At 43.8% G+C, this 130,234-nt stretch overlaps 3 protein-coding genes across 6 annotated transcripts; 2 read left to right on the forward strand and 1 right to left on the reverse strand.

Moving 5' to 3' along the window:
* The first annotated feature begins 18,987 nt into the window (after positions 1–18,987).
* On the forward strand, positions 18,988–79,759 carry EP300 (E1A binding protein p300). The gene is made up of 31 exons (XM_058022157.1): positions 18,988–20,450; positions 34,117–34,772; positions 43,446–43,622; positions 45,767–46,028; positions 46,790–46,903; positions 47,814–48,050; positions 50,463–50,556; positions 50,884–51,018; positions 51,420–51,537; positions 52,036–52,210; positions 52,608–52,685; positions 53,525–53,634; positions 54,159–54,314; positions 55,379–55,822; positions 56,314–56,502; positions 57,399–57,555; positions 58,097–58,215; positions 59,360–59,599; positions 60,141–60,229; positions 62,710–62,790; positions 64,886–64,942; positions 66,394–66,471; positions 67,464–67,531; positions 68,185–68,335; positions 68,901–69,047; positions 69,472–69,585; positions 71,194–71,359; positions 72,001–72,165; positions 74,145–74,306; positions 74,766–75,047; positions 76,365–79,759. The coding sequence occupies exons 1-31, from the start codon at positions 20,357–20,359 to the stop codon at positions 78,585–78,587; spliced, it is 7,338 nt and encodes a 2,445-aa protein (XP_057878140.1). The 5' UTR covers positions 18,988–20,356; the 3' UTR covers positions 78,588–79,759.
* A 7,110-nt stretch (positions 79,760–86,869) lies between these two features.
* On the forward strand, positions 86,870–108,415 carry L3MBTL2 (L3MBTL histone methyl-lysine binding protein 2). 4 transcript variants are annotated; one of them, XR_009114401.1, is made up of 18 exons: positions 86,870–86,934; positions 88,312–88,579; positions 88,792–88,925; positions 89,653–89,776; positions 90,708–90,787; positions 92,052–92,169; positions 92,499–92,633; positions 93,306–93,394; positions 94,931–95,162; positions 95,872–95,951; positions 96,528–96,632; positions 98,389–98,536; positions 99,360–99,442; positions 101,105–101,339; positions 102,033–102,098; positions 103,025–103,147; positions 103,963–104,797; positions 108,394–108,415. XR_009114401.1 is itself a non-coding variant. In XM_058023569.1 (17 exons), exons 1-17 carry the CDS (start codon positions 86,884–86,886, stop codon positions 104,070–104,072), a joined length of 2,181 nt encoding a protein of 726 aa, XP_057879552.1. In that variant the 5' UTR covers positions 86,870–86,883; the 3' UTR covers positions 104,073–104,833. The 4 variants fall into 4 exon arrangements, 3 of the variants coding, with proteins under 3 accessions (XP_057879552.1, XP_057879553.1, XP_057879555.1); XM_058023569.1 differs by lacking the exon at positions 108,394–108,415 and having other exon boundaries at positions 103,963–104,833; XM_058023570.1 differs by lacking the exon at positions 108,394–108,415 and having other exon boundaries at positions 89,653–89,767; positions 103,963–104,833.
* Positions 107,715–111,179, reverse strand: CHADL (chondroadherin like). Its single transcript, XM_058023568.1, has 4 exons — positions 110,883–111,179; positions 109,130–110,791; positions 108,278–108,444; positions 107,715–107,940 (listed from the first exon to the last, which is right to left on the reverse strand). Exons 1-4 carry the CDS (start codon positions 111,177–111,179, stop codon positions 107,715–107,717), a joined length of 2,352 nt encoding a protein of 783 aa, XP_057879551.1.
* Positions 111,180–130,234: the final 19,055 nt, after the last annotated feature.

The raw sequence follows: 130,234 nt of genomic DNA on the forward strand, positions 1-130,234 counted from the left end.
CCTGCTTCCCATACACTTGCAGGCACTGCTGGAGGAGACTGTGCCACCAGCTCTACTGAGCCAGGACGTGGCTATGGGAGGCAGCACCAAAGGTCTCCAACAGCTCATTCAGGAAAATGCCTTGGGGTGATAGGCTCTCTTACCCTCATTCCAAACTGCTGTAGTGACAGACATGGATACATGTGTTTCCCCCCATCTGTGTAGGTCCATGACAGCTTTAGGAGGAGACATAAAAGGTGTCAGAGCTGCTCTGGCTTCCTTCTTTCTTTGGATTTCCACCACTGTTTTTTCTCTTGCTCGTGCTTTGGGATCAGTGCAGTATAAACCATACAGGGGCTTGAAGAAGACAAGGTAACGTGTATCTCCTGGAAAGTATGAGCTTCAAGGTATTTAGTCCATGGGCACATTTGTGTGCAGAACGGTGTTCAGAAGGACAGCAGGAAGAGAAATACAGACGAGTCCCAGCTCTGCCTTTGTGGAAAGGCTCTGTGCAGCAAGAGGAGCTGAGAAGCTCTGCCACACCCCTGCTCACTCAGTCTGACTCTGCGGCTTTTCCAGGACATCAGGCTCATCCTCCACCTCAGCTTTCTTGCTGGCAGGCCCCGGAAAGCAACACAAACATCTGTAACACAGGTTTAGAAGTGATTACTCAGAGTCTGCAACACTTTGGATCAAAAAAGTGCAGGGCAAGCACTTTTATTTATTTAGGTGCTAGACATGTACAGTAATTACTCAGTGCTTGTGTGTTTGGGTGGCTTTCTAAGTTTGAAAAAAACCAGACTGCCACGAATCAGCCACCAGTAAAGATGTGTAAAGAAGAACGAGCTGAGGTAGGGAAGTTTCTGTAGTGAGTCATGGCAAGATCACAAGTAATTTGCCAGTGAGTTCTCATCCTCATCCTTGTCTGTCCAAGCCATTTCTGTTGGGTGGCCTCCAGGCAGTCGTGTGCTGCTGATGCCAGCATCCAACAACCCTGTGCATGGCCCCCATCCTCACCTGTCTTCTGTGAGCAGCAGTGCACAGGTCCTCCTGCACACCTCTGGGAGCATCTTTTTTCCTCCCCAAAATCTACTCTTTGGGAAATCTTTCAAGAATTATCCAGAATGTAACAGAGATATATGTTGGGGCTGAAATGTAAGCTCTTCCTTTAGCAAGCCACACTGTTTAGATACAAGGAAAACCAAAAATCAATTTGCTCCCCCTCCCTCTGCACACACATTGTTAGAAACGTAGACTAAATTAATTGCAGGAACATCATGCACCAGAGGGGTAGGGAAAAAAATTCAAAGCCTTGTAGTACAACTCTAACAGCATTTCATATTCTCTAGGGTTTTCACTTGCAGTGACTCTGAATCAAGGTTTCAGTCACACAGAATTTAATGCCAATTTTTATTCTGCTCATTCCATGCTGGGGACATGCACTTGACCTCTACAAAAATACACTTTAAGGCCTCAATGCATCAGTGCTTTTTGAGTCTTGGAAATTTTTGAGGCTTCTTGGGCCTCTGATCAAGCCCCCAAAATTATTTCTCTCTTTAGTCCTCTAACGACAAGCTTTTTCTTCCTTTCTTCTCTTGGGCCTGGATTAACAGATAGACACTATCCATCTGTGCCAAGGTCCCAGCTCCTGGGCGAGGTGATGAAATTGAAATTTCAGCTTCAGGAGCTGAGATTATTTCTTTTTATAAATTAAACTTTCAGTCTTTCATCATACTGAGAGGAAATTTGAAAACATCACCTACAAGATGTTGGCTGAAGTCTGGACTTGCTGGAGCTGTAGATCAAACAAGAGGTGCACTGCACCATGCATCTCAACCAGGACTTAATGAGAAGGGTTATTTCTACAAGGGCTTCTTCCTGGTTTATGGCTGGGGTGGCCTTTCACTGGCATATAAATCTGGCTGTTGAGGTAGAAGGTTTGGCAGAGGTCTCTCTTACTCCCAGAGGTGTGGGAATCTCACAGCCCAATGACATCATACCAAAGATAGGGGACATTTGACATCATATTGAGGATGGGAGACTCCCCACCACTGAAGTGCTAGCAGAGGCTATTTTGGATCACCTTTAGAGGTGATTTGAAGGTTAGAAGATGCAGAGTGCATCTGGCTGCTGGCATAGAGCAGTGAGCCCCACAAATGTGCCGTATTGTCTCTGGGGGCTCCTGCTGCAGCCTCTTTTGCAGGGCTGGTTAGAGGACAGGAGGACCTGACAATTTTGGAGAGCACCTGCCCCATGCTACCCATCAGGAGTGCTGTGATCACTGCAATCTCTACCTGTTTGTTTCTGGGGGTGAATTTTTCCAGTTCAGTGACTAAGGTGGAGGAGAAGGAAGTAAAATGCCCTGATAAAGCTCTCCAGGTGCTTGTGAGCAAAATGCCTGTCTTGGAAAATGAATCCACCAATATTTTATGCAACCAAACATCTTAAAACACATGATGATGAATGTTCTCAGTAGACCTTCTCTATAGGATTATCTTCTTCCCAGAGCATGTTGGAGCCTGGATGTGTTAGGCTCCTGGCCCATGGAGCTTTGCTGAGGGGACACTTATTTTCCCAGCTTTGAGTGAGAAGCTTTGTCAGATAAAACTGCAGCAAGCAGTTAGCAAAATTCTGATCGCTTGCTTCGCCATCAGTGTGTGCATCTTCTTGAACAGAAAGATTTTGCAGTCATCACTTGGACACTTTCAACCCCCACACCATGCCAGTAGATTGTTCTGCCTTTTCTGTAATAAAGGAGCTCACTTTGGTGTCGCCCTGGTTTTCTAGGATTTTCTAAGCCTTCTGATGTTGACATTCTTGTAGTGAACTTTCCCACACACTTTTTCTGTAAACAACTCATTGTTTTTCGTTCCTTTTGGAGGAGGAGAAATTTGATGGACTGTCGGTTTGGCCTGTGGCATTGCAGAAGTGTCACTGTCACCTTCCAATCCACTGTCACTCTTGTAAAACTATAAATAGTGGAGTCAGAGAATAAAACTTCCCTTTTTTCCTTTCACCTGAAAGCGGTGTGTGCCTGTGTCCTTTCGTGTCGGTCGGTGACACTTTGGATCCTAGTTATTTCAAGTATTCACTTCCTCTTACTCTCTTCTTTCTTTGTTTGTTTGGGGTTTTTCCCTTGAGAAAGCGAAAGTAATTTGTCTGTTCTTGCAAGATCTGATTTGCCTGCTCCCTTCCCCAGGACTGACACATGGCTGCTGGGACCACGAGGTGACTAAGGGCTTTGCTGCAGCTGAACACCGAGCAGAGAGCCCCTTGCAAAGTTGTGTGTTATGTAGCGGGATATGCTAAATATGATGAAACAGTTTCAGGGCTCAGCGTTTCAGCAGCCGATTACTCCCAGTCCAGGATGAATCACCCTGGAGCTGCTGCAACCTCAGGCAGGTGCCGCCTCCAGAGCCCTCCCACCACCTTCCCCACGGCCTTTCCCACCCCCTTGCAATGTTTTATCCAGCAGCCGCAGCAGCAGCAGCAGCCACACGGGCACTCTTCTCACTCAGCACTCTTCTCTCGCTTCAGTTCCAGCACGATGGCTGGAGCCTGTCTGGTGTGGTGGGACATTGCTATGGACTTACTAGATAGCACCAGCAAAACAGGAGAGGGGACCTCTTGCTGGGAAGGTTTTGGGTCTCTCAACCATCTCCAGGTTTCCCTGAGCCTGTGCAATTTCCTGAGAGCAGAATCTGCTGCTATTGGATATACCCCATTCTCTGGAGAGGCTGAGGGATTCAGCAACCCTAAAGCAATAAATCCAAGCTGAAGTAAAAGGGGCTGTAGGGTCAGCCTCACTCAGAGAAGCACAGAAACCACAATCACAGGGTAGGGGTGAGCTTGAGGGGGAGCTGATAACCCCAGTGAGCTCTGCAATCTGCTCATATGCTGCCCACATTGGTGGCTGCTGTCTGGTCCTGGGGTTTAACATGTCCATGGGGTGTTCCTGAGGAACTCAGAATCCCAGCTCATCCCTGCTTTGCCCTGATTGCATAAATGACCCCAAAACTACACACCTCTTGGGGTAGTTAGGGGTTGAACATGCTCATCATCAGGTCTCCCACTGGCAGTATTCTGAGGGCAACTTCCCATAGGTACTGCCAAACAGTGTGGTTGGGAGATGTGTCCTCCTCTTCTTTGCACAACACCTTCTGGGTCCCCAGAAGGGGACCTTCTCCTCCTTGTCCCACTGTGCCATGAAAACTGGGATTAGTATCAGCTGCAGAGCCTGTCCCACCCAGAGGCATCACCATCCACTTCTGGATATCCTGCTCACACCACTCTGAGACCTACTTGTAGCTCCAGAAAATAAACATTTGAGGGGCTGCTGCAGGGTAAATTTGTGACTCAGTCCAGTTAAATGGTGGTTTGTGATTGAGCTGGAAACTGTTTGAAACTGAGTCCATCAGGAAAGTTGGGTGATCAGAAGATGGTTGGTTTTATAGTTTGAGACAGGTTATTTAGAAAAAGAAATAAAAAGCCATCAATTATGTGATTTTTAATTGATTTGTCCTGAATTCAATGGCTGTTCTTTCAATTCCCTAAGACTAAAATAAAGTAAAATAGGGTTTTTCAGCCTCCTTTTCTTTATAGAAAAAGATAAGATACCAAGTCAAGGTACTGAGCTCTACCAAGAGATCCTGGCTGCAAACCTGGCCCTCCATTCCTTGCCTCTTCCCATTGCCACACCAAGGGCTAGATGAAAAAGAAAGGTTCTTTCCAAAGGGACTCAACCAAACAGGTTCACAATGTTGTGGTTCTGTACATAAAACTGAAAGGTTTATCAAAACCTGCTGTTGATATACCCTGTGCCATTTAAGCACATTTCTTTAGGAATGCTGCTGTTTTAGAACACCAAATCTAAGAGCATCCTGTCATGCTCTATAAGTAAAAACATTAGGATATCTAAAAAGAAAGTAGTTTATTTTGACTATCCAGAATGAACGAACACTAGCAACCAAACTATATGAAAACACAACTAAAACCATAGTCCTAATTTTCTGTATTTGAAAGCATTCAGTTTTTCTCCCCAGTAATCTCTTGGTTATTAGTAAATGGCAGCTCTTTATAAACTACATTTTGAAAAATAAGACTTCCTCATTGATAATCTCAAACCTTCAGAGCAAACCACGAGTTCTCAACCAAAGAGCTCCTCCTGTGTCAGCACAAGATGCAAAATTTTGAAGCACAACAAAAGTAAGGAGAGGTATTTAAATTCCTTTGAAGGAAAATAACTCCCTAAAATATTACTATCAAAAGCAGAAGTGCTAACATTTGTCAAAGCTGAACAGATCTTCACCTCCTCGGACTGCTGTGCCAGAGGGATCAGAGTAGATGGAAGAATATGCAGAAGGCAAGGAATAAAAACTCTCTCTGACAAACAGAGGCAGAAGTTCTGGAGAGGGAATGGGCCAAGAAGGATACAAATACAAGTTGTGATCCTTCATTAAAGTAATCATCAAATCAGAAGTGCTATGACCTGTAGGTAAAAGCTTTAGTTTATAGGCTGGGAGGAGTGACCATTAGGGCTTGAAATGTCCCTTGGTGATAAATAAGCAGTGAGCAAAGGTGGGTGCATTTACCATGTGCACACTCTGAGGCTTCTGCACCATCATGCTCCTCTGTTTCATTCATCCCCTGGTTGAGCTGGGAGCACCAAAGAGGAGATCTGCCGGGGCTATCCGCAGGTCTGCTCCAGGGCAAAACTGCCTTTAGGCCCTAAGTGTTCTGGTCCATACTGCCTGGCTCCCTGAGAATCGGGGCAGGGGAGCCTGTGGGCAGCTCTGCTGCTTCTCTCAGTGCCACAGCCACCCCAGCTGGATCATGGGGAGCAGTTTGGTGAGTTTTGCATCCAAAGCAGGGGGCAAAGTAAAAACATTTCTCTTTCTCTCTGATATTTTCAGAGCAGTATGACAATGACACAAAATTAATAAAAAGTATAGATTTCTGGAAGTTTTTCCTCACAGTGTATCATTTCTCTCTTGAATTCAAAACCATGCACTAGTGAATTTGAATGAAAATCACTGAAAATATAAAAACTCCAGAAGCATTTCTGATTGAGAGAGGTGGACAACAAACAGATCATAAAGCTGCACACAGTCGCCATAGCGATGGGGCCTCTGAAAGGACACAGGGGAGCCTCAGCCTTCAGGAGCATCACCAACCTCCACCACACCAGGAGAAGCAGGTGTGTCCCAAAAGCAAGGCTGGGAGTTGTCCTTCAAAGGGAGGATGTCCCTTCAGGGAGCCAGGTGAGAGATTGTGCAGAGAGAGTCCTTCCTGCTGGCCCCCTTGCTAAAAGAATCACTGAGCAGATGTGGAGAGTTTGGGATCTTGGGAAGAGACCTTCAGAAACATGGCCTTAGGACAGCGATTGAGTTGTCTGGGCTTACCTCAGGCAGTGGGGATGGGAGGTGATCTCAGTGTCTTCAGCAGCCCAAATTTCTATTTGAGACTGAGACCTGAAGAACTTAAAAAAACCAAATACATTAAAAACCAACAGAGGCCAGAAATCAACCAGCTTGGCTCCAAAAAAATCTTCTCTGTCATGCACTGATGAAAAAAAGAGCACTGAACACTTCTGACTCCAGCATGGGGCACTGTTCAAAGAAGACAATCTCATAGGGTAAAACCAAGATGAGCAAGGGAAAGGGTTGCTCTGTTGTGCAATAAATAGCAAAAGCTATTGATAATTATTTTCAATAAAGTCAAAGTCCTTAATACTTTTTAATATTATCAGCCTACAGTGAGTAAACTGCTGCTGAATAGGCAGCCAAGAAAGGGAATGAGATGCAGTCCTGAAAGAAAACAATGGTTAGGGAGCACAGAGCTGAGGTAAATGTTTTCAATTTCATTGTGCAGGAGCAATTTCACCCAGCACTAACTGACAGTAGTGGTTAATTTGGGGAGTTAGTGATGGATATGCCAGGACCCCCCAAGTTTGAAAAGGCCAAAGGAGTTCCTATGAAGAGAAAAGGGAAGACAAGAGAAACCAAGGGAATCATAGACCAGTCAGCCTAGCTATAACTCTTCAAAACAAATAATGAATTTATTTGTAAACATCCAGGAGATGACAAAGAGATGAGAAGCCAACTTGGATTTGTCAAGACCAAGCCATACCACACCAACCATCTTTCCTCTCAAAGCAGACTAACAGCAGAACCTCCAGAGGTGCAGCAGCTCAGCTCCAGACAGGCCGTGGCCCAGTCTTATGCAATGTCCTGCTAAAGCAGGCAGAAAAACACACTTGATAAAATTAGTGGAGGGCTAGTGGCAAAGCCCTGTGCTGATCTGGACTTTAGAGGTAATTTATTTTCCAAATAAAAGGGTGGACCAAGTGAGAGCGAGCCAGGATCTGTCCTGGTCACAGGCCTTTACATGGCTTTCATGTAAATTATTTGCCTGAAAAATCAGGTTGATTAAACCTGCAGATGACCCAAAGTTGTGTCATGCTGCAAATAACAAAGATAACTCTCCCTAAAAATAATATGAAAGAGGCTTTATAAAACAAAATAAGATATTCAAATTTCAGCTATGCTTACTAATAGCATCTTGGAAAGACTGAATATACATATAGATGAGATCAGTCAAAATCCTTAGCTACATATCACCCTAAATCAGGAAATTACTTTCTACCAGAGCACTGTGCAGAGCTCACCCCCTGATTTGTGCTGTCTCTGCAAAAGGAGAACCAGAGTATCTTTTATTTTGCATTTTAATTTTTTATTTTTAAGGCCCGCATATTGCCTCAGGCATGCTATAACTCACATTGGTGACAAAGAAATGTGAAAAGCCTTCCACTACATTACCAGCAAGCCTGGGGCCTCCATGAACTGGGAATTCAAATACATTTTGACCCTTGCTTGGACTGGACATTGTGGAATGAGAATATACCCAAAGCAGGGTCAATACTGAGAAAACTTTAATGGTCAAATAGTAATTAATGTAACAGTGTTTTGTAGGTTTAGATAGAAGCCATGACAGTAAGGGAAAAAATTTCCCCAAATTAGCTTCCCAAGTCTTTTCCATTAAGAAATTCACAATATTGAAACTGTAGGAAGAACTAGCACAAGGAAACTGTACTAAGGAGAAAGTGTGCTAAGCAGGACACCAGGCATTCTTCTGAAAGCTGGGATATTTCCATCGACAGCATGTGATACTCCCTTTACCTCTGCTCCAAGGCAAACTTCCACCTTATTGGCAAGGCTTCCTCCTACACATCTGCACTTTATATTACAGATATATGATCAAAACTGATCAGGCAAAATTAAAGATCACTTGCTGGTAGGACTTCCTGACACAGCTGATGAGGGACCTGGATGACAGATACCATCCAAAGCACCAGGGTTCACAACTGGCCTGACAGCTCTACTGTGTGAATCCAAGGCTGATTTAAGTACAAGTACAAATAATAATGATACGAGAAACATAATCCACTACCCAAAATAAAAACATGAACATGCTGCCTTGGTGTGGATAACACACACAGAGGAAGATGAGCTAGACTTGAGGGAAGGAAGGCTGTCATGGGGCTGGGCAGGCTGCAGCCTGCTCTGGGGCCACGTCAGACTCCAGGCTGTGTGCCCAGAGGAAGCCTTCAGTGCTGTGCTTGGTGTAATGAAGAAATATGGATGTGAATTAAACCCTCAAAGGAATGATGAAATTATACTGTTTGTTTTTACCTTTGTTTTAATTAATCAATTCCATCTCTCTTTGGTTTTCTCTTGGTATGAATGGGTGACCAGACGTGCTTGTGTGAAAAATACCCTTGGAGGAATACTAAAAACAAAGTAGTAAATTAGTTAAGATGGCAGGTTTTGGAGCTGAAAACAAGATTATTCAGAAGTAGCCAGGCTTACCTAACCACCCCTTCTACTTTGGCAGTGGAGAAAAACTGGGCCGCTTGTGAAACAGGGTATATATAGACAATAAATGTTAATACATTTTAAAGTAAAATTAAGGTTTAAGAAAGACATGTTAAAGGAAAGTTACCGTGGTGATGCCTGTCACATTATATCCCCAAACACAGTGAAAACAAGATTACCATATGAGCTGGGTCATACAGCTTTGCAAAAATTCCAGACTGGATATCCCCCTTCGAAGCACGACCGGTATCTCCTTCAATATCCTTATGTCTTTCAAAGGCCTATGTTCTTCACTGCTTGAAAGCTCACTGGGGTTTTAGCCTGAAAAGACTCTGCCTCCTCCTTGAAATGTTTCTAGACAAGATTAAAATCTAAGTAATTCCTTCAGTGGCAACCTCACAAGTCAGTTTGATAGATACACAACCTGTTGGTCAGCTATTTGAATCTACTGATTTATTGATTTGATCTTAATCGTGATCTCGGTGTGATCACTTAATTGATCTGCCTTAATACTTAATTAGCTTAGTAGAAATAATGAATTAATCTACTGATATCCTTGCTCAGGTGTTCCTTCATGTGATCATCCTTTTTAATCACCTCTGCAGGGAATATACAAGGTAGGTTTACACTATTAAATAGTCACTGAGGTCACAAACCTGAGGGCAGGAGTAAATTTGGGTAGGGCATATGCCAGCAGCTCAGCTCTGCATCTCTCCAGCCAGCACCTCATCCACCCTGTGAATAAACTCATCTCCAGGCACGTTTGGTCTCCCAAAGGTCTTGCTACACTGCTGAATGAAGGGCAAGGGGAGGGCTTTGTCTCGGGAGCAGTCAAACATTTCAAGGACGTCTTTCTCCATGTTTCACAACCCAAGAGGAGTGGATTGGGCATCCTGGGGCCCACAGTGGATGATTTATGCTCCCTCAGCCTTCACTCATGAGCACAGAAAGCTCTGACTCTCAAACTCTTTAGGGAAAAAGTTGTGACTGAATTAAACAGAAAGTAAGATTTTGAACTGTAAGATTTTGAACAATACAGAACTGGGGCGACAAGCATCCCATACTGTTCTTTATTTTTTGCATTGTCACAGTTCTTGGATACCAGGAGAGATCACACACTCCTGTGGGATAGGTGACACACAAAAACCAAGTCTCAATGGACTTTTATGGGAGGTGGATGGGTGGTGGAAGGAAATGAACAGCTGAAATCACAGAAAATCACTCAGTATTTCCACCTTGATGGTTAAAATTTTAGCAGAAGAGCTGAGACTTCATGCTTGTCACACAATGTGAGTGAACAGAGAAGGAACTGGGCTGGTGCCCATGGAGTAACCCACCATCATAGCATGAGTTCCCACTGCTCCCAGTGCCCAGGCAACTCTTTTCAGGATTGATGCTTTCAGATTCAGGTCCAATGCATAACCACAACAGAATGAGCAGAAAAAGAATAAAGAAAAAAAAAAAGAATGGAAAAAAAAAAAGCTTGAAAAGCTCATATTACCAACTCTGAGTGGGTAAGGGATCCAGCTTTCCTTACCTTTCCAGCTAATTTTGTTCTTTATGAATATTGCTGTTAGCTTTGTGAGAAAGTCAGGAGACAGCATCTGAACTGGCTTAGGAATTATAAACAAGCATTTTAATTTTTCTTTAAACTGGAGAAGCTGCTAGAGGCCTGTTTTGCAGCCAGTTTAAGCCCATGGAAGGATTTAATCGGGCTTTGTTTGCAGGCGTGGCGGCAGCCTCTTTTAAAGTCATTCCTCTGCTCAAATCAAGCCTTGCCCCCGTCAGATTTTAACCACTGCTGCCGAGGTTAGGCACGGGGATGGGCTGGGGACGTCCCTGGTCCCTGCTGCAGTCACATACCACTCGTTGGTGCTGGCGTTGGGAGCCAGGCTGCTTCACTGTTTCCACTGCCGACTGTTTGCAAACGCAGGAGAGGAGCTGGGAATGAACAGAGCAATGCAGAGTCGGGGAGGGAGGGGTTTGGTGGCTGGGCCGGAGTTAGTCACCGCAGACTTCCATTTCCAGATCGTGAGGAAGGACTCAAGCCATTTTAGGCATTTTCTTGGACTTCCTTCTCTGCTTTTAATTGCAATACCCAGGAGGGATGGAGGAATCCACAGGCCTATTTTGCACTGATGTGGGATCCTTCTGTGCAAGCACAGACGTGCTCCCCCTTCATATTGTAGAGTCAGACCACTGTTGTTAGTCCTTGGCTCAGTTCCTGTGCATGGCAACAGGGAATCTTCCACACATCTCACCTTCTGGAAGCTGATGCACTCCTCTGTGGAAGGTGCTCACCATGGTGAAAACAATTTTTTAAAGAATTTTCTTGCAGAAGCTAACTATGCTGGGATGGCTTGACTATTCAAAACAAAACACATTTAATTCTGATACCTCTGAGGTATATAAATATACATATACATTTATCCATATGTATCTGTAAGTGGCACAGATAGGAAGACATATGAACCAGCAAATTGCAAAATCACAAGAGGCTTTGAACACCCGTGTTCCTTTTCAGCAGGGCCTCAGATGCCTACATCCAGCAGAGTAAACAAGAAAAAACCCTGCATACTGCCAAGACAACTGACACATCCAGCTGCCAGACTTTTCACTATGCTTCTCACTCTGGTGCTGTAAGTTTTGCATCTCTCCTTGACCAGCAGCACTGTCCTTTTTGCCAGAGCAGCTGTTTGGGACATCACCCCCAGGATGTGCTGGGGGGGCAGGCAGCAGGCATGCCAGGAGCACATCCAGCATGGCCAGGCAAAGTCCCCTCTGTCCCAGGGGAAACAGGCAGCAGGCATGCTAGGAGCACATCCAGCATGGCCAGGCAAAGTCCCCTCTGTCCATTCCCAAACATGGGGCCCATGCTCACCGTGCAGGGCAGCAGCAGCAGCAGCAAAAATGGGAATTTTTTGTGTGGTTGATGTTACAAAGCTTTTTTTCTCCTGCTGAGACAAAAGAATTTTCTCTCTCCAGGGGAGCTCAGTGTCCTGGTCACCCAGAGAAGCTTCTCCTGGGCTTGGTGCTTGACTTAGCAGCACTGTGCAGAATGCCCATGGCCAAGCCTCTTCACAAAGGGACCAAACATCTGCACAAAATACTTATTCATCACATGGTGAAAGAATCAATATTTCTGGCCTTTTGTGATGCTGATTGTGCACCTCCAGCTTTGTGTTCTGCTTTCTTGAAGTTGATTCTTAATTAGCAACAAAATTGCAGTCACAGAAACACTGAGGACAAAGGAGTAACATCAACGCTGAACTTGTTACTTTTATGACCACTAGAAAAGCTCTCTACCTTCCCCTAAAAGCTACTTAAATGTTTCTGCACTTCTAAAGAATGATAAACAAGTCCTTGCTAACAGAGTATCGCGACAACCTCGACCTTCCTTTCCCATTGGGGCCCGTTGGCGTATGAAATGATGACCAGTCCAGCCATCTCAAAAGGTTTTAGTTTTACTCCCAGGTGGTTGCACCTTTATTGTGGTGCCTGTGCTGGACTGGGTGACTGGCCTTTCCCTGACACCCCACTGGTTTGGTTTGTGACCACCTCCACTGGATCTGGAGCATCCTGAATGCACTGAATCTGGAAGAGCATCCTGTGGCACACTTCTCCCATGTCTGTCCTGCAATCAGGAAGGCATCTGAGCTAGCAAAAGAGGTTGGAGTAAGTATCTCAAATCAGCCCATCAATCTCTGCCCTGCTAAAAAGATCTTTCCAGGGCTTGAGGCAAGGTAGGAGCACAAGGAGAAAAAGTGTGCTGCTGCTGGGGTGCTGCCACAGCTTCTGCACTCTGGCTCTCTCTTGGTGCCTTTTAACAGCAATGCACCATCAGGGGTGATGCTCCCTTCTCCAAGGCTTGCAGGCCTCACATGAGGGACAGGCAGGGAATGAGAAACTGAATGTCTGGTGCCGCCTGATGTCAGCATCCCTTGCTACAAGAGACCAAAAATTTAAAAAAAAAGGAAACAAACAAATAACTTGTAGGTGATTATATGTGAGGGTCCACAAGCACAAGGAAGCTTCTGGGAAGAGAAGTGATAAGTCTGTGTAAATTAGGAAGGTAGGGAACTGAGGATTAACCCTATTGTTTTACACACAGTGGTGGCATCAGAATCAATTGAATTCTGAAGTTTGTGGTTAATAATTTACTTCTGCATGAAGAAGGAAAGAATTCATGCCAAAAAGCCACGAAGGTACAAGATCTTTTTAGAGAAAAGCAGAAAAAAAAAAAAAAAAAAAAAAAAAAAGAAAAAAGAAACCAACCAGAACTATATCTCCTGTGGATTTTTTTTCTTCCATGGCAGCTGCAAAACCAGTTCATTTTGTGTTAAGTAAGTGTATTATCCTGTGAACAACGGGTCCCATTAGCTCTGTCAGAAGGCCAATACCCTCTATACTAAAACCCTCTTGATTCAGTACATTTCCCTGTCACAGAGTAAATTTCTGCTTGACCCCATTGAAGAAATTTCTTTAAATCTTGAAACATAAAAACTATTGCAGCAAGAAAAAAAGTTACCTTTTTCCTCTCGTTGCATTTTGATTGCAGACATCAAACACCAAATTGCAGTCCAGCATTTAGAGAATGTTGTAGCAAGTAAAAAAAATCAATTAAGAAATACTGAGGGGGAAAAAAAAACAAGAAAGGAAGGGATTGTATGGCAGTAATACATGTACTCTGTTCTTTATAAACATATGTGTGCTGTGGATTTGTGTCTGTGGGACAATTCAGGAAACAAATGAAAAGATAAGTTTTGGGTTGAAACTCAGCAGATTTCAAAGTGCATTGTTTATACCCTCTGCAGTGCAATAAAGCTTATCAAGAACTTTTCCATTGGATACAAGAGTCAAAAGAAATAAGAGGAATGTGAACAATATGCTTCCTTTGGGTTGCTACAATATCTGTAATTCTTTCAGCACAGATTTCCCATGTTAGCTTAAGCTCTCTCTCACAACGATCATTTTTAGCAGATAATCGTAAATACTTTGCTGAGCTGACTGAGTTGCTCAGAAATTTGCCATCATTTCACTCTCCACAAGCTCAAAGCATGTGGCAAGTTCAAGGGCCCTTAATTAAAAATATAATACTTTCATTCTAGAAACTCTTGCTTGCATCCTGGTAATACTCTGGGATAAATCAACTGCTGATGTAAATGCAATTAATTTCAGTGTAATTTCATTTAGAAGCAACAAGAGTACTACATTTTTATTTAATGATTTGAATGTGCTTTCTGTAAGGAGGAGTAGGATCACCTTCCCCTTACATAGGGGAGAGCTGTGCCTGGGAAGTGAGAGGCAGAGATTTGACCAGCCCTTAGTAAAAGCTGGGAGGGCATGCAAGCCTCTCACTCTGATCCACATTTGTGCTTTCAGCATGAACCAGGACATGGAAATGACACACAAAGCACCACACATTTCAAGCACGAGATTTGGCTCTAGATCACCAGACCTCAAAGCTGCAATATTTCCTAGGCAGAATGTACTTCTGCCCCTCTCTTAAATTGAAAGGTCAATTTTTGTCTTCTTTTCCTATTTTGCTCTTGTAAAGGAAGACAGCATGGCATGTTTGTTAGAACTATAATGTTGCATTTGCTAATTAAATAAAGTAGGGTTATTTGGGAGAACTTCTTTTAAGCAAAACCATGTGTTCCAGGGAGGAAACATTCTTCTGGTAAACAGCTGAGCCCTTAACATTTAGCAACATAACTCTGTGTTTGCAGCTATTGAAAACTGTGTGACCGAGGAAGCCTGTGTTTCTGAGACTGAGGACTGAAAGCATTTTGCTTGCTGTCAGAATGCCAGCCCTCTCTTTTATGTATACACCAAAAGCAAGCATGAACCAACTATTGGATGGTTGCTTCTTATGGTTTTAATAAAATTTGTCTCGTATCAAAACGCTGCTGGGTTTTAATGTTGACGCCGCGCTGAGCAATGTTCTCTGCTCTGGCACAGCTGGCTCTTGCTTTCCAGAAATATAGCTGCACCCTGGCATTACTTGCAAAAATTGCAGCCTTCAATCATTTCCTCATCCCTCTGGCCTGTGCCAGAAGGACCCTCCATGCATAGATCTCCTTGCTGGTACAAAGAAGGGGGTCATTCCTCCTCCCCCCACAGCTGCTGTGCGAGCAGGGCTGTGGTGACAGGAGGTAGCTAGGGAACAAAGTTACCTGCCAGACGTGAACAGCAGCCCTGGAAAGCTCAGGGAAAAGAGATAATAGAGCTGGAAACTGCGAGCAGAAACAGGACTGAGAGAATGGGAGTGCCCTGTACCTGGCTCTTGCTTTCCATTCCAAGAGTCCACATCTTTCAGAGACACTCGAAGGGCCACAGGGCTGTGGGTCAAATCCTGCTGAGGGGGAGCAGGGAAGTTTTATTTGGTATAAGGGATTTCCTGAGCAGCATTAGGAAGCGGGGGAGGCTGGCTGGGTGACTTTGAGATCTTACACTGCTTCTCCATCCAGCAGCTGGAAGGGGAAGGCCACAGTCCCAGCTCCCTCTGGGCCGAGGGAGATGATCATTGCTCATCTCACTGAAGCTGGGCTGCTGAGCTCTGGGCATCACATTGACCTTTGCAGTACAAAGGGATCTTATCTCGTTCTTTGTAGCCCTCAAAGCAGCTGGGCATGCTAACAAATTTCAGTAACTACCAGCTAAGGCCAAACAAGATCCCACGATAAAACTTCAAGGCTCTGCATTCCTCTCTTATTGCTTTCCTGAGCAGATTCTCATTTTAACTGGACTTATGGTCCTTTCATCCAGTTATCTTAAAGTACGTAACAACTACTGTAATTACTGACAATAATGAGCTAATCAATTCTTCTAGGTATTATTTTCAAGGGATAAATATTACTATCTTTGCTGTAAGAATGGGGAAACTGAAGCAAAGAGGACAAGTTTTTGGATGAATAGGTGTGTTTTACTTTTAGAATTATAATATCCTCCTGGTTTTATTTGGATAGGTTTATGTATTTGCTTCTTAGTATGCTTTATTGCTTTCCAGTAATGTTACCTGTCATGAGTTGTGTGCATGTACTAAGGTTCATTTAATAAAACTGTAGTGATTTCAGAAAACTTACAGATATTAAGAGTTATTAACAGATATTGAAGAGTTTTTTGTCATTGTTTATATATACATGTGTGATTTATCATAACCCTATTTTCCTGGCTTTTCCTTCTCTTCCTCCTTCTTTTATTTTTTATGCTATTTTTTTTTTTTTTTAGAAAAAGACTGCAAATAATGTTTTCCATTTATTTTCCATATATTTCAGCTTGCATTTAAATCTCTAATATGAAAAGCCAACTGAATATGACCTTCTAATGTCTAAAGAACTAAGATATTCTACTGGGTAGGAAGCTTGCAAGGAAGAACTATGGCTTTACTAAAGTATCAGTTAACCACTTATAATTAACATTCAGAAGATATATGTTGCTTTGGTAGGGTTTATCTAAGAGTTTAAATTTCCCACAGTTCAGGTAAGTATCCCTAAACCCTTTTCAAGGACAGATAGACAGGTAGCCAGACCAGAGGCTTAACCGCACCATTACCAAAAAAAAAAAAAAAAAAAAAAAAAAAAAAAACCACCAAAAAAGACTATTTTGTTGTCAGGTGAACTGAATGGTAGGATCTAGTTGTTTAGTAAGGGCCTGACTTCTAAAAGTATTTAGGTATTTATGTGCACGTTAGCATCTTTATAAAGCCAGCAAGTTAAAGTAAGTCTCAGCTGTGTTAAAAAATTGCTTCACTAACAAGGGAAACAACAATCTGAAAAAAAAAATTGAGGTTACATAAAACCTCTATAACTGGAATATTTTGTGAAATTTAGAAACAATAAAAGGCAAAAACCTGTGAGAACCACTAACATAGTTTCTAAGGTGTCACTGTTAAATTTTAGGCTGTTAGCCCTGACAACTTTAGTTCTGATACTTTCTGCTCTCTGTTTATTTTCCTGAGGCTTATTTGTCATTTGCAAGGCTCCCTCCACCTCTCTTAGGGTGTTGCCCATACCTTCCAGACTTTTCAGGAAGGCTAATCCAATCTTTGGGCATTTTTGGAGTGGTTTGTGTTTCCCTTTTTGTGCTGGGGGAGACAAGAACAATCTTGCTTAAAATAAAACCCAAACAAGGGAAGCTGAAGAGTGGGAGTATGTGAGGGAGCTGGTGGATATGTTACAGGGCTATGAGTCTCCTCCTGTCTGTAGGCTCCTTTTGTAGGCTGCAGTATGGATTCTGTGTTTAGTCTAGGCTCTTCCCAAATACCTGCTGCGGCTCTTACGTGGTTTGCAGAGAGCTCGGCCCTGAGGGTGAGCGGCAAGGGAAGTCCTCCTCGCAAATGTCCGGTTTTGGATCAACACCCCCTGATTCTCCATCAGAAACATGCACGTGCCTGCATTTCCCTTCCACTCCTATCTCGTCATGGTGTGTGGCCCGACGGAGTCCAAACGCACCGAAGGGAAATGCCGGGATGGGGCATTTCCTCACGGATGAGCCCTCAGAGATTTGAGGAAAACTCGTGGCGGGCCCGTAACCTCTGGGACGGCTCGGGGGCTGAGAGGGCTTGCGAAGGACCGCGCCAGTGTCACCTGCGCCTGCGACAGTCCCTCTGAGGGGCGGGAGCGCTGTCAGGACTCTGCGATTCCTCGCACCGTGCCCTGCGCCATCCCCGGCTCACGCGGGGCTCTGGCAGAGAGCGCGGGGCTTGTGGGCTTATTTACCCTTTGGCGTAAAATTGTGGTGTTTGGGGCTTTTTGTTTTGTAACGCCGACGGGAGCCTGAGGCAGCTCTGGGCACCCCCGGGATGGGCAGTAGAGAGCGCCCCCAGATGAGGAGGAATTTATTCACAGAAAGGGCAATTCGGCATTGGGAGCTGCCCGGGGAGATGGTGGAGTCTCCCTCCCTGAGGGTGTTTAACGAAAGACTGGACGTGGCACTCAGTGCCACGGGCTGGCTGCCATGGTGGCATTCGGTCACAGGTTGGACTCGATGATCTCAGAGGTCTTTTCTAATCTAATTTATTCTGCAATTGTGTGATTCTCACATCCACTCGCCCACCTTGGGGACCTCGGGATGCGGGCTCCGTTCCCCGGCCCCTTTGCTCGCTGGCCTGGGGCTGCCGGCCCGGGCTGCCATGTCTGTGGCGCAGCACGGCCCGGGACCGGCGGCAGGAGCGCCCCGCCCGCCGGCGCCGCGGGGAACCGGCCGGGAGCCGGCGCCGGGAGGGAAGGAAGGAGTGAGGGCGGCGGCGAGAGAATCGCGCTCTTCCCGCCAGCGCCTCAGCCCACCGGGCCGGGCAGCAAACACGGCGTAGTGCAGCAGACCGGGGCGGCCACAGGGTCTGACCAGGCTCCCCTGGGCCTACGCCGCGCACTTTTGGGCCGACAGATAAGGGTGTGTGGGGCGGGGCAGGAAGAAGGAGCCTTTTTTTTTTTTCTTTTTTTTTTAAGGGAAAACCCTTCGCCTTTAAGGGGCGGGGCCACTGGAGTTTGCGGAAGAGGCCGGAGAAATGCGAGCGTTGATTGGATAAGCGCGGTCTCGTGACGGCGACCGGGGCGGTGCCGCTTCCCCCACCCCGCCGGCGCCCCGCGTTCCATTGTGTGCGCTAGCGCCGCCGGGCCCCGCCCCGCCGTGTCCCCGCCCGCAGGAATGACCACGCCCCCGGCGGCGGCCCCGCCCCCCGTGTTCTCTTGGCTCATTTCCGGCCGCCGCCGCCACCGCCGCTTCCCTCCGAGGGCTCGGGAGAGCGAAGGAACAACAGCCGCCATTTTGTTTGTGTGTGAGCGACGGAGGGAGGAGAAGGGAGCGAGAGGCCGAGCCGGACGGGGCGAGCCAGGGGGAGGGCAGCGCACAGAGACCCAGGGGCTCGGACAGGAGACGGGGAGAGAAGCGAGGAACCCAGACGCCCCCCCCCCCCCCCAACCCCAGCCTGCCCGTCCCCTCGCTATTCCCTCTCTTTCTGTTTCCTTTTCTCTCTTCTCCTTTTCCCGGAATTCTCTGTCCCCGCGCTGTCCTCCGCCCCCGCTTTGCCCACTCCGCACACACGCCCCCGGAGCGCCAGGCAGGGGCAGTAGGGAGCCTGCGCTCGGCCCCCGCGCTGCCGCCGTCCCGCCCCGGCCCCCCCCCCGCGCCGGGCAGCGCCGGGGACCCCCTCCCCCGCCCGGCCATTCCGGGGCGAATCCCCCGGCCTTCCCCGCCGTGATTTTTCTCCTGTTTTACTATTTTAATTTTACCTCTCGATCCTCTTCTCGGAGGGGTCGCTGCGCGGCCTCCCCTCCCACCCCGACTTCCAACCTCTTCGCTCCCTTCCCCACCCTCGCAGAAGCGGAGGGGGAGTCCCCCGCGCCCGAACAGCGGCCGAGGGTCTCCTCCCTCGCTCATCGCGCCCCGCATCGCCCGTGGGTCCGGGGGAGCTAAGACAGGCAGCCCCCTCCCTGCCACCATCCTCGGCCGCCCGGGAAGGGGGAAGGTAGGCAGAGAGGGCGGGAGGGGCCGGCTTCTTCCTCCTCCTCCTCCTCCTCCTGCCGCTGCTGTGGGATCGGCCTCTCTGCCTGCGCCGAAAGGGGGGGGCAGCCTGCTACTGCGAACGAGAGAAAGAGGAAGGGGAAAGAAGAGAAAAAGGGGGGGCAGAAAGGGTGTTGAAACCCGCCCCCCACCTTCCCATCCCGCGATCGGTGCTGCCTCCATCAGGACAACAACCCCTCCTCCTTCCCTGCACAACAAGATGTGAAGCGGAGACTCCTGGGACTTATCCTCACCCTCCTCATCCTTACAGCTCCCCTTTCTGCAGCCATTAGCGACGGGCGAGGAAGAAGCGAGTGGAGCTGGGGACCCCGCGCACGCCGTGCCACTCCCCCCGCCGCCTCCCCCCCAGCCCTGTCGCTGGCGGTGGGTATTTTTTCGCAGGGTGGTGTTGGAGGGGGAAGGAGCCGCTGCTAGAGGACGGTGATCTTTTTTTCTTTTTTCCTCCTCCTCTCCCCTCCTTCGCCCGCCTCCTTGTGGCGATGAGGAGGAGGAGGACGGCGCCGAGGAGGAAGAGGCTGATGGCGGCGGTGAGGAGGCAGCAGGAGGAGGAGACCCCCCGAAGGATGAAGATGATTATGGTGGCGGCGGCAAGGAAGCACCAGCACAACAGCCGGGATTAATTTTACTAAAAAAAAAAATTTAAATATTCACCAGCCTCCATTTTTTTAAATTTTTTTTTTTTTTTTTGGCGGGGGCTTTACCTGCTCTTCCCATCTTCGTTCAGCCCTTTCGCCTGGGGGAAGAGGCCTCACCCCCGCCCGCCCCAGCTCCCACCTCTCCCAATTTCTCCGCTGCCGCCCTCCCAGAGCCCGAGGAGCAGAAAAAGGGGAACTTGGCCCCCCTTCTCCGCCAGATCTTCCTCCTCTCTCTCAGCCTTATTGTTGTTCTTCACCTGACTCGGGGCCCCAGAAGAACGTGAAGGTTTTGGGGTTCACCCCCCACCTTCTCTCTGCTCTGAGTGATTGTCTAAAAAATTAAAAATGGCCGAGAATGTGGTGGAGCCGGGCCCGCCTTCAGCCAAGCGGCCTAAACTCTCCTCACCGGCGCTCTCCGTGTCCGCCAGCGACGGCACAGGTCAGTCTCCGGGCCCCAGAGGCTCCCCGCTTCTCGGTGCCGCAATTACTGCCCTTTTCTCCCCTCTTCTACCTAAATCTCCTCCTCCCTTTTGCTGCTGTTAGCTCGAGCCTGCTCTTCTCCTTCCCGTCTGCTTCGCCTGCTCTCGCTCCGTTTGAAGCTATTTGCGTTAATGGCTCAGGGAGGGTGTTCTGATGGTTTTGCCCTTCTGGTTTTTTGGAAGTGATTGAAGGCGAAGCTGTTCAGTTTATTGTGCTTTTGATCAGCTGCAGATAGGACCTAACAGTTCGTCATTCTCGTGTCTTTCACAATAGTAGCGATTACGAGCTCCTCGCTAAGCATAATGCCAGTTGCAGAAATACGAAGTAGTGCTAAAGACGATGCTTTTGTACACTTTATTGTTAAATTACGTGTACAAGTTTCTTGATTTTGCATTTTATTTTGCATATACGGGGTTCTTTTGCAGCTTGTTTAGAAACGAGAGATTTATTTCTCTGCTATTTTTCTTTTTTCCTTCTTATGTGCAGTCTGCTTATATGATTTACTTCTTACAATCCTCCGTTCTCCTTCCTGCAGAAGTGTATCAAAATACTGCTTTTCTGATTCAAATAAACCATCGGCTTCAGGAAAAACAGCTAAAACCAAAATCCAGATGCCATGCTTGTGGCATAAGGTTTATTGAGACTCTTATATTCTTAGAGATGAAATTTTATTTCACTTTATTTGCATTAAGAATCAATATGGAGTGTAGTTAATCTTGCATCTCCTGTTTCTCTGCTGCAAGACCAAAATGTCTGAAATTCCCCTGTAGACTTAAGAGCTGTGATGAGAAAAGGGGCTTCTCTGCAGTCCTGCAAAGGTCTTTGGTGATGATGGGAAGGCAAGCTAGAGCACGGAAATTTTAGGTGTCCCAATCCATAGCAGATATGAACTGGTTGTACTGAGAGGGGGGAGGAAGTAACAAAGGACTGTTCAGCCTTTTAATGCTTCTTGCGAAGCAGGTGAGTATTTGGTGTCATTTTGCTGTGAGAATACTCTGTTACCTGTCCCACTGGAGTTTCTTTGAACTCACATTAGATCCCATTAATCTATGGGATATGGAGGAGGCCTCCTCCTGCCAGTCTGGTGAGTGGTGGCATTTCTGAAGGCACCAGTGCTCTTGTTCAATGCAGTTAACAACTGGCAAGAAAAGGGAAGAGTTGTTTTCTTGTTGTTGGTTTTTGGGCTCTTTGTTTTGGTTTGGTTTTCGTTTCTGAAAAGCTCTTTGACAATTAACACCAGGTTTTAATAACAGGTCTTTGAGCAGTGGATGTGATTCTGCTTGGGATCATCTCCAAAATTTTGATTTTGCGTTTTCTGTTCTCGGTGAATGATGTATTAGTTTTGAAAAGTTTGTGTGTGACTTTTAGTGCATATTAAATGCAGCCAATATTGTGTTGTTAGTGGAGGACATGACTCTTCCTAATATCAACAGGCCTCTAGTGAGAGAGTAGAAGAGGGTTGGAGAAGCTGCTCTTTGCCTAGAACTAGTTGTTGCCTGGTTTTGTGCTAGATTTGGAAAACAGTGGTCAATTCAATAGTAACCGTTTTAAATTTGCCTTGATAGTGGTTATTTTGCTCTGTTTAGAGAGGTGGAATGAGAATATTTTGTGGGAAAAGTTCTGATACTTTCATATTTTTAAAGTTAAAGGCACATTTTATTCAAATGAATGCACATCTAAGTTCAGGCATTTGTGATTAAATAAAGGTTGGATAATTTGTGAATGTATTTCAGTTTAACAGGTGCAGACTCTCACAGAATACTCTTAGTGTTTAGATGTTAACTTACTGGGCAGCTTTTTATAGTGAATAAATGAACATTTTACAGTTTTGGTGAAACACTGGGGACTGGACAGTTTCAGTACTTTTCAGTCAGTTTCAATATTTCCCAAAGTAATTGGGACTGTCATTACCTGATAGCTGTGCTGAAGTTTAGTGGTGCAAACACTTCATATGTGCTACATAAGACCTATTAAAGAGTTCTTAATCTTGTGACTTTTTTTTTAATTGCCAAGTAATGATGGGACAGTTTTACTTTCTGTGGTTTTTAACATGACATATAATATCTATTTCTGTGAGTAAAATCATTGGTTTTAATAACCCTCAAAATACATTCATTGGTTCATTTTTTCACAAAAAAATGAACCAATAAATGTATTTCGAGGGTTATATATTTTCATTTGCTGCTTGAGACTGCAGTTTTTGTCATACTTCTGTTGTGGGAAACTGCTTTGAAGTTTACAAATGTTTAACCTATCTGCTGGTTAAATTTGCTTTGAAATAGTGCAAGCAGCTGTCATGAAGTAAATTCCACTTATAGAATCTTGTATTGTCCCCACTCCTCGGTTAATTATAGGAAATAAGTAACATGGTACTTATGTACTTACTCAAGCACTCTTTTTTAAACTGTTAGATTCTCAGAACTATCAGAGAAGGAGAAAGGCAGGACGCTTGCACTGTTGATGAAACTTTCTGCAGCAGCTGTGCATAGTGCTGTTTTTGCTGTTAACTTTTTGGTTAGTGTTTTAATCTGAAACATTTTAGGTTGTTGGATATGTGAAAATGATGACTGACTCATGTTACATTATTCCCAAACTTTCAGATGTTAAATATATTTATACTGAAGACCAAGAGGAGTCTCTAACTCATGTTCTCACTGTAGATCTGGATGATACTCATAATCTGGGCTTGGAATGTACTAAACTCTAATGTTGGTGGCTTTCTTCTAAAAAGATTGTCCTAATATGCTTGATTTATTGACAGCAGCCAAATACAGCTGCATTTCCCACTTTTCTTGTGGTGTTGCATCTTCTTCTGTCTTAAAAGTTATAGATGGTTCATGTGTTCCCTGTTCAGAATTTGCTTTACCGTGGAACATACTGTGGTAGTGTGCTTTTAAATTGCTTTATTACTGCCAGTTCACCCTTAAGGATGCAAACTGAAATGTTTGTAGCACATCTTGTAATAGTCGTTTAGAAAGTCTTGGTGCTTTCAGCATCCTCTAATATATTAGAATTTTTGAACGGTCTCACTTTTTTTTTTTTAATGTTGTGTAGCTCTAGAATAATTTCAGAGACAGTGTGGGATTCCCTTGAACTACACAGGTTTTTCTACAAATTTTGTCCCCCTTTCTCTATTTAAGTGTTAAATTTGTTGCAAGAAGAATGATAATGATCTATGTATCTTGTCCGGGACTTCGGTTTTCTGAGGGGAGTGGGGTCCTCTTTTGGTGACAGCAGTGACTTTGTTACACTTCAGTACCAGCACGGCTACACTGGCAGAAGATGACGCTGACTACATTGCCAATGTAGCACCTTTGCTCATCTTTCTTAATGGTAGCAACATTTTTGATACGTTGCACCTACTCTAGCAAGACTTTCTTAAACATTACCTTAGCACACCGGTGCATATTAGTCCCCCTACTGTAACAGAATAACCAGAGTGAATCCTGAGGAATTCCCTCTTGGACTAAAATGAGTGAAAGTTGCTAATAAAAAAAGATTTTTAACTGGATGCTTTAAACCACTCGTTTGGTATTGGGGTGTGTGTGTGTGTTTGAGAGGTGTCCTTTTAATTGTGGATCCCTCAACTTTACCCGCAGCAATGCAGGTGTGCAGAAATTGAAATTGCTACGTACAGATTCCTATGTGGTATATTCAGGGCAGGAGAGTTTTATTGTATTTTACACCCCCCACATGCACTCCTCCTGCTGCTGAGAAAGAAGCTGTTTTCTGTGAACTGGGAAAGTGTTTTGGGCTCTGGGTTCAGAACAACCGTGTTTCTTCACAGAACAAAAATGGAGTACACCCCATGCTGCCGTGTGTTTGTATAGCATCATGTCTTTAGGCTGCTAGATCTGAAAATAAGAGTTGAAGTGCTTAGTGTTTCAGGCTTGCTGGGACACTGGAAGCCAGTTTTCTACAATTAGTTGGCATGTGTGTTATATCAACGAACAGAGAATGTATTTGGTGGTGTGTGCCTTAACATCCTTCAGTTTCCTATATCCAAAAGTCAAGTTTTTCTGTGCAGTAGCACATCTTCCATCTCCCTTGGAGTATCCATCTTTTGTAAAGTCTGGATGTTCCTTTTTGTCAGAAACTGTTTCTGACCTTTCAAATTTTGCTCTGCCTCGCATCAGAGGTCTAAGACCTGTAATGAAACTTCTCTTCTGGACTGCTGCAGTTCTGACTGATACTCATCTTTCATTCCTTCCGAATGGATCAGAATGTTTCTTTTCTCAAAATGAGTTGTATTACTCTTGCCCCACTACTCTTTTCAATTTTCTATTTTCCAAGAGCTGTGTGGTTTTTGCGCGCTTTTGTACATACTACATTTAAAAATAACAACTTTTCATCAGTCTGTTTTCTAGCTAACATTAAAGACCAAATGATTAGCTACATTTTAGCTTATAGCCATCAGTTAAACGTTTTCATCCCTTCTTGTTAAAAGCCATTTTTCTTGCTGGTTTTGCCTTAAAACGTCATTTGATGGATGGATTATACTGTAAGTCAAGTATTGCAGTGGTAGATGCTTGTCTGGCAAAAATGAATGTCTTTGCTGTGTTGCTAAACAGGCTCTCAAAGTAACTGTATTAGGAATAAATATAAATTAAGAAAATTTACATCTGTGAGACTTCTTTAAAAAGTCAACCAATCATTTGTATAGTGCTTAGTGATTTAAAAAAAAAACCCCATGTGTACTTTTGCACCTTGTAGGTTTCCAAACCACTGTATCTATTCTTTGTGTCTTTCACCACGTAGACTCTGTCTCTGAGATTCGGTAGCTTTCTAACACTGCTCTAACACAGAAAAAGTACCTAGTTTTTAAAAAATAAATGCTCACTCCAACACGAGGGCCATATGTACCACGGTGTAAAACTGAGTGTTGAGCACTTACAGGTAAAAAGCCTTTGAGACTGGAAAACCAGTTTACAATTGCAATTTAAAACTAGATTCACAAGTTTAATATTGCAGGGCAGAAACCTTTGTTTGGCAAAAGACTTACGAATTTAAATCCTATATTAAAAAAAAATACTAGTTTTTCCATCTTGTTCCTCACAGTCCTAGAGTAGGGTTTGCCTTGAGTTCAGATTATTGGTCACTTGTGCATTTGTAAAAAAAAACACATTTTATCTGAAAATGGTCTATCAGACTCTAGGTTTTAGTATGTTTTTGGGAGGAGTGAGTCTGATAAGATGCTAATGCTAAATGTTGAACTGTTGCTGTAGGAGTTCTGTTTTTTTTTTATTTTTATAACTTGGAGCAAACCACTTTAACTTTCAATTTTGAGTGATTTAGTGTATCTTTCCTGCATCTTCTCTGTAGGCTATTTGATCATCTCCAGTGTGTCACCTCACTGTCTTTTTAGGAGGAGCAGCCTTTCAGTGCTTGTTCCAACTGTGTGAAGATACTACTTCACCCTTTCTCATCACTTGATTTTGTGCTCCTTCTGAGAGGGTTTGCCCAAAAATCACTTTGATTTATTATTTGACAAATGGAGTCGTTTTGCTGTGTAGATTTCACTGACAACTAAACAATGCACACCTGTCTCCAAGGATTTTGTTTTTCTGTCTTTACTTAAACTGTAGCAGCAGGCTGAAGTAAAATACATCTGTCTCTGCATATGGTGGTGTGCCTGATAAAAAAACTTCTGTGGCTGCCTTCAATTTGTAGAACTTCAAGTAGAACTTCAACTAGGGCAGAGATCCTCCCCCTGAACAGTATCTGACTACCTATCATTTTCTTCCTGAATAGCAACAAGTTTTCTTTAAATGGACTAGCATTTAAATGTATTTAAAATTCTCTTAAAAACTTGATGTGCAATATTTTCCTTCAAGCACCTATTTCTTCCAAATATTTTTCAAGAAAATTAGCAGAAGGAATGTTGAATTCTGATGGACTCAAACACAGTAACTTGTTGCTCAATTGATGCTGTTCCTGTAAACACACCTGACATCAAGCATGTCAAATTGGAGACCAGTCTAAGATTTTTAATAAAAAGTGCAAGTTAGGTACAGAACCTTGAAAAACAGGTTATTTGCTATTAGTGGTCATTATGAGAGAGGGCAGATAAAGATTTAGCTGTTTCCCATTTGATGGTGTGAAGCACTTCAGTACTGCATCTTTTGCTGTATTCCCATAAGAGATCTAAGGATAGGAGTTTTGAACGGTCTCTGCTTGCAGAATCAGGATTTGCTATTTCCTTTTTTTTGTAGGACTTCCAAATACCACTGAATAGACAATTTCTCTTGTTTTAAGAGAGATTGTAACATACTCCTGCTGTTTTAATGGATAAAAAGACAGATTTTCAGGGTTTTTTTCCTTCTTGGAATCCTAATAAAAAGTAAAAGTCCAGCAAAATGCTGATATATGGCTTGCTCAGTACAAATTTTGCTGAAGCTAAACTGCCTTTTATATATTACTGGGTGTAATTCCAGGAAATCTAGGGTATTACTGGTTTAAGATAATGAAGTCTCATCTGCTGACTTATGTTATTTTGTTTAGTTATATTTTTTTTGGTACATAAATTCAGCATTGCTTTTTGCTTTTACTCTGGAGTAATGTTGAATGAATTCAGAAAAGTGACTTAACTTTTTGGTAATTGTATGTGCAGATTGCATAATTTCTAAGTTGTTGTTAACTTGACAATGAAATGAACTTTACTCTTTTCTTGAAACTGATTTGTAATTGCTTCTGACATGAATCAGTGTGTTCCACGCACGTAAGGGTGTTCCCATCCTATCTGCATGTACCCAGTTTTTGTCCACCAGCTTCTGTAACTTTCTAGACCTGTGTGCATACATAGGGAATAGTAATACTATTTTAGAGACTTTTGACTCAAGTTAAAGCTAGTCCAATGAAATTTATCAAATAGCAACATGTTCACAAGGAAATTATTAATGGCATGACTTCAGCATTTTGGTGTTAAAGTGTCAAAACTTCACCTTAGGTGGGTTATCAGTGATGGCAACACTAGTGCCTTTGTATAACAGCATGAGTAAACAGGTATATAAATAAAAATGTCTCTGAAATTCCTCCTTAAGTAATATTAAATCTTCAAAAGTAGCCTATTCCTGAATTTTGACCCCAGTCATTTCCATATGATTACACCACTTGTTTCCTTAGAACAGTTACAATTCTATATTCCAGACTCATAACCATTGCATTTTCACTATGGTTTTCTGTGGTTAACTCGTACTATCATCTGTATCTCTAAATACTGGGGTTTTTTTAAGAACTTTGAAAATGAAACTGAAAAGTTTGTTATAAATACAATTTTCTTGTGAAGCTGCAAAAGCCATGCATCCACCAGAGCTTAGTAAAATAGGCATTTCAGTTGATATTAGTTTGGGAAAAGTATGACTTAGACTTGTGGGTTATTGAGACTTCACAAAACTGAGACTATTTTCCTTAAGCAAAAGTTGATGTGTTTGATACCAGTGTTTGAATAGGGATTAGGATAACTTAAAAAATGAAGAGAGTGAGATCCTAATTTTCTGGACTTCAGCAGATGTTGAATGATATGCTCTTTCTGCTTTAGAATGATTTTTTTTGTTGTTGTTCACACTTGTAAAATACTTACACTTATGCCTGGTTGTTAAAACTAGTACTGGAATCATGTGCATTCTGCATGGTGAGTTGGACTTTATCAATAAATATTTAATTGTTTTAAAAAATATTTGTGCCAGAAATCGTGTGCTACCATAGTGTGCAAACGTGTTTTGAACCTTTGTGTTTGTTGTCTTCCAGTTGTTTTGAGTAAGGTTTTTTAATATGCTTTCTTAATTTTAAGAAATTCATTTCTTTTAAATGAAATTTTAAATTAATTTAGTAGATGAATTTAAATTAATTCTACATTTTAAGTTAGAACATTTTGGCAGAGCTTGTGTTACCATTGGGCAGTTGTGGCTTTGTAGAGTATCTACATGAAAAGTCCCCTCTTTTAATTGATTTAATGGTCTGATCTCCGAAATGTGGTGTAGCAAAGTTCCTACTAGGTTGGTGTGTGCCCTTTCCTTAGGCATGGGTGGGTTTTTGATTGTTTTTTTTTTGTTGGGTTTTTTTCTTCTTCCCTGGTAAAACTGCTTGGACTCATCTAGCTTAATTTTCTGTCATTGTAGTGGCCTTGGGAATTGATGACTTTATCAGCACTTTGTTTCAAGTCTGTGCTTCACCTTTGCTTCTGTGCTTCTGCATTTTCATGGATATTTGAGGATTATCCTATGAGATTGTCTCCTTTTCTTGTCCTGCCTTTTCCTGCCTTTTTTAGTTTTGAGTTCTGTTTGTTTTTGGTTTTTTTTTTTTTTTTTTTTTTTTTTTTTTTTTTTTTTTTTTTTTTTTTTTTTTTCTTTTTTGAGGGCATTTCAGAAAGTGTGTTTTAGGGCCTGTAATGCTGGTGTTTGGCTGCGAGCCTGAGCAGCTGATTTCTCTGGAATACTGGTGGGATCTTCTGGGCACTTTCTCTGTTTCATGTAGGCCCTGTTCAGTTATGGGTAGCTTTTGTATCCCCATGCAGGGAAGATACTGACCTCAGCACCTTACTGTTATTCTTTGTCTGAAAGCACGGCAAAGGTGTTGTGTTTTCCATGTGGTCCAGCATCATCTGTGGTTTCTGTCAACCCTGTCACATACATGCTTGGTATTCAGTGTCCTGTATTAAGCCTTGTCTGCTTGTTTTGTTCTGAACCCAATGACTGTGATATAAGTGGATCCACTAAGAGGTTGCTGGGCTTCAGAAACATTTGTGTGAAAAGGTGTGTGTTCAGCAGCTTTCAGAGTTGGTGTCTCTCTGTTTGGAATATGATATTGAGGAAACAGGGACAGTTTCCCTGTTGAGTTTCTTACCTCTTTGCTGGTCTGACCGAAGAGGTAGGCTCAGGAGTCAGTAGCTGGTTCTTGAGGCATTGCTGATCACACATGATGCTTTTCCTTCAGCTTGTACCAATTCTTCTCAAGACTGAATGCTCGAATGTCTTGAGTCTGAGGGTTCATTCCTGTGAGAATGAAGTGTTGCTATTTTGTAGCAGATGGAGGGATGTTCCTAGAAAACCAGTATGGTTCACTGCAGCCTATTTGCTAGGATCAGATAGTTTCCATATAGACAGTAATTCGTGTTTTATTCTGAAAGGTGAGTAAATGTCTGTTGTCTTAATCCAGAAATGAGAAAAGAATGGGATTTTGACTGTAGGCTAGAAAGTGTCTAAAGAAACTTGTGTGTCCCACCTGAACACGTGCTGATTTCCTTGCTAAGTAGTGAGTATTGATATATTTTCCCTGCTTTATAAACACTGTCATAAATTGCTGTTTTGCCTCCTTTGAGAGCTGTTGCATTGCTGGTGCTACCAGGTGCTCTTGCAGTAAAACTAACTTGAAATAAATACTTCGTAGCTAATTTGAAAATTGATCACTTGATAAGACATTGAAGTCTTATTGACTTAAGGATTTTGATTGCACACTCTGCATATGTATTAGTTTAAAGTCCATTTTGGTGCCAGGTGGCTTTTCAGCCCAGGCTGGCAGTTTCCTTGCATGTTGCAGATTAGACATTGTCAAAGGCAGACTTTTGGCAGTAGGACCCAAAATCAAGAGTTCAGTCCATAGTATGCAGTGCAGGTTAGTACACTAATTTTTGAAGTTGCCTTCTCACAGTTTAGGGCACAGTTCATACTACTTAATCCAGTCTAACTGAACTGCCACTGATAGACATGGACCTGTTCCTACTGTCTTTTTTCTACTGTCTTTTTTGGTTTTCTCACTACAGATCGAATGTAGCCAGGATAAGTTGCTGGGACGTTTTGTTTGTTTTGTTTTTGGTTGGTTTTGGTTTTTTGGTTTTTTTTTTGTTTTTTTTTTTTTTTTTTGAGGACTAAGTGTTCAGTAGTGGTACAGTTCCTAAAAGGAAATTATTATATGCCTTTGCATATTGAGATAAACACAGATTAAGACTTTCAGATCTACTACTTAGATGTTATTTTGATGTTTTCTTTTCTTTGCCTCTTGGGTGACAGCGGCAATCTATTCTATATGTTCTTGTTACCTGTAGAAAGAAATACACTAATAACACCATAAACAGCATAATGGGGAATCACTCTGTGCTGCTCTACTGAGATCAGGATTCAGGTCCTCCACTGCCACTTCTACCAGTGTATTACTGGATGGTTTTGGGCTGTAGGCCAGGTACTGTCAGTTCTGTTACATCCCAATTTTTCTGTGTTAGGATCTCTAGAGATGATGAATCAGGTGGACAAACCTTTGCAGGACTAATCTTCCTCCTCTGCCTTCCTAAAAACTTGATTTTGTTAGTGAGAAATCTTTGTGCGTATCCTTAATGAAACAGATTGCAAGAGTAGCAGTGAGCTCAGTGTACTGGAAAGTCAGTCAGCTCTCTGCATACTTCTCACCATTGTCTTAAGCTATGCCTTTGTCTCTTGTGTGAGTATGTATGATCTTGGTATCACATGATTTGTGAGCTGCCTGGCCCAGCCTTGACAGCTTTTGGCTTGGTCATAGGTAGAACTTTCTGCAGTGGCCTCTACGGCACCAGTCCTATGGAGAAGACTGAAATGGATTGCAACTGTTATATATCCACAAGGTCCTATTTGTCTTTATGGTCATTTGAAGTTTTGTTTCAGTCCAGTATCACAAAATTTCTGATACAGCAGTTGGCTAAAATGTAATTTTCATAGCTGACCAGACAATTGAAAGTTTTTTTTCCTATATTTACTGACTAAAGAAGACTTTGAAGGTTTATTTTTGGGAAAGACTTCTAAAAAGAGCAAACTCACACCAGAATACTGCATTCTTGGTAGCTACTACTTGCAATTCTTGTTGTCAGTATTCTTTTACAATGAATTGTCTCTATGATTAAAAATCCTAGCAAGTTTTATGTGAAAGTTTTACGTTGAATGTCTTAGATGTTTTGATGTAAAGAACTAATCCAGTTAGGATTAGTTCACAACCATTCAGGTTGGGGGTGGGTTTTGTTAATGTAGCTGGTGCTGTGTTGTGTTTTAAGGTATTAATAAAAAGAATTAATGCCACTTACAGTTTTTATGACATTTTTCTTCCTGTTCACTGATGTCTCAGAATGACCAGACAAAGGAGCTCAGATGGCTTGTACCTGGATGCTCCAGTTAGCAATGGGTAGTAAACTTTAAAACTGGAGTTGTCTCCTCATTTATGAGGAGGGGAAATTTAAGGAAGTGAGGTCTTCAGAGAAGCAGATTAGTATTTTCTTGTGAGTCAAGATGACCAAATCTTTGTCTCTCAAAACAAGAATTGCACTGCCCCTTTGTGGTGTTATGTCTGAAATAATCTATATGCATCTTCCTGAGAAAATACTGTGTGATAGTTTGAAAAACAAATAAGTTTTTCATATCCACTTTACAGCTGGCTTTTTGAAGGGCTTTATATGCAATGGTCTGAACTCAAGAAAGATGAAGCAAGGATTTTTCGTGTGGGACTTGCCCTGTACTGGGAGTAGTGTTTGTTCAAGAGCAGAAATTCCTTGCCCAGCTAGAAGCAGTCACAGACATGGTCTTTGGGCTGTGTGGCTGCTGGTGGGAGGTGTCTGGGCTGCCATGATGGTTTTGTTGTCGGTACAGCCTTTGTGCTGGGTCATGTTTTTTCCTGTCACTTAATTTTGTTTTCAGTTTTGTTTCCTCATCTTTGAGGACAGCAGACTAAGTTGTGAGTTCCTGATTGTATCTTTTACTCCTTCCTCACCCATGGGCTCTTTGTCAGGTTATTAGCATTCAGGATGCAATGTTTCAACAGTTGCCTGTTGTCCTAACAGGCTTCTTAAGGTGCCAATGGAAGCTGATTTAAGCTACCATCGATTTCTTTTATTGCCTTTTCCATTTCCTTGATCTCTAATTTTAGGGTCTCTTCCACTAACTCTTCCCATGTTCGTTGTAATGTAATTGTTAAGTTAAACACTGAGCATTGTAAGTTGGTTTTGGTTTCAGTTTTTGTTTCGGGTTTTTTTGTGGGGATAGGGGTGTGTGTGGTGTGTTTTTAGATGAATCTACTGACACACAACATTAAGTTCATAATTTTAGATGAAAGACAACTTGGACAAAGACTTATTCTTCTGATTGTTCCTTCACTTTTGAATCTTCAGAAATCCCAGTCATGCAAATGAATGATCAGTCCTTAGTGTGTCTTGCAAAGCATAAGTTCTAGCACAAGATATATGAAAATGAAGAATGTGCTACCTCATTGTAATAGTTTAGAAGTTCTTTAATGGAAATTTTCTCTCTGGTGGTTTGTAGTAATGTAGAGCATGTAAAAGGAGTGTTAAAATCCCTGTTGTGGTGTACCTGCATTCTTGCCAATCTCATACCATATTTTGAGAATCCTGAAGTCACAATCTTATCTGTGATAACACTTGTGAAGTTGTAGAAACTCTGTTAGTCCAGGTGCTTGGCAGTTTGGTTATAGTATCATGTGAAACATTTTAAACAGATCCATGATGCTGATTAACTTTGCTGACTTACATGCTGTTCAACTGTAGTCTTTTCCCACTAATATTTGGACTATTTGCATCTTGAGCTCCACCTTTTTTGGTCACTGCAGCCAAGGCTGCATTTGAGCTTTGCATTCCTCACCAGACACTCGGTTGGTGAGAACAGCACACCAGCTCCTCTCTCACTTGGAGAGGGAAGTTGCCATTAATGCATGTCAGAAACCATAAACTTCTCAGGTTATTTTTGGTTTAACTACCGTAGATTAAATAGACCAAGGTACATACATTGCTGCAGACGTAAGAACTTTTTCTCTTGAGCAAGTCAGTGTTGGGTACTATATAATATTCTTGTATCTATATATTCCAAGTAGCAATCTTTGGCCACTTAGTTACCTTGGGGATTGCTTTGCATGGGCTTTTGAGGTGGGAATCTGTTTTTTCATCCTGGTGTTCTTCACAGCTTTGTGGCAAGGACTCTCCAGGGTTACTTTGTTTTCTGACAGTATTTGTTGTGGGAAGGTACTGGCTGTCCAGTGGAGTTCAATGAAATTTGGCAATTCAGTGCTGGTAATGACTGCATATGGAAGAATAAAAAACCCAAAGAACTACCCAAAAAAGAAACCCAAACAACCAACCAAATGAATTGCCAGAAAACCTTACTCAACATAAAACCCTATAGCCAAATCTCTATTTATTATTTAATAAGTAGTAAACATTTTAAAAGTTATATTGTTGCATTAATTATTGCTATCCCAGAAGTGACAAGTTTAGAAAAAAATTTAAAGACATTGTTTTCCCAAGAATCTGTTACTTCTTTTTAGTAATTGCTCTTTAATTCCATTGGCTAACTCTGAGAGATTCCAGTATGTATTTTTCACTCCTCCCTTGTCAAAATTCTCAAGTTGAGCGATCATGGGCTGAGATATCCAGTGACCTTTCAACACAAATTGTAGGAAGCTGAAGTGGAGTGGTTTTCTCTAGTTTAGACCTTGTGAAGTTGAGAATCGCTGTTATCCTGATGCATTAAATAGCTTTCAGTAACAACTGATAAGGGAATTATGCTCAAATACAAAAAATCAAGTTTTGCTAGAAATTAAAAAGTAGAAATTTCAAGATGCTCTTAGTTGCTCTGACCTCATACACAATCTGTTTTGTTTTTCAGATTTTGGATCACTCTTTGATCTGGAACATGACTTGCCAGATGAACTGATCAGCTCCACAGAACTTGGACTCACCAATGGTGGTGACATTAACCAGCTGCAGACCAGCCTTGGCCTGGCACAAGATGCTGCCTCTAAACACAAGCAGCTGTCTGAACTTCTACGGGCTGGTAGCTCCCCAAATCTCAATATGGGGGTCGGTGGCCCTGGCCAAGGCATGGCCAGTCAAACCCAACAGAACAGTCCTGGAATGGGAATGTTGAATAGCATGGTGAAGAGCCCCATGGCACAGGCTGGGTTGACTTCTCCCAATATGGCGATGGGTGCAAGTGGGCCAAACCAGGGTCCTTCTGCTCAATCCACAGCAGCAATGATGCCAACAGTGAACAGCCCAGTTAACCAGCCTGGCATGGGAATGAACACAGGGATGAATGCTGGCATGAATCCTGGCATGTTGGCAGCAGGCAACGGACAGGGGATGATGCAGGGGCAAGTCATGAACGGTTCCATTGGAGCAGGCAGAGGAAGACCCAATATGCCCTACCCAAACCCAGGAATGGGCACTGGCAACTTGTTGGCTGAGACACTGCAGCAAGGCACTCCACAGATGGGAGGGCAGGCTGGACTGAGAGGGCCACAGCCTGGAGCCATGAACAAGGTAAGACAAGCTAAACTTCATTACTTTTCTTCATTGTTGACTTTGTTTTGGAGAATTAATCTTCCGCACTCTGGATTCTATAGGATTTTTACTTTAAGAATCCTGTATGATGGATTAAATAGTTTATATGCTGCTAAAGTGGAATTTGTGATGGTCATAGGAAGCAAAAATTGAATCTTGCACAATAAGCAAGACTATGACTAGATTAAAAAGCCTATTTTGGAAATCTTGTGACAGTACAGATTATCCATTACACTGAAAAGTAGCTTGATTGTATTTTATTCTGTTTTATGCTTTCTCTGCAACTGTATTTTTCCATCTAATGTGATGCTGGTATTGCAAGTGTGATGGGAATCCATCAGGACCTTTTAGGTGCTGTGGTGCTTTTTTCTGCATGTCAGTTAATGCAAATATTTGTTGTCTGAGATCAGCTGAGTGTTTGTGCTGTGGCAGATGCTGAGAGCTGCTCACAGGTTTGAGCTGACTGCTCTCTCACTGTGTGTGCTGGGTATTCGAGTTAATGGTAGAGAATGAGTGCTTGTGTAGATGTCTGAAGACAATGTTGGGTTATTCAGACTGTTAATCTGACTCAGTTCTAGTTTCAGAATTTGCAGTGGCTTTGTCTACTGGAGACTGAACCAGAAAGTTAAAAAAAATATATTTTTAATACTGAGTGGGAAATAAATGTGCTTTTGTAATCCAGGAGGCTGGAAGAAAGTTGTCGTAAGTCACCAAAAAGATGAGAGGAGGCCTACTGGTTTAAGTAAGGATAAAAGGATGTCTTTAATTTTTGTCATGCATAATTAGCCAGCTTAGAGTAGGAGCCACTTGAGTATTCGCCATTTTTTTAATGTTTTGATCATAAGCCTAGAAAATACTTTGGTATTTTAGTTCGCTTTAAGTGGGTATTTTGTGTTTCTTGACTACTGAGAGAAGAAGTTTTTTTAAGGTGCTTTGCAATACCTAAATCTACCTCTGAATGCCTAAAGTCAGTCCACTTGGAGGACTTGGAATGATAAGTAACAGTTGATTAATATATTTGAAACCTACATAAAAATTATGCTGTGTATTAGTGGTGTTGTCATGCTTTAATATATTAAGTGAAACTACTTTTATGTCTTGTGAACATTAATTATGAAATTATTTGGTCTTAGTTGCTTGCTTAAGCTCAGTGTGCTAACTTTTGAGGGGGGATGTGGGTGTATATATATGGCTTTTTTTAAAGTAATGAGTTGATTCTATGGTCGGGTCATTTCAGATATTTTTGCCTGATAGGAAAATTGATACAAAGCTTGATTACTACAGTAGACAATTTATATGCAGCTTACAGTGGTAAGAAATATATAGCTGCTTGAAGTATTCTTGCACTGGAATTATATAATACCTCATTCATTATTCCTTGGCTGTAAAAAAAATAAAAATAAATGATCTTCAGAAAACTGTCTTCAGAGGTCAAAAATTGATGTATTGAGTGTTTGGGCGGAATGCAACTTCATCCTTGCTTATCAGAGCTAAAGTGGAGTTATGCACTATAATAAACTCATTTATCTAAAAGTAAAGAAAGGACATAAAATGAAGCTTTTGAGTGATTTAGTCTAAAATTAAATTGTCTCCTTTCCTACTTAAATTCCAAAAGTTTACATTTAAATTAAGAACCCTTTATGCTTTTGAGAATATTCAAACACACAATGACTTCTGGGTTTTATTTCATAGTCCCAGACTCATTAAAAATACTTAGGGTTCTCTAATTGCTGATAAAACAATCTTGAGGCTTTTTGTGTTAAGTTTAGTGGGTGTAGTCCTCATAAAGGAGTTGAAGCTGTCGGATGAGAGAGAACAGTCTGAAATGGAGGCTGACATTCCGGAATGTCTTCAATTGGTTTGGTTGTTGGCAGGGAGCCTGTGTTTCACTTCATGCAGTAGGCTTAGCTGAGTCTGACAGCAGTAATGTCTGACCGTTTTATCTCCCCACCCATCTGCTTTTGGGTTTTCCCACCTACAAATCTTCAATAAGTAGATGAAAACAGAGGACCTTAAGCAGTTGTTTTTAAAAGCCAGTTCTTCTAATTGGTAAATTTAGTAGCATGTTGCTGTTAAAGTGGGAGTTGGTGTAATAACTTCCGTAGGTTTCCTTCATTGCTGCAAAAAATGCACATTATCCAGAAGCTTTCCTTCAGTAGGAAGAAAAAAAAATAAGAAAAGATGCTTTGGTTATGATTGTTCAACTTCATCATGTTAGCTTGCCAAAGGCAGCCCCTTTAGGTGATGGGAGGGTTGCTTCAGAGAGTTCTTCCTCAGTGAAATGGAAGTCTTTTGTGCAATGGTTTGTAGGGAATAACTTAGGGTTCCTGTGACGTTGAGTAATTGCGAGGGAGAATGTTATACTCTTCCAACAGCAAAGGTGAACTCCATGGGGCTAGTCAATTTGGAAAGTGAAATTGGTTATGTTTCTGCTTTGTTCTGTTAGCCTGTGGAGTTACCGAAGTTTTCTTCCTCTCTTCCCAAAACATTGACTAGCAATAGAGTGAGGCACTTGCTTTGCTCATTATCTATGTACTTCTGACCTTCTCTAGTCATGCCATGTTACTTTTAGGACTTGAAATCCCAAATGTCTCTGTAAATTATTTCTGTTCATAAACTTGTTCTGTCACAATCTGATGCTTCCATCCTGTAGTTTTCTGTCCTGATGGTAGCAGTCACCAACTTAAGAAGAAGCAGTTCTGCCTGGATGCTGTCTCTGTGCCAGTTACATGACAGGCTATGTGGGGAAACTAATCCTGACTGAAATTGAAACTCAGGTGGTCATTTAAAAAAGAATTAATTTGAATTGTTGTTCAGGTCCAGGTTATACTCATCGTTTGGAAAGTTAGTATCCCTATAATAGGGAGGGAATTTTTTTAAAGGAGTTGATCTTGCCTTTCAGAGGAGGGTGTGAATCCTACTTTGGTGACAGTACAGACGTAAAAATGCCTGTGGAACTCTGCCCTGAAAGGAAGTGTTAGAAGTTTGGAGGGAAAGGAATTGTAACAGGTTTTGTGTTCTTGAATAGTTTTTTGTTTTCTATGTCCTTGGTTTTGTGCAAGTTAAGAGGATAACAGACATGCCTTTTATTCTTGAAATAGTGTTTTGGAAATTGTTTGTAATGCTTGGGGTTCTGTCATGATTGAAGTGTTTTTCATGTGTTTTATTTCACTAGATAGTTTTACAGCTTTGATTTAAATGTAAACAGGTAACTTAGTGCAAAACTCGAATTGCCAAAAGCTGATTCATGTTTCTGGTTTTGAATTATTCTTCATTTGGAATTTTATCTAGTTGAAACCATTGTTTTGTTCTTCCATGGGGTTCTGTTGGGAGTGCCTAGTCAGGGTCTTACCTGTCCAGCCTCGTATGAAGGAAAGAGGTGTCCAGCCTTGTATGAGGGAAGGAGGGTATTTTGTGTGTAAGTTGCTCTATGCATTTCTGCCATAGCAGTGCTCTACCACAGAGTGAGAGACCTGACCTTCAGGTCACATATTTCCTGTCTGATTCAAGAAATGTTCACTTACTCCACTGATGCAGTGGATGTGTAGGCAGTTCAGATTAGTAAGGGCATTACTACTACCTCTGCTATGTGAGCATTTCACTTGAAACATTTAGTTCCAGTAGTAATTCTTTGTCACTTGGCTTACTCTTTCAGTAAGTGCAAAGCTCTCTGCTATTATTTGCTTTATCAGTTTAACTTCTGTGAAGAAGATTCAATGGCAATATTTTACAAAGACAAACATAATTTGTCAGAATCTCCTGAACTTCTTCTAAGTAGAACAATAAGAAGTTTCATAACAATAAATTTATGTTCAAAGTTGAAGAGATTGAAGATGTCGTTGTCAAATTGTGAAATTGGATTAAGAAAATAAAAGCATCATATATTTCTTAGTGCTAGCATATTCGGTCTCTAATTTTAGATAGGTGGTCAGTGTTCTTGGTTGCCTTTCTGGTTTTCAGTAGCTATGTGATTCACCAGGTAATTGTATCCATACTGTTCAGTCTGTGACTGAGCATACCATATGATCAAGTACATTAATCCATTCAAAGGGTAGTGTGAGTTCCAGTCCTTGCCTTTCTCTTCTTTGGTAAGCTAAGGTGGAAAAAAAAAGAATATTTGCTCTCTTTATACCAGAGTAAGAGAGGAATGTTTGTTTATGAGGGAAAAATGAAGCAGTGAGTCAGAGTGTCTAGAGTGACATTGGGAGTTTCTTGCAGAAATACAGCAACATAATGCTGGTGTCTTGAAATAGGCATCTGAAAATACTACTCAGTTAAGTGCAAAGAAAAATAATCAATAACAGTCCTTGGAAAGAATGCAGCAGACACCACTGGCAAAATGTAGTTTGGGTATGCTTGATTTCAGTAGTGCTCTACCAGTCAGTAGAATGGCACTAGGAAGTGTTGTACAGTAAATTCTTGTTTTTAAAGACCCAGCTGGAATTTACTTAAACTAAATCTCCTGTTTGGGGAAAGTTAATTAACTTTCACTTGTGAAGTTGTGGATATGGAAAGATACTAGATATCATCAGTGTAGCCTTAAACTAGACCATGCACTGCAGTTTCCCTGGTAGAGATATACATAGTTGATACGGTGAATTCTGGATTCTTTGAAAGAATGTTATTAAAACTTAGTTCTGTTTGTTTACTTCTCCATGCTTATAGTTATCTTTGCAAATCTAAAAGCTGGTCACAGTTCAATACTAATGCAGACATCTATCTGTCTTTCAAATATTAGAATGTTAATGATGCAGTTGTTCTTGCAGAGAAACAGTAGAATATTTGTGTCCAATGTCTGTGTCCATACTTATATAGCTACTTAGTTAGCAGGTATTCCTTTTCAATTTGTGTTCTGTGCTATTAACAGTAAAACTAGAAGCAGAGTTAGTCACTTGACCTTCTTCTGAGCTGAAGATGTGTGTTTCATGGCATTAGAATAAAACCTCGGGGAATTTCCTCTGCTTTTGTAGTTACTCCTCTTAGATGGGGGGAGTACCTGAACAGCCCTGTCTGATGCTACTCGTAAACTAGAATGTTTCCTGAACTCACGTCATCCATGGTGAGAAATACACACCTTTCACCATTCTGGTATTGACAGCCCCTGCTTCCCCTGGATGTGGAAAAGTCAAGTTGTTTTCTATTGTGGATGTAAAAGGTAGAATCATTTGAGATTACTTTTGCTTTCTATTGTCATCATTTTATGATCTTCCTTGTTTTCTTCTTCTTTACGGTGAATTGGAACTTCTGTCTGTTCTTCCTTGTGTGCAAGTTCTTGCATATGTGATGAAATTAAGTGGGAGCTGTGAGGTGAGGAGAGACAGAAAAATTTTGGATGAATATGAAGAGAAGTAGGAAAGGTGAAAGTAAGTGGTGGCCAGAAAGCATAAGTAGAGGTTGTACTTGCTGACTTGTAGCTATGACTAAGCCATGTATGTTTTTACATTGTATTGCAGATGAAGCCTTGTACTTCTATGCAGTGGTACTAACACCACCTTTCTTCCTTTCTTTGGCTGGTTCTTCTGCATTTGTTTATCTGTCCCCTCCCAAAGAACATTAATGTGCTGATGAACTGTGTGTCAGTCTTTCTGGTTGTTGGTTACTGATACAATTATAATTATACAGGATTTTGATCTTCGTTCTGTAGCTATGAGGCCATACATTTCTTTCTTTTACATGTTTTCTTTTATTCGTGTCAACGTGTCACAGCAAATAACATGAGCATGCTCCTTCTTCTTGTGCAGGATCACAAGGCCACCTTGTGCCAGGTGGAGAATCTCCCAAATGATGTTTCTCTTGACTCAGCCTAGGGTTTCATGCAGGTGGTTGGTGTCAGGTTAGTCTGTGGTGGCAGAATTGGGGGGCTTTGCTGTGAGGTTCACCTGAGGATCTGGCAGGTGTCAGTCTCATCTGGATCAAGTCATGGCTGCTGATTTGTGCAGGGAGACCTTGAGGAATTAGGTTTTTAGTATCTTAGGTGTCACTTGAGCGTCTGGCTTTGTGTGAGTTTGGTGTGCTTGCCAGTCAGCCTGGCCTGAGCTCCTCAGGTCTTTGCCTCTCCTGTAACCTGAAATGGGAAAGTATTACCCCTGTTAGGAGCAGCTAGGCTGAGCTGGGCATGTGGTGTTCTGCTGCCAGGTCCCTTGGCAGAGCAGGGTGGAGGGGAGCCCTGTGTTTCTGCCATGGAGAGAGCCTTGTTGGAGGGGGCTGGTCTTGCACCCCAAACAGTGCCAGTAGCTGATGCTTGAGAAAGCGTCAGAGATCCTTGTGCTGGGCCAGCTTGATGAGTAAATTGAAAAAGTCAGAAGCTTCACATAAAGTTTGTATTCAGCTTTGTTGCAAATATAAATGTTGATTGGCTTGGTGAAACCTCACCTGTGAGTTTCATTAGAAAGTTGTTTTGGGTGACATAGAAAAAGTGTTCTTTTTAGATCTAGGTTTGAGTTTCTTACCCTGTAGTCAGAACAGAGCTGGCTCACAAGGCCACAGTTATTCTGAACCCTTTGAAATTAGTGTGTGAAGTCTCCAATTGTCTGAGTTGGGTGTCTTGATTTCTGCCTGTGACACCAAGTTGTGAAAACATGCCTTCAGCCTTTAATTCTGAATGTTTGGTTTGTTTTTTAAGGCTGATAGCAGCGTAAGTTACAGAAGTCAAATGGAGCTGGTGGTAGTAATAGCCAGCTTGTCTGTGCTTTGGTGCATTCTCAGATGTCAGCTGACTTTGGGAGCTGTGATTGTTAATGAACTTGAAAGTTTTGCTCTGAAATTTATGGTTTTGGGGTTGTCCTTGCTTTCAAAACTCTCTCTGCAGTTCTGAGATTCCCTCAGAGGGATAAGGCTGTCTTACAGGCAAACATAGCTTGTTTTCTTAAGGGACTGATTCTCACTGTCAGGCCTTCTCTGAGCCTTGAAAACCCGCACATCAATTTGAGGCAGCAATGAGGGGGATATTCTGAAAGTGTGCTTGCTGACTCCTTATGCTTTTCTTCTCCCTGTGCCTTCAGCTTAACTTGCACATAAGATCCTGCTAGCCTGAAGGAGAGGAAGGAAGGCTTTGAGTCTTACCTGTCCTGGTTTTGGCAGCAGCTGATCTTTGGTCACCATAGGTGCATTCATTGTGGTCAAGACATGGCAGTGGGAAGGAAGGCTTTTAGTTCTGCTTGATCATTACGTAGTTTGTTTTTCTGCCATGTGTAGAGATTCTTTTCATTGCTCTCTAATGAATTACTGCTGTGTGATTATGGTTATTGCTTATGTGTGGAGGAGGAGGGCTGTCCTCAAGTGAATTCACTTGTGCATATCAGATGTCTGAAGTGGCAGGTTCTTTAGTGAATTTTGTATTCTTTTTCCTGTAGCTTGAGTTTGATCCTGCTTTATTTTGTAAATGCAAACTGATGGCTATTATATTGGATTGAAGGTTGTTACAGGCTGAAAAAGAGAAGTGTGGCTAAGTGCAGGTAGTCTCAGAGCATATTGGTTACTTCTGGTGCACGGTGAAGAAGCTTGGTGAGAGAAACAAGGTATTTCTGCTTGGGGAAGATGCTTTGAGAATAAATATAGAAGTGATTAGAAACAGGCCCACCATGGAGTTATGTTCTTCTTAGAATGCAGGAAAATGCTTTGAATCAATGAGCATTAAGGAGACTGGGTGTTGTCTAGTCAAATGTGAGTTGAAGCAACACAGCCCTCTAAAGTATTTTTGTGCCATTGTTTTTGAGTTATGGCTCCTTGAAGATCCTGCCTGAGTAATAGTGAGAACTTGGTAATCTTTAGAAAAATCTCCAGTTTTTCTGGTCCTCTGTGTCTAATTCTTTTGGTCCTAGAAGGCCAAATTTCACATGGTAAATAAATGGGAATGCAAGGAATGGAAAAAATATCAGAGGATAAAGAACTTTATTGGCAAGATTGCTTCTTGTTCTTTAGGTTTTGGGTGTTCCAAGACAACAAATTATATATTCTGGTGTGCTGGAACTGTTGAATATGCATATGGCTTGTATGAAACATGAATCTATTTCCCTTCTGGGTGAAGGGTTCAATAGATTTGTTTTGTTTTCAGAATTTCTACCTGTCCTCTCTTTTGACCTCTAGTACTGGAAATGAGTTGGTGTGACTGTGAGATGTTACCTATGACTGTGGTGTATTCTTAAATTGAAAATGTTTGTGTACTGATAATGCAGACGTGCACTGTTATGCCTGTCTGGAGATGAGCTGTGGGAGAGCTAGCAGTTGGATAGGATGTTTTGGGGATAAACTGTGCTGATAGGAATGAAGATGGTATCTGTCTCTAATTTGGAGTCTGCACAAGTGCAGGGAGAAGAACTCAAGTCTGGAAGAATTATGTAGTCCATGGTACAAATTTGCAGAATTTGTAGAATTCACAAAGGTGAAATGAGAAATCTGTTGAAAGTAATTTTGTAAAGAAATAATCAGGCCACTTCCATCCAGTCAGATCTCAAAGGTTGTGCAGTTGGCCTTGTTGTGTTTACAGGAACTGTCTAGTTGAGAAGGTGAGGTTGTGTGGTGGGTAAATCTGTGAACATGAAGGAGCAGTGTTGCATTGCAGCCAGCTCATGGCTGTGATTGCTCTTGCTTCTCTGAAGTATAAATTTGCCTTATACATTGAGAACTTAAACATCTTACCATTTTAATTTCTAGATGGGAATGATGAACAATCCCAGCCCTTATGGTCAGCCCTATAGTCAAAATACTGGGCAGCAAATTGGAGCCAGTGGACTTGGCCCTCAGATGCAGAATAAAGCTGGACTGCAGAATAGCTTACCACAGTTTCCAATGGACAAGAAACCAGTTCCTGGGGCAGGAATGCCTAACATGGTAAGTAGAATGAAAGGTATATCAGAAAAATGTTGTGGTTGAGAGGAGCAATATGCTCTGGTCTTGCCACATTGTAAGATTTTGCAGCTGTATTACCCAGGGTCGATATGTACTTGGAATCCACACAGAACACACTTGTTTCAACCCCTAGGACTGATATGAGGGAGAGGGCTGAGTTGTGCTTTCTATGTTAATAAACTCATCTCCACTTTTTTTGGTCTTCAAACTCTGTTAACAGGGAAAATTGAATGGAGCTCCTTAATTGAAATGAGCTTTGCAGCCTATTCGGACACCTCTGCTCTCCTGTCCCGTCCTTTCTTTGCTGTTGCTGCATTGGGCCCCTTCTCCTCAGAGTATCTCTGTCTGGAGAGCTGTTTTCCTGCTTGTGCTCATTGATGCTTTTGGTAAAGAGGGGTGTCCCTTTCTGAACAGGTGTTACCTGTGATAGGGCTGAGAAACCCCAGCTGTGAGTTCTTTCTTGTGAATTACAGGAACATGCACAACACCTGATGCTGGAGGTGTTTCCCTGGCAACTGTAGTAGCCTTGGTAGCTTTCCCTTTTGCCTCCACTCTTACTGCAGCAGGACTTAAGGAAAGGGGAAGTAAGAATGGTGGGAAAAGTGGATGACCCAAGCTTGTAAAGCCAGTGCCTCACCACGTTCCTTAACGTTAGATTCCCTGGCTTGAGTTTAAATCTGATGCCTCATTTTCAAAATGTAAATTGGTTAGGGGTATGACATGCAACATGTCTTACTGTTTTGGGTTTTTTCCTCTTTTTTTTTTTTAATTTAGTAAACAAATTCATTTTTCTGTACATAGCTTGTGTTTCTCCCTGCTTCAAGTTTCACTCCCACATGCCCCCTGGGAGGGTCCATCTATTGATCTTCCTAACTGTTGCTGAAAAGCCATTTCCAGTTAGCTTTAGTACCTTTAAATTAAGAAGAGCTCCATCCCATGAGTTTTATTTAATGGTTTTTTTAAGTTGAGCATGAAACATTGGAAGACAAGCAAACCATTTGGTTGTATGAATCAATAAAAAAGCAGCCAAAACTTGTTCAGAACCCCAGCTGTCAAGTTTGTATTCAGTGCAGAGCATAAAACTTCTGAAGCTGGTGCCCAGCTGAACGTAGGAACTTAAAGTTGTTGCTGTCTCAGCTGTTGTTCAGAATGCCAGGCTGCAAACAAGGGAGTTATGGTGATATTGGGACATGCACAGACCCTGGGAGCCTGACTAATTGGTGAAGTGACCTTGTCAAATGAAAGGTTAATGCTAGTAGTCAAAAGCTATAGGGGAACTGGGGTTTAGAAATACAGGTAGCTGGGGTCTGAAGATCTGGAGATCTCCACAAACATCCTGTAGTACCTGAAGAGTCAATTAGAAACTGAGGTCTATTAAACTGTAGTGATACAAGCAATATAGAGTACCTGAACCTCTCTTGTTTGAGTATTTCTCAAATGTCACCTGAAAGGAATACAAAGAGTTCTGAACAAATAAACAGAAGCAGAGAAGACAAACTAGATGTTGCCATACCTGACATTAGTTCTGTAGTGTTTATTATCCTGAAGCTGTGCTTCATCTCTAGCAGAGACTAGGAGATGCTTGTTTTGAATGCTTATGTGCAAATTTGCTGATGGAAAAAGGTTAAAAGCTTCCCAGAACTTGCCTTCCATTCTCCTTTTCCAGGAGCAGTCAACTTGAGATACCTTCTACTGTGAGGGAAAACCTTATTCATTCTAAAATGTGCTTTCTTCCATTAATGCAGGAGTTGTGGATGCAAGTTTTAGCATCCAAAATGAGATTTGAGATCTAAATGCTATTAATATTTTCTGGTTGGTCTAGCACTGCAAATTAACCTGTGAGCATGTGCAAAGGTCTGCTGGCTATTGATAAGGCAAGAGCTAGGTCTAATAGAGTGATATGAGGAGGAAATTGTGGCTGGCAAGAGAATTGCTAGGGCTGTTGCTAAGGGGCATTTTTAATGAGTCCTCCAGAACTACACATAAGTGGGCTGTTTCCTTAATCAGAGAATCTAGTAGTAGTTGTTCCTCTTATTGGACTTTCTCTTATATTGCTGTTTACTTACTAAATGAATTCTTTTCAAAAATAGATTTATTTCCAGGAATTTCTTTTTCACCTTCTCCAGGGCCAGCAGCAGGCTCCCCAGGTGCAGCAGGCTGGGATGGGGCCAGCAGCTTCTCAAGGAATGGGGTCTGGAGCACCGACAGCAGACCCAGAAAAGCGCAAACTCATCCAGCAGCAGCTGGTGCTCCTCTTGCACGCTCACAAGTGTCAGCGGCGAGAGCAGGCCAACGGCGAGGTGCGGCAGTGCAACCTCCCGCACTGCCGCACCATGAAGAATGTCTTGAACCACATGACACACTGTCAGGCTGGCAAATCTTGCCAAGGTAAGTTGGGGAGTGGTTATGTAAATATAGTACACGTTTTAGGGAGGAGAAGGGCTCCTAGAAAGGGGTGGACTGGTGGTGACTTGGGAAAAATAAGTTAAAGTAATTCTGTCTTATTGCTTAAGACAGGGAATTATAAGCAACTTCTGAGCCTCTAAAGTTTAGGCAAGTTAGAGGGGACAAAAACCAACAGAGATGAGTAGAAAGTCTTTTGCCTAACTTTGTAACTCATGGTAAAATCTTTTTAATTCTGCCTTATTTTAAAGGTAGACATAAACTCAGAATCTGCAAATAGGAGTCTACCTGTCTTCCTTAAACTGAAGAGATGAATCTCGAGCAATACCAAGCCATGAATTTGACTGCTACTGGCACTTGCAACCTCTCTCTGTCCTACTAAAATATAATCTCCCTTTTTGATAGCCTTGGCTCATCTGGATTGTGCCAGTTGTTGACGTCGCAGTTGCTTGGCACAGTCTGCCTGATACCTGGGCTAGATGGAGTTATCCTTCAAGCCATGGACATAGGCTTGGGTGTATCACGTGGGGTTTTTGAGTAGGCTTTGGTTGAGCCAATAGTACTAGAAGAAATCTGGCTACATTTTCAGGGCTAGTTAGTGCTGAGCTATTTCAAATAATACTTTGACTTTTGTTGATATAGGTGTGTACCCTGAGAGAAAATGCTGCTCTCTATCCAGTTTGTGATGACCATGTGGAGATACTGGGAGCAGTTTGTAAATGCTTTTCATTTCTTCTCTTTGTCAGTGGCACATTGCGCATCTTCCCGACAAATCATCTCACACTGGAAGAATTGCACCAGACATGATTGTCCTGTATGTTTGCCTCTCAAAAATGCTGGGGACAAAAGAAATCAGCAATGTAAGTCTACTGGGGAATTCTGTGTGTTGAATAAACTATAAAATGCATGTTGGGAGTAAAACTTCCTTGTGCCCAGATGGTAGTGGTGATGCTCTCAAAGCTGAAAACATGGTAATGGGGTTTTTCTCTTATTTTAATCTCAGAGTATTTTTCTGGCTCTGATTGCTAGTGTTTATGAAAACTTTCTAACTTTATTGTATTTTTCTATCAAGAAGAAAGGTAAGGGTAAACAGATCATAACTCTCTCAACCAAATGGTTGTCTTTTCATTGCTGCTTCTTCCAGCTGGGCCATTTCTGGAGACAGATGTGCACATGCACGTTGTGTCATTTTAGCCCTGACACTTGGTTCTGTCTTCATTCTTTGTTTGCATCAGATGTCACTTCCCCTTTCTCTCTGTGTTCCCTTAGTCTCCCTGACAAAATGTTTGGCAAGATTTTTGTCATTGTGTTATCTGTATGGGGGTTTTTTCCTCTCTGCTTTAATGTTACTGTAGCTTCTTCTCATGACTAATGTGAGCTATTTCTTGGTTTAAGAAAACTAAAAATTAAAAACAAAAAGGGCAGAAAAGTTGTTGCAATGGCTGGTGGAAAACTGTGTGTACAGTTCTGCCTTTAACCTCTGTGACATGCTGTGCCTCTGTTTTCACTTTGAAGCAAGCAGATGTGTCCTAAATACTTAAGAGTGGGATTTCCTCTGAGCAGCCCAAAGGGAAAACAGCATGTTGGATTGGCTGGTTGGGTCAGAACTTGTCTCTCTGTTTCGTGACCGGTTTTTCAGATCTGTCCCTGCATACTTCCAGAAGGAGATGTTTTAGTTGTGAGCAGCCAGTGCGCTCTGTCTGTCCCTGTGTCGCTGGGCCCCTCTGGGTGCCCTCGGCTCTGCTCTCTAACTCGGTGCCTCTCTCGCAGCGCTGCTGGGCGGAGCTGCGGTGGGACTCGCCAATACCGGCTCCGTGGGCGTGGGGCAGCAGACAACGCCCAGCATTAACACCACCAGTCAGATCGACCCCAGCTCCATCGAGAGAGCCTACGCGGCCCTCGGACTGACCTATCAGGGGAACCAGATGCAGACGCAGCCCCAGGCTCAAGTGAAGAATCAGCAACAAGGACAGTCACCCCAGAGCCTGCGCCCTATGAATCCTATGAGTAAGTTTATCTGGTAGTGTTAAAATGCAAACTACAGGCAACTTCCCCGTGCTGCATCTAATGCAAATTTTCTCAACTTACTAGCTTAGTACTGCTAAAAAATTTGCAAAAGGTAGGACTTTGTGATATTTTAGACTTGAAAAAGCAACTTACTCAGTGGAACAGGAACATTAGAGGGCCCAGGTGCCCTTCTCTGGAAAAACTAGTTTCTTTATAAAAATGATAATTTTTCAAGGCTTTTTTTTTTTTTTCCTTTACAATTGTACTGTAATGCAAGTTTCAGGCTATTGGGGAGTTTATAATTGGATATGAATGCTGGCATTCAGGGGTACTTCCTGTCACTCAGAGTGCAGCATTTTACATTTGTATCTCAGATATGTAAAATTTGTTTAAAAAATGAAAAAAGTGAATAACTGACATCCTCCCTGAATCCTGTCTTGTGATCTCATGTAGCTCTAAATTGTCTAAGTGGCTTATGGGAACATTGTAGGACTGGATAACAATTTAAATTCAAAGTGCAATTAATCAGAACCTGGCTATCAGTGGTGTCAAATGAAGTCATCTTTAACCACCAAATCTAAGTTTGATAGGTTGAGATTACATCACAGGAGTTTTTCTCACTCTTAGCTGTTTGCTTGAGTTGCATAAGCAGATGTGGCTTTTTTAGTGGAAAAGAGGAAAGAAGAGCTGGCAGTGATTTATCACAAGCTTGTATGGGACTGTAGTGATTGTGCCTGTGTGTCCCATGAGAAGCTTGTGTGCAGAATGAGAGATTGGTGCAGAAACACACAAACTACAGCCTGCAACCAACTGCTGCTCTGCTCTGCAAAGGGAATGCTGCTCCTGAGTCACTCAGGAAAAGGCTGCTGGGTAGAGTAGGCTTGTTAATAAGATGACTGGCCCTCACATAATGCACGTGACTTGCTAAAACTTTACCTTCTAGTGTGTGAAAACAGAGAAAAGGGCAAGGGTCCTGAGAGCTTAGTCTTAAAACAATTAGATTAAAATAATTTTATTTTCTGTTGTGCCTTACAGTCTTTTCTGAAGCAAAATTATTCTTATTTTTTAATGTATGTAATTATTTACAGACAGTATTTTGCCTATGCATTCCTTGCAGAATAGTGGGCATTCTTTGTGCAGTTGCTAAGAAAATCCAATGAAATGGGATTGAAAAAGCTCTTGGAGTGTAAAGAACTGCAGCTTAATGTAGAAAGGAGAAGCATGGAGAGTGTAGACGTTTGACTGTTGCTTCCTTATTAGGAGTGAGTAGCTAAGGAGGGAATTTGAACAGGTGAGATAGGAATTATCAGGTCATGGCCTACAGGACAACAGGGCTAGTTTAGGAGAAATAGCAGGATTTGATGAGGACTGGTATGTGAAAAGATGCAGTCTTAAGTGGCTCAAAGAAATGGTGGGTTTTGACAGTTGAAAAAGGGAGAGTTTAGGTAAAGGTTGACTGTTGTCTTGCACAGCAGTGTGCTTTCAGATGGCGAAGTGAATTTGGGAAGAAGAAAACGACTAAAGAAAAGGAGATTTGGAACAGATTTATGAAAAATTGGTTAAGTACTTGGTTGTGGTATTTGGGGTATGTATTAGGCTTGATATACCTAATTTCAGTGGGCTTCTCCTGTATGCAATGTTATTTTGCTTGAAATACAGATTCTGTAGGATTCAAATGTCCTAAATACACATGAAGCTTGATAATGGTTTTCATGCTACTTGTGATGTCACAAAATGGTCTGTTTGGAAGCTCCAGACAGAAATAGACTGCATTTTTCTTTACTAATTTAGAGGTAACTATAGTGTGTGAAGAAAACAGGCAGTTTTTATGGTGATTAAGGTATGATTCAGAAAACCAGATTTTGTTACGCAACAAATTAGAGGTGTTTCCTGCAAAGGATTGTCAGATTTTCCTTCTTTCAAGCATTTGAGTTAGTTGTAGGATCATTAAGTTATGGAGTGGGTGAGAAGGGACCTTGTCTGATGTAGGTGGTAGCTGATGTTTAAAGTTTTTGAAGCCTTTGTGAATATCCTAAGATTCTGAATGAAAAAATACCTGACTGCTTCTAAACAAAAAAGCAGAAGTTGTTGGACTGTTTCATTAGAGAGTCACAGGAAAGGACTCTGGAACATAATATTTGTGGCAAATTGAAATCACTTGTTTGTTGATAAGTTCAGGAAGATCTGCAGAGGAGTAATGGGGTTGATGCTTCACTTGGAGGTCACCAGTGTTGTGCCTTGGGCTTTTTCTAAGTTTATAAAAGAAAGAGGGGTGAAGAGAGCAATGGGTAATTAAATTCCCTGCACAAAAGTCCAAGTACTTGAAAGTCTAAACCCTTGTTATTGTTGAACAGTTACTGATTTTGTGTGGTAAATGGGGTCTTCATTTTTTCTCTATTCTTCTGTTTTTAGGTGCAAATCCAATGGGAGTGAATGGAGGAGTAGGGGTTCAACCTCCTAATCTGCTGCCTGACTCAATGTTACATTCAACCATGAATTCTCAAAAGTAAGTTTAAGTCCTTTGTACCCCAATGATTTTGTTTTGATCTCATGACACTTCTTGCATAAACAGTGGAGTAAATGCCATTGATGGCTATCTCTCCCTTTGGATTTTGTAGCTTTTGTTGCAGTTTTCCAAGTCCTTGGGTAGAACAGCGTGTACTCTTTCACTGCGTTGTTTGGTGTGTGTGCAACTATTTCTGCAGTTTGTCCATTGATTAGGGAATGGCTGAACTAGCACTTTGTCCTGACATTATTCTAAAAGAGGCTATGACTGTAAGATGATTAAGCTGGGGCTAGACTTTTGCACTCAATTCTTGCTCTGTTTTTGAAGCCCCATGATGAGTGAAAGCGCCAATGTTGCCAGTTTGGGAGCCATGCCAACAGCTCAACCATCCAATACCGGAATTCGAAAGCAGTGGCATGAAGACATTACTCAGGATCTCCGAAACCACCTTGTTCATAAATTGTGAGTAGCTAATATCAAAACCATCTCCTGTTAGGCGAGCTGCTGCCCCAAAGGTGTATTGGAGGCTGAGGGGTTGCAGAAGGAAGCGTGACTTGCTGAACTAGAGAGCCAAGGAGTGAATTTTGTCAGATGCATGGAGAAGGGAAAGCAGAAGCCAAAAGATGGAACTGCATCTGCTGCTTTGGGGCTGTTGTCTTGGAAGTTTCCCACTCCATGCTCAAGCCATCTGCAAACATCTACTGCCCCTGGAAGAAGCAGCAGTAGCTGCGGTCTGTCAGCAGATTTGCTTGCTGCTTTGTGTTCAAACCACTGGGGGTTAATGCTGGTCTGGGAACAGATAATATTTATATTATTTGCCTCCTTAATATTTTTTTCTTTAATATTTTTTTCTTCCTGCTCAGAGTCCAAGCCATATTTCCTACTCCTGACCCTGCAGCACTGAAGGATCGACGTATGGAGAATCTGGTGGCATATGCTCGGAAAGTGGAAGGAGATATGTATGAATCAGCAAACAGCAGGGTGAGATGCCATCCCCTGTTGTCTAGTTCTGTGTATTTCTACCTTGATCCTGTGCTGACTGGGGAGGGAGAGGAATGAAAGCACAGATGAGACTTCCATACTGAGGAAACAAGTGCTTAGGGACTGCTGGATGGAATCTAGGAACCAACCAGTTGAAGGCTGCTGCCTGGGTGTGCCAGGAGTTGAGATGTGCTGTGCCTGAGACTTGTCACAGACCCCTAAAGGCCGTGTTGAAGCTCTTCACTGTGATTGTCCCAGAGAAATTTTGGACAAAAGAACATAAATACCTGGTGTTGGTCTAATAATTGAGAGCAGTGCCCTTAGCATTGCCCCTTTTCCCCCTCCTATCTGACAGTCCCTGCAAAGGGGAAAACCACCTCCCACCCCAAACCAAAATGTGTGTCTGTAAAGCTGATTTGCAAGTTATAATCACTGGCACCAGTTGCCTTTTCTTAATATGTCTAATCTCCTTTCTTGGCTTTTATTCCTCCCCAACAGGCAGAGTACTATCACTTGCTAGCAGAGAAGATCTACAAGATTCAGAAGGAGTTGGAGGAGAAACGAAGAACCAGGCTGCAGAAACAAAATATGATCCCAAATGCTCCAGGCATGCCACAAGCTCCCATGAATCAAGGGCCCAATATGGGACAGCCACAGCCAGGAATGTCTGCAAGTAAGAACCTTTGGGTTACTGATCACCTGGTGCAGGAAATCCTGTACTTGTCATTTCAGTAATCTGGTGACCATTTAGCTGATCATGGGTACCTGACTTGTTTGTGAGCTACTGTTCATTGTTGTACCTTGATAATATGCTTCAGATTTTGTCCCCAGTTTCTGAAAGCTGACTCAAAGTCAGAGGATATTTCTGTCACTAGAATGTACTTGTATTTTCAAGGAAGTTCTTGAGTTTGCCTCACACTTTGAGGACTCTTTAATAATGTTTAGTTACTGGATACACTTACTTTCTTTATACATGAGTTTCAATGTGTAATTCTCACTAAAATGTTTGGTGGATAAATTCTGGTGGTCTTCTGAATAACACTATCTTATTTCAATGTCTTTTTTTACAGATGGTCCTCTTCCTGACCCAACCCTGATACGTGCCAATGTGCCAAACCAGATGATGAATCGCATGCAGGCACAGCCAGGTAAATATTTTGAAGAAAATTTGCTACTCTTAAAAACGTTTTTAAATGAATTTTTAAAGAAATCTTGGATTTGGACAGCTCTGAAACATCAGAGACCTTGTATCATGTGCAGTTTTTACATTTGGTTAAGAAGATAGCTATCTATATTGCATAATTCTTGCATAACTATATAATAAATATAAAACACTATCTCTAGTAGCATTTTGTCTTATGATTTTGAGCTGCACATTAGCTGCTTGCTTTGTTAAATAAGGAGTTTGATGCTTTTGTAATTTCTGATCATGTGTACATCCGATGGTGGGATCAGACAAATATGGTGAGCCCAGCTAGCTCAGGTGAGGACATGTTGGTGGCAGAGGGAATGTGATGAGAATTATTGCTCAGAAAAAAAAGGCAAGAAGCTTTGTTACAAATTCAAGATGTGTTATAGCCAACATGCCAAGTACTTGAAGTTAAGATACAGTTTGAGATTCAATAAGTGAATTTCTAATATGTAATTAAATAATGCAACTTTCTGTGGAAAGTTGATCTTCAGCAGCAGGTGTGACAATCAGGATTTGTCATATGTTACAGTAGTCCTCAAACTAAATGAGTTTTAATAACAGTGGAAACAGATGTATTGAGGGGGGAAAAGCTGGTCTGTATTCTGAAAGAGTAGGTAGTTCGATCACTATATTTAAAATTATTCCACGTAACTAGTTAATAGAAGGCAATATTTGATTGAAAGCTGGTTGCTAGAAAGCAAAATTAAAGAAACAGCATTTCTTCTCCAAGTGTTGAATGGTGCCTAAAGATTCCAGGTCTTTGTTTACATGTGGTTTTTTGGCACAAATTCGCAGGAATGAATCAGTTTGGGCAGATGAACATGCAGCTGTCACCGATGGGACCCCGACAAACCCCTCCTATTCAGCACCCTGGACAGCTAAGTCAGGCCGGGGCCATGAACCAGGTCAGTGCTCCTTCCCTCCAGGCTTGGGTTCACACATTTGCTTCTCTTGTCTGTGGTTTCCATAAAATCAATCAATAAAAGAAATTTGAAAATAAATCAAGCATCACTTCTTCATTCTCTTGGCCCTTTGATTTCTGTCTTTTTGCTTCTACTCTAAGACCTGCCTGGTATATAGTAAATCTTTAGTAAATCTTTGTGGTAAGAATTGCCTAAAACTTTAAGTTGAAGTGGCTTTTTGTTGCATTTATTAAAGAAGGAGCCAAAATAAATCTTAAGTCACAGTCCCAATTTGAAATCAATATCCTTTTACTTAGCTTTTAAGAGAAATCATCATAAATTCTGTCTTTTGAGAGGAGCTATAAACAGGCTTTTCACATTGTATCCTACAGATAAGTGGCAAGAATCAACTTCTGCAACAAGAGAAATGTTTTTAGTTTTTTGTTTTGTTGTTTTCTTTTTTTTTTGGAAAATATTATGAGGGTGTATGCACATTGTGTGAAATGAATTGCTTTCTTTTCCACCAGATGGGATTTCCTTCACGTATGCAGCAGCCAGGAGTTGGCCAGCCTTCTGGTCAGAATCAATTTCTACAGCAGACTCAGTTCCCTGCTTCTTCCCCGGGAATGAACACAGCGAGCATGCCTATGACTCAGCCTGGCAATCAGACACCAGTATCTCAAGTAAGTTTCTGATTTCTTGATGTGCTGTCAGTGGCCTTTGTCATAAACTGGTTATGATTGTTCAGTTTTTAGTAATGGAGAACAACTTGTTTCCTTGAGAGACTTTAGGAATTATAATCAACCAAATTCATTTATTGAGACCTTTCATTTTCCTGGTGTAGCACTGGGAATGGCAAGGGTGAAGTATTGTTGGCTTGTTCTCAGGCTTAAATTTAGGTGTTAGAGAGGAATTGTTTTAGGTTTGTTTTTATGGAGCAAAGAAGAAATTGTGACTCAGCATGAAGTAGCTAAGATTCTCTTGCTGAACAGTGAAACAGCAGAGCCTGATAAATTAAGAGGTGGCAGAATAAGTTATGAAAAGGCATGTCTATCCAGGCCTGTGTGTTGCTGGCTTTGGGGGATTAAGAGGGTTATCACTACTGAAGATCTGAACTTACAGTCTAGCAGTTTCCTTTCTGTCCTCTCCCTCTCCCTTTTCAGCAAGAACCTTTCAGGCCAGGAAGAAGTAGGGAACGTCAGTTTGCTTCTCATTGATGCTTCTTCCTAGTTTGCAGGCAAGATTATTGTGGAGTTACAGTTTTTTAACTTGACCAATACAATTTTTTTTTGTAATTTTATAATGGTAGAGTTACAGCTGTACTTATTTGTGATGATAAATCCAGTTTCTAATCTTGGGGGTGGAGGCATGGGCACACTAAGTGTATTTGAATGCAGTTTTTCACTGTGGTGCATTGTCCCATATTCAGGGTGTACAAATCTGCAGTTTTAGAAAGAAATGTTTTGCAAACTGGAGTGTAGGTGTGCCATTCTTTAAGTGTATCAACAAGTATAAGTTATTCTATTGAAACTTCTCTAAGAGAGATGAATAACTTCTAAAACAGCCTTATGTTTGTGTAGAATAAAATAAATCAAGTACACCATTTCTGCTCTTGAAAGAGTTGTTAAAAGTGAAGCAGATGGTTTGTCACTTTTTAAAGTAGGCTGTGGGAAAGCAAACATTTGACAGTAATTTCTCTTGCTATTCTATTCCAAGTCACTGCAAATGTGTACCTGTTTTCCTACAGGCACAAATGACCAGCGCTTCCTGTCCTGTGAACTCTCCTGCAATGGCTCCAGGTTCTCAAGGGAGCCATATTCACTGCCCACCTCTTCCACAGCCTCCCATGCACCAAAATTCTCCTTCTCCGGTACCCAGCCGAACCCCAACACCTCACCACACGCCCCCAGGCTTGGGGTCACAGCAGCAGCAGGCAGCAGCAGCCACTGCCACCGCTGCCCCCACTCCTGCTCCTCAGGCAATGCCGCCCGGACCGCAGTCCCAAACTATGCACCCCCCTCAGAGGCAGACTCCAACGCCTCCACAGGCACAGCTGCCTCCACAAGTGCAGCCTCCAGTTCCAGTTACCCCTTCTGCAGAGCAGCAGCAGCAGCCCTTGTCACAGCAGAGCACCACTGCATCTGTTCCCACACCAACAGCACCGCTGCAACCTCAGCACCCCACAACACCTGTAAGGAAAAACTTTAATTGTGCTTTCCCTGACAATGTTTTGTGTGCAAGGTTTCATTTTCAGTTGTGTGCTCCTGGCATGTTTAATACTGAAACAGGGTTTTTTTGTATTTGGGGAGTAAACTTTTTCCATCTAGACAAGTCTGTAGATCATTTGCTGTTTCCAGTGGAAATATTTTACAGAATTCTTGTACATGTTTTGAAATTCATTTTGAAACGTGGGTGAGGTTTTTGGTTACTTAAACATATGCATAGGACTTATACAATAAGGGACACAATGCCATTTTCTGTAGGCAAGTCCTTCTAGTGCATGCCTCTGATACATGTTTTCCAATAGCTGAGGTTGTGGGACCACTGTATTCTTCAGGGAAAACAAATAGAAGGACTAGAGTGCTTTTAATCTCAGTGGAAATGTAGCATCTGTAAGACATAGATTAGAAAAGGAAAACAGGTGTGTTAGAAGCCTGTTAGTAATGTGTTTTGTTCCCTCAGCTTTCACAGCCAGCTGTGAGCATTGATGGGCAGGTATCCAATCCCCCATCCACCAGCAGCACAGAGGTGAACTCTCAGCAGACTGTTCCAGAACAGCAGCAGCCACCCTTGCAGGAAGTGAAAATGGAGATTAAAACAGATGAAGGGGAACCAGAACAAACAGAGATGCAAATGGAGGAGAAACCTGAGGTGAGATTGTTGACCAGATGTTGGGTCAACATCTAGTACTGCTGGATGCTTTCTATCATTCTTCTGTCATTCCTTTCAGAATTTGGTGAGAGCTGTAGGTGCTACCTGCTGCTGCTGCAGTTTTGATTGTTGTCTTTTGTCTTATTCCTAAGTTAAAAGGGTCTGTTTTCTGGTGAAATTGTAGTAGTAGAAGTCAGTGGCCACAGAAAGGACCAGTATAATATGGTTGCTATGAAGCTTTACTTTGGTAAATGCCAGTGTGAGGATGCACTTGGGGCCAGTCCACAGCTGTTAAAATAGCAGATACCAGGATGAGGGGAAATAGCCTTAGGTTATGCCTGGGGAGGTTTAGATTGGATATTAGAAAAAGTTTTTTCACTGAAAGGGTTATCAAGCATTGAAGCAGGCTGCCCAGGGAAGTGAGTCACCATTCATGGAGGTATTTAGATGATGTGTAGAGGTGGCACTTTAGGATGTGGCATAGCAGTGGACTGGGGAGTGCCACATTAATATTAGACTTAAAGGTCTTTTCCAACCTAAATGATTCTATGTGTACATGATGGGCTGCTTTACTGGGCTTTGACAGCTTGTCACTGAGGACAGCCAGGAGTGTGGCTGCCAGTCACATCATCCTGGCAGCTCTGCTGTGTGAGAGGCTGTTAGAGCTGCCTGAAGAGGTACCTGTGTGTCCACTTGCAGCTCAGAACTCATTAGCAGCTCGTCAGTGCTGCTATGCAGTATTTAAAGATGCATTCCAACACATTTGCTCAAGTTTTAAGCAAGTTTTGACTACAAAGGAGCTAGAAGAGTGGGTGGGCAGCGGGACGGGTTTAAAGGACAGAAATGTGGATGAATGGCCAGGAGATTTAAGTGACAGGCTCCAAACTGCTTTCCAGGCTAAAGTAGAACCAGTCGTGGAGGAATGTAAACCAGACCCAATGGAGCAAGAAGAGAAGAAACCTGAAATTAAGTCTGAAGTACCAGAGGGGGAAGAAAGACCTACTACTCCAGCAACTCAGTCTTCTCCAGCAGCTGGGCAGTCTAAGAAAAAAAGTAAGCAGAAAGACTGTTTTTACTTAAATTCACTGCATCTCCCTAGAGAAATCTCTGCAGAGGAAAAAAACCTGGGCCTTCCTTTTTGGTACTTAGTGGATTATGTGGTACTTATATGGACTGTTCCTTGTGGCTTTTGGACAAAAATATCTAATAATACATGTGCTTATAATTGGCTTTGGGCAACTTCTTTAAGCCTTTAGAATTAAACACTAAGCCCTAGTAAAATTGTCAATACAATGGAGATTTGAAATACTCAGTTACAGATTCTGTAGACAATTTTTTTTCTTGGGGCCTTCAAGAGGGGATGTATCTGGAATGTGAACCATCTCTACTCATCAATGTCATCTTATGATCGCCTTTTCTTCAGATGATCATTTCAATATCCTCCTCAGGACTCAATGTTGCAGAGGATAAATAAGCCCTGCTTAAGTATAGACAGACAATGAATGGGTTTTTTTCCACAGACATCACATTTTCTAGCAGGTTTCTTCCTTCCAACAGTTTCTGCTATATTTCTAATGTTGATTGTTTTCCTCAGTTTTCAAGCCAGAAGAGTTGCGGCAGGCACTTATGCCAACACTGGAGGCACTTTACCGTCAGGATCCGGAGTCTCTTCCGTTTCGGCAGCCTGTGGATCCCCAGCTACTAGGAATTCCTGTGAGTGTCTTAGCAAGATCATTTCCTGGGTTACATTCAAAACTACTGTATTCTGACATACCTGTTCAAGAACAGCTTACATCTGTCTTCTCAACATCTTCATATCCATGTGTTTGGGGAGGTTTAGCTTAGGCGGTGGAATAGACAAGGTCTGACTTAGGGAAGTTTGTTTGGTTCTGTGTTCCTTTCACTAAATAAGCAGATATAGCATGCACTGAAATGATTTACCAACAGAACCCCAGTGCTGTATGGCCTTTTTATGGTTGTTGCTTCATCTTGTGATGCTCTTATTGCTGAATTTCGTAGCTGTTTCTCATCATGTATAAATCTTTTCTGAAGATGTGGGAAATTAGGCAGGTAAAACCCACTTAAAAATGTCCTTTAATGATTATTTGTTATAGGAAAGGAAGAAACATTTTAAATTAGAGGTTTGTATCCATTAAATTTTCTGCTTGTTCTAAAATTGTCTTGAGAAGGCAGCTATCATTCAAGGATCTGTGTTTTTAAACTCTGAATTGACCACACAATTTTACTAAATATAAACAAAAACATAGATGTAGAAGTCCTTTTTAGGTGCTTCAGGCAATATTTTTTGCCTGAAAGAGTTTTTATTTGCTATTGGTGTGGTTTTTTTTGACAAGCTTTCAATTGACTGTCATTCTGCAGACTTTGTAGATGTTGCACCATAGTCAATGGTGGATTGGAAAAGGGCATTCTTTAGAGGACACATAAGTTTTATCATAGAATAAAGTTATTTATTTTTGTTAGGTTTTCTGGTCTAATGAAAACAGTTGCTCTACATTAATGTTCTTGTGTAAGTGTTTGGATCACTATGGCTGCAAAAACATTGGCATTTTCTATGATTTGTAATACTTGTTTTGCTGATTAAAATGAGAGTGACTTGATTTCATTAGTTGTGAATGAGCAACAGCACCTGAGAAATAAAGGAATAATTAAAAGAAAGCACTGGGGAATTATATGCTATTACTTAGGGATTGCATTCTGTGTGTCACAAGCAGTTTGACAATCAAGTCAGGGAGGAACCTGTTTTTCTTGATGAGAATTTACAGGCTGAGAATGCACATGCTGTCATGTTAAAACATAGTTCTCTAGGAGAGTTTTGATGTGCTGTGTTTTCTTGCAGGATTATTTTGACATAGTGAAGAACCCCATGGATCTTTCTACTATCAAGAGAAAGCTGGACACAGGACAGTATCAGGAGCCATGGCAGTATGTAGATGACATCTGGCTCATGTTCAATAACGCCTGGTTGTATAACCGCAAAACATCCCGGGTGTACAAGTACTGCTCCAAACTGGCAGAGGTGTTTGAGCAAGAAATTGACCCAGTTATGCAGAGCCTTGGTTATTGCTGTGGAAGAAAGGTAAGAAAGTAAATATCTTTAGTCTGTTTCTTGCTTCCTTGAATTGAAGGGATAAAATATAGCAGTTGCAGTTGTTATCAGTTATGGTGTGTCAAAAATTTCTGAAGTTTACAAGGATTTAGCAATCCTGAATAATCTGAATTTGAGCATTTTGTGGATCTTCTAATTCTGTCTAGTCCTTAAATAACTTATTTGTATGTAAGCCTTTGGGGGGGAAAAAAGCCAAAAAAGTTTGTTTAAGACAAACTTTTGCTATTGCAAATGAAACAGATGTGTTTTTATTACTTCAAAAGTTCTGTATTTCACTGTATATTGAAATTCTGTTTCCCTTGTTTTGATGTTCTTTCTGTCTTTGGAGAAGAGTTAATTTGAGAATAACAGCCCACTCAATGTCTTTTGTGACCAGCACTTTGTAAGCTTTGCTGTACAGAGATCTGTGCCCAGAGTGATGTGGAAGTGTTCACTGTCTGGGTCACACTTGCTTCCCATGGAGAGCAAGTGAAACGGTGTGAGTACTAAGGTGACCCATTCTTTTTTGCAGTTGGAGTTCTCGCCACAGACTTTGTGTTGCTATGGCAAACAGCTATGCACGATCCCTCGAGATGCCACTTACTACAGTTACCAGAACAGGTAAGGAAAACTCAGCTGGTGCAGTTTTGTGCATGCTGCAATCAATCTGTTATAGGCATGCATGTATTTACATAGACACCCTCTTTATATGTGTACACGTTTATGTTTGAAGATAAAATTTTTTGCTGGAAGTGCTCTTGAATAGTTTGCCTTGTGTGCTAATAATGATTTCTTTGAGCAAAAGTTCACTGCAGCCTTTGCTCTTCCCTCCTTTGTTTGCAGAAATGTGATGTCTTACTACATTTTGATCCTGCATTTAGTTAAATCTTCAATTACCTACAAATCATATATACAAGTCTGTTGCTTTTACTTCCTACTGTGCAGCAGTATTTTTAATGCAGAACACTGAGTAGACTATGCAGAAAGTGTATTAATGCTCATAATACATAGTGGGGTTTGGCAAGTCTTTGGTTTTTCTTGTGATTTTAATGCCAAAGAGAAAACTTACTTCTGTATTGCACATCTTAACTGGAAGATCTGTGTATTCTGCTCTTCAGCAGATTGATGCTTGCTTTTTCTTACAAAGTTTCTTAAAGGGAATTGTCTTGGCAGTAGCTGCCAGTAGCTCTGTAAAATGCTGTCCCTTCTGCAGCTCTTTTGAGTATCCTTTTTTACTTGGGGTTTATTTAAGGATTTAAACTTCCTTGACTTCTGAAAGGAGGTTTCTTGCTAGTCATCTCTGAAGGTCATCTCTGGGGAAGTGAGGCAGGAAGAAGCAGGCAAACACATGCTTTAACATTCCCATATTCCCTTGCCTGTCATCAGAATGAACCTATTAGAGCTGAGAATTGCTTAACTCCAAGATCCATCAATTTATTTAGTTCCTGCTCTCCTTTCATTGCAAAACCTCAAACAAACAAACCAAAAAAAACAGCCCCAAAACAAACCAGAATGACAAAAACACAAAGGATTTTACCTGAAAGCCAAAATTTCCCAAGAATTGTAGTTTCCTTGAGCACCTGGTTAGATGAAAGCAGTCAAAGATTGTACAAGTTACATCTTAACCTCTTAAAACTTCATAAAGGTTTATAGCAGCAAATGGTGGTTTTTAAGCTTCTCCTACTTCTTTAGTCCTGTAATACCCCACAATAGCTGTTGTAGTTTTAGCTGTACATGTAGTGTAGAGCTTGTCACGTCATGTCAGTATCTTCTGCTTATGTTTGTCCATAGGCAAGTACTAGATGAACCAAAATACTATTGCTCAGAAATCTGACATTTGACATGTTTGCAAATGTTAGAAGGAAATGTTTGCATTGTAACAACAGGTGCCTACATGTGACTTGTAGATTGCATCATATATACAGATGCATATATCTATAGATTGCAGTGTTTAATTCCAGAAGTACTGTTCTCTGCATTACCTGCATTAAATAAATTCATCATTATTTGATGAAAACTGGGAAGGAGGTTGAGACTTGTCTTTTTTAGCCCAACAGTTGCTAATAACATAGATTAGTGTGGCTTTATAATGAACTTGTTTGAATTTTTTTATTTATATTTTTAGCTGTCTTGTGCACTCAGTTAGCATGCCTTATAATGGAGAAGCCACAGCTTTAGAACATATTTGAAGGCTAGGGTAGAATCTTGAATTAATCTCTAGTTTATTGAAGTACAAATGAAATCTTTCTCTGTAATCTTGCTGTAGTGATTGTTCTGTGTGCAGACTGGGCTATGGCAGAGTCATATCCATGTAGAGTATTTTGTGTCTAGTTAATGTTAGTTAACATGGAGTTTGACAGTTCTATTAGTCTGTAAGAATTTTAAGGACAGATTTTATTGTTCCTAAAGTTTCTGGTATTTAGCTTTTCCCTTCAACTGGGAGAGAATTCTGTGACCTTTTAGCATTTATACATTTAAGGTGGAAGACTACCTCTCTTCCATTGATCTCCTGCAGATCCTCCTCCCAACAGAACTGCTGTGCTGATGTACAAGTCAGAGTAGCAGTTCCTCCTTCCTTCTGCTCTTTCCCCTGTCTCATTTTAATTCTTTGCTGTACGTGGTATGGATTATTAAAATGAAGAGGGTATGGGTATGCTAAAATGGAATACTCTTGTTTAATTTGTTTTTATCGTTTGCTGCTTGTGACCCCATTTGAGAGATTTAATGCTAATCTGTGCTTTGCCTTGGCTTTCTGCTTTGTGTTGTCTTGTCTTGCTTCTATGTTTTTGTTTTTGTCCTGCAAACCCCCATTTCTTTGTTCGTGTGTGTGTTGTTTTTTTTAATTTCTCCTTCATGCTTGTCATTGTCTGCACTTGGCTTTGATTGCGCAAAAAAAAAAAATCCAAACCAAAAAACCAAACCAACCAAACCCAATGTGGGGCCCATAAATCCGCATCATTGAATATCCTTGTCGCCGTTGATGACCTGCTCTCTGCTCCTGTCCCTTCCTTGGCCTGCTGTGATTGGTGGCTCCGTTGCTTGACTTGGGCTGTGTTGTGTGGACGGAGCAGTTCACCCAAATATGGCCTTCTTGCTGACAGGTATCATTTCTGTGAGAAGTGCTTCAACGAAATCCAAGGGGAGAGCGTTTCTCTGGGAGATGACCCATCACAACCTCAAACGTGAGTTCTTGGTGTTTGCTTGGACTGTGCTTTCCTGAGTTCTGTCAGGGCCTGCAGTGCCTTCTCTAGGGAAGGGGGGTTCAGCCTCAGGTTTTTAGCCTAGTAGAAGGTGGATGATGCATCCTTCATGTGCTTGTCTTTCAAACCTGCACTGACCTAACTAGTGAAAAAGAACCACTTAGTGCTTAAAATTGCAACTGTACTAATAGAAGGGAAAGAAGAAAATGGCTTTTTCTCTGAAAAAAAAGTGGAAGTATTCTACTGCAGAAAAATAACCATGCCTGCAGGCAAGTGTGTGACAGACATAGCTTGAAATATCAGACATACCATTTTCTTTATACCCTAGCTATACCATCAAACTTGTATTCAACATCAGGTTGTTTTTCATCCAAACCAGAAGCAGACAACCTCCTTTTGCCATACCAATATTTCACTACAGAAATGTCATCTGCCTGTGAGAAAGGCTGTGCAGTAGTTAAGGACATAATAAAAGGCTGTGCATGGATTTTATCATGTTGGTGGCAAACTATTGTCGCAGTCTCTCATTTTGCTGTACCCTTCTCATACCTCAAGAAGATCTTGAAACAAATTTTTTTTGAGGCTAAGTAAATGCTTGAGGGACAAATGAGTGCCAAACAGTTACTCTTTGAGCTATTCAAGAAATCCCTTTGGAGGAAGGCAGTGCAACAACCCTGCAGGTAGAACAACATGAGGAATTCAGGAAAGGTCTGAAGCCAGAGGGAGAGTTGTTGAAGTTGGTAATTGGACAAAAGGAGTTAACTTTCATTTGGAACCAATCCTGGATGCAATGGATGCATAGAGAACAGTACTGGAAATATCTGTTGGGGCTTGGGATGATGTACTGAAGTGTACTGAAAGAGGCTAGATGGAGCTTAGGTACAAGGAGGAAGCTCTTCACTGTGAGGGTGGTGAGGCACTGGAACAGATGGCGTAAAGAAGTTCAGGATGCCCCATCACTGGAAGTGTTAAAGGACAGATTGGGTGGAGCTCCGAGCTCCTTGGTCTAGTGGAAGGGGGCAGGAAGTGATGATCTTTTAAGGTCCCTGCCAGCCCAAACCATCTTAGAATTCTGTGACCTACCTGTCTGGGAGGAAAAAGGAAGAAAAATTGTGTGCTGGTCATTTCATGTCCCTATGGATAGATGGATTGCTGTTCTAGTAGAAGCAAAGATCCAAAATTTATTCAATATAGGGTCATAGAGTACATCATAGGAAAATGCATGGTGAGTCCTGTTTAAGTTCCATCACCATATTATAAGAATAATTTGAGGTAATTGAGATATTTAACTTCATAATTTATTTTAGAAGGAGCTTCAAGTATTTATTCTGCAGGTGGCACAATTTAGAATAAATACTGAAATAAGAGGAGATAGGAAGGTTAATTAATCTCATGCAAGTTGGAGTGAGTCTGTGTCAGTGCTTCTCAGGGAGGGACATACTGATTGTCTCATGTTATGCAGAACACTCTTTGGGGTAAATTCTCACAGATTTGAGTATTGTATGTTCTGAACCAGGTCATTTAAAACTTCTGTCAAAAAGTTGAAATTTTAGGCCTTGAAACTGATGCAGAGGGGTAGAAATAATGTATTGTAGTGGCTGGGCTGGGGTTGCAGGATTTGGAAGATAAAATTTATCCTTTGAAGCTGATGTAAGAGGAGGGCTAGGGGAATCTGAAAAAAGATAACCTACCTTTCTTAGTAATCAAAGATAATTGGAATTCTGCCTACAGAATATGAGAGGCATATCAAGTAGTTTTTTCACCATTAAACACTGATCAGACCTATCCAGAAGTTGAATTGTCAGCAAGCTTTAATATTTATCCTGTAGTAAAACTGAATAAGGGAACAATGTTGCTCTCTACAAGAGAACAATAATGTTTTCCACAGGCAGAGTGGAGTAGCATACACTTCCGTTGTCTGTCAATGTGTAAAATATAATTACTTTCCTTGTAGTGCCAGTGAGTGTATAAAAACTCTGCTTGTAAGTTTTGTCTTGGTTTGTGGATAGGTGTGGGTATTGCATGAATGTTTGTTGTCTTGTGTTAAAACTGAGTTTTATTGCCTGTTTCTCCATAGCACAATAAACAAAGAACAGTTTTCAAAAAGAAAAAATGATACACTGGATCCTGAGCTGTAAGTATTGCTGTCACTCTTTGAATGATCTTCATTTTATTATAATTACTTTGTAAGATAGATGTTATTCATTCACCATCACCTTTGTCTTTGAATGTTTTCAATTTCATGTAGCACTATTAGTTGGTAGGGGCTGCTCAGTAATCAGCAGATCTGGCATTCAGTGCTGAGAACACAAATCACTGTGGCTGTGCTTGAGAAACACTAACACTGGATATATGGGCTGAAATGACTCCATTTTGTTGTCTTGCACGTAGATTCAACAGAAGGATGAATGCAGATAGCTCTGCTTTGAAACTAGGTTGTGGTGGATGGTCAAGTCTCAGAACTGATTTGAGTCATTTGGCAGCAGCTCTTAGTGCTGTTGGTGTTTGTAGTTGCTGCATTTTACAGGCAGCTGTAGTAGAAGGAAAAGTTGCTATATTTTGAATCAGCCAGTTATTCTGTACTGCTCTGAAAGCAGAACTGTAGCCATTCAGTAACATGAAGATGATGGTGACTCAGCTGCTTTTCTTGATATTCCTGAGCAGTTTTTTGAAGTTGCTTTACATGGTTCTGCATCATACACCTTGCTGCTGTTTTGCAAACATTATCTCAGTTCTCAAATAAATGAGGAAAAAGGATATTTATTGTTCCCACACCATCCTTCTAAAGGCACAAGGGTCAGCCAGTTCTTCTGTTTTATGAGGGCTGTGGGAAGGAGAGAATAGTAGCTTGATTCATAACTTTTCTTTCCCTTTGTTAAAGTGAAGATAGAATATAAGCCTAACTTACAGTGTGATACCACATGCTCTACATAGATTACAGCCATTCATTCATTCATTCCAAGTCTCAAACTTTTAGATAGGCATGTTCAGGAGTCAGATTGTCCCAATACCTGAAGGAACCTTAGATATTTTGGATAATTATGTTCACCAACATCTGGGAACTAAACAATGTGACCTATCTCAGTTGTCCTTAAATCTCTGCTAATTTTCTGAAAGTGACTTTGGTCTTTGTTTCTGGTTCTTCCTTCTCACCTTTCTGCAGTGTATTTGCAATATACCCCAGGGTTTAAGCATAGTGGGGCAACTAACAGCCAAGTATTTCACCTGGCTCTTCCTTTCTGACATGGCTGAATCCATTTTCCTCTACTCTCTATAGCAACAAGCAGTTTACAGATCTTATCCTTAAAAGGGCTTCACTTGAAAAAAAATGAGTGGATGGTGGTAAGACAAGCAAATGATAATAAAGTGCAAATGATAATAAAGTGTCCCTGCATAGTCTGCCTGACTTGAGCTGGCAGGTTCTTAATTTGTTCAGAAGGCTGTTCTCAGCACAGATGTTCCCTCTGTGTTAAATAGACTCAAAAGCCTAAATGCTAGAAGTGCTCTAATAAAGTACTACAAATACCCAAGCAAGCAATGATACTACTAACCTTTGCTTCCCTTTGCCTTTTTTGCCTTGTACAGATTTGTTGAATGTATAGAGTGTGGACGAAAAATGCACCAGATCTGTGTTCTTCATAATGAGATAATCTGGCCTTCTGGGTGAGGAATTTCTCCTTATTAAGTCCATAGCATATTTACTATTTGGTAGAGCTCATGAGTAAACATCCTTATATTGGTTATATTTAAAAGACTGTTTAATGGAAGAAATTACATTCCCTGAAAATTTTATACAATCTATAGGGTAATATCAAATTTAAACAGTATATATCTTAGTGTTGTGTGTCAAGTTTTCTATTCTTTGTGTGGAAAGAGCATTTCAGCCTTTTATGTTTACAAATGCTAGCCCTTCATGAAAAGATGGTTTTTAGTTCTGGTAACAGTTTCAGATTGATCTGTTTTCTATACAAATCATAGTGCTTCATCATCTTCAAAAAATTTTGTAACAAGGATTTAACAGGTGAATCAACTTTTTTGACCTCAGTGATCAGATTAAATCTAAATTTAAAAAATATAGTTTTCTTTAAATGCTCCACAGTTCTTGATCAACATGTGTTTTCTTCTGATTGATTTAAAAACAATGATGAATTGTATTTTATAACAGCTTAAAAGTGCCATTTCTTGTCCAAAGAGTGTCAGTTTAGCATTCTGTTGTCCCATCCACATTGCTGCAGAAGAGGGTGATGTCCTGTAAGTGAAGAAGAGTCATTTCAGTCTATACTGTATTTGGGCATTTAGAAAAAAATTCAGCCTTATGCTTTGTGCTGCAGTGTGTTATCATCAGAGACAGCAGTTTGAGCCTATTTGCACCAAGAATACTTTGAGCTGGTATTTTCAGACCTGCCAGTGGAGACTTCCCTGGACTTTCCAGTGGTGATGTGAGCAACTGATAGAGCGTGCAGCATCTGGAGCTTAGATCCTCCTCTGCAGCTCTGAAACTCTAGGGCTGTTCTTTGTGCTTTTATTTCAAATTTCAGTTAAGGTATTTTCCAGATCAGATAAGATCTGGTGAAAGGTTTTGCTTCTGATGGTAGAATGCTAGAGAACTTGGTCTGACTTGGGGTGACTTCACTTTCTCTTTTTTTTTGCTTCAGCTTCGTCTGTGATGGCTGCCTAAAGAAAACAGGACGAACCAGGAAAGAGAACAAATTCTCTGCTAAAAGTAAGATTCTGACAGTTGCACCAAAAAATTTAAATAATACGTTAAGAATGGGGAAGAGGTGGCTTTTATGCTTGTGTTTTATTTAAGTTTTTTAAGATCTCAAGGAGGATACTTTTGGTCAGTTTTGACCATCAGTTCTGTAGTGTTCAGTGTTCACAGGTGGTAGTGTTAGTTAACATTCTGTTTTAGAGAGCTAACAAACTCTTTTAGAGCACTTCCATTATTGAAATATATTCTTTTGGTAAGCAGAGATACTAACTTGGCTAGTGTGGCTTTATACACAGAATATACTTCCAAATGCGAGTTCTGCTTGTGAAGATGTCTCTGAAAGCAGTGTTTTGTAATCCAATTGAAGTAATTAATAACATCTGTTCAGGAGAAATCTTAATTGTGATTGACTTTTAAGACAAGATAGAAAAATTGGGTTGAAATAGAGATTCTTTATTCATTTAAATAATGTATAAGCTATAAATGTGCCTGCAGGGAAAAAGCAGCTCACCCCATCTAGAAGTGGTATGGTTTAAAGATAAAGCTTTAATTTATGTTAGCATACTGCATGTGTTAAAAGTAATTTTTCATCTAACTTCTGAGTAGAGAAATCATATGATCAGTTCAGTTTTGTATATGTTTAGAGCTGTATTTTCCTCCTGCAGGATTACCAGCTACAAGACTCGGTACCTTCCTGGAGAACAGAGTCAATGATTTCCTGAAACGACAGAATCACCCTGAGGCAGGAGAGGTCACAGTTAGGGTGGTACATGCATCTGACAAAACTGTTGAAGTAAAACCAGGAATGAAAGCAAGGTATGTTCATTTCTAATTTTGCTTGCTTTTTGTGAAGGTGGGAGCTGTTTGACCTTGCATGATACACTTGATTAAATAAAATCATTTAGGTTGCAAAATAGTTCTAAGCTTGAGTCCAGCTGTTACCCTAGCACTGCCAAGGCCACTGCTAAACCAGGTCTCCAAGTGCTACATTTACACATCTTCTAAATATTTCCAGGGATGGTGACTCAAGCACTTCCCTGGGCAGCCTGTTTCAATACTTGATATTGAAGAATTTCATGAAGAAATTTTTTAATGAAGATTTTTTTTCTAATATCCAGTCAAAAAAGACTGTTGTATTCAAAACCTCATCACCAGCCAAGTAGTGACAAACAGGTGTTCCAGCAGCGTAATCATTTTTGTGACATCTTTTTCACAGTAAAAAGTGGGTGCCTCATATTTGAGTAGTCTGTAAACATTAAACTTTGAAATTGCACTAAAATTACACTTAGAGTAGCCCTGATCTTTGTTGCCTTCACCTAGTAACATGCAGTCTCTGATGTGTGAATATAGTTGGTGTTCCACTGTACCCTCTGCTCTGCAGGTTCGTAGACAGTGGCGAGATGGCAGAGTCCTTCCCGTACCGAACAAAAGCGCTTTTTGCCTTTGAGGAGATTGATGGTGTAGACTTGTGCTTCTTTGGGATGCACGTGCAGGAGTATGGCTCAGACTGCCCTCCACCCAATCAAAGGTGAGGAACCCCACAAAAGTCTGTTTTGCCTTGGTGCTCTCTCCTTTGGATGAGCCTCCTGTAGTTCTGCATAGAGCTTCTCTGTTGCTTGTGTGAGACCCTTATGTGAGTGCTGTTAGGTTCTAGAAACAAAGTTTGTAATGTTAGAGTTATTTCTTACTGGGGATGCTGGCTGGAAGACAGAGTTGCCTTAAGGATCACTGATCTGTGTTTTCAAGGAAGGGATTGAATAGTTTTAGGGAGATGAGGCTAAGATATCAAAAGAAGGCCAAGTTTCTGGAGGTAAATTAGGATCAGAGGCTATGCAGATTGCTGTTGTAATGGATGCTTCAGATGTATAAAATAGCATTGATAAACTTGTGGAATTACTTCAAAATCTCTCCTCTTTCTCATGCTTTTTTTTTTTTGGTGGTTTATTTTTTAGGCGAGTGTATATATCCTACCTTGACAGTGTTCATTTCTTCCGCCCTAAATGCTTGAGGACTGCTGTCTATCATGAAATACTGATTGGCTATCTAGAATATGTTAAGAAACTAGGGTAAGTATCTTACAACATTTTCTTCTGTACAGCATTTGTGCTGAATAGTTCTTACTGCAAATTAAATTATTACATCCTATAGTAAAGAATATGGTGCCCTAGTATCAACCTGTAATAGAATAACTTGACAACAACTGTGTACAGTTGAAAAGGAGAAGAGAAGAAGGGATTGCAGGCTTTTCAGGGGAGGCCTCTGCTTCAGCTATTTTGATGTTTCCAAATTTATGTAAGACTTTTTTAAGTCTGAGTAGAAACAGTGAGCCCCTTCTCCAGTCCATAAGATGTTGTCATTGTGCAATGCCTTTAATTACATCATTCCTTTGGGCTAGCAAGTAAGTCCTTACCCTTGTGTATAAGGAGAAAGTTGTGGGTTTAGTCTGTACTGGCTAACTCTGTAACAGTTGTAGATGGCCACTAAAAAATCTTGAGTAGCTGGAAATGTGAGAAACTGAAGAGTTAGGAAAGAGGAAAATACACTTGGACAGCACAAAAGAACACAGAACAACTGCAGTAATAAGAAAAGTGGAAATTAAATTACCATGATAACTGAAGTAGAAAGGCCAGTGAAGTAACCATCACTATTGTCATGGTACCTAGTGTAGGCTGGTGAAGTTATTTGTGGAGAAATTGTTAAGGGACTACATTTAAAGCAGTTGATGAGAAGTTGGGAGAGTTGAAGTGGAGGTAAGCAGTACTATCTTCAGTACCTCAGTGAGGTGGTGTGTTTTTTCTTACTTCAAAAGCATACATTAGGCTTCTTTCTGCTTTTTTAATTGTCCATTTTCTAATCTATGAGTCTGTACATTTGCCACATAGAGCTCAAGCCTCAACTTAATGCTATTTTCTGTGCTAATGGGTAACATCAGGTTCTCATTTTGGGAGAACAGTCTTGGTCTAGCAGTATCATCTCTCCATTCTCAGGCAGAAGGAATGACAACTGGCTGCAGCTCCCAGGGCTTGGGGAGGGTTCTGCAGAGCTGTTTCTCAACAGGGCAATGATGGTTATTTTTCTCTAACTGATTATTCCTCCTACTAGAGTTCTCTTCAAAAACTTATGGAGAACTGAAGATAAAGAAGTGATCTTAGGTGTTATATTTGCTGCACCTGCTACTGATTTGCTGTCATCTATCTTAATAGTACTCTAGATTGTGCACCCAATACCACAGGTTGGCAGTGCCTGTTTATTCCCAGATATAATTCTAAAACTTTTTAAAACTCATTCTCAAAAACCAGAGTATTTACAGTAGAAAAGTGAATTCTGTCTTTAAGTAAATCTGCTTTTAAATTGTTGCTAGATAAAATATTGCTGCTCTGTCTCGAGATTTCACTAGTGAAATACCTAGACTCAATCTTTCTCCCATTAGTTAATTGGGAGAGAGTAGTTGTGGGTTTGTGTCAGGCTTTGTTTTTTATGTAGGCTGTATAATGTACACCCCTTACATGTAAGTGCTCCATATATAGCGCTGGATTTAAGGAAATAAGTGAAAAGATGGAAATGTTAGGTCCAGAACCGCCGCCAGCCTCGGTGGCGGCGCCACCTGGTGTCGGAGAGGAGAGCGCGGGATCGTTGTCAGAGCCCTCATGTCCCGGTTTGTGTCGCCACGGCAGGTATACTACTGGACACATCTGGGCGTGCCCGCCCAGCGAAGGAGATGATTACATCTTCCACTGCCATCCTCCTGACCAAAAGATACCCAAACCCAAGCGACTGCAGGAGTGGTACAAAAAGATGCTGGACAAGTCTGTGTCGGAGCGCATCGTCCACGATTACAAGGTGTGTGAAGTGTGTGCTTGGGGGAGATTGCTCGATCTTGTCTTCATTTCTTCCTTGCTTTGTGCATTGTGCCTGATTCTTGGTGTTTACTGCATTCGTTTTAAGTGAATTGAGCACCAGAAGTTTAGAGTTAAAACATACTCTCTTCAAAACATGTAGCTTCTGAAATCGTTCTAGCAAAAGATTTGAAATGGTTCCTTAGAACAAGCTTAATTCTTGAGGAATACTGTAAAAGAGCAAAAAAATATATATGGAGTCTTAAATCTTCTTGTCTTAGATCAAATTGCAGGGTTAGGTTGCTGATGCAGTTAGAAGTATATAAAATCTTTGGAATTATAAGGATTTAAGTGAATGTTGAGATTATGGTGATAACATTGTCCCAGTTGGTAAGAATGCATATTGAAGTCTAGCACACAGCAATTTCTTTCTTCTGAGTGGGAATATTTGAAATGTATTTGACAAACTGTAACAGATACAATGTTAAATTTGCACTTAGAATGTGTTCTCATAAAATGAGTTCTAATATTAAGCTTTCATTTGTTTAGTCTGCTGATTCCTTTTCTTGTCACTCATTGAGAACGTTGCCTTTCCTTACATGATTTGTAATAGTGATAACCAAAAGTGGGCTTGCTCTCTTTTAGGATATATTTAAGCAGGCAACAGAAGACCGTCTAACCAGTGCAAAGGAGCTCCCTTACTTTGAAGGAGACTTCTGGCCCAATGTTCTGGAGGAGAGCATTAAGGAACTAGAGCAAGAGGAAGAAGAACGGAAGAGAGAAGAAAACACTAGTAATGAAAGCACAGATGTAAGGATGCTTCTGCTTTTCGTGATCTAATGTAACAAGTTTTGATTAGATAAGGCTAATTATAAGAAAAAGAGGGGCACTTTTCACTTTTCACTCTAAAATAAATTTCAGTTTTATAGTTTATAAACTAGAACTGGTAAAATACCACTAAGGTACATCTGGATGAACAGTGGGTGTTCATAGGGCTATAAACTGTCTAATTACCAAAGGCAATTCTGTTGAAACAGCTGCTAGTTGAAAATTTTGTTGCTGAAATCCAGTTGTTACCAATGATCACGTTGCCACCTCAGTCTGATTTGGAAGTTTTTTCCTTAAGCATTAGCTTTTAAATAGTGGCTCACTCTTTTCTTTCTAACTTAGATGATATAAGACCAATCTTAGCAGAATGTTCTGACAAAGTAATGGAATGCTGTGAGTTAGTACTTGACTCTCAATAGTTTTGTTTAGTAGCTTTAAGGCATTGAGGATCTGAAGCACAAATTACTGCTGAACTGTTGTTGGGCTACTTTAAACTAGAGGAATTTCTTGCTGGGGTCTTTTGCAGTTTTTTTTGAGAATGTACAACTGTGTTATCAAGTTTAACAAAAAAAAATCTCAAAAATAAGAGATGCCTCTTAATTCAACAGCAAGTTTGAAAGTGAACAGATGTAGAATTTATGCATCTGCCTATCCTTGGATGCTCTGAACTTCTTGTTAGTTAACTCTTTAAACACTGCTGCTTCATCACCTTATCTGAGATTAGATTTGGGGGGGATTAGAATTTTTTTTTCTAGAAGATCTTTGGATCAAAAAAATACAGGTTTAATGTTACAGTTAAAAATTGTGATTCTGCTGTGCTCTTTGCAATGCCTTCTTTCAAGGACTTTGATTGATCAAAGTGCAGGAAGTTAGGCAACATGATATCAAATTTGCATTAAGTAACATCTTTCTTAGGAAGGTATTGTTTGCTTTGCACAAGGTATAGCTTCGAGTTCTCATCTCTCTAATATACCCAGAAACCACTTGTGAAGGATCATTTCGCTCTCTGTGTGAGGTTGGTCAATATTTAGTTGAGACTTCGCAGCAGTTTGGCCCCAAAATCCTGACATAGGGCCAACTTGCAGTACATTACTATTTAACATCATCATCATCATCATTATTATTATTATTACAAATATTTGTAACTCTCTGTTGATCCTATGTTTCATACTTGAAGAAGGGGCAATAATAAACTGTACTGTCAAGTGATGTGATAGTCATCCATGTTCACTGGGAATTTCCATTCTGACAAAGTTATTTTAAGCTTAGGAAAAATGCTTGTTTGGCTAACAATTATTTTGATCCTTGATCATCTTATGCTGTGGGGTTTTGAGGGGCTCTCTAAGCACCCCAGCGAGCAATAATCTGTTAATTGCTAACAGAATATAGTTGAAATGAAGCTGACCTGTTTAGTTTAAGTGTTGCAGGGTATGACAGATGCATGCCAGAAGTTGCACTACTAATGCATTTTGGACTCAGAACAACAGCTTCATACAAAATCAGTTTAATGCAGTCTGTTAAAAGTAAATCTGTCAGAGCTGTAACAAACTAAATCTAACTGTTTTAAGTCTTCCTTAGCTTTGTTTAGTGCGATATCAGCTGCACTTTGCAGTTACTTTTACTTATGAATTGCATTGAGAATTCATCTGCTGAACCCCTTGGTGACTGTCCAAGAGTGTGTAGCTGTAATGGACAAACAAGCTTCATTATATATTGTTTTGCTTGTACATCCTGAGCATCTATGCTTTTAATATTTTTGGAGTATGTATTGCTGATCTTGATATCTTTTGGAGTAATTCTAATGGAGTTAATTTAATGTTTCTGGGAACACTAGTATGTCTCTTCAGAGTAAATGATTGTGAAGTGTGGTTTGTCCTGCAGTTATAGAATAAATAAAAATAATAAAATTGTGATGTGGTGTTGCTTAGATACCTGACATAAAATGTCTTTAAAATTGCTAGGTGAGCAAGGGAGACAGCAAAAATGCCAAAAAGAAGAACAATAAGAAGACAAGTAAAAACAAGAGCAGCTTGAGTCGTGGCAATAAGAAGAAGCCTGGCATGCCCAATGTGTCCAATGACCTCTCCCAAAAGCTGTATGCCACTATGGAGAAGCACAAGGAGGTAAGAGTTGATTGAATGAGGAATACTTTTTACTTCAGTAAAGAGGTGTACAAAGCTTTGATAACTTCAAACAGAGTCATGCCCTGTAAATTACACAGGTTTGGCTGGAGAATTGAGTGGCTCACCCAGACAGACCAGTACCAGTAAGTCTCGGTGCTCTTTGCTGCAAGGGCAGTGGGAATAAATGCAGCTGTGCTCGTGCAGAACTTCCTAACAGTCTAGATTGCCACAGCAGTTCTACTCTTACTGTTCAGTGCAGTGCTCCTTTCCTGTTTCTTCAAAGAAAAGTGAATCTGCAGGGCACCCAGAGGTCTGAGATTTCCTAGGCCCCACAAGCACCCCACCTGGCAGCAGGTCATTCAAATGTTGGCTGATCCTGGAACTGTACACTCTGTAATGAGGTTTGGTGATCAAAACATCTTTAAAAGGGTTAGCATATTAAACCTTCTTATTTTTCAGGTCTTCTTTGTCATCCGCCTCATTGCTGGCCCTGCAGCCAACTCCCTGCCCCCTATCATTGAGCCCGACCCGCTCATTCCGTGTGACCTGATGGATGGGCGCGATGCGTTCCTGACCCTTGCTAGAGACAAGCACCTGGAGTTCTCCTCACTACGGAGGGCTCAGTGGTCAACCATGTGCATGCTGGTGGAACTGCACACCCAGAGCCAAGACCGCTTTGTTTACACCTGCAACGAGTGCAAGCATCATGTGGAGACCAGATGGCATTGCACTGTCTGTGAGGTATGTTTGCTGAAGTTCCCCCCCCCCCCACTCTTTGTGCCCAGAGTGCTCTTTACCTGAACGGATTTCTCATTATTAACTGATGGAAAAATATGTGTGCAGCTCATCTGCTGGCAGTTCAGGAAGGAGGGAAAACATTTTCCTTAACAAGTGGTTCTGCTAATGTGCTGCTTGGTGTGATTTCTGCCTTGTGAGAGCTGAAATAGAGTTGTGTTTTCTGTAGCTTATTTAAGGTGCTGCTGCCTAAGAAATTGGGAGCTGTAGCCGTGGCTTGAGCTGGAATGGTAGGATCAGCTGGTTTTTCTGAAGAGCAATGCATACATTTTCCTTCCAGAGTAGAAGTGTGGGGCCAGCAGTATTTCTGTAGAGGGCTCTCCGTTGATTTGCTGGCACAGAGGTTTTGCTGTGCTGCAAGTCGGATCCCAATACCCCTGTGATTCCTTCACTACTCTGTTATGTCTCTGTAGAATGCTGCAAACAGCATTTGTGTCTTCAGAAGTGTTTGCAAAACCAGTGTGTTTGAAGATTGAGTCCAGGGGTTTGGTTCAATGACCACAGGAAGCTAGATTATCATTGTATCTGGCTTCTAACTTAGTTTTCTAGCTGCTGGAAATGAATGACTGACTGAGATACAATCCTAATTATAATTTGATACTTCAGTTTCCTCTGGTTACATACATATATATATATATATATATATATACACAGGCACACACATGTGCTTTTACCTTCTTGGTATATACCAGAAAGTAAATTCTAAATTTCCTATGGTCTAGTTAATCCTAAGAACTTAGGTCTTTTTCTTAAAGAACAATTATTGAACCCAAACTCATGTGCTGTTGCTGTCACAATGTGTTTTGTTCTTTCAGTGCTCTGTTGTTTAACTCGCATCTGCAAACTGAAAATGCAGCTTTCATTCTTTTTTGAAAGGTGGTACCTCTTCTGCCACTCTTGCTCTCTCCTTCTGAAGTAGGAGCAGATGAGTAGCTATTTGTCCCTGCCTATTTCTTCTCCTTTCCTGTTGGGATTTTTCTGAATAATGTGTGACTTACTAGCTCAGAGCCAACTTGTTTTTCAAGGTTTATATATTTGTGTAGCTTTCAGACACCCTTACACCCACACACTTTCTCTGGCTATAATTTGGATTTATTCTTTCTCTAGTACCTCAACATGACATGAAAGATTGAATTTTTCCCTAGAGCAACAATTTGCCTGGAACAGACTGGGAATAATCGTTGAGGTGGCAGGACATCATTTGCTCGTTTATCGTATGGAGTTTCAGGAACACTGATAACTCGTCCTTTGTTGTCTTTTCAGGATTATGACCTGTGCATCACCTGCTATAACACTAAAAACCATGACCACAAGATGGAAAAATTAGGCCTCGGTCTGGACGACGAGAGCAACAACCAGCAGACAGCCACGACGCAGAGCCCCGGCGACTCGCGCCGCCTGAGCATCCAGCGCTGCATCCAGTCTCTGGTGCACGCCTGCCAGTGCCGCAATGCCAACTGCTCGCTGCCGTCCTGTCAGAAGATGAAACGGGTCGTCCAACACACCAAAGGCTGCAAGCGCAAGACCAACGGAGGGTGCCCCATCTGCAAGCAACTCATTGCTCTCTGCTGCTACCACGCGAAGCACTGCCAGGAGAACAAGTGCCCCGTGCCCTTCTGCCTCAACATCAAACACAAGCTCCGTCAGCAGCAGCTCCAGCACCGCCTGCAGCAGGCGCAGATGCTCCGCAGGAGGATGGCCAGCATGCAGCGCACGGGCGTGGCGGGCCAGCAGCAAGGACTGCCCTCGCCCACACCGGCCACGCCGACGACTCCGACGGGCCAGCAGCCCCCGACGCCGCAAACCCCACAGCCCCAGCCTCCGCCCCAGCCCGTGTCACAGCCTCAGCCCGCGCCTCCCAACAGCATGCCGCCCTACACCATGCCAAGAACTCAGCCCCCTGGCGCCGTGTCCCAGGGCAAGGCAGGCGGCCAGGTGACGCCTCCGACTCCACCTCAGCCGCCGCAGCCGCCAGTTCAGGGTCCTCCTCCAGCAGCGGTGGAAATGGCCATGCAGATCCAGCGGGCAGCGGAGACCCAGCGCCAGATGGCACAGGTTCAGATCTTCCAAAGGCCGATTCAGCACCAGATGCCCCAGATGCCACCGATGGGAATGAACCCTCCACAGATAGGCAGAGGTCCCGGCGGCCATATAGATCAAGGAATGGGGCCGGCAGGAATTCAGCAGCAGCCGCCGTGGGTACAGGGGGCCTTACCCCAAGCTCAGCTGCAGCCAGGAATGCAGAGGCCATCCATGATGTCAGTAGCTCAGCCGGGTCAGCCGATGAATATGGCCCCTCAGCCAGGGATGGGTCAGGTACCTGGCGCCGCTCAGCCCAAACAGCCTCTGCCCCAGGCGGCCTTACAAAACCTACTGCGGACTCTCAGGTCTCCCAGCTCACCCATGCAGCAGCAGCAGGTGCTTAACATCCTCCACTCCAACCCTCAGCTGCTGGCCGCTTTCATCAAGCAGCGGGCGGCCAAGTACGCGGGCTCGCAGAACCCGCAGGCCATGGCGGGGCAGCCTGGCCTCCCGCAGGGGCAGCCGGGGCTGCAGCCGCAGCAGGCCATGCAAGGGCAGCAGGGAGGGGTGCACCCCAACCCGGCCATGCAGAACATGAACCCCATGCAAGCAGGAGTGCAGAGACCCAGCATGCCCCAGCAGCAGCCGCAGCAGCAGCCGCAGCAGGCCATGGCTGGGATGAATCCTCAGGCGCAGCAGATGAATATGAATCACTCGGGGATGGCTCCCCAGTTCCGAGATCTCCTGATGAGACGGCACCAGATGATGGAGCAGCAGCGCCACCAGCAGCAGCAGCAGCAGGGAGCGGGACCGGCGCTGGGGCCGGGAATGGCCAACCACAACCAGTTTCAGCAGCCCCAGGGCGTCGGGTATCCCCAGCAGCAGCAGCAGCGAATGCAGCATCACATGCAGCAGATGCAGCAAGGAAACATGGGACAAATAAGCCAGCTTCCACAGGCCATGAGTGCAGAGACAGGAGCCAGTTTGCAACAGGCTTTCCAGCAGAGGCTGCTTCAGCAGCAGATGGGATCCCCAGCTCAGCCCAATCCAATGAGCCCCCAACAGCACATGCTCCCCAATCAGGCCCAGTCCCCGCACCTCCAGGGCCAGCAGCTCCCTTCATCGCTCACCAATCAAGTGCGTTCTCCACAGCCTGTACCCTCACCGCGGCCCCAGTCCCAGCCCCCTCATTCCAGCCCATCCCCTCGGATGCAGCCTCAGCCTTCTCCACACCACGTGTCCCCGCAGACCAGCTCCCCACATCCAGGACTGGTAGCTGCCCAGGCTAACCCCATGGATCAAGGGCACTTTGCCAGCCCGGACCAGAGTGCAATGCTTTCCCAGCTTGCTAGCAATGCCGGCATGGCAGGCCTCCATGGTACAAGCGCCACGGAACTGGGGCTCAGCTCCGAGAACTCAGACTTGAATTCAAACCTTTCACAGAGTACACTAGACATACACTAGACACGTTGTAGCATTTTGGGAGCAAAAAAAAAAAAATTAAACAAAGAAAATAAAAAAAACTTATTTTCGCAAGACTTTTTGTACTGAAGACAAATTTTTTTGAATCTTTCTTAGCTAAAACGACATTTTTCCCTGGAACACATCTGAACTCTGCAGCAGTAGTTTGTGGTTTTAAAAACAAACCGACAACGAACCTGAGGGACAGTAGAGTACAAAGAATATATTTTTGTTATGGCTGGAATCATAACCAGTCCTTTTTCTTGGCTTTTTTTTTTCCTCGTGTGCGTTGGGGAGGTTGGGGGAGTAAGGTGGTCTTTTGGTTGCTCACCAAAGGATCCCCTGCTCATGCCTCTCAATAGGTTTTATTTTTTTTTTTAAATTAATGAAAATATGTAATATTGATAGTTATTATTTACTGAGGCAGATGGTAAACATTTTCCCTATTCTGGTTTTTCTTGATGTCACTGCGAAAAAAAAACACCACAAAAACAGAACAACAGAAAAACACAGGAGAACCTTTCCTAAAACCGGAGGACAAAAGGGGTTAATGTTGCTTTAAAACTACATTACATATATAAATATATATATATAAAAATAAATACCAATCTTTTCCTCTTTGGTTGGAAATACGTCAATTCTTTGAAAAATGTAAAAATATTAAATAACTCAGTCCCCTCCTGAAGTCTACTTTTGTCCTCCAAGAATTTTCTATACAAGAGTCTGAGCTTAAAAAAACTTCAAGTATTAAAGTAATTTGTACATGTAGAGAGAAGACAACATTTTTGGAAATACACAGGGGCAGCTGCCAAATGGATGTAGTATATATATTGTGGTTTCTGTTTTCTTGAAAGAATTTTTTTGTTATTTTTACATCTAACAAAGGAAAAAAAAAACATAAAAAAGAGGGTAAGAAACAATTCCAACGGGATTATTTCAACCTGAGAAAAAGTCCCTGGGGTTTCTTCTTTATGCTTGCTTTCTCTCTCCCATGCCCCTTTCCCACCCTCTTCCATTTTCTGTAAAACTTGAAAATAGAAAGCAAAAAACCCTCAAATGTTGTATATCATGCAATTAAAGTTGGTTACTTATAAATAAGAACTTTCGATCACTGTATAGACTGTTAAAATTGATTTCTTATTACCTATTGTTAAATAAACTGTGTGAGACAGACAGCCTGTTTTTAATGTTTCCCTTCTCTCCCACATGTGTTGCTTGTTCTTAAAATGGTGGGGGTAGCGGAGTATGTGCTACTTCAAATGTTTGCTATCTAGACGTCGGAGAGCTATTTAATGTATATGACTGTTTTAAAATGCAAATCTCTAATAAGGGGTGTGGAGTAATAATTAGTCTTCTCAATGGACTCTTTTGGTACAACTCTACATTCGCGTTGTTCCCGGCATGTATCTTACCAAAGAAACGAGGTCTGACCTCAACAGTTGTGCCAGTCAGCTGTGCCCCGCCCTGCTCACACGGCCTGGGAGCAGCTGATCTTCAAAGGACCTATTTTGCATTTTGAAATGAGAACTATTTGTTTGGATATGTGATATTAAAAGATCCTATTTCACTTGGAGTATATTGTGCGCCTTTTGGCACTGAAGTGTGAGCATGAGGTAAGCTTGTGTGGATGTCGTGCAGGCAGGTGCTGGACCGGGATGGCGCGTGGGTGCCCAGTCACCCTGTGTCACATCTGGTGACCTGCTGGACGCAGAGGCATTCCAGAACAGAGGTGCTGCCACCATGGAGCGTGCTGGCAGTGACCCCAGGTGTGTGCTGCCCACAGCTGTGCTCACATGGAGTTAACCCGGCCGTGGCGCGTGCTGTGCTCAAGCTGGTTGTGCTGGATGTGGCTGGTGCAGTGAGGGCTTCCCAAAATCCAGCCTTATGGTGTGCATGTGCACACGGTGCTGGCTGCCTAGGGAATAACTCACCCAGATGGGACCAAGGATGTGACCAGCTGTGTAATGCCAGCTGTGTTGGGAACATCAATGTATCTGCAGATCCCAGATAGATAAAACAAGCAAGCTGACCTCAGGAAACTGCTGGTGGAAGATGATGGAGGGGGTAAGTGCCAATTAAAAGTAATGGTATTACAGTGTGAATGGGTGTTAGAGATCTTCAAAAGTGGGAGTAAAATGCTTGGGTTTTGGATATAAACACAATTAGGACAATGAATCTTGTATTTAAAAAAGGGGTTGGTGGCAAGCCTTCAGCAAGATGGTGGAAAATTTGTGGCAGGCTTAAGGAAAGCAGCCCTGGGCTTTGGTGTTCGGCCTTAGCTAAACCTCATACTGCTTACCCTGGCATGGTGCAGACCAGCTCTGCACCAAGCCCACAATTCACCTGGTGCACTGGGAGGGACTGTTCCTGACCTAAAGATGAGCAGAAAGCAAAAAAGTCCCATTAATTGAATGCCAGGAGAGCAGCCTGGGATTGTTTTGATTTGTGCTCTGCACAGAAAGCTCTCCTCTTCCTTCCCTGCCACCGTGCAAAGCCTAGTTTTTCTTTCAGCCTTGGTGGACTTCTCAGGATGGAGCATAAATAAAATTCCTTCTGACCACATACAGGCTAGTGACGTGAAAAGTGTGCCCAGCCTTCTGACTTGGAGGCTTTTAGTGCAAACAGCTTTCATCTGTGCCACTGAGTGAGCACACAAACCATGGTTAGAATTTGTCCTGACCTGCATCAAAGCATCTGAAGTGGGGAAGTCCTGGGACCTTGCAGAGCACACTACAGACCTTCCAACTTCAAATGCCAACATAGAGACTTGCTTGAAAGATGCCATGGTGCATTCTGTGAGACAGCACAGCTGCTCTGTCCCTCTTTGTAGGTGCTGACCCTGAGCCAAGTTCAGTTTTTGAGGTGATGTGGATGATCAATAGTCTAAAATTTGCATAGGGTTTCTTTTCCTGACATCCCTCTACTTCTGCTTTCCCTGGTTCTACTGGAGAACCAGAAGCCGCCATCTAGGGCACTGCTCTGGCCCAAGTTTCAAGTAGGGGGAGGATTTCATGGTGACAACAAAATTAGGGTGTCATCTGTATCTCCCTTGCCATTCAGTTTTGTCTGAGTTAAGATGTTTCACTCCTATTTATTAGACTCTTGGACCAGCAAAAAGAATTCACACCCGAAGTTCCGGCAATCTAGTCAGATATTGATTGTCCAGTTACAACAATGCTAATGGTTGTACTCAAATCATGTGTAGTTCATTCATGTAAACTTTCTAATGTCTGACCTTCACTATCCCAGCTCCCTCAGCCTCTCCCCATCTGACAGAGGCTCTAGTCTTCTCATCACCGTGCTGCCCATTTGCTGGATTCACTATGCCCAAACACCAGATAATTGCACAAACCCAAGACAATGTTGGTGCAGTCACCTGGTCATTAGCCAGCTGTTGTAACAGCAAAACAAGCTACAGCAGCTCCTGGCAGGCCAAGACAAGCCCAGGCAAAGCCTGGCAGAGCCTCACATAAAGCAGAACTTGTGACCTCTTACTGGCTGTGGCAGCACCATGACAAGGCTGAGGTAGAAGATGTGACAGTGACAGCCATTCCAGCTTTTGTGTCATTTTTCCAGTATATGATACACAATTTCTCTGCAAGAAACTCCACCTCCTGTTTCCAAGATGGTCTTCTTGCTGCTTCCAGTTTCAGCCAAACTCAAGGACTCCAGCCCATCCTCTCTGGGCACTCTGGAACAGATCCTATAGTGAAATACAGCAGCAGTCACAAGAGTCTGCTCCTCTGACCAGTTCTGCCTAGGTGTGTGATGCTTTCTACCCTAAAAATGAGCTTTTATTTGAAGACCAGCCACAGGGTGCTTGTCTGGGGAATGTTTATTTTTACAAACCCTCTCAGCAGCTGCCTTTCTACAAATACAAAGCTGGGGTATCTGCCAGCTTGCCCAAGGAGCCATTTCTTCCCTCAGCTTGTCAAAGCAGAATGTGTGCCATAGATCCCAGCCTGAGACACAGCCTAGCCTGGCCCCTGAAAGTGTAAAAGCACAAAACATTCCATCCACAGGGATTGCAGCAGCATCTGTGCTTGCTTTGTGGCTGGAGAGCTGCTGAGCTGCTCTGTCAGCCCTGCAGGTGTGGCATGTGCATCAGCATTCGCCTGCCTGACTGTGCTCTGGCATTTTGGTTTGCTCAAGTTGCTTCAGTTGCACTCCCTTAGAACAGGATCTTGGTTTCAACTCTCCAGGAAGGAATATTGGGTGTTTGGAAGGGAAATCTGTCCTGTGACTGCTGCTGTGAGTAGCTGATGGGCAATCAGCCATGGCTCCAGTTTACTCTCCCTGTTGTCTCCCTGTTGTAGGGAATGTGGTAGATTTGGGGAGGGTGGAGAAATTACTGTTGGCACCATCTCCCTCAGCCATCTTTAAAGCCCTTCCTAGCTCCTGGTGAAGCTGGCACAGCTCAGCCTGTGGTTTTCCCCAGGTGTGCTGGCTGGTGGCAGGCTCTGGTGTGTCTTGGGAGCACAGAGCTATGTGGGATGTCATCCCAAGCACTGGCAGTGGGTCTTTTGCTTCTCCTCGTGTCCCTGCAGTCCCCAGGGCAATAGCAGGAATTGAAAGGTCATTACCAGAAGAAAGCTCTTTGCCAACCCTGATCCTTTGGCTGAAAGTGCAGAGCTTCTGCTGCCCTGAAAAGCAAAGAGTCTTCCATTCTGTTTCCTCTTCACTTTTGCTTTTCACTGTCTGTGCTGTCCCACAGCAGTGTGGCACTGAAATGAGTTCCCAGTACAATGCTGTGGTGACCAAAGCTTTGGGAGCCATGCAGTGGATATCTCACCAGGCCTGCTGATGGAAAGCCAGGGCAGCCTGGGGTATGACCTGGGTCTACTGCCACCCACACTGCCAGGGCTTGTAACCACACAGCCTGAGTTACAGCCACCACAAGTCAGAACTCCAAACTCATGAGTTTAAAAAACAATTTAAAAAAAGAAAAAAAGAGGGGGAAAAAGACCTCAAGTGCTCTTCTGTTTGCCTGCTGTTATCTCAGTTTGAGCTTGTATTGAAGGATTTCAAGCCCTTTGTTCTGTCAGGTGGGCCCAGTTCTCCTGTGTCACCACAAAGAGTGAGAGAGAGCCCTTAACTGTGACTTGGGAAAGGAAATATAAAGGGATTTCCACCTTGGCAAACTGCTTATTATTTGTCAGGCCTTGTGGATGGAGTGACATCTTCTGCCATTATCTGGACTTGCTCCAGGCTGCCCTTTCTGCTGGGGAAGATGACCTGGCAGGACATGGTGGTGCCCCACGTCTTCCTTGAAAAGCTTGCAGAGGGATTGAGAGGCAGCACAGCTCAGCTCTCAAAAGCCAGATTTCCTGGGGGTCTGGGATGGGATAAGCACTTCAAACTGAGATTTATTTCCTAGGCAGTTAACTCTTCCCTCTCCTTGGAACTGGCTGTAGCTGCTTTTTGGGGTTTAGTTTTGCTTTGGGGTTTTTTGTTTGCTTGTGTTTAGTTTTTTTTTTTTTTAATTTAGACAAAAATTATTTACTGTTTCATTAGTATTTGTATGTAGAGTTGTGTTGGCATATATTGACAGATTTAATGGGGTAGTAAAATAGCAAGGAAGGACAGGCTAACTTAGTATTTGTGCCCTTAACTGGGTCACCTTAACTGGGGTCTGGGGATGCATTATTTGTTCACTACACAAACTGTTCCATTACTGTGACAGTGACAAGTGGCTGTACATGTGGAAGAACTTTGGTGTAGCATTAAGGATGATCTGACAAGGGTTTTCTATAAGCTCCCCAGCCCATGAGAGAGATCTAGAAAACAGCAACTGCTCAAATCCCCCCACCTGCAAGTAGGCTGTTGCCTGTTCTTACATAGTGTAGGACACAGCTCTCTTCTTTTCATGGTTACCTTGGTAAAATTATTCTGCCAAAGGTTAAGCAGAATATGTTTTATTATATTATTCCATCTGTTTCCTTGTTGGTTTTCCAAGCTTGTCTCCCCTATTTTCCTTTTCCAAACACATGAATGTATAGCCAAGGCTTACATGTCTATAAATACTTTTTCTTCAGAATTGTTCCCCTCCCAGTGCTCATGACAAAAATTAAACCTTTCAAAGTCTTTTTGTTTTTCACACTGTCAGCTAGGAGGTGCCTTACAAAAGCCATGTGCCACTTCCCACTGCACACAAGAACTGGGAAGGCCTGTAACCAAATGGCTGCCACTTAGTGCTGGAAGTGAAAAAAGGCCCCTGGAGCACCAGGATTCTCATGAGCTCTTTGAAATAACAGAGTAGAAAACTGGAAAAGGAGGCTCTGGAGAAGCAGCAGATGAATTTATGAAGCCTGAGGACGTGGAACATGAGCTCTGCATCCCAGAGCATGGGGGAGAGGACAGTCCCAGTAAACAAGCACAAAGAGCCAGTGAGACAAGGCTCCTCCAAGAAGTTGTGGTACTGAGGAACAGAGCAGATGCTGAAGTACAAGAGCTGCTCACCTTGGAGCTGAGTGCCTGAGGAGACAGCCTGGCCCCTGTCCTGCAGCAATAATCCTCCCACTGCAGCCAGGGCTCCTTCTGCCATTGCACCTGAGAGCAGCCCTTTGATACCGATCTTGCTACAATTTTGATTGCAGATTATGTTAAAACACAGACCAAGCCCAGAACAGCAGTAGGGAAGGAGATGGGAAAAGTGAAGTCTGATCTAAGTGTTGGGTTTTAGTTACCTGAGATTGTCAGTGCTGTTCTCTCCCTGTAGAAAGGAGTTGACTTTACAGAACTATTATGATTATTGTTACATAACAGAATTTTTATTATTGAAAAGAATGTAAGTATTCCTCAATCAAGTTGAACTTGATTCATATTAAAATTAATTTATTTAAATACTATTATTTATTAAAAAGGCTTATTTAGAACTGCAATGACAAACGAACAGCTGTGGTGTGGAGACTGCCATTTAAGCTTGTTCTGTGTCAGCACAGGACTCATTTCTACTGAAGCCTTCAAGAAGCCTTGAGCCAGCCTGTGTGTGACCTAAGGGAGCAGTTCTGCTTGTTCCACACTGGGAAGGGAGGGGATGCACACCAGTTAGAGCTCCCAGGGTGTTCCATGAAAGATGATTGCAGCAGAAAGACTTAATGAGCCTTTAATTTAGGATTGTGTCTTTTCTGGAAACAGCTTTGCTGTCTGCCGTGCAACGTCCAGTAGTATTTACTAGGGAATAACAATCATTATGATTTATTTCATTATTAACTATATTGTGTTTTAAAGCAATTTTCTATTTTTAACATTGCTGCAGGACTGTTTGGAAAACCTGAATGTGGAGGATCCCTGCTGCTATGGAAATATGCTGATCAAGCTGCAGACTGGCTTTGCCAGGTCCCTGACATTGTCCCCCTGTAATTAGGCTACACTACCCTGGATTCTCAGTGTGTTTCATATGGATAGTGACACTCCTTTGTGTTTATAACAGCTGTAGCCTCATGTTAGAGCCTTTGGATTGCTGGAAGAGCAATCCATGTATAAGGTGAGCCTTTGGAATGAACCTTTTTCATGCTGCTTTACTCCCACCTGCAGCTATGACTGTACAGTTGTGCTCCACACATTATTTGTTCAGCCACTCACTACAAAGCCCATACAGACTAAAAATGCTCTGTACAGCCCTTTTTAACTTTTTTTCCTACAACGTCAACACAGTGACAGTGACAACAAAATAAAAGGGTGGAAAACAGAACTGCCTCCATGGGCTTACCTTTACATAAGCTTCTTGACAGGCTGATAGAGCTGGGGTTGTTCAGCCTGGAGAAGACTCTGGAGAGACCTCACTGCAGCCTTCCAGTACCCAGAGGGGGATTATGAAAAGGAGGAAAATTGACTTTTTATGTGAGCAGGTAGTGACAGAATAAGGGGTAGTGGTTTTAGACTGAAGGAGGGCAGATTGAGATTAGATACAGGAAGAATTCTTTACTGTGAGGGCACTGAGGCACTGGCGCAGGCCGCATAGAGGAACTGTGGATATCCCATCTCAGGGAGTGTTCAAGGCCAGGCTGGATGGGGCTCTGGGCAACCGAAATGGATGATCTTTAGGGTACCGTCCATTCTGGGCCCGAGTGGGCTAATCCCGAACCACAAACCGGAACGGAGCCGGGGAGACGGCAGCAGGGCCCAGCCTTTTCCTGGGCGGGACCGCCACGAGCACCCATGGCTGCGGGAAAAGAACTACAGCTCCCGTCGTGCCCCGCGGGCAGCGCGGCGGGAACAAACTCCCCGCTGATTGGCTGTGCTTTCCGCTGCTCTCACCAATCAGACGCACAGCTCACGGGGGACGCTCTGCCCTCGCATGAGGCGGGCTGGCGGCGTTCTGGGAGCGATGGAGCGGGACCGGGCGGAGGTGAGCGGGACGGGACGGGACGGGACGGCGGCTCCTCTGGGGCCTGGGCTGGGGTGCTCCTGGGTGCGGCGGTGGGTCCGTCTGATCCCGGCTGGATGGGGCCCTGCGTCCCCCCCAGCTTCCCGAGGAGGCTCCGGGTGATGCTGCCCTTGCTTGGCAGCCCTGGGGATTGTGAGGTGTCCGCAAGTTTCACTCACCTGTTGTGGAAGAGTAACAACAGATTGGTGCTCACGTCCTACGAGCTGCTGTAAAATGCACCCATACAGGGACCAGAAGGCGATGAAAACCTTTCTTTCTTAGAGGAATTCAGGCCTTTCAGACGGGAATGCTGCCTGAGGGCCTGGATCCGCAGGAGAGCAACTCTTTGTTCAGGGAGTAACCTGGGAACCTTGGGTCTGTTAGTGCAAAGCCAGCGAGGATGCGGGGAGACAGCCCTGAGTGAAGTCTGATCTTCTGTCCACGTGTCTGTAATGATAGCTAGGAGCCAGGGATCAGGGGGAATTTAGCAAAGGAAAGTGATGGGCTTGCTGCTGATCTTTTGTTGTTGCCCACTTGGAGGAGCAATGGTATCGTCCCGCCTCATGTAGCTGTTTGTGTCTGCCTCTGTTCCATCACTTCCTGTGTTGATGCTGAGTTCTTACTGCTCTTTCATGAGTTGCTAACACATTTTCCCAGCTTCTTTTATGCTTATTTGGAGCCTGGTTCAAGATTGTTCTAGTCTTGAGACACACTTTTTCTGTGCTCTTTCTTCAGCCTTGCAGCTCTCCTGCTGTAACAGCGAGTACAAAGAGCCAGTGAAGATGTTTAGCTGTAGGGGCATCTGGGTTTAGGCAAAAACCAATAGCAAATGTTCTACCTCCTGCAGGTGTAGTTTCTGAACCAAGGTCAGCTGTGGGCTGTGCAGTTTCCAGAGGACATGAGCTGTCTCCAGGACTGCCCTGCTGACTTCCAGGCTGTGCTGGTCTTGTGAGCTGTGGTCTGTGCTCTGTGCTGGCTTTACTGTGACAGTGTCTGTGCTGCTGTGCTGTGGAGCTGTGTTGGGAGGAACATTGCCTGGAAGGACACAGTCTCATCTGTCCTTCATCAGCAAGGCAGTGCTTTGCTCTGTATTTTTCTATGTTCCTCAAGCTGCTTTCTGTCTAGCAACAGCCCCGTGGCACTTTGCTCTTGGGAAGCAGAATGCAGCAAGTGGAATGCCACTAAAGGGACCAGTCTGGGGGAAGGTGTTCAGAGTCCTGCCTTTGGGGTTAAGTGGACTCCTTGCTCTCTCTGAGGCCACCCCCTGGCCCAAGAGGGCCTCCCCCAGCAGCAAAGGCAGGTTTATTGTGCAGTGGCGTGTAAAATATCTGCTTTAAAGCAAACTGGCTCTTTTTGTAGCTGGTGTCTGCCTTCTGCCACAAATCTTCATCTTTGGAGCGGGCGGAGGAGGATGGTGATGACGATGAGGAGGATGATGAACTGGACATCTTTGGGGGTTACGACAGCCTCACGTGCTACAACAGCAGCATGGGCAGTGACAGCAGCTCCTGTCTGGAGGAGTCCAGCGATGATGAGGTGGCAGAGCGGGAAGCTGGTGAGCTCTCAGCCTCTCCCATGCACCAGCCATCCACAGGCCGGCTCACAGAAGACAGTGGCTCCGAGCCAGGTACTGCCTATGCTGCCTGAAACGTTCAGGGGCAGTGAAGGGGGTGTGGCTGCACATTGGGGGTGCTTTGGGAGCAGCTTTGGATTCACACTGCATTTCCTGAGCGGTGTGGGGGATCTGCTCTGTATAATGATGGTTAGCTGGTCTCAGCTCTGTCATTGTAGTGAATTGACTCTGCCAAATCCTCATCTTTTTGCCCTTCCTTCTCGCAGCTGTGTGCGAAATGTGTGGGATTGTGGGCACCAGGGAGGCTTTCTTCTCCAAGACCAAACGTTTCTGCAGCGTCTCCTGCTCCAGAAGCTACTCCTCAAATTCCAAAAAGGCCAGCATCCTGGCCAGACTGCAGGTGCGTTTGAACCTTTCCAGCTGGCTCTCAGGCTCCATCGCAGGCTCTTGTCGTCCTGGGGGACTTCAACCACCCCTATACCTGCAAAAAGTAGCATGGCAAGCTGTAGGTAATCCAGCAGACTCCTGGAATGCATGGGGGATAATTTCTTAAGCCAGGGAATAGAGAGCTGTAGCAGAGGGAATGCAACAGTAGATTTGATGGTCACCAAGGTAAGTGAACTAATTGGGGATGCCAAGACTGGAGGCAGTAGCCCCATTTGCAGTGGTCATGCATTGGTGGAATTTGCAATCTTGAGGAGTATAGGTCAACTAAGGAGTAAAGTCATGCTCCTGAACTTTAGGAAAGCAGACTTCCAGCTCTTCGGAGAGAGTCTATAATTCTGTCAGATTTCCTGGGGATGAAGCTGGATGTGCCTGTATGTAGGGGTAGGTGGTTGCTCTCTAAACATTGGACTGATTTTCCCAGTTTGTTCTTCCTGCCTGAAGTCCCCAGAGAAAGCATGACAGCTTAAAGGTGGTGCTCCCTAATAGCTGAGAAAGGACACACTGGTATTTTACCTGCTGTTTCTTGTTGCTGTGAATGTTAATAAATATTGTAGTAGTCTGAAAATTGTCCCAAGGAAGAGATGAATACCAAGTTGCAGTGGGTGGAGATGAATACCAAGTTGCAGTGGGTGGCTTAGTCTCCTGTGCCATTAATGTTTCTAATGCTCCTTCTTTTGTAGGGGAAACCACCAACAAAGAAAGCTAAAGTTCTGCACAAGGCATCCTGGTCAGCCAAGATCGGGGCCTTCCTCCATTCGCAGGGCACGGGACAGCTGGCAGATGGGACACTGACAGGTCAGGATGGTGAGTGTAGGTGAGGGGTGAGGAGGTGCAGCTGGAGTCACAGAAATGGGGACAGCTTGAGGGCTGTAAGCTCTGCATTCCTCCTCCTCCTCTCTGGTACCCTGCCTTGTACGATGTGTGTGGATCGCTCTGACACGAGCTGGCAGAGCACAGGACATGTCTTTTTTCATCTTCCTGCCCATCCACTATTGTAGCCCCATCCTCACTCCTTGTATGACTTGACCTGGAGTGTAAGCTCTGTGGTCCCAGTCCCATGAGGTGCTGACGTCTGCTGGCAAAGGTGACTTAAAGGTGTCCTGCTTCCCCCAGCCATTTGCTGCCCCACTGCTCGTGGGGAGTTACATTTGCCCCGAGTCACTCGCTGATCACTTGGAGCAATAACCACTCGCTGCAGCTGAAGAAGCAGCAACTGTGTTAGGGAGAATGGGAGGGCTGGGGCATGGCAGCAGCAGGGAGTGATCCCTGAGCAGACTGCTGCTGGAGCCTGCAGCCAGGAGGGACTGTGGGATTAATCTCTCAAATTAGTGTCTCTGATTTTCCCAGCACCCTCTAGGAAAGCAAGCATACTGCTGATATCACCCTGCAGTGTTGCTGCTGAGAGCCAAAATGTGAAGTGGTTTAACCCTGAAAGAATGCACTCTCCCTGGAGTGCTTTAGCCCTGGGCTGGACTTGGCCCCTTTACTGCCCTTTCTGCTCCCCCAAAAACTAGTGACAGTGAATATTGATTAATAATATATTTTGCCTCTTGTGGGAGTTAGTGACCATGCACTCACATAGGGTCTAGTTTCCCATCAGAGAAAATGCAGTGGAATGCATAATCCCTGTGTGTTGTGTCTTAGTGCCTGGAGGCTGCAGGCTGAAGTCCAGAGGTAACTGATCTCTGCCTGTTCTGTGTCTCATCTGATTTTCTGCTCTCATGTCTGCTTGCAGCACTCGTCCTGGGCTTTGACTGGGGAAAGTACCTGCAGGAGCACGGCTACAAGGCAGCTCCTGTCAGCTGCTTCAAACATGTGAGTTCTGCTTTGCTGTGCATGGCAGGGCACACAGGGCATGTCCTGTGCATGGGCCCCCTGTGCTCCTGTGATAGGGGGTGAGCAGAGGCCCAGCAGGTGGTTATTGAGACCTGGTGGTGCAAGGAAAAGAGCTGGGGTTTCTGGCAGCTGAGAATGGGAGTCTCACAAAGGGTCTAGGGACTTGGCAGAAACACTGCTGGTAGTGATGCCTATGATTTTTAGCTTTTTATGTTTTTCATATACTTGTAGCTTTGTAGATTGCTAAAAGCATGGCTGTAGCTTCTAGTGTTTTCCTTCCCTACATGTAGGAACAATAAACTAATCTTTTAAACACATTCAGAAATATTGTAGTCTTATTCCAAGAACAAAACCAGCTACAAGGACATTCTGTTTTCCAACCAGAATCTGAACCAGACATAACAAAAGTGGGGCAAACAAAACCTCTGGACTGCTTCCCGTGGGTCAGAACCCCAGGAATTATTGCTTAACCAACTAACATTTTACCTGGACAGTATATGATAAGTATACTAATCGACTACTCTTATCAAAATTGTAGAATTACTGTGCCACATGTGATTTTTACCATATTGTGTACCTGAAAGCTTTCAAGTAAAGGTTTGCTTTTATATTGACTCTAACATTGTTGGGAAGATCTATTCTGTTTTCCAGGCATCAGTAGCAGTGGCTCAGTGCTGAGTGGGAACAGAATTAGTTCTGATTGGGGATGATAGTGGGAAGCTAATTTTGCAGTTTGTATGGCTGAGTACACCCCAGGATGATGTGCAGAGAGGAATTCAATTTATGTGAGCCTGGCAGTAGCTGCACCTCCAACATGTCCAGTTTTTATAAGACTTGTTATATTCCTTTTGAGTTGTTGTCTGATAGTACTGACAACATTTCCTTTTCCTTGAGGATAGGTTAGGCAGACATGTTAGCTATCCTCATTGTTAGGTATCTTTATGCCATAGAGGAATGGCAGCAGCTACTTTGGAATAATAGGACATCTGGCAGTGAAACGGTTAAGTATTGCTATATTGTATTCTGCCTTTTGGGATCCTCAGTGAACATCCCACTGAGATGTTTGGGACAGTTCAACTGTATTTCAAGATGTTGGCAAGTCCAGGAGGGGTAAGACATGCAAGCCTGTGTCTAAGGTGAAGGTGTAGCTGCCTAAGACATTCTCTGAAAGCCAGTAGGGCCTAAACCCTGCTCTGATTTCCACATCCCTCTCTCTGCCTCAATGGCTGCCTCCATCTTTCAGGTGCCGCTCTTTGATCAGTGGGATGATGTGGTGAAAGGTATGAAAGTGGAAGTGCTGAACAGTGATGCTGTGCTCCCCAGTCGTGTGTACTGGATTGCATCTGTCATCCAGATTGTAGGTAAGTCTCCAAAGTAATCTTTCACAGCTGGGCATGGCTAAGCTCTGAGGGAAGCTTTAGAGAGAGCTAAGGGTAGCTGGTCAAGCAAAACAGCAGCTCTTTGGAGCTCTAGAAGTGCTGAGAGATTTTGGAACAGGAAATACCATGGTGAGGGAGTGAGAGGAAACCAGCTCGTGGTTCCTCTTCTGGTTGCTGGTCAATTTGCAGGAATAGTTGCTGGAGAAGCTCTGGTGACCTGCAGAATGCTGAAGGCCATGCTGTGGGTACTAAACCTGTGGTGCCAAATTCTTGGCTTCTGATGCCTTTGTTTGTCTGCTCTGTCCTGGCAGGATACAGGGCCCTTCTGCGATATGAAGGCTTTGAGAATGATGCTGGTCATGACTTCTGGTGCAATTTGGGCACAGTGGATATTCACCCCATTGGCTGGTGTGCCATCAACAGCAAAATCCTGGTACCACCACAAAGTGAGTGTGGGGCAAGAGGGGTCAGCATATACCTGGGCATGGAGAAGCTTTGGTTTATGCCTAGCACAGAGGGACGGGTGTTCCCACTGCATGTAGGACTGCAGCTCCATTTGTGCTTTGAGTTACAAGCAGCAGTTCGAGTTTGGGAACCTGGAGACTGCTTGGATCACTCCCTCTGCGTCTCCCTATTATTGACCTGGGGATGCTGCATGCAGAGCTGATGTCAGACCTGTGGGGGCAAGTGCAGGTGGCTTTTCCTCCTTCTAATCCACATGGTGGCTAGACTTGAACTTTGGGGAACGTTTTGGTCCTATATCCTGGGCAGCATCTCTGGTAAGTGCAGTGACTCCAGTCCCTGCACAGCTAGCAGTTCAGAGAGGGATGCCAGTTTAGTGGAATTCTGGCAAGCTGAGATTTGCTTGGTATGGCTCATGCGTTTTGCTCTATTACCACCTCCTCATCTAGATCAGTGGAGCTGAGTGTCTCCTTGGCCCAGTTCACTCTGTAATGGTGATCCCTTCAGCCAGACGTCGGGGCAAGCTGGCAAAACAGAGTACAGAATCTGAGTGTGAAGAAGGCCTTTTAGTGCTAATGGGCTGGCAGAGAGATGAAAGGTGTGGTGCTGTAATTATTTTGGTCATAAAGATGGACTTTTTCCCTGCTCATATGTAGCTATCCATGCCAAGTACACTGACTGGAGGAGTTACCTCATGAAAAAACTGGTGGGAGCTAGGACCATCCCAGTGGATTTCCACATAAAGGTAACCATGGGAGGCTGTTGTTTTGTGTGGGGGAAATGAAACTGAAGTCAAGACATGTGCTCAACATGTCTCTTCTGGTTCTGATCTGTGTAACTTTTGTGTGCCTTGAAACCTGGGCAGGGCAGGGGCAGTGAGTGCTTCCACATGCTGCTTAGATACTTGTCATGATGCTGTGGGTAATGGATGGCACAGCCTCCATGCCCTCTCAGCACAACAGTTTCTGCTTTGGGTCATAGGCAGGCTTTAAAAGCTGTTGTCACATGATCTGCTGGGGAATACTGGGATGAGGTTTGGCTGAAGGGAGAGGCCAGTGCAGCTCCAACCTGGCCTTTCACTGCCCTGTTTCAGTGCCAGGGAATAGCTCTGAGAGTCAAAAATCTTTGCCTTCAGTGTTGGTAGCAAAGCAGCCTGCAGGGAGTGAGAAGGGCACAGGCTTCCTTCAAGTGTCATGGCCTTGGCATCTCTATATCTCTCATGATTGTTTTTGTGTGGACTGTGCTGAGATTAGACCGTGTTAGAGGGTAGAGGGTCTCCTGTGGCTAGGAGCATTGGAAATGGCAGATAAGGAAGACTGTCCCAGAGACAGCAGGCAGGAAGGCAGGTGATAAGGTTTTTTGTGTGCAAGGTAAGTGGTGACACTGACCTGGAGATCTGGATGTAGTCAGTGCTTCCCATGTTACTTCTCAGAAAGTTAGGAGGGTGTTTGTAGCTGCTTGTTCCTGGGCCCCAGCTTGTAGCTGAAAGGGAAGTGGTGGAGGGAAACAGACATTGCTTTTGTCTTTCTCCCCTTAGCATCCACTCCCACCTAATAAACAGGAAGTGGAAGACTTTAACTTAAAAGTTCTTCTGGATTCAGGTGTAGGCTGGTTTGAGTATCTGTTTTGTGTTTCCTAGTTGCTGCGTGGCATCTTGGGATCACAGTTCCAAAATGTCAGGGATTCCATAAACACCACTGGGCATTTGTGGATGAGTAGGACAAGGCTGCATGAGCAAACCAAAGGTCTCAGAAAAAGTCAGAAAGCAGCCAGTGACTCTACTGTCCCTTTGGGTCAGTCTGCTGAGTAACTGGCTTTGGATATGGAGTTGGGAGATGATCATCATGTAGTTCAACCTCTGATCAGAATAAAAAGGTAAAAATAAGAACCTGACCTCTTCTGAAGTCAACTGAATCCTGTTGCACTTTGGGAAACTACACGTCTAACTGACTGCAGCCTCAAAACTTTCATGACTGAAAAAGGCACACAGCATTCCTTACTTAGTCCCTTGTGAACAAGTTCTCACTGGGGACATTGACCCAAGGTGGTGGCTGAGCATTGCTGCTGGGCTGGAGTGGGGCAGCTCTTATGAGGCCACATGACAAAAGGGAGACCCAGCGTGTGTGTGCCCAACCACGCTGTCGTGTCTGGGGCTGCCAGCTACCTGTCCCTTCCTAGTCAGCTTTGGGCAGTGCCAGGGTGCACGTCTGTGGGGAAAGCTGTTCTCTCAAGTGTTTGGAGAACTGTGCTTGATCTCACCTCCTCTGTTGGTTGTTGCCAGATGGCAGAGAGCATGAAGTACCCGTTCCGGCAGGGCATGCGGGTCGAGGTGGTGGATAAGAACCACGTGTCCCAGACACGTATGGCAGTGGTGGACACAGTCATTGGGGGCAGACTGAGACTCCTCTATGAGGATGGTGACAGTGATGATGACTTCTGGTGCCACATGTGGAGTCCCCTCATCCATCCTGTGGGCTGGTCACGGAGAGTCGGCCATGACATAAAGAAGACAGGTAAGGATCAGCCATCAGCCACTGCAGCCATCTTCTGATTTGCTGGGAACTACCTGCACCCTGCTGTTGACACCAGTATTGACATGCTGGGAGTTAGGCAGTTGCCTCAAGACCTAACAGGTGAAGTCTGCTTAGTTTTGTGTCTGCTGATTTTTTATCTGGATAGATAAAAATCCTGAGATCACAGGTCACAACAGGCAACTGTAGGGTTTCTTACCTGAAGCAGACAGTCTGTCCCCTTAGTGTGAGAATGCCGACTTTGCAACATGACAGATGTTTGTAGTCTTTTTTGAGGAAATTCATGCTGGCTTCTGTAACACTGGATGCCACCAGGTTGCGTTTTTCTGGACTTTACCAAGAGGAATTGTTGATTGGCTTATTCTAGTAAAGTAAAAGACAAAAAAGCAAGACTTGAGCTCTGCTGATCCTTTTGGTTGTGTCTCTATTTCTGCCTCTGCCTGGTGATTATAGCTGCATGTGTTATCAGTAGTTCTCAGGAAGCTGAGCCATCTGCTTTTGAACAAGCCCTTCATCACAGCCCGTTTTATAAGAAGTGTAGAGGGACTGACCTGTTCTTTTTATTAAATAGTCACATATTGAGGAGGTTTATAGCAGCTAGGCTCTCACAGGAAAATTAATAACCAGTCTGTTTCCCTATTGCAGTTGCTGCAGGTTTTTTACCTCTCTGTGTTTCTTCCATTCCTCACAGACGAAAAACGTAATGACATGGCAAACCATCCCACCTTCAGGAAGATTTACTGTGATGCTGTGCCCTATCTGTTTAAGAAGGTAGGACAAGTGTGCCTTTCTGTGGGGGTCACAAAGAAGGAAGCAGTGATAGCACTTCCTTGCCTGGGCATACATGCTGCCATGTGGGCTGTTGAGGGTGGTCTTTCTTGTACCTAAGGGCAGTAAGGTCTTTGAGGTGTCAAGGCTGTTGTTAAGAAGGAGCAGTCAAACTAGAAAACTGAAAGAATTAAAGGACAGTGACAGATTGAGGCACTCAATCGAAGGGCAAGGAAGGGAGCTTTGAGTTGGAGAGGGAAGAGGATTGCATGGGAGAGACCAGTTCTGACAAGGAACTGGATCATGCTGGTAAGGACTGAGATGAGAAGGAAGCTTGCTTTGTTGTGGAGCAGCAGTTGGGCTTGGCTCTGTGACTGACCAGAGCCATGGCAAAAGGTTGCCGACACAAACATAGTGTTGGTTTGGCTGCCCCTTTGTATTTCTTGTAATATTTTTGGTTTCCCCTCCCAAGCTGAACCAAGTGAAGTTTCAAATCCTATTTGTACTTGCTGTGCTCGGTGTCAGGATGGGACTGTCCCACACCCCTGGCAGCACATGGTATACCAGAGTCTCCCTTAGGTACGAGCTGTCTACTCTGAAGGTGGATGGTTTGAGCGAGGCATGAAACTGGAAGCCATTGACCCCTTGAATCTGGGCAACATCTGTGTGGCCACTGTTTGCAAGGTAAGTTCAGTGAGCCTAAGGGGTCTGCTGTGTTTGCTTGGCATAATGCAGCTTCCCCTCAGCTCTTTTCAAATTAATGAGACCAGGTAAGATTTTGTATGGGGAGCAGAGAAGGCTGTCAAGAGAGGTGGACAGCTGATGTGTGGAGGGAACTGGGGGGTTATCTCAGAGTTCTGACAAGCTGTTAACCATGTGTACTTAGACAGCATGAAGATGAGCATGCTTGGTCTGCAGGCCAGTGTGTGTGACTGGCAACCACGCTCTTTCCACCACTGGGCATGCAGTAGGGAAGATTTGTTCTCCAGTTCTGAGAGTGCACAGAGAGGCCCCTGTGGAAAGAAGGGAAGAGTTGTGAGGTGACCTCCATGTGGGGAATGGCATGAGGATGGACATGTCACCTTCAGTCTCTCTTGAAGAGGTGGTTGTAAGCTCTACTCTTCTGCTAGTGTCAAGAAGTTCCTTGCCCAGGTTTCCTCAGTGAACTGTGTTGAATGTTGAAAGCATAGCATTCATCTGGGCTTTTCCTGCTTCTTCAGGAAGCTGTTTGCCCTCACAGAACCCAAACTGAGGACTTTGATACTTGGGAGTTTGGCTGTGGGATGCTATGAGAGCTGTTTGTGTCTTGTAAAATGTTTCCTTCAGCCACAGTTTTGAAATGGAAGAGTTTGGGATAGGCATGCCTATCGCCTTTAGTAGGCACTAATACCAGTGAGTGACAGGGAGGGACAAGTCTTGTTGCTGTATGAAGTAGCAAATCCAAGGGTGGTGCTCTTTCCCTTCTGCCCAGTAACAAATTCATGATCTGGCTGGTGGAGAGGGCTTTTGGGCTGCTGGTGAAGTGTTTCTGGAGGAGAACAGAGCTCTGCCGTGTTACTTACGGAGCATGGGCCAGCTCTTGGAACTCCGGTGCCACGCCCGGAGTGGGGAACTGCCTTGGTGCAGGGATTTACCAGAGGCAGAACCTTTAGAGCCACTTGTTCTAAGGTGCCAGACACAAGCCATGACAGGGACCAGGCAGAGGACAAAGGAGGAGGCTCTTCATCTTGAAGGAAGCACTTATTCCAAGGAAAGGGATCAGAAACAGTCTCGGGCACTCCCGTGCAAGTGGTTTTGCACAGTTACAAGTCAGGAGGTGGATACAAAGGGCTAACCAAAAGGGAACCCTCAGCGGAGGAGCGAGGGGATTACATCAAGTGTCTGGGGCCAGTTGGGGTAGGAGGGTGGAGAAGATGGGTCACATGGGCCAATGGGGCTTTGAGGAGTCGGGGAATGGCAAACGGTGTTGCAGTCAAGGATTGGCCTGAGGTTAAAGTGGAACAAAAGGGGCTGGGCTGCCTTGACAGGCAGGGAAGGAGCTGGAACAAGAGGTGGGGAATGGCATGAGGGACAGCTTTGAGGGAGGGTAAAACCGAGGGGTAAACTAACTTGGGGAGAACATGGGGGTATAACAGAACAAACCACTTAACAAGGAATCAATAAAATAAATTTGAACCATAACAGCTGACCATTTAAGGCTTTTCAGATAGTCCTTTCACAAGGTTCTTAGTGTTGGTCCCAGTCCTGCAGAACTTGCTGCTTTGGGGATTAGCTTGTGTTGACTAACATACTAGGAGAAGCTTGGGGCACATAACATTGGATTTTATTGTATAGTGGCAATTGTGATTGATATGTGGGGGGACTCTTGAGAGAATGTTTTGAGAGAAGGAGAGGCTTTAGAGCAAGTAGAGCTCTACTCATGCTTTCACTCCCATGTCAGGTTCTCTTGGATGGGTATCTCATGATCAGCATTGATGGAGCAACGTCTGATGATGGCTCTGACTGGTTCTGCTATCACGCCTCCTCACACGCCATCTTCCCTGCCAACTTCTGTAAGAGGAACAACATTGAACTGACCCCTCCAAAAGGTGAGATTTGGACTCTGCCGTGTGGTACAAACCTGCACGCAGAATTTGATGGGTGCGTTTCTGAGAGGGGTCAGGTTCAGATAAATCAAAACAAGGTCCCAATCCACTTGTTTTTCAGGGAGACTGCTAGTTCAGAGAGCCAGGATGTTTAAGCTTTGCCCATATACCAAGTCTTGGTTAGCTCCTGGCAGATCAGTGGCAGAGGTGTATGATCCCCAAACTGAGCAGAATAAAAGCTTTTAAAGGACAAGGAGGATGGGAAGGGATAAGTAGAGCCATTGCTGCAGGAATCAGTACTTAAGTGTCCACAATCATCTCTATTCTTTTCTCTGTGAATAGATCTGACATGAATATTTCTTCAAACTTCTAAGAGACAATCACCCTAGGAGTGTTTTTGCTGCCTCATCTAGCCATACCTGAAAAATCTTGCTCTGAATTTCTGTGTTGCAGCATTTTTGTGCGGTGCTGTTCATTTTAATTTGATGTTCCTGCTGATGGGAGAAAGAAAGATTGGTCTCAGTGGTGTGTTTTGAACATACTACTTCCTTCTTGCTGCTGGTCCTCCCCTTTCTCTGGGTGTGTGGCTGACACAGATGTTCAGAGCTGCAGCTTGCTTTTCTCTGTATTAGCCTGCAGAGAGGGGTGCTGGACTCCCATGGAATCCATGCACTAGGTTCATGTCCAAGATCAGGCTGTACATGCAGGTTCACTGACCTGCTGTGCAGCTGGTTGCTATGCCTCCTTCCTGCCTACTCTGCCTTTTGTCCCAGCTGGTCTACCCAGTGACTGCCTTTTTACCTGTTAGTGTTTCTTCCTTCTGCAGGGTATGAAGCAAAGACATTCAGCTGGGAACATTACCTGGAGGAGACCAAATCAAGACCTGCTCCATCACGGCTCTTCAACACAGTGAGTGCTGCCAGGAAGAAACAATGTGTAGGGATGCTTGGAGTAAGCAAGGAGGAGTGCAATAGCTCTGGCTGTCACAAGATCACAGAGATGGAAGTGACTTCTTGTCCAACACCCCTGCTACAGCAGGGTCATCTGTAGCATGTTGCTCAGGACTGTGTCCAGATGGATGGAGACTCCACAACCATGTGGGCAACCTGTGTCAGCACTCATCGGCACTCATGGTAGAACTTGTCTCCTGATGTGCACAGGGAAACTCCTGTGTTTGTTTGTGCCTGTTAACTCTGGTCCAGGCACTGGGAGCCACCAAGAGGAATCTGGCTCCATCTTTGCACCCTCATTTTAGGCATTTATACACATAAATAAGGTACACCCTGAGCCTTTTCTCCTCCAGGATGAACAGTCACAACTCTGTCAGCCTTTCCGCATACAAAAGATGCTCCAGTTCCCTCATCATCTTCCTGACCCTTTGCTGGACTCTCTCCGCTGTCTCCCTTGTACCAGGGAGCAATTGAGGTGTGGCCTTGTCAGTACTGAGCAGAGGGGAAGGATCATTTCCACTGACCTGCTGAGAACAGCTTACCATTAGCCTTCTTTGTGCCAAGGGCACATCCCTGGCCCACGTTCAACTTCATGTCCACTGGGATTCCCAGGCCCTTTTTGGCCACGCTGCTTTTCAGTCAGTCTGCCCCTAGCTTGTGCTGGTGCCTGGGGTTCTTCCTCTGCAGATAAGGGATTCCAGCTTGTCAAGGTGCCTCTGGAGGGCAGCACAACCATCTAGTATATTCTGTCTCTCCTCCCAGTTTTCTACTACAGGCAAGCTTGCTTGGTTTGACATGATACTCTGACATGTCATCTGGATAATTAACTAAGATGTTCAAAAGGAGTGGATCCAGTATTGACCCGTATTGACCCCTGGGGTACACTGTTATTTACTAGCCTCCAATTAGATTTCATGCCACTAATAACCATCCTTCTGGCCCGGTCACTCAGCCAGTTTTCAGTCTATCTTGCTGCATCTGCACCCAGCCTGTATAGTTCAATCATCTTCTCTATGAGGTTCTTATGGCAGTGTCAAAAGTCTTCCTGAAGTCAGGACAGACAATATGCAGTACACACAATATATGCAGTCTCTAGTGGGCTGCAGTTTGCTGACAGCACTTTAGGGAGACCTCAAAAGCCCAGGAGTATGTACTCTCTGAGTTGGGACATCGGTGTCCTGCCTTTTGTGGGTCCCTCTGAGTGTCACCTGTGATTTTTCTAGTGTTTCTGTGAGCTCCAGGCTCCTGGTGGGCTCTGCATTGCTCATTGCCTGTGGATGTGTGGCTGGCATGTTGGGTGGAGGTTGGGGCTGCTTTACATCAACAAAACTGCTTCAGCACCTGGGCCTATGCTGATCTTTCTGATTTCCCGGGGGTAATTGTTTGATTGTGTTCCTGAACTGCTGCTCGCCCCACAGCAGGATCTTGCTTCTAAAAGCTGGGCTGAAATTGACTGAGGAGACAGCTGGCCTTGGATCTGTTTTTGGATCTATGGGCTTGTTGTCTGCTTGCTTTAGACTAAAGGCCAGCCTGTGAGAGTGGAGTTGGCCAGATATGGGTTTGGACTGAGTGCAATGGCCTTGGCTTTTCTTTTAAATTTTTTTCATTTTTATGCACCCAGGACTGTCCCAACCATGGCTTCAAGGCAGGCATGAAGGTGGAGGCAGTGGACCTGATGGAACCCCGGCTCATCTGTGTGGCCACGGTGAAGCGTGTAGTCCAACGTCTCCTTAGCATCCATTTTGATGGCTGGGACAACGAGTATGACCAGTGGGTGGACTGCGAGTCTCCAGACATTTATCCTGTGGGGTGGTGTGAGCTGACAGGCTACCAGCTTCAACCACCAGTGGTTCCAGGTGAGTGAAGATTTTACTGTGGTTTCTAACGTTAGAGATAAAGATTTCCTTCCTCCTTGATTTGCACTGGCTACCAGAAATCTTCCTCTGTTGCCACGTTCTAGCAGCTGGCAGAGGGAGGAGCCTTGATAGGGAGAAAACAGCCTGAGTTTTGAGATTGGCTCTGTTCCCCCACACCAACAGAGAATTGCTCCTGAGGAGTTGGGTAGAGTTCCAGGTGGTCCTATCTCTGCACAGCTCCCTTTTATTAAGAACAGCTATAACCTTAGCCAGGTAGCAGCAGGAACTTGCCCCATGCTCCCTTTCCTCATCAGCTCTTTGACTCTGTCTATAAAAGGTAAGAGCATCCTCTCAAGAGTTCGTTTGTCCCCTTGTCACAGGGAGGCCACTGCCTCCCCTTTGCAGATGTTCTCCTTCCTATTTCAAACTACAAATCTTGTTTCTTTACTGCCCCTACCAAGTCTATACTGGGCCTCTCTCCCCTGTGCTGCCCCAGCCTGCCGCTCTGGGCCCTCACCTGGAAGCACAGACAGCAACTGCACTAGAGCCTTGCTTTCCCCTCAGCTGGTTGTCTTGGGAAGAGGGCTTTGGCTTGGGGGGACGGGTATATCTGTTTCTCGCTTATGTCACTTCATCCCAGTTACCTACTGGTTATGGGACTTGGCTTTCGTTTCCCTCTCGTCTCCATGACAGAGCCCACAGCTCCAGCGAAGGCCAAGGAGGTGCCCAAGAAGAGGAAGAAACCCTATGGAAAGAAGAGTGAGTGATGTTTGATTAGTGCCCTCCCGCTCGCTCGCAGGCTGGGCCCAGTTAGAGGAACCCTGTCCATGTCCCATCAGAGCAGGAGAGAGAGGCCTTGTCTTGCTGTGGATGCCCTCATTTGGCTGTGGGTTTACCAACACAGTTTCACCCTTCTTACCTGCCCTGTTACCTAAAGAGCAGAGAGCTGTGTGCGGGAAGGATCTGTTTTGCAGTCTGTTTTCTGTTGGCTGAGGTATATATGGCACTTGCTTCCAGGTGTGAGGTTGTGCTGCTTTCACTGCTGTGTCCATGTTTGGAGGGAGATGTTTGCTGCAGCTGGAGGGTAGCTGGAGAGCAACCCTGCTTTGTGCTGAGGGAAAGAAAGCCTTAAGATGGCTGAAGAGGCCAGTAGAAATACTTTTATTGTTTCATCTTGTCATTGTTGTTGTCATTGTTGCAGTAGCTGTGGCAAATCATGTAGACAGACCATAAATTCCTTCTTGGGGGGTGGAGGGGAAAGTACATCCAAAGAATATAAAGATTTTCAACCTAAATAAAAAGGTCAGCTAAAAACCAGAACATTACGGTTACAATGTCTGCACCTTGCAGCAAATATGCACATTGCCTAGGACTAGACTCAGACAGGTAAGCAAAGCTGACTCCACACTGATTCTGAGAGGACCTGCTCCTTGGAAGTTAAACACATACTAAAGTGCCTTGCCTTTAATGAAGGAGAACATGAAGGAGCATATTTTGAGATGATGACTGTAGAATTTTTCTCCAGTAGGCCATTTCTGTTGCATAACCAGTTGGCAGCTAATGACCATGTAGCTTTCTGTTCAGTTGTGCTGGTCCCTGGCCTGTGGTTTCTCAGAGGAGCAGGGTTGTTGATTTTCCAGGGGAAAAGAAATACACTTTTGCTCATAGTCTGTTATCTCTTTAAGGAAAAAAGTTACCTGCCAAAGCCCGCAGTGTCAAGCAGCCTGTCAAGAAGCCTTGTGCCATGAACTCAAAACGAGAAGCAAAAGCTGCCAGCCAGGCTTTGCCAGAGCCAGCACCTGATGAGAGTAAGGGAATGAGTTATTGTACCCTGCAGCCACATCCACCTCTCCCCATACACTCTCTTGGCCAGTATTCATGGGCACCCCCAGGCAGGAGAAGGCAGCAGCATGTCAAATGTCCTTCCATACTCCTCCAGAGACACTCCAGAGAGTAGAAGAAAGCATTTGCTTGCTTTTCTGGAAAGGTTTGCCTCCTGAAAAGGTTTGGTGAGACCAGTACTGCTCAAAATCTCAATGCTGCCAATGCCTGCTGAGGGCCTGTGTGAGGTCAGGGAGGAGAGACAAAGTGGATATGTCAGGGGTGGCTGTCTCATCCCAATCCCCAGCAGGGCTGTTGCAGCATGTGAACATAACCTCTCATGCTGTGGTGACCAGCAGAGCAGCTGGGTCACCTGCCAACCCTAGCGGGTAGGGGGAAGGAGGGTGGGTGAGGTGCCTTGTGCACATGTGAATTGGAGAGTCAATGAAGGGTCCCTCCTGTTCATTTAAGTTCCCCTTAAATGTGAGCCCAGTCAGATTGAAAATGGATGACATCAGCTTTGGATGTCATCATCCCTTAGGAGTTGTTCTTGGGGGCCAGCAGCTGAATGCTGCCAGGGTTTAGTCCCATCCTGATGGCTGCTATGACCGTGGATAGCTTTGCAGTGGCATGACAGTGCTGCCTGTGGTGAGGTACCCTCAGGGAGTGGGCTGGCCCCAGGGCCTGGGGCATTTTAAGTACCTGCATGGACAGATCTGGTTTGAAGGTGCTGCAGGTAATGCTAGTCAACATGGGTTGATTTTATTTACTTATTTTTCCCTCTCTCTTTCTCTCTTGCTAGTCATTGCTGTGCGGGTGAAAGAAGAAACCATTGACCCTTCAGATGCAGAATTTGGACAGACAGAGCTTCCTGTTCCCATCAGCAGCATAAAGGAGGAGGACACAGACTGATCTGGAACATTCCACAGCTGCCCACAGCAGCTTCACCTTGTGGCTCTTTAGGGAAAGTCCTGGCAAAGGGATACAGAGGACCAAAAGGGCCTTCCTTTTTTAAAGCAGACCACCCTGTGGCATTATAACTCTGCTTTCCTGGTGTGCAAGAAAATTTCCTCCAGACTTTGTAATGTTAAGCCCTAGGAAACAGTAGGAAGACTGCAGGTGTGCTGCAGAGCATGACCAGGGTGGCTGCTGTAGTTGTACATGCCTGCTTTTAAAGGCACCTTTTGGATCAGGAGCTCAAAACAAGGAAAGAGGCTACCAGAGCACAAAAGGCCAGTTTGAGTTCTTAGCTGTGGCTGGAGGTGACAAGTGACGAGTGCAGGACATATCAGGAAAGGAGCTGCCCCTGTAGGACTTTGGTGCTATGCTCTCTGGTCTAAGTGCTGCGAACCCCAAGAAAATCAGGACAGGAAGAGTGGAAAGAGGTGAAGAAACAAAAGGAGATGATGATGTCTGCTGAAGAAGTGAGACCTTTTTTCACAGAATGGTTTGGGTTGGAAGAGGACCTTAAAGATCTCAAGATCCTCATCTAGTTTCAGTACCTCTGCTGTGGGCAGGGACACCTACCACTAGACCAGGCTACCCAGAGCCTCATCCAACCTGGCCTGAACACTTCCAGGGATGAAGAATCCACAACCTTTCTGGGCAACCTGTTCCAGTGCCTCACCAACCTCACAGTAAAAAATTTTTTCCTAATACATCATCTAAAACTACTGTCTTTCAGTTTGAACCCATTCCTCCTCGTCACTACATGCTCTTGTAAGTGGTCGTCTCATCTTGCCTGTATGTTCCCTTCAGGTATCAGGAGACTGCAGTTAGGTTACCTTGTAGCCTTCTCTTTTCCAGAGTGAACAATCCCAATTCTATCAGCATTTCCTCATAGGAGAGGTGTTCTATCCCTCTAATCATTTTGGTGGCCTCCTGTGGACTTGCTCCAACAGGTCTATGTCCTTTTTTTGTGCAGAGGACCTCAGGGCTGGATGCAGCACTGCAGGTGGGGTCTCACCAGAGCTGAGGGGGAGAATCCCCTCCCTCACTCTGGCCATGCTGCTTTTGATGCTTTCACTCATCTCTTGATGCTTGATTGGCTTTCTGTGCTGTGAGTGCCATTGCTGGGTCATGTCCAGCCTCTCATCTACCTGTATCCCCAAGTCCTCAGTAGGACTGCCCTTGATCCCTTCATGCCCCAACTCGTGTTGATTCTGGAGGTTGCCCCACCCCAGGTGCAGCACCTTGCACTGGGTCTTGTTAAACCTCATGAGATTTCCATGTGCTCACTTTTGAGTCTGTCCAGATCCCTATGGCTGGCATCCCATCCTTCAGGTGAGTGAAGAGCACTCAGCTTGGTGCTATCTGCAAACTTGCTGAGTGTGCACCTGATCGTTTTGTCTGTGTCATTAATGAAGACATTAAAAAGCACTGGTCCCAATGGGACACCACTGTCACCGATGCCCACTGAGACTCTCAGCTGTTGACCACTACCCTCTGCAGGCAACCATCAAAACAATTCCTAATCCACCAAACAGTCCACCCATGGAACCCATCACTCCAGTTTGGAGGGAATAGTTGTGACGGTCTGTGTCAAAAGCTTTACACAAGTCCACCTGGCTCAAGGAGCTATCTTCCATGCATTGCAGGAGTCTCCTGGATTGCCTGCAGTTACCTTGGTGCTTTCCCAGTAGCTGTCAGGATGGCTGAAGTCCCCCAGCAGGACTGGAGCATGTGAGCACCACACCTCCTGTGACTGGGGCAGGAAGGCTTTGTCAGTGGGCTCCCCTTGGTCAGGCAGCTGTGGCAGACCCCGGCCTCAGGGCTCCTTTGTTACCTCAGTGTCTGATTTTTATCCACAGTATTTCAGCCTGCTCATGGCTGTTCTTCAGAGACATCTCTTCACACTCAATGCACCTCTTGACATGGAGGGCAACCCCTCCACCTCTCCCTCCTTTCTGTCTCCTGAACAGCTCATAGCCATTGATAGTCACACTTCAGTCACACAGTTTGTCCCACCAAGTTTCAGTAATGGCAACAAGGCCATGACTTTCCAGCAGCATGGTGACATCCAGCCCCTTTGGTTTGTTGCCCAATTCTGTGTGCTTTGGTGTAAAGGCACCTTGGCCAGGCTGTTGGCTGCATCACCTTCCCAGAGGAACACCCCTTAATTCCTTTGAGATATTTCCCTGCTGGTATCCCTGTAGGCTTCTGTTACCTCAGGAGTCCCTGGCTCACCTCTCTAAGACTCCAAGTGTGCTCCCCTGTGTCTACTACCTCTTCAAGTCACCTGCAGAGGGTCTCAGCTTGCCAGGGAAGAACCTGAAATTGTCCCTCTCACATCTGGTTTAAGCAAGCAATTGGATTGCCCAAGAAGGAGTTTAGGAGGATTCACTCACAACCATAAACACCTCTGGTGGTAGCTCTTTGATGCTTACTGTGAGGGACAGTCAAGGAACATCTTTCACTGCACTGATTGGTGTGATCTACTCCCCAGAGGAAGCCATGGGACTTCAGACCTCACCTACACTGAGTTCCTTAGTTTAAGGCCCATCTCACCACATTAGGCAGGCTGCTGCCAAAGATTCTCTTACCCTTTATAGATAGGTGGATCCCATCATAGACACGTAGATCCCATCCACCTAACATGTTACAATCATTAAAGCACACACTATTGTCACAAAAGCAAAAGCCTTCTCCATGGCACTGGCCTCAAAACCATGTATTCATCTGCACTATGTGTCCACTTCTGTAATTTCATGCTTTTGAACCCAGAATTGCAGAGGACTTGGAGCATGGTTTGAGTTTTTAATTTTTTAACAGTTGTACTGTAAATTTGGTCTATGATCAGTACCCTAAAACCGTGTGACCAACTTCAGGAAGAGGTCCAAGGCTTGCATATTGCTTTCCAGGCCACCAAAATCCTGAGTTAGTCAAAACATAACTTTATCTGTACATTTATCTTTCAGAGCCTTTTCAATTTAGGCAGACTGCTGGAGTCTGGGGTCTGGGGTCCCAACCTATGCAGTCATGGGGAATAGGCTGAGCACATTGTTTATCATGGGATCACTTACGGACCACTGATCGAATCCTGCAGGAAATAAAAAGGCTTCCAGGTACATATGTTTTAATTCTAAGGAACTTCTGGGAATTAAGGCAGCATTTTCACTAATAATTTTTAAGCTTTCAAAATAAGATTTGTGCCAGTGCAGGACCTTAATGGATGGCGCTGGTTGCAGTCCCACTCTGGGTTCTTCTACGATTTTGGCAGCTGTGAAAGTGCTTTCAAAAACAAAACCAAACTTCTGGACAGCAGCTTTTTCACATGGCTGGATGAAGCCTTGGAAAGAAGCAGCAAGTATTTGGCTTCATTGTTTGCATCACCAAAGCATGCTGCAGACTCTATGGAATGTACCTTTGTGTCTTGCAAAAGCAAACCCTGCATCTTTGGCAAATCAGCATTGTTTTGGTGGCACCAGCCTCTCCTGTGCACCTTGGGCAATATTCATGTCTCCATGGTGGGGACAAGTCTAGAAAAACTGCTCTAGTCAGAATGTAGGTGTGGCCCTGTGTGTCCAGCACATGTCCTACACACCTTAAAAAACCCTAAGCTCTGCTCTTACTGAAGCCTCTGGCTGGAGATTTTCCCAACCTCTTTTTCTTGCTGGGCTTGCTTGCAGCTTTAGTCTTGTTAGGATTGGTTTCCCCAGCCTCACCTTGTCCCCAGCCAGGACAAGTTTGGAAAGTGGTGGAAAGCTTCACCTTCAGCCCCTGGGCTTCTGCAGGGGAACCACAGGTGGCCCCTACACAGAGGTTGAGTTTGTTGATCCACCTGGAAATGTGGTAGAAGATCAGGGAAAGAAATGAGGAAGGGTGAAAGAGAGGGCAAAAGTCTATGCCCATAAGTGAATGATCACTTCAAAGTAAGGCCAGGTAACCTGGGTGACCTCTGGATATCTCAATATTTGCCCGCCCCAGCTTGTGGTTGTTTTCCCTACACCCAGAAAGCCCAGGCAACTTCCATCCTTGCACACAGAAGTGTGCTACATCTCGCCACCATGGGAAAAGACCAAAATGGCCAGTGGGCTGTGAGTTTGTGCCTTTACCATAGGAGGTTCAGCTGCCCCCCAGGCAGATCCCTGAGGCTGCTCCCTCCTTGTGGCACTCACCTGTGCAGTGGAAGGAGCTGGCAGTCACAGTGGAAAGGCACATCCTGCAGGTTGAGGATCTCCAGCCCCGTGAAGTTGTTCATGTCGGGTATGTTACTCATTTTGTTGCTCTCCAGGTAGAGGCTTCTGATCTTGGGACCGAGGCCAGTGAAGGCATGGGGGGAAATCTGCAATGGAAGAAGGGTAAGTCAGGGGCATGCTGATCAAAGCAGGGGAGCAGATCTCTGCCCCTGCACTTCTGATCATCTTGGGGGACCTGACAACCTGTTCTGAAGCTGGTGGCCCCACAAAAGAGCTGTTTTAAATAGGAGGGACTGTTAATTAATTCAAGCCATTTCAATCACATTTTGGAACTCATTAGACTCTTGTTCAGTCTTAGAGAGAAGGTCACATGCAGGAGGTCTCAGAGTGATCCCTGGGTGCTGTTAACATACACAGTTTTTATGAGGGTGCTGCTAATACCACTTCCTTGAGAGAATGGAAATATTCAGGATAATAGCAGTGGAGAGGCCTGCAGGACACCCTGTAATAAGAGAGAGAACAATCTGGCCGAAGCTGGGGGAAGGAGGTGGTTTAGGAAATGGTGTGGACCCCAATGAAATTAGGTGTTTAAGGACTGGAGGGAGTAAGCTTCTCCCAAGGGAGCCAGGAGGAAGGTTGAAGCAAGGGAATGCTACAGATGAGCCTGAAAAAATCTGGCTTCCCAGCCAGGCTATGGAACACCTCCTGAAGGCTTGGGAATTCAAGGATGTCTGTTTGGATGATCCTATAGGGGCCACCAGCTCTGGGCAGTGTAACCTGTAATATGCCCTCTGGTGCCACTGCCCCTTGGGAGTCCCATAACACACTCACCCGCTCCAGGCCCATGTTGTCCAGGTAGAGTTGCTGCAGGCTGGAGGCCACTGGCAGGAAGACACCATCCCCCATGTGCTTGATGGGGTTTCGGGACAGCTTCAACTCACTCAGGGCAGGCAGGCCCCGCAGGGCTGCTGTGGGCACCTCTGACAAGTGGTTTCCCTCCAGCTGCAGCTTTTCCAGCATCTTGGTGGGAGCCAGGGCAGCCGGGGCAATGTGCCTGATGGCATTCCCAGCTAGGTAGAGCCAGCGCAGCCCCCTGGCTCCGGCCAGGTCACCCTCCACCAGCTCCCCGATGGCGTTGTGCTGCAGATGGAGGGAGATGAGGTTGGGCAAGAGCCGGAAGGTGCCCGCCGGCACACGGGTGAAGGCGTTGTGGTCCAGGTCGAGGTAGGCCAGCTGCGGGGCCCCCTCAAAGGCAGCAGCCTCCAGGGTGGAGAGGTGGTTGTCGGTGAGGTACAGGTAGACCAGGCTCTCCAGCCCCCGGAGTGCCCCGGGCTGCAGCTCCCTGATGCTGCACCTCTGCAGGTGGAGTGACACCAGCTCCTTCAGGCCAGGGAAGGCATCCCGTGGCACTGTCCTGAAGCGGTTTCGGCGCAGGTCGAGAAGGCGCGTGTCCTCAGGGAAGTGCCGAGGGATGTCCCGCAGGTCCCTGTTCTCACAGGACCCGTGATGGAAATCAGGGGAACAGACACATCCCCGGGGACACTGCCCGCTGCCGGCTGAACTCGGCTGCTCTGGCGGTGCTGTGGGGCTAGGGGGTGGCCGGAGGCGACTGCATCTCATCTCAGGCGACTTCAGGGAGTCGAGGGACCGGCCACGGAGAGCAGGGGGTGCAGCACAGGCACCCTCGGCCTGCACTCGTGCCCTTGCCAGCCACTTGTGGAAGGGGCGCAGGAGGCAGGAGCAGAGAAGAGGGTTCCCATCCAGGCTGACCCTTACCAGCCCCCCTGCCCCAGCCAGGGGTGGCAGCCCCTGCAGCTGGTTTTCCCGGAGGTCCAGAATACGGAGCTGGGGACTACGGGCAAAGGCATCAGGTGCCACATCCTGGAGGGAGGCGTGGTCCAGGAAGAGGTGCCTCAGCGAGGCCATGGCCAGGGCTTCCTCGGCCACGTAGGTGATGGGGTTGTGGCCCAGGTCTAGCCAGGTAGCCCCATCCAACCTGGCAAGAGCCTCGCCAGGCAGTGCCTGCAGCTCGTTGTGGTCCAGGCTCAGCCTGCGCAGGGCAGGCAGAGCAGCAAAGGCCTCAGTGCCCAGCACATGGAGGGCATTGTGAGACAGCCGGAGCCATCTAAGAACCTGCAGACCCTGGAAGATCATGTCTGGGAGGTACACCAAAGCATTTGCCCTCAGGTCGAGGACAGTGAGGGATGCCAGATGGCCAAAAGCACCCGGCTGTATCTCTTCAATGTGATTCCCCTCCAGAATGAGCTGCTGGAGGGAGAAGAGCCCATCCAGGGACTCCTGATAGAGGAGGGCTATGCCATTGGAGGCCAGGTTGAGGTAGACAAGCCTCCCCAGACCCCGGAAAGCTCCTTCCTCCAGCCTCTCCACCTTGCAATGCCGTAGGTCTAAGTGTGTCAGGTAGGGGGTAGCAAGGAAGGCTCCCGCTGGGATGACCATGAAACTGTTGCCCCGAAGGTCTAGTTTTCTGGTGAGCTGTCAGTCACACAAATAAAACACTGCATCACCCCAGGGCTGCCATACCTATTTTCTCTCCCCATCCCTTGACCTTTCTTCCCCTTCCCACCTCTGGGATGGTGTCAGGGATGGCAGTCAGGCTCCCATTGAGACACAGGACATGGGCACGGAGGTTATCGCAGACACAGGGTGCAGGGCAGCGGGCGGCAGCCGTCGCCCCCAAGGCTGCTGCAAGCAGGAGGAGTCCCCAGGATGGCCCCATATTGGAGGGCACCTGTGGCTGGGGAGAGACAGATGTAAGGCCAGGGGAGAGGCAAAGCTCACATGCATCCCCAAAGAGCATCGCCTGCTTGGAACCCCATGTACCAAGATGGCTGCTGCTGTCACTTAATGGGTCAGGTCTCATTTTCTCTTGCTTTCACACTATGATTTCACAAGTTATAAAAGAGGAAGAGTGGAAAAAAGAGAGGAGGAATTCTTGGAATGAAAAGTGAATGTCGCAGCTAGCAGGTCACTCACAAGGAGCTGTCTTGAAACAGACACCTACTCTACTCCTGCATTTTCTTCAAATATCACTAACTTAAGATTGCCTTGGACTGTGCAAGCTATCAATATCTCTCCTACAATTCTTTTTGTAAGGCCAGCAGGTGTAGCCATCCAGTGAATGTGATCACACAGGCTTCTGAGCTGCTACCCTTCTTTAAATGGCAAATGCCCCATGTCTCCACCATCCTGGTCATCTGCTTCTCTCCCTGCAAGCTCCCTGCTTCCCTCCTAAGCTATTCATAGCAGTGTTTGGAATAGAACTCCACTGTTTAGCTGCAGGAAGGAAAGGTTGGTTTTGGCTGGGCAGGAGTGAGCCCCTGGGGTGAAGGTATCAGAGAGAGGCCAAGGCTGGGAGAAACACAGAGGAGGCAGCAGGCTGCAGATATGACCAATGCATCCTGCTAAACTCTGAGACAGCATCAGTGGGGTCTGCAAGGCTTAAATTTGTGGAGCTACTGTAGTGCACAGCCTCATGCCCACTGTAGCTCATTGTCCCCTGCGGTCCCATACACCTACACTGCTCTCCTGCTGTCACCCCATCTAGTCCTGCTGCAGCCCACACACACACACACACACACACACACACACACACACACACACACACACACACACACACACATACACACGCACACACTGGGGCAGCCCTCTCCTGCACGCCCACTGCCCAGTGCCACCAAGTAATGTCCCTAAACTCAGTGCCTGGAGCACTGCCACATGCCAGACATCATGCCATCACTCCCTCCCTCACACCTGGATAGTTCACACACCCAGAGTTCGGAGTACCTGGACTTCAAGATGTGTCGAAGAGAGGAAAGTGTCCCCTGCCCTGTCTAGCAGCTGCTGAGCTCCTGCACTGCTGTTTGCTCTCCTTGCAGAAGTGAGAACTGAATGGGCCCCGTTGTGTTGCTTTCCCAGCAGCTCTCACCAGGCAGAGCCACAAACGTGGGAGGAGGAAAAGGAAGGGGGGAGGAAGGGTAAGCCACCCCTGGAGAGAGGGCAGCAACCCAGACATTACCTCCCCCTCGATTCACTGGGGGCTGAGAGCACCAACCCAGCAAAGCCCATGTGGGGTTTGCATTCACTGTTTCCAGGGCTCTGCCTTCATTTTCCAGGCTGTGTTAGTCACAGGAGCTACAGAGCCGCAGGGCAGAAAGATGACATTCAGCCAAATTCAAAGATGAATTGCAATGGCAGTCGTAAGCCTGAGCAAAAGGAGAGGCAGCTGACCAGTCCTGCCACGTTTACAGCCCTCCACTCTCCTGATCTTGCTTTTTTGCTCGTTTAGGAGAGACTGGATTGGCATTGCCTGCATCATCATCATTAGCTTACAGAAGGACATGGAAGCGTTCATTTTCCTTCCAGACTGCTGTTTTACTCTCCCAGGGAACGGGAAGAGATCTTCAGCCTTACAAAAATATTGGAAGATTTGATACTAGTATCTCGTTCCACTTCAACCCCTTCTCCTATGCAGCAGCCTCGGTAGAAGCTGAAGCAGCTGAGAGCATTGCTGGGTAAATGAGCAAAATAAGAGGCTGGGGTGAGGCTGGAGAAGGGCCAGAGGAGACATTCAGTGCCTGGTACAGGACCTTACCCTCTCCATGGTTCTGCAGCAGAGGCCAGGCCACCACCAGGGACATTCTGCTCTACAGGCTGTTGACAAGCCAGGGAAGGGGGCTCCTGGACACAGTAGATGATGGAAGGGCCAGGCAGAGGGCAGCAGGGTAGGCTGGACAGCAGCCAGAGTGGAAGTCCAGGTGTGCTACCTTCATGTCCCATGCCCCATCAGGGAGAGCAAAGAGTGACTGTCTCCTGGCAGCAATCTCACCTGCCAGAACAAACATGTCCCAGTAGAGACACTGGCATCTTCCAAGACCTGCCACACATCCCTGCTGCTTGTACCTCACCGTTCAACGCTGGACTTTGAAGCTGCACCTGCTCCTGCTCACTTACCTCCTTGTCCCACAGCTTCTGCCAATGGACAATGACACACTCGGGCCTGAGAAGCTCCAGCTCCCAAAGTGAACCGTGACCCAAGAGCCCCACAGCAGACCCTCAAGCAGCCACCCACAGACCCTCCAGCTGCCCAAAATCCTCCAGCTTCAGTTCCAAGCTGCTGCTCTTACCTTCCCATTCTACTATGGAGCTTGTCTGGTGAAGTCTCATGTGATGCTGGGAGCAAGGCTCTCTGGGCAAATGAAGCTGGGCATGCAAAGCAGCGGCCAAGAGGCTGCACCCCTGCTTACAGGGGGTTCAGGCTGCTGCCTGGAATGCAAAGTGCCCAGGACTCCAGAGCACTGGCCCCCACTTACAGGGTGCCCCTGGTCCCCAAGGCCTATGGAGGCTCCTTCTCTCCAATTCCGGGGCACTCCCCAGTAATGGAGTAGCCACCCCATGCTGGCTGCCAGCTGAAGGAGCACAAAGGCTCGCAGACCCACAGCCTGCTTACAGGCTGGTCCACACCCAGGGAGCCACAGAGCTCAGTCTTTCCCCAGGACAACAGGAACGAGACTACAGTCAGGCTCACGGCCTGAAGCTGAAGGGCCAGGGCCCAGCCCCGAGGACAGGGAGGGCACACGCCCGGCCGCATGACTCCTGACCCCACGCCTCTGAAAGACCGGGGCCAGGGATACCAGCCTGGTTATAGGGGATCCCTCCAGCTGCCTGCCGAGAGCAGGGGACGCACACAACCCCACTTACAGGGCTGTCCCCCACAGCCCAACACCCCGCAACAAGCACCATAGAGCACAGGCTCCAGCCTGCACCCCATTAAAGAGGCCAGCCAGAGCCTGGCTGCAGGGCAGCACGGCAATAGCCATCTACAGGAGCCCCGGGAGCCTCCTCACCAGCCTCAGCATCAGCACCCAAGACACCAGCCCAAAGCAGCATCAAAGGTGGGACTGCGCCCTACGGCATAGCACTTCTTCAGCCTGTGCTCTCACAAGGGCCCGGGAATGCTCATTCTTGTCACCTGGCTAAAGCAGACTCCCCAGCCCTGTTCACAGGGACCTGGAGCTGCTCCTGGGGACAAATGGCTCCGCAAGGTCGTGACACAGTCCCCGAGTACAGGGCCGGCACGCTGGCAGCTCACCAGCAGGACCGGCAGCTTAGGCACAGCCGCAGGCCCTGGCCCTGGCTACAGGCGGGTCGCGGTGCCCCCGCTACCGCTAAGGGGCTCTGCGCTGTCCTCAGACGGCAGGGGCAAGGCGGACACATTCCCCACCCGTGCATTTTTAGGGACCTCCCTATGACCACTCAGAGCTCCTCTTTCCCTCCTGGGAAGTGTAAGCTACCCTGCTCTATTTCTAAAGGGGGGCTAAACGCGGGACAAACGCACTTGCTCACTCACACCAACTGAAGGGAAGACAGGGAAGGGAGGGGAAGACAGTTCCAGAAGCGGGAGCAAGTTCTGTGCAGTCAACCTGCTCTAGGGAGCCATCCCTACCGCTGAGTGGGAGAGGAAAGCATCGGACCTGCCCTTGCAGCACTGCGGGGAGGGCACGGGGGCCTTGAGGCGCTTCAGGGGTGGCACAGGGACAAAGGCTGTGACGTGCCCCGAGTACAGAGGGTCACGCTGGCCAGGGCCCAGCGGCTGGCAGAAAGTGCAACAGGCCCCGCCCTGCTGACAGGGCGAGTGGCTGGGCTGGGGGCCCGGAGAGCTCCATTTCCCCCCTCAGAGGAGGAAACAGGGGCTCTCGCCCTCCTTACAGGGCTGCCCCTCTGTCTGGGCAGCCAAAGGAGCACAGCGGCAAAAGGCCAAGGACAGCCCAGACCCAGCCCTGCACACAGGGAGCTCGCCCAGCGCAAAGACAGCCGCGGCACCAGGAAGGTGCCCTGGCCCTGCCAGTGTCCATGAGCGACTTCATAATGCTCATATCCCCATTTATCTCTTTTTGCCCAGAAATAAGTTTTACACCTTTAAAACTAATTCTAAGAGCAAAGAGAACAGAAAAAGAAGTGTGCAGATTGTTTTCAGAAACTGCACTCACTCCTCCACCTTCCTGCTCCTAGACTGTGTTGTCTCAGACAGACAAAGAGCAAAACAAGACTCTGCTTTGCTTTTAGTTAGTTTTTAGCTATTTAAAGCAGACAATTTCCATAGACTGTAGTTTTTCTTTACCTTAGATCTGTTCTAGACTGAGCACCCAGAAGAGCACCAGCAGCTCACACCTGTAGCCCACCCGGCCAGGCCTGGTCCGCAGCATTTCCAGCACCAGAGAAACTAATAAGAGACTGAGTAAACTAAACTACAATCCACAAAAGAGACTTTCTAAATTTGTCACCTCTTTTAGAGCAACAAAAAGTTTTATTGTTTATTATTATTCATTTTTTATACTGGTAAATGCTTTACCAATGAAATAAACAAATTTTTCCACTTTTCTTCAAAGAAATATTTTCCCAAACCAATTTTAAAATAGCGCCACTTAAGTCTACTTTCTAGAAAAACCCCTTCAGAAGTGCTCTCCCAAATTTGCCCTAAACCAGCAGCCCCACAGGCTGAGCCTCCAGCCACCCAGTCCCAAATGATATTTGCCACTATTTGATCTTGCCACTGTTTTTTGCATGGCTGAGTTAAACTAGCATTAATAGAATTTTTTTTTTTGCTAGTTTTAATATAATCACTTCAGTCTTTGTTCCGAACAGTGCATTACACTACATTGTTCTATAGTGCCTTTATTGTGCAGTAAACAATTTTGATTAAGATACTTTTGTCTAGTTATTATAATAATAAATAATGTATTAATACATTTATATGAATATATTTGGTTTGCAATCCTTTATCCTGAAGGACAAAATTGTATAAAAGTTCACTTCTATAAAATCTTTTAGGCATAAACCATTGATAGATCTGGGGCTGAGACTGGATTACACCACACCCAGGTTTCTCTGTGAGGAGTTTAGAAAGCAAGGGGGTCGTTTCTGCACCTCATGACTGAGCAGGAGGGCTTTTCTAACAGATTTGTCCTGCAGCTCCCATTCTGCCCATGACAGTACCCTTCTAAAGTATCACAGGGTTTCAGCTAAAAATGTCCCTCTTTCCCTTCTAAGGTATCAAAGATTTTCTGTCAAAGATACTGCATTAGAATGATGTGTTAAAACAGACTCTCCCCCTCAGAAATGCCCCTTTTTCCTCCCTAAATTACCCCAAATTCACCTGTCAAAAAAGCACTAATTTGTTTAAAATAAATTATCTCAGGTTTTTTGACAAGAAAGTGACTTTGGACACCCCAGAAGATTACCTCTGATTTTCCCTCCAAAACATCCCCTAGCTGTGTCCTCTAAATCACCTAAAATTTTATCTCAAAAATATTTTTTCTGTCCCATATAGATTACCTCGTTTTCCCACTAATATGTCCCCTTCAGATTTCTTCAGATTTCCCCTCCAAAATATCTCCTACAGATCACCTCAGATTTTGCTCCTAAAATATTCCATACCATAGAGATTATTTCACATTTTACTTTCAGTATTATTGTAACAAGATGTGCCATAAAACAAGCGAGCTAGCAAAGGCAGTGAGAGACCAAGCACCCTCAAGAGGAAGATAGCAAGTTCTAACTGAACTTCCAAAAGGCAAAATTATCTAAAAACAAATTAGAATGACCAAAAAGAAGCACCAGGCATGAGCTGTAGAGGTAAAAGGTTCAAACGTGAGGAAGACTACAGAAGTTTTCATCAAAAGTCCACCAGAAGACTGATGTCCACCACAGAAGGAACTGACGCATGCACAAAAGCAACAAACTGATGACACAGCTTTATGCAAATATGAGTTTATTAATGATATTGTGAAATTGTGATATTGCATGGAAGGACTTTTGAAATGTAACTGAAGGTTAAAGAAGATTGAGTGAGGTTTTGGTGGAGAGATCCACCTCACTCCCAGCACTGAATACACAAATACCTGCTCTGTAGGTATTTGTTTATTCAGAGTTTTATTTTCTTGCCCAGTTTTGGGCTTCACATTTACTGCCCCTCAGGGAATTGGCCATTCCTTCCATGACCTGTTACGCCCTCAGTGGCACACGGGGCACCTGCCACTCACTCAGGGACACCTGTCCCCTCAGTGACACTCATATTCCCTCAGTGGCACTCACATCCCTCAGCATCACTTGGAGCACCCACCTCTCCCTCAGTGTTTATTGCAGTCCCTACAGATTACCTCAGATTTTCCTTCCAAAATGTTCTATTCCATTGAGATTATCTCAGATTCTCCCTTCATAGTGTCCTTGTCTGCACCTATACATTGCCTCTCATTTAAGCCCCAAAATGCCACCTACTGATTACCTCCAACTTTACCTCCAAAATGTCCTTTTTGACATTTTTGAAAATCTGATTTCCCTCAGATTTTCCCTGACAAATTTTCCCTATTTTTCCTGTACAGATTACCTCGGATTTTGCCTCAAAAATATTCATTCAGTCCCGTGCAGATTTCCTGAAATTTTACCTCAGAAATTTCTTTCAGGCCCTTTAAAATTACCTCAGATTTTATCACAAAATTTTGTCTGCCTGTCCTCCCCAAGTTACCTCAGACTTTTCCTGTCATTTCCCACAAAAATTTTTCTCCTCTAGAGATCGCCTCAAATTTTCCTGCCAAAAATGTCCTCCACAGATTATTGCATCTTTTGTTGCCACAGTCTAGTGGGAATAAAACTCCTCAACTTTACCCTCAAAATGTTCATTCCGCACTGTCCAGGTGATGCCAGGGAATTCCAGCATTCCTCCCCTCTGAAGTTCTTGCTGCCGCCTCTGAGTTTCCTCAGTGTTTCCCCTCACAGACTGAAACACTGCGCAGTCCTGTGATAGTGCAGGCCCATCCATTTTTTACCATAAAATCCCCATTCTTGGTTTTTCACTTGTTCACAACAATTTCTCCCCAGTGTGACATTTCTTATAGTTCTTTCTTTCCCACTTGCGCAGCCTTCCAATTCCTGTTTTACGTATCCATCAGAATTTTACCTCTCTTCCTACCATCTGTGTTCCCCATTATCCTTTCCTATTTTCTCCCCTTAGCATTCAAGTAATCTTCTTCCAGCTTGCTCTGTTGTTTCTTATGGACATCCCCAATCACACTCAAAGCTTTACTTTCCTCTTCTTGAAAATAAAGCACTTAACCCTTCTGGATGCTCTCTGGACAAACTCAGTTTGGGAACAGGCTAGTAGCACTTTGACTCTCACTCTGGGTGAGATCTTGCAAGATCTTTGTTATTTAATAGCCTTTAGATTAGAAATTTCAAGAGATGGAAGGTATTTCCACTGAATATATAGATAAATCTAACATTGAATCAATTTGAATGTCCCTATTAAATCCAAAGGCTTCAAATTTCAAAATTCACTGCAGACAATGCACTGTTCATCAGAAGCACTAGGGGCATTTATTGAAATCAGTACATATTTTGAAATTATTTTAACAAGACAGTGTAAATTTTTAGCGAAACCATACAACATCAATAGGAGCAACAGCATATTATTACTAATTGTTTGCATGTAGGCGTGGTCACAAATTTTCTATGGACAGTAAATTCACTGAAAAAATTAATATTTTCATCAATTCAAGTTACACTGTGAAGAATTTTTAGCCCAATTTTGGCCAGTATTTTTTTCAAGGAAGAATTCCATTATAAAATACTAAAATACATAAGAATTTCAAAAGGAAATGTTATTTTGGGTTTCATAGTTTTGGCATTTTGTTTGACACAAATAAGCTACTATTTAAGGGAAAAAAAAGAGAGAGAGACACCCCTAAGAAGCATTATGTACAATACAGCGACAAGTATTGATTAAACCGAAAATATGTTGGGGAATTTTTTGGCATTTAGATGGAGGACCAAAATATTATTACTCCCGTTGAACAGCTTTATTTTTCAGTTTAGTAAATAGTCAGAAACATCCATTTCCCTGCTTTGTGCTTGGGAGGAATAAGCACATATGAGGAAGGCAAGGAGAAATTGAAGGGGATGCTGTGGATCAAATAAGCAAAGCAGAGGGAGTAAAGGAAGGACTTATCAAAGGTGACAAGCCAGATGACAAATGCAAATGTTTTTGAACTCTATCTGCTGACATCAGGATACCTCATAATCATTTCCTTTCAGGCCTTTCTGATAACTCTGCTCTTTCATTAATTCCTTCTCAGTGAGCTAATAGGGAATTACTTTTTTTATAAAGATCCAAGAAGGCTAAATATCCTAATAAGGCAGTTTTATTTCACAAATAATATTGCATTCAACGATATAATTAAATTGTAATGTTTTCTGCAGTAGGCCATGTCCATAGCAATGGGGTATGCAACATCCTAATCCACAGGAAATTTTGGCAAAATGAACTTGTCCTTTCCCAGAGCTAAACATCAGTCAGTGGAAAATCATCAAATAGATGGTTTATTCTGAGAGAATATTTAATATCCCAAGAAAAACCAGAAGAACCCTGACCACTGACTTCCTCTGGAGTAAAATTCCCCATGTTGGGGTTTTGCAATAGCTTATATCCTTGTTTGATTGTAGGTGCAGCCTCAGGAAAGGAAATTATTCTCAAATTGTCTTCCCCCTGATCAAAAACCTCCCTTCTTCATGAAAAGAATATCATAGATGCAGACTCTGAATCAAGGTGTCAAGGATGACTTCTGCTTAAAAGACAAAACTCACTGATGCAGCATCAGAAAAATCTTGCAAATAATTTAATTTGCTGTTCTTTTACTTACATTTAATAGTACTAATTAAACATATAATGTAGAAGGCGCCTATAATTTTCTGGCATTCCTGAGATATTTTAGGATAAATCAAACTGCCTGTTCAGTCCAGTTTACAGCAGGTTACTGCAGCAGGCACTAGCTCAAACCCTGACAAAGTGCACTGCCACATAGCATCCTGAAACAAGCACAGGGAGGTCCCACAAAAACCCTTCCATTTCAATTTCTGGGGATCCCAGTAGTTTAGAGAGAAATTAATATATGCTTTTCTCTCAGAGTTAGGGCCCTCTATTCATTTGCAGAATGAAAGGTTCTCTAAGTTTTTAATGTAGGTCAGAATACACTCTTCATGGTGTATTCAACCAAGATGCAGCTATTAAGCTTCCCTTTAAAATATTCTCATTTCCCAAGCCAAGACCCCTGGCTCAGTGCTGTAATTATAAACTGCAAGTTCCAAAATTAGCGAGTGGTAAAGGTGAGAAAGGGTCGAAGCACACACCCATGATTCATTATTCGTTGAGTGAGGTTCAACATTGGATGGGAAAACTAACAAGCACTTTGTGCTTTGAGCTGACTCAACAAAATGCACAGGAAGGGCAATTTTCACAGCAAGCAGAGATCCCACTCCAAAGGTAAAGGTGCTCCTCTTGCATTAGTGTTGAGGGGAATAGCAGATTTGTCTTTACAGACAAGCTGTGGGTCTGCTGGTAGATAAAAGTAGCACTGGGATATAAAAGAAACAATGGGAATGATTCCACTGATTGATGAATGGAAAAAGATATTTGCTTTTACAAATAAACTCTTGGTTTGCTGATAAATGAAATTGAACATTGAAAGATGAAAGAAACAATGGGGAAGAAAAACTCTAAATTCTGTAAGAATTAAAAATTAAAAGGGAAAAATTAAAAGTTATAAATTAGAGGGAAATCTTTGGTATCAGGGATATTGGGAAGTCTGTACCTCTCAAGTACCTCAGTCAATGGGGAAAGAAAGAAGAGAAATGCAGCCAGGAAATTAGGATAAAAAGGGAGGCTGCATCCTCCAAAAATTTGATAGATTCCAGGGGAATGCCCCATGGCCTCTCCCTTTATTTGAATAAAGTAAAAGGATTCCTCTGTCTCATTTTTGGACATAAACCTCTGATGTTTGTGGATTAATTTTCCGAACAGTGTGGAACTCTGGTGGCTTCAGCTGACGAGGGACCTCTGCCAGATCTCTGCAGGGAGAGACACTGCAAGTGCAGGCATCAGGTGTACAGACAACCTAAGCGTCTGGCAGAAACCAAAGCAACAATTTCACAGAAACAATAAAACTTCTGTGCGTTGGAAACTGAAACACTGTAGTATTTTTCATTTAAGACAGCATTTCTTTCATAGCAGAAGAGGAGAATTCAGACAAAATCTAACAATATATCCTGGGAAAAGCTGCTGGATGTGATGGAGGCTGTTTCCTAATCCAGAAGTGAGATTTCCTAATCTGAAGACCTTCCTTCTTCCACAGTAAACAGCCTTTGTTAAAACAACAAGGGAAATGCATTAATTTCATGTTTTCCTATCTTGCTGCTTGACTGCACTCCTTTGCTTTTATCATGAGCAGTAATTCCCCCTCACATACCCCCTGCTTCAGCCTGCGAGTTTCCACATTCCTATAGTAAGGGCTTGAGTGCTGTTTAGCATGGAAATAGCATCAGATTTCCCATCTTAATATTTTGCCAGGGTTCAATAACTGTAGTGAAAGGAAGCTTTATCTGTGTATCAGGTAGTAAAGTAATAATTTTTCCTCTTTATACTTGAGGGGAATTTTAAAATCCTGGGTTTAGAACAAGCTGATCTTTTGTGTTGCTCAGGAGATCTGAAGTGTGTTTAAAAAACAAACAACCCAACATTTAAAATCTTCAAGTGTCCAAGTCATACCTGTCCTGTCAGAGCTGGGGCTCAGCACAGAGAGCAGGAGGCAGCCCATAAAGGAGCCACTGTGTGGGCAGCAGCAGGACACAGTCCTGCATTCCTGGAGGACTGACTGTTCCCTTCGTTTTTTAATCAAGTTTTGTCTCAGAGCAACACGGTCAAATATCCCTTTGCCTTTCAAGTGTATCCTTCACTTGATTGTCAACATAATTCATCCTTCTGTAAAGACACTCCAGGCTTTGTTTTGTTCATGAGATCACCTTCTCTCCACTCACCACCCGCACCACCCTGAACTGAGCTGCTTTCTCAAGCTGCCAGACTCATTTTAGTGCCATTTTTATTGTTAATTTTCTCTTTCTCAGCATAAGAACAATGACTAAATAAAGCTGTGTTTTTAAAAAGTTTAACTTTTGTGTCTTGCCAAATTACTGGTTTCTGGAGGCATCTCGAAACTTAAAAAGAAGTAAAAGAAAAAAAGGGAGGTGTAATTGTGTTTTCCTTCTCTACAAGCATTATTTTCATAAACAAATTTGGGAGAAAAAAATGTGATGAGAAATATCTGCTTTCCACAGATGCTGAATGCCAAGGTGCTCATTACCACAACTTTTAAAATTCGATTATTTGAAACTGCTTTTCAATCCCTTTGCAAATATTCTGTGATTCATGGGCAAATTTTCTATATATTACTTAATTCCACTGCCTACCTACTCCTTGTATGCTTTTGAAACCACCAATTTCCACAAAGAACAAACAGTCTCTGCTCAGGTAATTCAGTTCTGCTTCTTCTGTCTTTAACTACGGACAGAAAAAAACAACATTTCAGTCATCTCTTTTTTAGAGGGTGGTATCATAGTTTGGGAATGGTATTCTCCAATTTAGTGCTCCTAGTAAAACCACTCCCTCCTCCCTAGGGTGGGATGGAGAGGAGAACTGGAGGCACAAAAGATAAAACTCTCAGGTTTTTGTCTTCAGTTTTGAACTTAAATTATGTTAAAATTTATGCTTTTAGTTTCAGCATCAAGAAACCTCAATTAAAAGAACACTTTAAATTATATTATGAAGATATACAATGATGGCTACGTGTAATTTCTTAACACTCAGATTTCAGCATCTCCGGGGCAGACAGGATCCTTGGGGCACAGGGGATCTATAGGGCAGGATCTATGGGGCAGAAGGAATCTATCAGGCAGGATTTCAGGATCTGTGGGGCAGACAGGATTCTTGTGGCACAGGGGATCTATAGGGCAGGATGGTTTTAATTTATATTCTTCACAAAGTTTGCAATGGGAGCATGAAAGAATTCCAAAGGGTTCCCTTCCAGTGTGTTTATCATGGGCCAGCCTCCCTCTCTCATAAGTAGACTATGACTGGAAACTGGAATTACTCATTTAACACAGCTTTGTTTAAAAGCCTTCCCTTGACACCCCCATCCCCCCTGAACCTTCCAGCAGGGAGAACGAGGATATTTTGCCTGTTTCACTTAAGAATATGCCTCATTTCATCATAGTCAGCAAAATGCTTACACATGTGCTGTGCTTTATCTTTTGTTTTCTTTTTAAAGTGGCCTCTTTAACTTTGTAAGCCCTTAACTCCTTTTTCAGAAAGTAGAGGGATTTACAAGTGGTTTTATATCCCTTTGAGTTCTGTTAAAACAGAAATGAGATTTTTGCTTGTCCTGAAAGTGGAAAAAACCCAAGCAAAACAAACAACATAAATACACTATTTTTCCTGAGGGAAGAGGTTTTCAGGAGATCACAACTTTTCCTAGAGCAGCTAGGGAGAAAAAAAACATGGTCCAGATTTCCAGCCTGCAAACCCTTGTTCAGTTCCAATACAGAAGCTCTGTAGAGCACAAGGGGTTTTTCAGTTGAGTTTTACTGCACCAAGCATTGAGGCAGATCCTGTAACACCTTGGGAGCCCCAGGATGTTCCATGGACCTGGAGATTTTGTGTATGCAGGAGATTCACTCCTTCTCTCCCACATTATTGGAGCAAGTCCTGCAGTTCAATCACAGATGAGAATTCATAAAGTCCCACTATTTTGCTTGATCTCTTTCCCACTGGCATCTCTTGGCCTGTGTGGATTTAAATGAGGTGGTACAAGATTGGATTTTTTCCTATGTTTGGGGTGGTTTTTTCCCTTTCCTCCCCTCCCTTTTACTAGAAAGACAGCTGTTATGCCTTCCCATGAACATTTTATAATAATTTTACAAATTTGTACTTTGGGCCAAACTCATAACTAATTCCTCCTTGCTCACCTTGAAAAAATGAGTCATAAGTGGGACATACAAGCACCCAGAGAAAACACAAATTTTTCCCTGAGAAAACACAAATTTTAGGTAGCTGCTGCTAATTTCACATCCTAAAATGCAAACCTTATCAGATTCAGCTGAAGTAAATCAAGGTGCAGACAGACAGTAGGAAACAGCTTGTTTTGACAGGACCAGGAATTACCTGGAGGGTGTTTGTTCCTGCATAAGCAAAGGCGACTATTGACTGAGTCCAGCTCACTGGGATGATTCGAATTAAGCACCAGATTCAGGTCTTGATGTTCAGATCTCAGTCACAGAAACTTTTCTGAGAGCAAAGCTGTTTGTATCACTTGCAAATAAGCATTTATGGCAGCTTTTCTGTGTGTCAGTAGAGAGAAATAGTTCAGAAATAGCTCAAAGACACAAGTAAAAGCTGTCAAATTTGTGTCTGAAAGACACAAATAGAATCTGTCAATTGTTTCTTTGTTTGTTTGTTTACAGGAGGGCAAACAGGGGCAATACAAGCCTGGGATAAGGGTCAGAGAGAAGAGGCTGGGAGAAAAAGATAATGCAAGGTGTGAATGCAAAACAATTGCTGAGTGGGCTGTTTTGTATCCTAATAAAATATAGTGAGTGACAGGGGAGTTTTATGGTATAAAAGGAAAAAAAAAATAAAGGATACATGCAGTACTTAGAATGGAAGGAGCTGTAGGGAGGCAGAGAAAGGAAATGATCCTTTAGGAATCGGGCACATGGACTGTAATGCTGTTAGTATTTAATATATCTGGGTAGAAAGAAAATTACATTTTTCCAGTAATTTTGCTGGCATCTTATCTTTCCAATTAAATTTTAATAACAAATGGAGTTCCTTCAATGTGCTTCAGTCAATTCCATGGGCACATGTTATTCCTGTCTTAAATTCCATGTCCTCTACTAAGATTTTTAATACACCTACTTGTGGGAAATGGAGAGGAGCAAGGGTTCAGATAAAAAATTTGAATAATTGTCTCTTCATCAACTTCAATGCAGTGACAACAATTGACATCACTAGTAGCTGTGTCCATATTATTCATTATTCTGCTCTGTGTGGTTGGGAAAAGGGGGTGTTTCTCAATTGACTAATGGCTTTAGTAACCTCTCTTGCATATATATTTTCCATGGTTTCCAGAAGTCTTCAGGTTCAGCTGCCAAAAATTGAAACCAAGCTGAAATTCTATTCAGGCCCTCTTCCAAATCTAGCTTCATTTCAGCATCTCCTTAGGAAAGGATAAATAAAACAGCTGCAAACAGAGCTGGAGGGAGGAAGGTGGAGGACCAGACTCAAGAGTGCCAGCTGTGGGTACCCACTCCAAAAATACTTAGACAAAACCTAGAGAATACCTCTCACTTCTTCTCACCTGGTTAAAAATCTTCCTTTTGCCACTGACATATCAGACAGTCCTACAAATTATTGCCACTTTGATTTCCACTGTATCATTTCTATGGCTGACTATTCAGCTTATCAAATAATTAATCCATCTTAATATTGGTGTGATAAAGCACATCTCTCTTTTCAAACATGTTCTTAGGGTCATGGCATTTTCAGACTGATAATATATTAAAATTACATCAATACATAAATATATCAGCAAAACTTCTTCCTTTTTAACACAGATTTCCTTCTGAGAATTCAGCATCTATTTCTGGCTACATTTCTGTAATCATAAGGCTACTGATTTTAAATATCCTGAATTTTGATCATATGGACATTTTATCTTGAGGTAGTTGAAGAGATTTGTAATTGTCTGTAATTGTTTATGGATTAAAAGGAGATTCGGTTGTATGATGAACAGAGAATAAAATGTTCTGTCCTCTGCAACACAGTTTAAAAGTATTAAAATTCCTTATCAGGGCTTTTAAGAGTATATTTTATACAGCATTTTGCAACACTGAAATAGCTGAGACAAATGTAAAATTTAGTGAGTTTTCATGAGTCTGTGATTATTTGTAAAAAAGTGAAGGGAATTTAAAAAAAAAAGAAAAAAAATTTAAACCCAGAGACAAAAAGCAAATAAGATTTGATGTCTCCTACAATAAAAGATACAGGGTGACTGGATTTTGTAATGAAAATAACTTGCTCTGAACCTGAGAATTAATTCTTTGGTTAGAAGGATATTTCCAACAGCATTGAAGGACAATGCCAGCTTAAAGATTAGCCAATAAATATATTCTAACTATCGACTGTCAGTGCAATAAGTATGTGGTGTCACTGTCATAACAATATAAAAACAGATTAAACTTATATTGTTCTACAGCAGAAGATGCAAACAGAATGGAAATGTGAACTACAGTCACCAAATGACAATAACCTAAAAAATCAGACAAAATTATTAGCAAGATACTGGCAGAAATATTGAACTGTGGATAAATAGTCTCATATCTTCTTAGCGAATCCCAAATTTAGAGATTTGATTGCACAACAACATTTGTTTAAATTTCAATTATTAGTATTATGGACAGGAGATGTTCCAAATTATTGAAATTTGACCAAGCCAGGCACCTGCTTATGTAGCCAATAAATACATTTCATCACTATGGTTGCAAAAACAAATGCTGACTAGCAAAATGTGGCTAAATGAAATAAAATGATTGAGAAATAGAACGACACACGGTCTGAATTGCATCAGCCTCCAGGATGCTTGAGCAAAAATGGATTTAACTGGAGGAACTGGTGGAGTTTGCTGTCTTAACTGCTATAGCCAGATACATTTTATTCTAATTTAAATTACAGGACCTAAGAGCAATTCCTACTTCCTTGATCAGGGACTTCAGTCCTTCCTGCCACATCAGAGTGAGATCTGTTCTGAATCATCCCCTCCTGTAACTTCATTTCCATTGAAAGAAAAGCTAAACAAGTCTGCATGAGTGGAACCACAGCTTCATGAAATTCATCTGTCCTTCATTCTGCCCTTCCATTGCTCTTCATTTTTCTTCAGTAAGCCCCTTAACACTCACAGAAAATACCTTACAGTCAACTCTAAGTTACTCTGTAACTAAAATGGACAAACTGAAAGCCAACTTGTTTAAATATTGAATGTTGGACACAGTGCAGTGTTGTCAAATATTTTTTTGATTTATAGATCCCCTAACTTTTTCCATTGATGAGAAGGATGCTGTGCAATAAATCCGATCTACTGACAGTAGATTCTTGGTCCAAATCCACTGGTGGGCCACAGGTGGAACAAAATCTCATTTTTGCATAGCAGGTTCCAGAGTAATTTACAATGAACCTGAGGAGCACACCGGACCTCCCGTGCTTGACAGGAACTTCACCATCACCTGCAGCTTTATGGAGAGTCAGATGTTTTCTTTTGGGGGGGCAAATCATTCAGTAGGAGTTAAGGAAAGTTAAGTTGGAATAATATGTGTGTTTTGAGTCTGACCCAAAGCACACTGATTGTAAGAGAGAGCATTTGCCTAAATATTCCTCTGCTAGCAAAGATAACTTTTGTAAGAAGAAACCATTTTAATGATTCAGAGTACAAATGGACTACATGAGGTCATAAAGATATTTCCATGAGGTCCATAAAGATATGTCCCTTGCCTCCCCTGCAAATCTATGGCTCTTGCATGGCACACCAGTACATATTTAGAGCCAGACAGGCTGCTCACAGAGGAGCACTGCCATCCTCTATAACCTACAGTGGCAGGACTCAGTTTTATGTGAGAAAAGGTCTATTTAAAATCAGTAGACATGTACTGAACCCAGCACTGATCCTGAGGCCAAGGAAGATCTCAGCAGTCGCACAACTCCACAGGACAGGGGATGGGTTCTCTGTCTTGTAGTGACATCACACCCAGGGTGGATTTCACTGTGCACCCAGAGTGAGGTAAATATGCACTTTCATTAAAGGCAACGAAATGTGGTGGTATATATAAAAAACCCCATCTAATTTAAATATTTGATTTAAAATTTAGAAACATCTTGCTGAAAGTAGACCCTGAGTTTCTGCTTCCTGTAAAATGATGTATTCCAACCCTGGTGGAATTAATTATTTTAATTAAATTCAAGAACAAGTGGAGAGTACTGGGAAAAAAACCTCCTTTTTGACTCAGTTTGTGTCTGTGCTATTAGAGGATGAGAGAAGAAAAAGTTACATAATTCCTTAGGACAAGGACAGGTAGCTGAGCCTTGCCCAGCTCAGAGGCACCTGCATGCTGTGGATCTCAGTTTCCTCAGAGTGTGTCAGCATCCCAACCAAATCCCATTGCAGTGCTTTCAGCCTGTGGTATGAGATCACAGTTTTCTCCTAACTTAAAAATTGCTATAAATGCCCCACGAGCACCATGGCTGCTTGCTTTTTCAGTGGATGAGTTCATCCCTAAGGAATGTCTAAGAGCTATAAATAACCCTTAACCACCTCATGATTGAACTGGTGGAATGAGAGCTGGCAGTCAGGAGCCAATGCTTTCACTATACACCATAAGTATTCTTTTCAGTTAAATAAACTCCAAATATTTCAGGACTTAAGGCACAGAGGCTCAAAAAATCCAACGCCAGGACAGCCCACTTTGGAAAATAATTACATTTTGGAAAAATGCAGGATAAATTTCATGATGGGCAAAAGTGTATTAACTTTCACAGACATTTTAGATAAGCAGAGGAGCTACACCATTGGTGTCAGAGGGATCTAGACTTGAATACACCTCAGGGGATGGAGCCACTGCCATTTTTGGCCTTTGCCATCCCACCAGAAGTCCTGAGCAATCCCTGCATTCCCAGAGCCCACTGGAGTAGCAGCTTGTGGCAGCAGTTATCGAACAGGTTTAGCTGAGCTTGGAAAAACCACAAATCTCATCTGTTTGAGATCAGAGGAGCTGATTTTGACAATTCCACACCACCCACTTTAGAAGTTTATCCAGCCTTTTCAAAAGCCAAAAAAATCCAAGGAACAAATTTCAATCCCAACTCAAGGACCAAAGAGAAGTCATACTCACAAACCCAGCCTTTCAGAATGTTGTGTCTGGGAGTTTGTATTAGCAATTTAAAGAATCCAAGGTCCCAGATGAGAACTTTACTTCCCTTTATCCCCAGATTGCAGGAGTGCAAGAGGCAAAGTCTAAGTGTGATTATGCTCACTGGGAGCTCTACTGACCCTCAAGCAAACGGGCTCTTGCATTGAAGTTAACACCCTGAATTAAAACCAGCAGCAGAACAGAGGCAGCCAGCAAGGCCAGGGAAGGAGATACAAGTTTTTACATAAATCAGCTCTGGAAGGAGTTAGTAAAACCTAAAATGAGAAACATTTTATGTTCCTTGAAAGCAACAGGCAGAGGCAGGTCTAAACCAAAGTGGAATCCACCTTTATTCAGCACTTTGAGATCTAAATGGGAGATCTATAAATATGGGGGTTCTTCTTCAGAAACAATGAGAATCAGTATCCACAATCAATATAAAAAAATCTGTCACTGCCACCCATCAGAAAAACCCAAATACTACCAACACCACATCCCCCCAAAAAGATCTTTTCTTGAAGACAGACAAAACCAGGTTGTTATTACCTTTAAAAGCTGAGTCACATCATGAGGGCAGTTCTGGATTGCAGCACAATGGGAATCCCTCCCAGCAGAGCTCTGAGATGGGATTTGATGGCTGCTAATGGTCTGGGGGTAGATGAGTATAGGATGATGTTCAAGCTTATTATTTCATAGCTCATGGATATAAATTTTAGGTAGAATAACTTTAACTGATTTATCACTGCATATTTGTGTTATCTAATTTTCTGTTTCTTTTAGGGGGGATCACATAAATATGAATCTTTCCCTGAAAATAAAAAAAAAAACAGTCCTTTGTAAAAAGAAGTGTGGCATTGTCACAGATTCTCTTTTCACTTGGAAAGTATAAATTGATACATTTTTAAGAAGAATTTTTAATTTCCTAGGCGAGTTTTTGCTTTTCCTTGCTGCTTTAAAAAGGGAAATCGTGAAAAACTTTGATCTGCTGGGTAATTTTTCTTGAAGACAAAAATTCTTCCCTGTGAGTGTGGTGAGGTCCTGGCACAGGCTGCTTAGAGAAGCTGCCCCTGGATCCCTGGAAAC

This window comes from Melospiza georgiana, chromosome 4 (assembly GCF_028018845.1).
Source record: "Melospiza georgiana isolate bMelGeo1 chromosome 4, bMelGeo1.pri, whole genome shotgun sequence".
NCBI classification, from domain to species: domain Eukaryota; kingdom Metazoa; phylum Chordata; class Aves; order Passeriformes; family Passerellidae; genus Melospiza; species Melospiza georgiana.

What these genes read in the sequence shown, in the direction of transcription:
- EP300 (XM_058022157.1), top strand. Translation starts at nt 20,357, where the DNA reads ATGGCCGAGAATGTGGTGGAGCCGGGCCCGCCTTCAGCCAAGCGGCCT. An exon ending in TGGGCAGTCTAAGAAAAAAA is followed by an intron (nt 57,556 to 58,096) that starts GTAAGCAGAAAG and finishes TGTTTTCCTCAG; the next exon opens with TTTTCAAGCCAGAAGAGTTG. An exon ending in TACTACAGTTACCAGAACAG is followed by an intron (nt 60,230 to 62,709) that starts GTAAGGAAAACT and finishes TCTTGCTGACAG; the next exon opens with GTATCATTTCTGTGAGAAGT.
- L3MBTL2 (XM_058023569.1), top strand. Translation starts at nt 86,884, where the DNA reads ATGAGGCGGGCTGGCGGCGTTCTGGGAGCGATGGAGCGGGACCGGGCG. An exon ending in AATCCTGGTACCACCACAAA is followed by an intron (nt 92,634 to 93,305) that starts GTGAGTGTGGGG and finishes GCTCATATGTAG; the next exon opens with CTATCCATGCCAAGTACACT. An exon ending in GAAACCCTATGGAAAGAAGA is followed by an intron (nt 102,099 to 103,024) that starts GTGAGTGATGTT and finishes TATCTCTTTAAG; the next exon opens with GAAAAAAGTTACCTGCCAAA.
- CHADL (XM_058023568.1), bottom strand. Translation starts at nt 111,179, where the DNA reads ATGAGACCTGACCCATTAAGTGACAGCAGCAGCCATCTTGGTACATGG. An exon ending in TCCCTGACACCATCCCAGAG is followed by an intron (nt 110,792 to 110,882) that starts GTGGGAAGGGGA and finishes TGTGACTGACAG; the next exon opens with CTCACCAGAAAACTAGACCT. An exon ending in CAGCTCCTTCCACTGCACAG is followed by an intron (nt 107,941 to 108,277) that starts GTGAGTGCCACA and finishes CCACATTTCCAG; the next exon opens with GTGGATCAACAAACTCAACC.